The following is a 127,500-nucleotide window of genomic DNA, read 5'->3' as shown; positions in this document are numbered from 1 at the left end:
ACCAGTAGGGATTCGATGGAGAGAGCATAAAGCAACCCGGAAAGAGAGCAACCTTGTCTAATTCCCTTGTTAATAGACAAAGGTGTAACAAGTTCATTGTTTATCTTCAGCACACTATAAATATTATTGTATAGTATTTTAATATAAGAGATGAAGGTTGAACCAAGTCCAAACCGCTCAAGTACTCTGAAAAGGTACCGATGGTCAACACGGTCAAAGGCTTTCTCCTGATCAAGGAGAAGAAGTCCTAAATCTTTAGGGTTTTCCTTGCACAGTTCAATGATGTCTCTCACAAGGGAGATGTTGTCATAAATGGAACGTTTTGGGACACAGTAACATTGGTCTTCTTTCAACAACGAGGATAAATAAGGAGTAAGTCGCGATGCCAGGGCTTTTGAAAATATCTTATAGTCCGTACATAACAGGGAGATAGGACGCCAATTTTCAATACTCAGCATGTCTCCCTTTTTTGGGATGAGGGTAAGAAGAGCTCGTCGGCAACTCTGAGGTAGCTCTCCAAGCTGGCAGCTTGCGTTCAAGGTGTTAATGAGTTCTGGACCCAATAAGTGCCAAAACTTCTTGTAAAATTTGGTTGTAAGTCCATCCAATCCAGGTGCTTTCCCAATGGCAAGGCCGTGCAGGGAAGTGCCAAGTTAATCCAAAGTGATGGGTCTCTCCAGTTGGGAACGCCCATCTTCACACAACACTGGCAGGCCTACGGAGATAGAGGCGACACAGACAGGATTTATTTGTTCCATTGAATATATTTTCGAAAAGTATTCCTTCACGAAAAGTTTGATTTCTGATTGTGTAAAGGTAATGGATGAATCTGCTAATCGCAGCTGAGAAAGCTGTTTACTGGGAAGACGTTTCTCTCAGGAAAAGAAGTACTTGGTTGGTACGTCTGCCTCATTCAGGTGTCGCACCCTCATCCGAACTAAGGCACCACGTGCATTCCTCTCGGTTATTTCCTTTAATAAGGACTGTTTCTCAGTTAAGGTTTTTTGTATGTTACTATTATTTTGTCCGATGACTCGTTGGAGTTGTAAAATCTCTAACTGTAATATTTTCTTAACTTCATGGTCAGCCCTTGTTGATAAAAAACGATACTGTTGACAGAACCCTTTAATTTGGGTTTTTACCAACTCCCACCATATCAACGGGTTAACGGAACAGCTTAGCTTCTGTTCTAGGAGAGACGTCCAGAAGGATTCAAAGGCCTGAGTGAAGTTGAGGTTTTCTAGTAAACTGTTATTGAATTTCCAGTGAGAGCTCCCTGGACATGGTTTAGAGAGTTGAATATAGACTCGAGCTAGGGAATGGTCGGAGAAATCAGAAGGCACAATATCGGATTTATAAACTCCATGTAATAAATGAGAATTTACAAAGATGCGATCAAGCCTCACAAGTGAGATGTGGTTGTTTAAACAAAGACACCATGTATTAGACCGATCAGAAGGGTGCTGCATGCACCAAATATCATGAAGATTATATTTCGCAATGATGTCTGCAAAAGGTTTTGCGGTACATGGTTGGGGTTCCGACCCGTTCCGGTCAAATGAAGCATTAACAGTACAGTTAAAATCGCCACCAATAATTAGACAAGTCTGCAAATCCAGTGTTTGCAGGAATTTTCTCAGTTCGGCAAAAAAGGAGACCCGCTCGTCATTTTTGCTTGGAGCGCACACATTGGGAATTGTGAACTTGATCTGATTGATAGAGAAGGTCACAGAGGCAAGGTGTCCATCATTAATACTCATAAATTTAAGGCAGGACGGATGGAAATGTTTCCCGAAGACAAACATGATGCCTGCCTTCGACGTGGAGTTGTTACTGAAGAAACATTTCTTGTCCATAAATAGTCACCACTGAGCCTGAACAGATCGGACAGCATGGGCGTTTTGTAACAAAGCTATGTCGAGACCGTTGACCTCAACCAACTGTTTAATTTGGATCTTGCGGAGCGGACTCCCACCACCATTAACATTTATTGTTCCAATCATGAAACTGGCCATGAGAAAAATAATAGTTTCTAAGAATAAGATCAGAAGCGGGATAATTGATTAGGATCCCTTTTCACCTTGGCAATCAGTTTTTTTAAGCGGTGACAGTGTGTCTGGTGGAAACCGAATAAGTCAGGCTTACGTACGATAGCCTGAGCAGACTCAAGGAAGGACGGTAGGTCTGGAAAGTATTCCGTCAGGTTTATGTTGCGTTTCCTGTATGTATTTTGTAAGAAGAGTCTTATTTGTTCAGGGGGGGTAGGACTTTGACCGGTGAGCTTCTCCACCGTTTCCACCTGACTGTTCCTGTTTACTTCCTCCAGGTCAGATTCGTCAGAGTCGGTTTTAGTTTCCGAGTCACACAAGCTTGTACTGTCCTGCATATCGATACTGTCATCAGTATTGATACACGGATCTGTACTGGTTACCACGTCTATGTGCTCTTCCATTGTGGGAACATATCCTGGTGAAGTAATGGAAATAATCGGGGGAGTTGATGAAACAGAAACACCATCAGTGGATGTAACGATATCGCTTCCCTCGACCGTAACGGTGCTATCGACCTCCAACGGCGTGGAGGTGTACAGTACTTTGGGGGTCTCTCGTAAAACATCCATTTTAACATTTCCTGCGTTTCCAGCTTCACCACGTGATGAGATGGGAGCAGCAACAAGGTTAACATTTGTTTCACTATTTCCCGCTGACAAGGATTTAAGGTTAACATTTGTTTCACCATTTCCCGCTGACAAGGATTTAAGGTTAACATTTGTTTCACCATTTCCTGCTGACAAGGATTCAGGGTTAACTTTTACCGAAGTGACAGCAGGATCATCACTAGTGGTCTGTGCATCACAGTCAATGGACTTTCCAATAGGAGAGTTTTTAACGAGTGAAACAGTTTTGTTTACTGTGATAACAGGTAAAGTGGTCTCTGTAAGGGAGACGTCGATGTTCTCACCGGCAAGTAGGCTGAACTTGTTGGTCGTAGGTACCGGGGTCCGGGTCCATTCCGGGTCCATTCCGGGTAGGCCTTGTAGAGTGACGTCAGTCACAACTGCAGGAACATTACCGACAGATTCCTCGTTCGTAAATGCTCCTTTCTTCTGGGTTAAACGACCATCAGGTAAAGTCTTTCCCTTTCTTGATGAAACGATGGTGAAACCATCCCAAACATTTGTTTTGCTGTTTAAACGATCGGACTGAGGGGACTGGGGGTTGTTACCAGACACGGGATTCGCTTCCTTCACAGTCGAGGAAGAGGAAGAGGAAGAGGAAGAGGAAGAGGAAGAGGAAGAGGAAGAGGAAGAGGAAGAGGAAGAATTCTTGTTGACGAGGTTTATTTCATCGTTCAATGAGGTTGACTTTGGGCAAGATCGTTTCAAGTGTCCGAAATTACCACATTCGAAACATTTCAGGGTGTCATTGGTTATGTAGACTTGGTAATCATGGTTAACAATTTTGAGTTTTAAAACGATGTTCAAGGTTCTTTCAGCGTTAGAGGGAGGAAGCACCACATCAGCTTGTCTCCGAAAAGACATCACATGCTTCATCCGATCGTCCTGGCTACGTAAAGGTAACATGGTGATCTGAGAAACCACAGAACCATAATAGTTGATAGTCCGGTCGATACGATTTCGTGAACCAGTTCTGTCTCAGACACGAAGATTACCACACGTTTGTTCATTCGTGAGGCTGCACGAACTTTGTCAGTACCGACTGTTTCCCGTAGTGATAACGAGATCCTCGACGCTGACGTCGTCGGGTGACAGACGACGCCATGTTTTCTTGTTCATGCTTCAAATGCCGATTAACGGGAATACGAAGTCATATTTAGGAAGGGGGAGGAGGAGCGATTGCTCTCGTGCAGTAATTAATATAAACACGAGCCGAGACAGGTTTCCAAAGGAAATAAACACAGCCACAGTGAGGAAAAAAACGATCAGTTGAAGGCCCGGGATGGGCTGCCAACTAAAAGTTATCCAAAAGAAGCTGTGGGCTCTTTCTCTCTCTATCTCGGGGAAAAGGTATGCGAGGAGAAAACAGGGGGATGGGGAGGAAAGGGGAAGAGATGAACCGAAGGCCAAACCGTGAAATAACAAGGACAGATGGGCGGGGTGGGGTGACGACGGCGCGAGGGAAGGCCGGAGCGCGAGGTCTAACGAAGAGGGGAGGGTGGGAGCACAAATGACGATGCGTAGAAGGAAACAAAGGAAGGGAGGTGAAAAACGATGTGAAAGGGGATAGAAAGGCACAAAAACAGGGCAGATCACAGTTCACCAAGACCACACAGCCGCCATGACACTCCACTCGTCTCACCAACAGCCAGCAGGGAGAGGGAGAGAGAGAGAGGGAGAGAGAGAGAGGGAGAGGGAGAGGGAGAGGGAGAGGGAGAGGGGAAGGGAGAGGGAGAGGGAGAGGGAGAGGGAGAGGGAGAGGGAGAGGGAGAGGGAGAGAGAGGGAGAGAGAGAGAGAGGCAGAGAGAGGGAGAGAGAGGGAGAGGGAGAGAGAGGGAGAGGGAGAGAGAGAGGGAGAGAGAGAGGGAGAGAGAGAGAGAAAGAGAGAGAGAGAGAGAGAGAAAGAGAGAAAGAGAGAGAGAGAAGGGGGGGGGGGAAGAGAGAGGAGGGGGGAAGAGAGAGGAGGGGGGGAAGAGAGATTAGGGGGGAAGAGAGATTAGGGGGGAAGAGAGATTAGGGGGGAAGAGAGATTAGGGGGGAAGAGAGATTAGGGGGGAAGAGAGAGGAGGGGGGAAGAGAGAGGAGGGGGGAAGAGAGAGGAGGGGGGAAGAGAGAGGAGGGGGGAAGAGAGAGGAGGGGGGAAGAGAGAGGAGGGGGAAGAGAGAGGAGGGGGAAGAGAGAGGAGGGGGAAGAGAGAGGAGGGGGAAGAGAGAGGAGGGGGGAAGAGAGAGGAGGGGGGAAGAGAGAGGAGGGGGGAAGAGAGAGGAGGGGGGAAGAGAGAGGAGGGGGGAAGAGAGAGGAGGGGGAAGAGAGAGGAGGGGGAAGAGAGAGGAGGGGGGAAGAGAGAGGAGGGGGGAAGAGAGAGGAGGGGGGAAGAGAGAGGAGGGGGGAAGAGTGAGGAGGGGGAAGAGTGAGGAGGGGGGGAAGAGAGAGGAGGGGGGAAGAGAGAGGAGGGGGGAAGAGAGAGGAGGGGGAAGAGAGGAGGGGGAAGAGAGAGGAGGGGGAAGAGAGAGGAGGGGGGAAGAGAGAGGAGGGGGAAGAGAGAGGAGGGGGAAGAGAGAGGAGGGGGGAAGAGAGAGGAGGGGGGGAGAGAGAGGAGGGGGGAAGAGAGAGGAGGGGGAAGAGAGAGGAGGGGGAAGAGAGAGGAGGGGGAAGAGAGAGGAGGGGGAGAGAGGAGGGGGGAGAGAGGAGGGGGAAGAGAGAGGAGGGGGGAAGAGAGAGGAGGGGGGAAGAGAGAGGAGGGGGAAGAGAGAGGAGGGGGAAGAGAGAGGAGGGGGAAGAGAGAGGAGGGGGGAAGAGAGAGGAGGGGGGAAGAGAGAGGAGGGGGGAAGAGAGAGGAGGGGGGAAGAGAGAGGAGGGGGGAAGAGAGAGGAGGGGTGGAAGAGAGAGGAGGGGGAAGAGAGAGGAGGGGGAAGAGAGGAGGGGGGAAGAGAGAGGAGGGGGGAAGAGAGAGGAGGGGGAAGAGAGAGGAGGGGGGAAGAGAGAGGAGGGGGAAGAGAGAGGAGGGGAAGAGAGGAGGGGGAAGAGAGGAGGGGGGAGAGAGGAGGGGGGAGAGAGAGGAGGGGGAGAGAGAGGAGGGGGGGAAGAGAGAGGAGGGGGGGAAGAGAGAGAGAGAGGGAGAAAATGAGGGGAGCAAGAGAGGGGAGAGCAAGAGGAGAAGATATGTACATGTATTTTGGAGGGTGTGTGTGTGTGTGTGTGTGTGTGTGTGTGCGCGCGCGTGTGTGGTGTTGGCTTCATGGGTGGTGAGAGATGTGTACCTGGTGTTGGTGGTGGGCTTGCGATCCTTGGATCCCGAGTTCAAATCCCACTCGGCTGTTGAATTCATACCAGGTGGGGTTGACTCTGCCTGTCATCCTTCCGAGGTCGGCAAAGTGAGTGCCAGGTTGCTGGTATACTGTGTCGAAGTGGCAACACGTCCAGGATTGTGTCCAATCGCCAAGAAAACTGCTTTGGCAGCACCAACGCTCAGCACAGAGTCTGGTCCCGATGTACATATATATCATGTGATAAAATAACGAGGCAGCAGAGAAACCTGAGACATCCCATTATAATGGACCCGTCAGAACAAGTGGAGTGTTTGCAAAGAACAGGAGCTCGTGTGTGTATAAATGTGGCTTCAAGAACACGTACATTGCTTCAGTACGTGCATGTGCCACAATCTGGATCCGTTCAGCATGATAGTCTTGGGCACATTCAGGATTATTCAGGAGGTGCTGACCAATGGCTGAATCACTTTTATTGAGCAGGCACTCTTGATGGCTTCTTGCATGCACGGGATGGTTGTACACAACCCATCTCCAGGTTGTTCCATATTGCAAATGGAATGTGGTGCTTGATCCTGTCCTCGAGCCTGAGGGATGTGCGATCTATGTACCTGATATCACACGAGCACTGAAGTTAATAAATAACATTGTTCAAATTTGTGGTCGGGAGCACAACTTTCTGGACTGAAGCGAGCAATCGAAAAAAATCACTCTCATTGCAACAGAGTTGTAACACCGTGAAACTGCCGGGTCAACCTGGTGTTCAAACTTTTGAGAGATTTTTCCTCTCCATGGCAGCTTGAGGATAAGCCAGACATAGGTTTCCGCAGGGCATACACCAATACATGGTCCACCATAAACCCCTTCTGGTTAAACTATTGAGAACCAGGATGACTGCTCACCTCCACTCTTTAGTTCCTCTTTTTTCCCAGCTGCAGAAACAACTTCCACATCCTCTTCAATCTCATTCTTCCCTCCAGGTCTTCAAGACAGCTTTTCACCACCATCTCAGATCGTCCCCAACCCAATACCATGATCTTTTTGACCTTTGACACCCCCCACCCACTTATCCCATTCCTTCCTCCTTCCAAGTTTCCAGTTTTCCCTCCTGAAAGTTTCCTTCTGCATCAATCTTGTCCATCCTATGCATCCTCTCCTGCCCCCCCCCCCTCATTCCTCCCCATACCCATTGTTTGCCCAAGTCTCCGTCTATCTTGGCCTTCAACTCGACTGCTGGTGTTTCCCCTCTCCCTCAACTGTTCCTTTTGTCATGTTGTGTCCTAATCTATTCAGTGTACCAATTCTAGCTCTTCCACAAGCCGAGACGATACAAAAGATAAAATTGCCCAACAATGCAGATAAAATGGCCGAGCAGTCAAAGAACGAGGATGATCGGGCAGTCAAGAGTTTGTCGCCACTACCAGGCGACGGTGCTGGTGAAGAATCTGACTCCAAGAGGTGGACTGGGGAAATTCCGTTCCTTTTAGGATAATCAAGTTCATATAGTTGTGAAGCAAATGGACATAGACAGCCCAGTGTACCGAGTAAAACCTGAGTTCGCAAATGGACAGATGTGGGTACTGCATCGGAATTTATTTCTGCCTTTCAATGGGATGCCACTTGAAACTCCGTTCATTCCCACTTGCTTGCCAGAAGGAACCAACAGCAAAGCGGAAGGGCAGTATCCCCATGCCCCACTGTACTTAGTGATTCCGATGAGGAGCATATGGAGCCATATCTAGTTCCTTGCAGGGGACAATCGTGTCCCCTAAAATGGACCACATGAGGTAGAAAAGGATCCAACTGAGGGAGCAAGAGAGGAACTCAGAAGTTCTAACAAAGAAGCTGCACTGCTCATCATAAACTCAGAGGATGAGCAAGAAACAGACCCTCAGCATGACCCTGAAGACATAGGTGATGACAACCTGCCAGCTGGTCAGATGAATAGTGATCTACCTATGTGCCAAAGACGACCATCACCTCTGTTGTTTTTTTTTTACATCTATGATAGGCTAGGAGAACCCGAAAGAAGAGCTCATGTGAACTTATCTGGTTACCTGCTTGGCAAGTGCAATGATGGAGCCTTCCACCAATCACATGGCATCCATCCATGAAGACCATACTCTGCACAGAGAATCAGTGCTGCCAAAGCAGTCTCCTGAGATATTGAGCACAATCCTGGACGGGTCAACATTCTGACACAGGATACTCGAATGGCTCAATCATCCCAGCAAGGTGGTACTCATTTTGCTGACAACGGAAGGATGACAGGCTGAATCAACCCCACCTGTTATTAATTCAACAACCAAGCAGTATTTGAACTCAGAACCTGAGGATGCCAAGCCCACCACCCAAACCATTAAGCCAACACCAGGCATATGGTATGCAAGGCCAACGGTACATCAAGTAGTTCTACTTGAGGACAAGGCACAAAGAGTATTGGTAATTCATTGGAAGAGTATTGGTAATCCACTGGCATTGTCACCATGTTGAGTATTGGTATAACTTACACGAAGGACTCTATGTTGATGTTTAAGTTGTGAATGGTGATGCGAATGCGGTTAATGTTGAGGACAACATTTGTTGTACCCGGTGAGTGTAAGGACGTCAAAACATTTGTTATGTTTTCGAAAACAAAATAACAAGTGGCTTGTTGATCAAGGGGTTTGAGGCAGCTGATCACATGTCTTGGAACACTTACTCCGAGTCGCCATGTCGAAGTAAAACCGCGTCAAAACCAGCTCCATGTTTATGGGTTTTATTTACTCTTTCTCAGAGCCCAGAAGAAGTTTACAACATTTATGCTATTCCCATTAATGGCGCACACATCGACGTGAAATCACTTGACATACGACTGCACGACACAAAGGGTGACGATTTACAGCTGCGTCGAGCTTTAAGGCCCAGTCACACCTTGACGTTTTAGCCAGTTTATGCCGATTTTTGGAAAATTTGTCAAACGCTGGTACATGTCGAATACGTTATGGGTAAGTTTTGATAACATTGAGAGCACGCTGAAAAACACTGCCATACGTCGTAGTATGCTGGCTTTAAACGTTGTACTTTGCGGTTCTCCTCAAATTTTCCATGCTTGAAATTTTAAGTTATGCCAGCGTATGACTCGCACATTCCGCATAACGCTGACCATAAGTTGTAGGCACGTCACGCGATCGTTGACACACGTTACTTGTAAGTTACTCATAAGTCGAAACACATCAAGGTAATGGTTAGCGTCAGTGTTCCAGACTCCCTGGTTTTATTTTTTTTAATTCTTTTTTTCTTCCTTCCTTCCTTCGGTATGATGGTGATTTTGACACTTCGATTTCTAGTGCGGTTATAATATAATATAATTAATAGGCTGCCGCTCAACGATTTAAATTATAACCGCACTGTACACTGAACACCGTCATACCGAAGAAAAAAAAAACGGGAGTCTGGAACACTGACGCTAACCATTACCTTGACATGTTTCGACTTATGAGCACCTTACAAGTAACGTGTGTCGACGTGTGTCAACGATCGCATATCGTGCGTACAACTTATTCCCATCGCATGCGCAGCGTGTGTCATACGGCAAGTACGTCGTGAAATTTTCAACATGTTTAAAATTACAAGACATACTCCATTTAATACGACGTATGATAGCGTTTTCACGCATACCAAACTTACCCATACCGTATTCGACGTGCGCCAGCATTTTAGACGCATTTTTCAGAGGTCGGCATACGCTGGCAAGATCGCCAAGGTGTGACTGCGATGTTGACACTTCCATTTCTGTGGCGGTTATGATTTGAATCGTTGTGCGGCGGCCTTTTAATAGGCTACGCCACATCATCGTCGGCGATGCGTGCAGCGCGCTATGCCTAAGTTAGACTATCGTTGGGCATAGGTTGTGAAGGCCGACAACAGGTTCAGCATTCGTTGGTATAAAAGTTACCTATAACACAACGAAATGTTCTGTGTCCGTTACTAATACGTTATGCATAAGGCCAAGTCGTTATGAATACATCCGAATCTTTAAAAAAAAAAACATCAAAAGTTCAACGTAAGCCAACGTTTTACATACATTTTAATACGTTGCCATTGCTGGCGAAAACGTCAAGGTGTGACTGGGCCTTTAAGGGGGTGAGGTGAGGGGGGAAGCTTTGAGTGGGGTTTCAGAAAGAGGGGACATGAAGTGGTGGGATGCTGAAAAAGGGGAACATATTGAAGGGGTGGGGTTGGAAGGACGCATGCTTGTAGGAGATGTGGGGGATGATACTAACACGGAGGGGTTGGACATCATTAAGGGACATTAAAGGGAATCGATTGTTGTGAGCAGACAACCTCTGTAAACTGGACTTCTCCAAATTACAAATCTGGACATACGGAGACAGACATCACGGGAGGAGTGGAAATAATTATTGTTGAAAGCACGGAGAAAAGTGGTGCTGTAGGTATGGGGGGGAGGGTTGATGAAGTAAGCGTTTGGATGGGAGACAATATTGGGAAATAATCTTTGTCAAGAAGAAAAAGAGGAATAGATCATGATGACGAAGACGAACAGGTGGCGTACTCATGATGGAGAAATAAGGAAAGTGAAGCATTTTAAAACAGATTTTAAAGCCTTTAAAAAGGGTGAAGGAAGAAAAGTTTCATTCAATGAAGACTCAGTTTGGAGATACTGAAAAAAGGAAAAGATAAAGAATGAAGTACAGGAAGTACAGTGCAGGCAGAGTTCATGTTTTGGAGTGAAAATAAACTTTGTTTGTTTTGTTTTTAAGCGAGGAAGGTAAGTTGATAAAGTTGAGGAGGCTAAAAGGACAATACATGGGAGAAAAGAAGTAAGTGAAATGAGAAACGCGGCATCAAAACAGAGAGAGGATTTTCACGCCGGCCATTCAAGGACTTGGTCTGAGCTGCACGGACACAAATTCAACAATACAACATAAGATACGGCTTAACACAGAAAATTGGACAAAAACACAAACAGCAGCAAAGAGACAAAGAAACAGAAAGACACAATGGCTCCAGTCCAGAAAAAAAACAACTCAACTTTAGCATGGCATTCTGCTGTTCATGTTGTGTTCAACTAACACTCAAGCAAAGGAATATGTAAGTGCTCCGATGGATGGTTTAAAGTTGCATTTTGCCTTTTTTTTTCATGAACTACAGATTTTCCACCATTTTCTGGGTGTACAAAATAAAAGAGCAATGAACTTGTGAAATACATAAAGGTAAAATAAACGCAGCACACAAACTTATTACTTACTTTCCTACATTCACCTGAATCAACAGTGACCTCCAGACGATACGTAGCCTTTTCGCTCCAAATTACGCTTGGAAGTCCTTTCTTGCCTTTATAATACAAGAAGCACCCACTCCCTATGGGAGCCATCAAGGGGTCATGTTATTATATTTGTGCCTATTTTACTCCAAGGGGTCCAAGGATTACACAACCCAAAAATGGTTGCGATCGGTTCAGCCGTTTTTGCGATACCTGGGAACAGACAGACGGACAGACGGTGAATTATAGTAAGATGAAAGTTCAAATATATAGGTGAATAAAAATGTGCCTCCTCGGGCTGGTTTTACCTCTGATGCCCCACTCACACTCACCTGCTTAAGATTATTGGGTGACTCACAAAGTCACTATTACCAATTCACACTGAGGCACTTCAACTGGGTTGTGGGAGAAGGAAAATTAGGCAGTTTGTGTTCAAAGATGGATGATTTGGATGAATGAATAATGCAATTCAACCACTGGAAACCATTGTACTTAACAATGCAAAACTTCACCAGTGAATTTATATAGGAACCCCTTTCACACACAGAGGGCACGATTAAAGTCGATCTGTACATGTACGCACAGATTGTACAACGGCAACAGTACAAGGACAGGACTGTCATACTACCCCCATAAGGGGAAACAGAAATTCACATGAGATTGGCTCCACTATGGTTAGCTAAGAAGTTGAGCAACATCTGTGCACTGGAAGACCCCCTTAGCTGGCAAACCATTTTTGACAAAATAGACATTGAACAGCTCCCTGCTGCTCACTCATGGGCTTATGGCATTCCAATAGGCACTGATGTCTCTTTCTGTCACTCACTCTCCTAAAGGTTTATGGGCAGGTTTGACACTGAACTTGGTTTACGAGCTGGTCAGTGACTACTGTTGTCTGCTGAGTACTTGCTCTCGATCTGTGCAGTGTGTGGAAAGCCACCTTGTCATTGATGTTGCTTCGTCACACCAATTGTCCCCTGAGTTGCATAGTCATTGCTGATACGTGAAATATGAAACATAATTTAATGGGGAAGTGGCTATTATGCGAGATTAAGTTAATAGTAAGAATGGGATCAGTATGTCGAAGATCAGTAAATTATCCTTTCCATAACAATGTAGTTTCTTTGTGTAATCTAAAACACTCTTGCTCACAGCTCCGTCCCACCAATTGGGGTAACGCCATATACGAGGGTCTCCAAAAACATTGACACTGCTCTATGCTCATCCTTGTTTGTTTTTCCTCATCTATGAAGAATTTAATTGCCACCATTTACAGTTGCTCTGGTGTTGGTTAACATACTTCAGTACATGGCTGAGCAGATAAATCCTTCTGTGAAACGATTGGACTTAGTCTGTTTCATTTCAAACACATGCAGGTGTGGCTTGCAGGTTTGCATCAGTTCTTGCAGGGGAAGGGCATTGTATCGGCGGCATTGCCCCCTGTCGGTGGGGCAGGAATTTGGAATATATTTCAGGTCCGAGGAATATCTTGCCTACTCTTCACGAAGGACACCATCGAATATTTAAGGTCCACCAACTAATACAGGTAGATGGGACGCCCAGTTTAACGTCCATCCAAGGGGCGGCACACATATTGATGCCTTGCCCTACATGCGAAACATCAGGGTGGCAGTGCACAGCAGGGCTGAGATTTGAACCTCGGCTACGCAGCTCAGAAGCGAGTGTGCATACCTCTGTGCCATCCAGCGCAATAATATTCATCTTTTGTTATTATACCTGGCAATATAGCCTGGTGTGTTGGCGCAGTGGTTAGGGAAGCGGCTTGGGATACAAAAGGTCCTGAGTTCAAGCCCCGTTGGGCCACTGAATTAATACACCAGGGGGTTGACTCAGCCTGTCATCCTTCCGAGGTCGGCGAAATGAGTACCAGTATACTGGGCCGGTGTATACCCCGGTTAAAATAGGTGTACCATATCCCTGTGTCGAGGCGACCAGGGTTGTGTCAAGAAGGGCATCTGGCGTAAAACATGTGCCAAATCACTATGCGGATCATACGGATGATCCGCTGTGGCGACCCCAAAATAGGGAGCAGCCGAAAGAAGACGACGACCTGGCAATGTTCATTTCAGTAAAGTTTTTCATTTGGTGCATTGCATGGGGAAATGCTTCATGAAGCACATCGTCCTTCAGCGATGGTATTCACAGCCCTCTGACATCTTTTGTGCATGTTTAAGATCCAATAGGAATTTAAACGAAAAGTATGTGTCAGGGTGAGAGATGCATCACCTGAAGTATATGTTGTGGGCAATATTTTTCCCATATTTAAAACAGAGAATTACAACCTCAACTCTCTTTTCAAACTTTGACAAAATCACAAGCTGGTCAAACACTTGGAACATGTCTTACAATTCTGACAAATCTCACACTCTCTCCGAAAGGACCATCTGGCAACCCCCCCCCCCCGCCCCAGCCTTCCCCTCAATCTACTTTCTCAACAATCCTCTTGAGGAAGTTCATTCATTCAAACTCCTGGGTCTTACTATCAGCCACAATCTTACTTGGTCAAAACTACATTTCAACATTGGCCTTCAAAGCCAACAGCTGACCAGGCATCCTCCATTGTACAAAGTGGTTATTTAGCACACCTGAACTGCTGTCAACATACAAGGCCTTCATCTACAGCTCTTTCCTATGAGCTGGCACCCTTGCCTCACACCATACTGAGATTGACACTGGGAAGACCAAGGCCTTCAAGATCATTGGAATCTCCTGTGATGAAGCTAAGTCTGGACCCATCACTTTCACATCGGAGAAAGGTTAGTGGTCGCTCTGCCTTCTTTCGCCTCCTTTCCAATCTTGCACCACCTGCTCTTAAAAAAAAAAAAGTATAATACAGAGGACAAAAGCAGACTTGTCAAAGACAAGGAACAATAGGAAATTGGAATAAAAGAGGATAGTTATGAACTTGAACAAGAAGCAAGAAAACAAGAAAAAAACATGAGGATGCAGGTGATGACTCAGTGGTGCTCACCTTACTTTTCATCAGACTCTGTGGGGCAATGGTTATAGAGCGTCCGCTCGAGTCTGGGAGGTCGACGGTTTGAACGCCAGTCGAGTCAGATCAAAGACTAAAAATAGCCCCGTCGGGGACTGATGGTTATTTCTCCAAGAGGTGGGGTGAAAATGAGGGATTGGGGGAAGGGGTCACAGCTCCCACTTCCTGAAGCAGTACGGTCATGGGGAGCAGAACTCAAGTTCACAGCACGGTCCTTACGTTTCAGGAAGAGTTTGGTCGGCATCTGGCTGTGAGTTTCTGAGATTTATATATAAATTACCTGAATTTGAGGTGAAACCCCCCTTTTTCAGCCTCTTTTAGGAGCAGACCTAGAAGGGAAGCACAACCCCATGCGACCTAACTGTTCTGATGTATCATACCAAATTTGGTCCATATTGGTGACATAGTTTGTGAGGAAAATATGTTTTAATGAACGTGAGGGATTAGGGGAAAGAGGCCATGGCCCCCTTAACAGGGGAGATATGGCCACGGGAAGCACAACTTAAGGTTAGGACATGGGCATGATGCTGCATGGTCATTTTGGTCTGGATCTGGTTGTCGGTTTTAGAGAATATTTTTGAATGAAATACCAATATTTTGGGCAAAACCCACATTTACACCCTTTAAATGGGAAGATCTGGAGGGGGAGCACAACCCCATGACACCATACTCTTCTGATGCATTGTACCAAATTTGGTCTGTATCGCTCAGGTAGTTGTGGAGAAGATGTTTTAATGAAAACAAGATGACCCGTGAACCCAATGGGTTCTCGTTGTGACAGCGGTTGATGAAAATAACTCTATTCAAGAAAAAAAAAAGATAGCTCCAGCAAACAATACCGCTGAGGTTGCTTGCATTGATGAAATACTCCCGAAGAGTACTTCACTGAATTGGGAATTGATATTTTAATTTTTTTTTTTCTTGTCCCATTTGAACGAAACTTGAAACTGCACACCGCAGGCGAATGTTGAGTAAGGTGGCCCTAAAATTTTTACACTATCATGTACCATTTTGGCTGTATTTCGGGAACATACATACAATGTGAGAGTTTTAGTAATATATTAGGTGACCCGTGAACCCGTTGGGTTCCGGTTGTGACAGCGGTTGATAAAAAAAAAATCATTTCAAAAATAAAAAAAACATAGCTCCAGCGAACTATACCGCTGAGGTTGTTTGCATTGATCAAATAATCCTGAAGAGTTCTTGACTGAATTGGGAATTGATTTTTTAATAAAAAAATTTTCATTGCCCAATTTGAACAAAACTTGATATTGCGCGTCAATGTGAAAAAAATTAACGGAGAAAAGAAAGTCTAAAATTATTGTGCGTAATCTTCTGAACAATTTTATTTATTAAAGAACACGGAAGTATTAGATCAAAATGGCGATGTTTATTTTATGCTTAAAAATAAATCGTTCTTTGTCTTTACTTAATGTTTGAGATTTTAAAATAAATAATTTCAAGAAAAAAAAATATAAAAAGATAGTTCCAGCGAACTATAACACTGAGGTTGTTTGCATTGATCAAATTCTCCCGAAGAGTACTTGACTGAATCGGGAATTGATTTTTAAATAATTTTTTGTCGTTGCCCGATTTGAACGAAACTTGAGACTGCACACTGCAGGAGAATGGTGAGTAAAGGTGGCCCTAAAAAAATTTGCACTATCATGTACCGCTTTGGCTGTATTTCAGGAACATACATACATACATACATATACACAAGATGAGAGTTTTAGTAATATAGAGAAGATAGATAAGGGATTCGGGGAGAGGCCCATGGCCCCCTTTCTGGGGGAGATATGGCCATTAGGAGCACAACTTAAGGTTAGGGAATGGTCCTGATCCCTCGTGGTGAATTTGCTCTGGATCTGTCTGGTGGTTTCTGAGAAGATTTTAAAAATAAAATACCAATATTTGGGGTAAAAACCACACTTTTACCCCCTTTATAGGGGTGCATCTGGATGGGGAGCACAAACCCATGAGACCTTGATGTCCTGATTCATCGTAGCAAATTTGGTCCAAAATTGGTCGGGTAGTTTGAGAAATGTTTCAGTCAAATGTTAACGGCCGGACACAGGGACCCACTCCATCAGCTAATTTCAGAGAAATAACATTAAAAAAATAGGACCACCTGTCCTGAAGCTGACCTGGATCATTAGCGACAGTCACTCAAACTCCATTCGACCCTGAATTTTTTTTAATGCTGTGAACAAAGTTTGGTACATCATGGGTGATGAAGGTTGAGGTCAAGTTTCATTGAAATTGTGTGTGTAGTTTTGGAGAAGAGAGCAAATACCTATTTTTTTTTTTTTTGAGGGGAGGGGGGGGTCAAAAAAACACATTGACCCCTTAATGAGGGCAGATTTTGATGCGGTCAATAAACTTTTGTTAAGCATCAGATGTGAAGCTTTGTGGCCAAATTTCATCAAAATCGTTGTTTCGTTCAAGCAATAATGAACGACTCACTGACTGACCGACCGACTCGCCTACGTACACTGCTCAATTGCATAAGCTCACCTTACTAAAGTCCAGGTGAGTTAAAAATGGTACATGTTGCTTCCTTATTTGATGCTTAGCATTTAAAAAAAAGGATAGAGCACTGACAAACAACCACAGGTTGGCAACCTTTGTGAAGGCTTGATGGACCTAATGTCCTTCTCCTCCATTGAAGTGAATTAAAATGCAAAAAAAACAAAAAACAAAAAGTTATTTAAAAATAATGATTTGACTTTTTGAAAGTGAATTAAAACACCGAGACATTTTTGATAACTGAGACACATGCTGGCAGGATAGTCTGAGCTCCTGCAGTACACGGTTACGAGGTCCATCTAAAAAGTAACGGGACTGACCACAGAAATTTTATTCCAAAAAATATATTGAAATCACAGCTTGTCCCTTTCAAAATAGTTTCCCTCCAGTCTCACACACTTGTCCATCCTCTTCTTCCACACTTCGGTGCACCCATGGAAGGCTGTTAGCTCCGTCATCGTCCGTCATCGTCCGTCATCACAGAGCTCCGTGAGCTCCGTCGTCACCGCCCTTTTGATGGCCTCCACATCAAGAAATCAGGTCCCCTTGATTACCCCCTTGAGCTTGGGGAATAGGAATAAAATCACAAGGGGAAAGGTCTCACGAATATGGGGTTTGCTCCAGAGTTGGCACGTTCCTCTCTGCCAGAAACTGTCGGATGCTCAGGGCACTGTGAGCAGGGGCGTTGTCATGGTGGAGCACCCAGGCGTTGTTCTCCCACAGATCCCTCCTCTTGTCCCGGATTTATCTCATGAAGTGCCGGAGGATCTCCTTGTACACGTATTGATTCACTGTTTGACCCTGTGGTAGAAACTCGAAGTGGACGATGCCCTTTATGTCAAAAAACGCGATGAGCATCACCTTGACCTTCGATTTCGACATCCTTGCTTTCTTTGGTCTTGGTGATGCCGGACTTTTCCACTGACGACTCTGCCGGTTGGTCTCGGGATCGTATTCGAATATCCACGATTCATCGCCAGTAATGACTCTCCCGAACAGGTCTGGATCGTCCTCGAGGCGCTCGATAATGTCTTGACAGACAGTGACTCTGCTGTTTCTGGTCCTTGAAGAGCTTGGGGACCATCTTTGCGCATTTCGAGATTTTCAGTGATGATGCTGCAGACAGTTGCCTTGTTGATGGAAAGTTCCTCAGCAATTATCCGCACCGTGAGTCAATGGTCTGCGCGCACCATCTGCTTCACATGCTCGATGTCCGCCGTTCTGCTCGTTGAAGGTCTTCCAGACCATGGATAGTCTTCACCCTCCTCCTGTCCGTCCCTCTTTGAACCTGTTGTGGCATTCAAATGCACATGCACGTGACATCGTTTCTTCCCTGTGGACTTGCTTCAGCATTGCGAAGGATTCAGAAGGTGTTTTGCCAAGCTTGGCAAGAAACTTCAGATTGGCTCTCTGCTCACGACTCAGACTAGACAACGTGTAAAGCATGACCTGTAAATCATCACACAATAAGCGCAGTCAACCATCACAAATCATATATATTGTGAAAGACTGTCACGCAACCCGTTCCTGCAAGTTGTGCAAGTGGAGCACACAGCAGGCTCAGTCCCGTTACCTTTTTAGATGGACCTCGTATTTCACATGGACAAACCTGGGTGTGGAATCAATGCAGTGAACACTATGGATATGACTGTGTTGGCCCATCAGTGAAAGGTGGTCTGGACCTCTTTTTTGATTCCTGGTATGTGGACTAGCTCCTTTGCAGTCAAATGAATAATGGTTGCCTCATTAAAGTAAACAAATGCCCCCAATGTCCTCATCTTGCAGGTGATGTATGTAAAAGCTCCCCCATGAGCCTTTAACAATGACGAGGAACTGCAGAGTTCATAGAACACCTTAATCCACATAGTCTTGAGAAAAGAAAAAGGATATTGAGGAGGGGGGGGTGGGGTCTACGACCAACAAATTTGATTGGTCGTGATGACATAAAGATGCCATAATATTTTGTCCTAGTACTGCTAAACGGAAGGGTTTGGAAAGTGTCAAAAGGCAATTTGTGTTCCAATGTTCAAGAATATAATTCAACTTAAATAAAATAAAGATTTTAAAGGTGGTGGAAATATGTTTTTTTTCTGAAATTTACTGCTGTTGATGCAGCGTCTTTTACACCACTTTAGTAAACACGTTACTTCTTCACACCTGTTGTTTACGTGACCTTTATGACGTCTTTAAAAACAGCAAGTTTCCTGTTTGGAATGATTTTCAATTTTGTTTGACTGTCAGGCAGACAGACAGTAAAAAAAACACAACAAAAAAAACATCTCACTCCTCTCTGTGTATGCGCGACTGGGACAAATTCAGAGACAAAGTACTGCTAAACTGCAGGTTAATTTTCCGATTCATGTTCAAAATATAACAATGAATTGAAATCAAGTTGTTGTTCCTCGATCATAAACTGACGTATGTAGACGGATATAAATGAACCAATTTCTTAACCTCACTTTTCGCTTTGTGTGCGGGGGTAACAATAACAAGCAAACAAAAGTAAATCTGATTTGAGACCCTGTGGAACCAATCGTTAAAAGTAAGGACACAGCAGATGCAAAACATGCACAGCCATCACAATTATAATTATCAATATGTCTGGCAAATGTTTATTCACCAATACACATGCCTTGCGATGAGCTTTTCCATCCATAGCTTTCTTGTCACATTTCAAACGTGGAACAAATGACTGCACTACATACAGGACATTATTGGTGAGGTTCAAGCTTTATCCAGTCCTGCAATTTAAAATACATTCAGCTGCACAAAATATCAGCATATTAAATGGAAGTAGTAGTGTAGTAATAATGGCATTATTTGTTGTTTTTTTTTATTTTTTATTTTACATAAAAGCTTTATAATTTAAATAAGACAAACATAATACTCAAAGGAGTGCACTGCCCTCTTTAAATTGCACGTTTTCCAGTGTTTTGCCGTGAGGGTTCAGGAATAAAATGCTGCAGAACCTTCATAAGAACACGGCAAACGGCTACTTTGCCGTAATCATTTTCTCCGATTTCAAAACCATCATCTGAAATCAGGAATCTTGTCTAGGCTTAGAGTCTATTATATTACTGTACAGCAGTTTTAAATCATTAACTAAAGGGGAGGTGAAATGGCATATTTCCACAGCGGTGTGATCAAGGCAGGCTGAATCAGTTTGTCTCGAGTCATGATGTGTTCATAAAGGAGCCTTTTACAAAGCCAACACACGCAGGGATACTTTGGGCCAACAGCTTCCTTCCACGAGGTCGGTATACACACTGGGTGATATATCTTCTTATACCTGAAGGCCTTTGGTGAGAGAAAGTTCGAGGGTGATGTTGAACTCTTGGAGGCTCTGCAATAGTTGCACTAGTGACAGGAGCAAAGCTGGGTTGCGGAGTGCCGCCCACTCTTCATACATGTATTCCGCTGGACCACTCGAGATTATCAGCGGAAGCCAGCAGTGTAGGCAGTGATCTCTGCAACATAGTGAGGTTGGGTTAGTGCTGGAGGTAAAATAGTGTTCTTGTAAACCATTAAACCTAATTCCATACTTTTTATGAGTCACAAGTGCAGCACAACATAAATATAAAAGGATCGGATTATTCTCATTATGACAGCCAGTTTCACACACAAAGGGGGCTCACTGTAATCAATCTATCTATAATTCCAGCAATCTCAGTGTGTCTGTTAGTCTGTCTGTGACCGCTGTTTCTCGACAACCACTGGTCCGATCTAATTGAAACTTGCCAGGTATATTGCTGGGGACCTGAGTATGTGCCTTTTCAAGGTTTGATATTAATCGGACAAGTGGTTCCCAAGTTATGGCCATTTATTGACCAAACCAATGACAGGACAAGTTGCTGCGTAGGCGTGGCCGACGGGGAAAGGGCGCCTTAGTTACCAATGACAGGACACATTGCTTGGCATTTTGCACCCACAGTATCTATCTTCTATCTTCTCTCTATAATTCCAGCAATCTCTGTTTGTTTGCCTTTCAAAAGATTTGAAATTAATCGGACAAGTGGTTCTCAAGTTATGGCCAAGTTGGAGCGCGTTCCTCATTACGGGTTAGAATGTACGGACTTCCGCATAGTGATGACTTACTGTATTCTAATAATTTCTCGATTTATTATGCGCATTTATAGATAAACACAATGCCCCAATCCAGTCGTCGTTTACGAGAGCGTAGGAATGGCCTGTGTGGTTGCTTGAAAGTTTCTTTTTTAATGTATAGCCATGCACATACGGGCACGCGAGAGTGAAGGAACGGCCTGTGGTTATTGTTTCTGGCACACGGTTTGAAAGTTTTTTTTTTTTTTGAATTGTTACTATCCAAGTTTAGAATTGCCACTATTAAAGTGCCCAAACAATTGCACCAAAAAGCAAGAACAAAACACCTTGTACAAATCAAATCAATGACCAAACATGACTGCTCATAGAAATGCTTCATAATTGTGTGAGATACCAAAAGATAAACCGTGGCAAACACTTGTTCATTTTGAGCTATTCTGCCTGATTCAAAGATGAATGGCATAAAATGCACCAAAATACTGAAATTTAAGCAGAGCATTGTTACCGTGTGACAATCGGCAAGAGATAGCTCACAAAAACAAAAATTAATAAACGATTAATCCGATACCTGGCTCCAAGGCACACAAGGAGTTGAAATTTTCCATCCTTCCCAATGTTGCGCTGTGCTGCATTGATGCTTGTAATTAAATGGCAAAAAGACTCACGCCCATCAGGACACGGCAACAGGGCTCGACTGGGATTTTCAGGATTACCAGGGCTTTCCAAGTACAAGCAAACCTTTCCTGCTCCCATCCGGCATTGGACAAACCAGTTAGCTTGAAAGCCGGTGAAGACACAAAATGTTCAAACGGAAGAGACAAAAGCAATCAAAGGACACAGCTCATTGAATCACTTGCCAACTGGCAAACTATTTTCTCATACTAGAGAATAAAATGTCACAAGAGTACATTTGATAAATCAACAGACAAATAATCCTGGTGTCAAGTTGCTCAGTAAATTAATAACCGATTTAGGTGAACGAAAGACAAGGTCACTGGCCAAAGCATTCATTTAACTTCCAACTACCAAAATCATGAATTGTGAACAGATAATGTGAAAACATTTGACTTTGCATATTGAATCAGCGTTCAATCTTTAGTCCGCTTTGAAAGGAATGCGGTAGTCAACTGGCTGCATCGAGCCGATAGAAGTTTCAAAATAATCACACTGAAAAAGAACTGCTGCAACAAGTAAGTCTACAAGGAAGCATAAGTTGGAGATTGTGAAAGCAGAGATGCACGAGAGTGCTCATATCTTACCGAGAAAGTCCCATATGAAGATGCTTCGTTGGAAAAGCCGCGTAGACTTGAAGCCATGATGGAAGAGTTGCTCCAGGGAAGGGACAAGGCCACCCTCTCCACATAGTAATGGCATCAGACTGCCCCTCTGTGTGACAAGGTGCTGCTCTAAGCAACTGCAAATGCTTATTCTTTATCAAACTAAGTTCTGGGATGAAAAAAAAGAAGAAAAAAAACAACTTGGTGGATGATTTGGTGAGGTGACAAGAACAAGCTGATTGGAGGTTGGTTAAGGTCTGGATGTTTAGGGTGGCCATAAAGTCTGGAAACAGGCGAATATACATTTTATATCCGCCTTGAGAATCTTTTGAAAGGTAATGCGAGCCCCCCCTCCCCCCCCCCCAGTTCCATGGACGTCTGGCGAGTTGACTTCTACCTTCGCTATGACAGTTTCCTTCACCTCGTCAGATAGGGATGGTCATCCAGAACGGAGTTTGTCCAACACTTCCTGTATCCTTGAATTTTTGAACCAGCTTCCCCACAGTGCTTGGGGAGATGGCAGCTCTTGCAGGATGACGTGCGTTGAAGTACTCTGCTATCCGTCGATAAGACAGCCCTCGCGTCCACTCAGCAGTATCCTCAATGCGTTCGTCTTCCATCAAGAATATCTTCAAACTGTAACAGAATGTTGTCTAAGTTTCCAGACTTTATGGCCACCCTGTAGAACCAGCCTATCAGTGGGATACAAAACGCACACTGCTCAGCCTGGCGAAAGTCTGCGTTCTACCGAGTAAGGTTATAGTTCTTAAGGAAACCAAGTGCTGAGACGAGAACAAACAAACAAAAAAAACCCCTATCTTTGTGAAAGACATTCAGAGAAAAACAAAAAACACACACACACACACACACACACACACACACACACACACACACACACACACACACACACACACACACACACACACACACACACACACACACACACACACACACACACACACACACACACACACACACACACACGAGGTCATCCCAAAGCGATACGAGACCCAAGGGCATCAAATGGCGCAGAGATGCCGGGAGAGGATGGGAGAGGGGGCAAGACGACGGGAGGAGGGGAAGAATGGGGGAGGAAAATTAAAAAGGGAGGAGAAAAGTGTGGTGAAAATTACAGTGTGGTGAAAATAATATAAAATAAAGCACGAAATATTGGAACACAGACGCCGCACAGAAAATGTGACAGTGTCTGTGCAATTGTGAATCCGAGCAGATGGGATTCACGCTGAAAACGAAATAGCCTGCACCTCTTGTGATGAAAAAGATAATTTCACATAGAGACAGGAATCTGCATGGAATCGAAAGTGTGAGGAGGTGCTCCCTGTTTTTAGCAAAGAAAAGATCAAGCTTCACAGAGGAAATACTAGAAGGGCACTCGGTAGAGAGCATGCCTCTGCCAGGATGACTAGTTTACGTTTTGCATCCCGCTGATGAGGCCTGGTGTTGGCTTTATGGTTAGGGTGGTGGGCTTAGGATCCTAGGATCCTGAGTTCAAATCCCACTCAGCTGTTGAATGAATACCAGGTGGGGTTGACTCTGCCTGTCACCCTTCCGAGGTCGGCGAAATGCCAGCTTGCTGGTATCCTGTGTTGAAGTGGCGAGCCGTCCAGGATTGTGCCCAATAGCCAAGGAGACTGCTTAGGCAGCACGAACGCTCTTCTACACAGAGGATGGTCTTAATGGACGGATGGATACCACTGATAGGCTGGATCTGGATTCGGAACTGAACTAAAATTTAATCAACTCGTTCTCATCACCTAACCAACTCATCCACCAAGTTTCGTCCGAATCCATCCACAACTTTTTCAGATATCATGCTATATATATATATATCATTTTAGCCCTATCGCTCAATGGTGAAGAATCACTTTAAAAATTGTCAGATCCAGATTCGGATCTTCACCAATATCGAATCAATTCTTCCATGTTACATACCCAACCTTCTCACCAAGTTTCCTCTGAATCCCTCCACAATTTTTTGATATATCCTGCTACATATCGTTTTTGGCCCGAAGTCTCAATGGTAAAAATAAAATAAAATCACTTTCAAAATTCTCGGATCCAGATATGGACTCAGATCTTCACCAAAATTCGAATATTTCATTCGTGTCACATACCCAAGCTCTCCACCAAATGTCATGCAAATCCATCCACAACGTTACGAGATGTTTTGTTCGCAAACAAACAAGAAAAAGGCGACACTTGCAAAATCAACCCCCTCTCCAAAGGTTGCCATGGATACATCAAATTGTGCATTTCATCAAGATTAAAATTGACAATCTTAATCAAAGCTCGGGTGAATCGGATGAAGACTGATTATTTTTCAGAATGAAATAGATTATTTTAGCAGTTTGACCTTTTAACCTCAAACATCGTTGCTTTCCCAATTCAGTGATGGACTGTGCAAATCCTGTTCAACTTTCAAGTTAATATGATGTAAATTGACAATTTTTCAGACAAAAATTAACGATTTTAGAAGTTTGACCTTGAATTGAAGTTTGACATTTTGAGTTTTGTCAAAATTGAAGTCAAACAAGAAGTTTGACATTTGGAGCTCAAATATAGTTTATTTCCAAATTTAGTGACACAATATGCAAATCCTCTTTAAATTTCAAGTCAATCGGATGAAAAACGACAATTTTCGAATTTAACCTCAAGATGAGGTTTGACCTCAAAATCAATAGTCTTCTCAGTTGAGACTACCTCTCTAACTTGGTGAAGATCGGTTTTAAACTGTGACCTGCAGGCGATTGACAGACAAACAGACAGAATAACAAAATCGACTGACCAATATACTTTAAAAATTTTCGATTTTGAAAGAAGCAAGAAAGATGTCATGCATAGCACGATACTTGCAAAATCCATAAAACAAATTCGACCTTCAAAAAAAAAAAATAATAAATAAATTGGTGGTTGAATTCAATGACAAAATACACAAATCCTTCAAATTTCAAGTCAAATGGATCAAAATTAACAATTTTAGAAATGACCGTCAATTTCTTGGCCGATGTTGACCTCACAAATAATTGGTGGTTAAATTCAGTGACCTGGTTTGCAAATCCTGTTCAAATTTCTAGTCAATTGGATGAAATTGAGGATTTTAGAAATTTGGCTAATTTGTTGACTTTTAGCCTATGTTGACTTTTTCACCTTTTGACCTCAAAAACAATAGGCTTCTTGCTTATGACGAACACTACCATGTAGTGAAGTTTTGTGAAGATCCGTTTAAAATTGTGACCGGTCGGCGATAAACATCCAACAAACAGACATACAGAATAACGCACGCAAACCCACCAATATACTTGAAAAATCTTCGATTTTTGCAAGTAATAAACACAGACAGGGGTGAAAACATAACCTCCATCCACCTTCAGTGGCGGAGGTAAATATGGCATTGCACCTTTCCTGGGTCTTTTGGGTCCTGAATCTCAATGGTAAACAAGAATTTCAATTAAAACATTTATGGCTGGTCTACCACTTCACCAATGACATCATCCTTACAATCCTTTATTCCTCATTGCGAGTAGAATGAGAAGTGCCAAGTTTCAAATTTTTCGGATCAGCGGTTTGAGATTTAATTTTTTGTGTTGAATCCAAGATGGCTGCCATAACACATGATCCATGACATCACAATTATAATTAAAATATTCTCCATGGGGGATCGCTCCTGCACTGAAAATGTTGTGTCAATCGGAGGAGTGGTTGAAAAGAAAATATATGTTAATAAAAATAATATAGCAAAAAATGTTTTAAAAAGGCCAAAAAAGGGGTCAAATTATTTATTTATAATGGAGCAAGTGTATGGTGTTTGTATGTATGTATGTATGTATGAAAATATTAAATATATCCACTCTTCACCTATTGGTTGGACAGCTGATCTGACATCACTCAATTGTAACCTGAAATACTTAACCTAAAAGTACCCAGAGGACCAAAAGACCCCCAACACTTCCCACTCCCCCCCCCCAAACTGAGGACCCAAACAACCCCGAGGACTCAAACAAACCGAAGGACCTAAATGACCCTGAGGACCCAAAAGACCCAAACTACCCCAAAGACTCAAAAGACCGAAAATACCTCAAAGATCCAAAAGACCAAAAAGACCCTGAACACCAAAAATATCTAGAGGACCCAAAAGGCCCCGAAGACCCAGGGGATCCAAAAGACCTTGAGGACCCAAAAGACCACGAAGACCCAAAATACCTACATAACCATAAATTAAACTAGAGGAACCAAAAGACCCAACGGGACTATCCAGGACCCAATGAAATTCTGCACAGTGTAAAATGTATCTTCAGGTGCTTAACCACCCCTCCACCCCCCACAAATTCCAAGTTTTATCCCCCCCTCCCAACTCTGTCCTCTCTCTGCTGCCCCCTACCACCACACCCAAACTATGTGCACCCCTCCCCTTTTTCAAATCCTCAAACTCCCAACCCAATGCCCTCAACTCCCCCTCTCTCAAAAGCCACAAAAGCCTCGATTCCAACTCTGTCCCCTCTCTGCCCTCCCTCCCCAAAAGCCAACTGTCATCCCCTTCCCTTTCTTCTACAAGTCCTCAACTGCCCCAAACCCCAAGTACTCAACCCCCCTTTTAACCCCAAGTCCTCAAACCACCCCCCTTCCCAACATCTCAATTTCCCTCTTCCAACTCCATGCATCCACACCCCCAAACTCTCTGTCCTCCCCTCCCTATTTCTTCCTGTTCTTAACAACGTTACACAAAGATACAAAGGGAACTTTGGAGCATGGGAAGGCCATTCGGCCTATCATGACTGCGTTGTTCTTGTCCCGTTCGTTAAGAACAATGTTAAAAGTAAATATAGATGGAACGTTAAATTCACAATCACTTCCTACTTACTTCCCTTAATCCTTGCTACAATTCAGGACTGATGTTTGTTCGTCGTGCGACTTCTCCTGCAGGTCTGGGCCGATTACATCCCGACTTGCTACATAGGATCAGAATGACCCTAATCAATGTATTGGGGTGTTTTTATATTTGCCGGTGGTCTTGTGGGGGGGGGGAGGAGAGGGGATGCAAATTCTCCATGTAAATGTGTATGGTGTAGCATGCCTCAAGGTGGAGGAGGGTATTAAAAGTCTCCACCATTTACAGTGCAGTGAGGCGTTTTGAATAACTAGTACGTGCCCGTAAAAAAAAAAAAAAATAATAATAATAATAAAATTTAATGAATAAATATTCAAACCGCGAGCAACAAACAACAACCACACAGGCCGTTTCTTCGCTCTCGCGTGCCCGCACGTCCGTGGCCCGGAAGTTCGCATATTATTCGCAGTTACGATTATTCGCAATTTAGTTTTAATACCCAATTATTCAATTAGCGCCAACGTATTTTACCTTTTCACAATGTCGTGGCAAGGAAAAACACGGAGAAGAGAAGAGAGAGAAAAAAATTTACTTCCTGGTTCGGAGCATACCAGCACTCTGATGTTACCGAAATTTATACACCGTCTAATATGAAAACGATCATAACTTGGAGCATTGTGTTTATCTATAAATGCGCATAAGAAATTGAGAAATTAGAATACACGAAGTCATCACTATCCGGAAGTATGTTGTAACCTGTAATGGCGAACGCAGCTGAGCTTCCCTCCCCATCGGCCACGCCCACGCAACGTGTTTTGTCATTGGTTGGTAAATAAATGGCCATAACTTGGGAAGCACTTGTCCGATTAATATCAAACCTTGAAAAGCACATCCTCAGGTCCCCAGCAATATACCTGGCACGTTTCAATTAAATCGGACCAGTGGTTGTCGAGAAACAGCGGTCACACACACACAGACACAGACACAGACACACAGACACACATTGCTGGAATTATAGATAGATAAGCAGTTGGTATGTTTTTGCTTCATGCACGTAACCCGAGTTAACCGTCAGTTGCTTGTACACCGCCTAAAGGTATGCGTCAGAAGAATGTGGTGTATGTTTGGACCAAGACCACCGATAAGGCAGGTACTCTGCTAGTTGCAATAATAATAATAATAATAATAATAATTTAAACAAAATGATTAATTTGTCTTCTCCATATTCTCATAATAAAGTTTTTTTTTAAATTTGATGACAAAAGCTCAAATGTTAAGGCCAAAAACACAAAAAAAAGTTACGGCTTGGACAGACACACTCACACATACCAAAAAACCCCCACAAACACACAAAAGTGAATGCAAAACCCTGTCTTCTGCTGCATGGGGGAGGGCTAACAAGTCCCTGAAAAGGTTAGACTTGAAAACATTTGGAAAGGAGTCAATGAAGACCCAAAATAACATGAGGCAGATTTGATCCAACAATTGGAAAAGAAAAAGCAACACCTAAAATAAATGCCCCCAGTGATAATGGATGAAGAAGAAAAAAGAAAACCAGCAAAAAATGCCAAACTTTAAAAGCCCAGGCCCAGAGAGAGTTCCAAATTTCTGGCCAAAGCAACTTGATACTCTCCACAATCACTACGCTCGAGCATTCAACAAACTTATCCAAGGGGAGGAGGTAATGGATGAATGGCCCACAGAAGGTAACTACTCCTAACCTTCCTCATCCTTAAATCAGAGGAAACCCAACTACTTCACAAGCACAGAGCAACACCAACAAGATAAAAAACTTTTTACAGGAATCATCACAGAAATTATATTCCACCACCTAACGCGAGGAGGCGGCCTCGAGGCAGAACGAAGGGATGTAAAACAGGATGCTGTGGAACAATAGACCACTGACTACTAAACAAGGCCATATGTAAAAACTGTAAAACCAGAAGAATCAAATTATCCACAGCATAAGCTTTTGATAGTGTTCCATATTCATGGATGATACAATGCATTCATTGATGATACAATGCATTGATGATGATATTCATTGATGATACAATGCATCCATCCTAACAGCTTGCACAAGATCAACCACCAAATACTCAAACTGACAGAGAAAGCAATGGAGCTTTGGAATATCACATTGATGCTGCAACTCTCAGACGGAAATATCGAAATACCAGGAGTGAAGATACGTCGTGGGATCTTCCAGGGTGACAGCGTTTCACCCCTCCTGGTTTGCCTGGCCATGGACCCACTGAGCAACCTCATGGATACACCCTAACGTCCAATAAGAAAACTTCCAAAGAGACAGGATATGATGCATCTCCTGTACATGGATGATCGAAAACTATTTGCACCAAATAATGAAAAATTGGAAAAACAACTGAAATTGGTGAAAGGATACTCCGACAACATCCAAGTGGAATTTGGCCTTGATACGTGTGCCAAGTGCATATTTATACAAGGTAAATCAACCAAAAAGGACAACATAAAAATCGACCTCGATACAACACTAATACAGGATTCCAGACAACGGAGCATCAAACAAATACCTTGGAGTAGAAGAGGGCCACCAAATGTGTCACAAATGCACAAAACAATTGCCAAAGAATACTTGCGTAGAACGAGCCCGATCCTGAAAACGTACCTCGCCCCGAGAAACAAAATGAAAGCAGTCAACCAACTCGCAATAGCAGCATTCCAATACAACTGCGGAATAATAAAATGGCTAAAAATGGAAATCAACAAAGGAGACATCAAAACAAGGAAACTCCTCACTATCCACAAAATGTTCTACAAAAAAAAAAATCAGTGCATTCTGAGAATGTACCTGCCAAGACGAGAAGGAGGTAGCAGGCTGATGGAACTCAACCAAATGCAAAGAATAACACCTGTTGGACTGGCTGAATACATGAAAAGTTCAACAGACTACAGAATCCAATTTGCGTGCAAATACAAAGACAGCAAGCCAGAGAAGGTATCCCTAGCCCACCTCTCAAAAAATTTCCAAAGACAGGTGCAAATGGAAGATGTCACGCATGAAATTGAAACAGCAACGAATATAGTCCTAATGATAGTAAAAAAATAAATAAATAGTAAAAAAAAAAGACAAAAGAAAAATATAAAGTGAAATATCAACAGATACACACTGCCAACTGGGAGAATGATAGGAGAGCAGGAAGCCATAAGAAACAGTTGGACAGATTTGGCCGAGACAAAGGCTCATTGGAACGGTGAAGTAGGGGTCAGCTCAACTGGGATGGAGAACAAATCATTATTAATGCCCAAGACTGTGGATGCTGCGTGAAGGGCTTAAAGAAAATGAGAGCACTGAGCCAATCGGACAAGTGTAGGTTCTGCAAGGTAGAAACAAAGTACGAGCCACCTCCTAACGAGATGTAAAAAAAAAAACAAAAAAAAAAACTGATGTCAGAACAACTGTACACACAAAGACACAACAAGGTTTGGAGAGTAATCTACTGGCACACCTGGAAAAAACTTCAATATCCCAGTCCCAGAAAAACTCAAGGAAACGTGAACCAAAAACGATAATTGAGAACAAGGAAGTAACGCTCACATACAACCTGATGATCCCACAGAGCGTGAACATATAAAACAAAGCATTGGGACCGGATAACATACTTCGGAATGAAAAAAAAGAAAAGAAAAACCACATTACTAATTGAGGCATCAGTTCCCAGTGATTTTGGCCTAAACAATGCAGATATCAAGAAAATGACCAAACACAAAGACCTCAAAAATGAAGTGAAAAGATCCTGGAATCTGAAGAGCACCAAAATTGCACCTGTGTTCCAGAGATCTTAAAAACCATCCTTGGAGATATTAATACAAACAAACTGCAGTTGGAAGCTGTCCGGGGCTTAGTCACGATCCCGAAAAAAGAGTCCTCGGAACAAAACTTTGAGAACACCACAATTTCACAGCTTCGTCCATGAATTGCGACCCCACCCTGCCCCCTTACCGAAATGTGAAATGGAGGTGGATACTTCAAGACCTGAGAAGACTCTGTTCCACCTTCTGAAACCCACATATGGAGATAACAACCAACACATACACAATTTCTGGTCTCAAAAACTGCATCAGCTGCTGGCAGGTGACCAGGTTGATGGCATAGTACCACCCACCATTTTGATGTAATCAAGACCAGGTGTAACATAGGATGGGTGTGAGGCAGGGCATTCTACAGAGATGCAGAGGGTGTACACATGCACTTTACTGGAGGGGGAAAGAGTTCAAGAATCTTACAATTTTTGCATACCTCTTATATAGAGGCACATCCCAAACAAAGGATGATTCAACACAGGAAGCAAGCCAGGCGTTGGCTTGGGATGCTAAGGTACTCGGTTTGAGCTCCGTTGGCCACTGAATTAACACCAGGTGGGGTTGACTCAGCCTGTCATCCTTCCAAGGTCGGCGAATGAGCACCAGTGTACTGGTAAAAGGGGCACTGCATCAGCGGCATAACCGTGATCCCATCTAATGATGCAACCAGCAGCCACAAGGCTGCCCCATGAGTGTGTGTGTGCGTGTGTATAACACAAGAAGCAAATTCATTTCCAATAAAGTTCACTGAATGATGAAAAGGCTAATAAGGAAATAATAATAATAATAATAATAATAAAATAAATAATAAAAGCTACTGTAGTCACACAAAACAAGTTGCTACAGGCCCCAAATGTTGTTCTTTCAACACTCACCTCCCTCTCTGGCTTGTGAAAGTGCTTAACAAGACAATTAACAGCTTCTCCCACAGCTTCCTGTATCTGTCCTGTGTCTGGGCCTACAAAAAATGAAAAAGATCAGATTAATACAAACAATTTGATTTACATGACAAACACCAACAAATCAACGTAATAAAACATGATGTTACCAGAGATCAAAGCAGCCTTATGGGACATTTGGAAACGCAACCCCCATGCTTTTCTGAAGGCACAGCAAAACCATGACCCCTACGAGGGTACCAGGACCCCACTCACGGGGTCAATTAAATGGCTTTTAGTGCAAGAGTACGTGACGGAACCAAGCGATATTTTCTGCAAAAATTCTGCAACAGATTCTGCCAAGCACGGTGCACATCGGAGAAGAAGGAAAGGAGAAAGTACATTTTTCCTGGCAGAACTTGCTCTGGCCATGCTGACGATATGGCAGAGATAATGTGACTGATGGAGCATGAAAATAATTAGCAATATCAGAGGTTTTGCAGATTGCTGTGGCACGGAAGTGCATCTGGATGCTAAGAGTTTCAGAACATATTGTGGAAGGAAAACAGAAGTGCAAATGCAAGTCGAGATGGCGACGCCGTGATGTATATTCCGGTACGACACCTCGGCCGGATCACATCGCTCTGTCGATGCTTGCCCTCAAACTCTGAACACACCAAGCCATGGAAAGTGGAGTGGGGAAAGAAATACCCCCAACATCACCAGTGCTGTCCATTTCAGTGATGGACCTGAACGGATAAGTCGGCTCGTGCTGGCACATCACACCGACGCCGATTTCAGTGCTCGAGCACGACTCTCTCAGAGAGGTAAATTAACAGCAGCAGAATACAGTAAATGTAAAGCTGGAAATATCACAATTAGGAGGCCATCTGGAAATACAATCCTGTCAATAAATAGGCCAAGGTGCTGCAGTTCCAAGGATGGAATTAATTTACACAGAAATACACTCAAACTGATGATGGATTTGCACAGCTCCATCCATGTCTCTCCACCCTCTATCCTCCCCCAACCAACCAACCAACCTCCTTCCATTACTTCCATATTTTCCCAGCCTCTTTCACTTTTATTCACCCAATTCTCACAACTCCCACTCCCATGTATGTAATAGATTGACCGTCTTTTATTGCAGCTACTACGTATAAAGAATATAAACAATGCCTGCACGACTGACTATACATAGTGACGAATAGGAATCTGGAAATGCGATACAGAGACTGGGTGACAAGTCCACAGGAAGAGGAAAAGGCGAACAAAACAAGATTATTTTGGAGAATGGAAAGAGATGTTTGCTCAAAGCATATAAAAGAGTGACTGAAGATAACAGTCATCTACAATGCAGCACAATAAAGCAGGTGAGCCAAATCATGGCAATAATTGCATCATTCAACCCCTGACTTGGTAATGATGTATGCAAAATTGTGACAGAGGGTGGAGGGAAATGCACAGGGACAACAGGTGGATTCAACAGGCAATGGGATGAACAAACTGGACGAGGAGAAAGGAGAGATAAACAAAAAGTAACCTGAAAGTAAGAGGGGTGGGTGAGGAGAGAGTTCACCAGGATAGAAAAGATGACAGTTGGGGATGGAAGACATGAGATGGTGGTGCACTTTCAACTTGAGGTCCTGGGGTGGAATAGTGGGATTGGACTGCCTTCGAGGAGATTATTTCATAGGCATGAACAAAGAGGAACAGATGAGTGGAGGTAAACACAAAACTTGTATTTTTGAACAGTTCAACAGGAACAGGTTAATGAGAAGAATGTGTGCCTTGGAGAGACTGTGAAGGGCAGGGGGAGCAATATCAGAAGTAGAAAACAGAGACGCCACCAAACTGTGATTACAGAGCAGAAGGCCCTGTGCTTCTGCTTATTTTTGGATTCCAAAGCATCTAGAAAAAGCAGATGTAGAGTGGGGGCACAAACACACGTGGCAGGAGCATTTCTCCAGTGAATCATGGATGACGGCATTGTTGGCTTGAAAAGTTCAGATTTACCAAGGAAATACTTCGCACCATAAAGGATGCCCAGTACTACTGGCTATGGAGACCAGCTGTAACAATTGGTCTGCATAGGGCATGTTGGTGCTGATGGTGTGACTGAAGTTCAAGGGTCTGAACCTTTGGCAGCAGTTGATCATGGAAATAGATATCAGAGTTTGGTACTTGAACCTTCGAGAGTCTGGATCTCGATATATATAATCTCCCTCTCCCTCCCTCATCATTGGTTGGGACGCGGCTTTGCCGCTGATGCAGTGTCCCCCTTACCAGTACACTGGTACTCATTTTGCCGACCTCGGAAGGATGACAGGCTGAGTCAACCTCGGCCGCTGAATTAATACACACCACAATGGGGCTTGAACTCAGGACCCTAGGATCCCAAGCCGCCACCCTAACCACAAAGCCAACACCAGGCTACATTTGCCTGGATTAAAATACATGTTCCATGTGTTAAACCGGTGGCATCTGATCCTTTCCAGGTCAACAGAGAGGGAACTATCTGCTGCAGAGTGAGTGGTAATTGGTACAGTATGACATTATAGAATTCATTATCTGCAAAGAGAAGAGGCTTTCCAAGCGCAGCAGAGATTATCAATGTATATGAAGATTATATATATATATATATATATATACATATATATATATATATATATACATATATATATATACATATATATACATATATATATATATATATATATACATATACATATATACATATATATACATATATATATATATATATACATATACATATATATATATATACATATACATATATATATATATATATACACATATATATATATATATATACATATATATACATATACATACATATATATACATATATATACATATATATATATATATACATATATATATATATACATATATATATATACATATACATACATATATATATATACATATACATATATATATATATACATATATATATATATATATATATATATATACATATATACATATATATATATATATATATACACATATATATATATATATATACATATATATACATATATATACATATATATATATATATACATACATATATACATATATATATATACATATACATACATATATATATGTATATATGTATGTATATATATATATATATATATATATATATATATGTATATATATATATATATATATATATATATATATACATATATATATATACATATATATATATATATATATATATGTCTATGAAGATGCTGCCTTGGGACACAACAGCCTCTTCATGAAGAGGAAATTAAAGGATTTTGTTGTGAGCTATTTGATGAATATACGAGTCCAGCAAGCCAGGAAGTAATTAAAACAAAAGGAAAAGGATGGATTTTTTCACAAGATGATTATTTAGTTCATAACCTCTGTCACTGAAGGTGGACAGAGGTTATGTATTCACCCCTGTTGGGCCGAATGTCAGTCTGTGAGTAAGATACAGCATCTCAAAAAGTTATTGATAAATTCAGATGAAAGTTGGACAAATTGGGTGTGTGACAAGTACCAACTGATTACATTTTGGTGAAGATCTAGATCTGATAATTTTTTTAATTCTTCACCATTAAGAGATAGGGCCAAAACAATATATAGCACAATATCTCAGGAGGTTGTGGAATGATTATAATAAAACGAGGTGGATGAGATGGGAAGGTGACAAGAACAAGTTGATTGGATTTTTGGTTAAGGTCTGGATGTAGATCCAGCCTATCAGTGGGATACAAATCGTAAACTGTTCAGCCTGGTAGAGGCATGCGTTCTCCCGAGTGTCGTTATACTTTATTCAAGCGATACGATTAATGTAGCTAGCTGTCTAGTTCAAATAAAAATAAGACCAACAAAATACATTTCGCAAAACTCTCATGGAAGGATTTTATCTATTTCTTGCTCATGAGAGAGAGAGACTTCATGAAACAGTTGCACGTAAGATGTCATAGGTAACCGAGCATTGAGTATAAATACAGCAGGGGCTCCTTTTGACTTAAACCATCCCGTTTAGAGTATTACCTACCGACAACAACTGCTTTTCAAGAAAGTAGCCAACCAATGTTTTTGCAAAAAGGTCAAAAGACTAGGAGAGGTAATTGGGGGTGGGGGAAACTTTGGTCTATAGGAGAAAACATAACATTACAAAATCATGCACAAAATAGTTTTGAGTAGGAAGCGTCAAAAACTATCCAGATCTGCGAGGCATTTGGAATATAAATTTGAGCAGAGTGCGGAATTTTTCTCATTGGTCTTTCACGATGTCTATTAAAGCAAAAAGTGCTGGTCGGCTTCTCAATTGTTGGAATTTCTTCAAAGACAATGAACGGATAGGCATCACATTGAGACCAGAAGCATCACCTGGTGACGAGACCGGGTGGGTCAGGCATATTATCCAACCCTAACTGTCCCCCTTATACTGCTGCTTTCAGCTACAATTGAACCCACAACTTCCAGAATCCCTGTTCAATGTCCTCACCAATAGGTCATGACTGTACCCATATGCTCATCTCCCAAAACAAATTTCCAAGCGAAGCCATCGTGCTCGTGCTCTTTTGAATTCAATTTCCTGTTGTATCCTGTGTCAAAAAGATTGCAATTTTGTTCTAATTATGTAAATGTGAAATTTGACATAAGAAATTCTTCATTTATTACAACTTCAGCACCAATTGTGTTACAGATTGTTGATTTGAAGAATAAAATCATACAAGGCAAAATTTTGTATCACAAAAGGGAGTGGCAGTACAACATTGCTTTCAGCCCGATATATTGTTGCTTACAGAGATGACATCATATGTATTTTGGTTGGCTGAGCATGTGTCGTACTTTTAGGATCATGGTTCAATTTACGAATGATTATAATACCATTGAATACTATTATAAGCTTGTAATGATTGCAAAATTACACTCGAGTCTCATGTCCTTTTCTTGCATGTTATACAGTGCCTATTTGGAAGATAAATTTGAGCAGAGTTTGCGGCATTTTTCTTGATTGGTCTTTCACGATGTCTATTAAAGCAAAAAAGTGAAAGTAGACACAACCTTTCAAATTTTTCACCTTTTGTTGCCTTATAGCCTGGAATTAAATTTCATTAAATCAAACTCTTTTTCACCTTTATTTACACATCATAATCCACAACTTCCAAGTGATAAAAACATATTCTACAAATTTCAAAAGAATCAATTAAAAATACAAAACTAGAAAATCTTTGTTGGATAAGTTAATGAAATAAAATTTCATTCCAGGCTACAAGGCAACAAAAGGTGAAAAATTTGAAAGGAAATGTAGACTTTCTATAGGAACTGTAAAATCGAACAAACAATTTCAAATGGACACCTCGCCACCAGAAGATAATTTAAATTTCATCAGATGTGGCAATAAATGTGAATTGTTGCTCCCCAGCTTGCTGGCTCCATCACAGAAAACGTTGTTTGCATTTTTGCCACCTTTATCCCTACCCCGTTTAGAATCCCATGCAGGCACGGGCAATTTGCTAGTAATTATAAATAACTCTGCATTTAATCAAAGTACAAGCAGGCACTGTGAATACAAAGTGTTGAAGAAAACCTTGGAATGTTTGAAGGTTTTTTTGTTTTTTTTTAATTGTTAAACAATTATCTGAAAAGCTAAATACACAAATGTATTGACATTGCATCCCAGGTATTATCACTGTGACTCATTTGACAGTTGCTAAGGCTTCTTACGCTGCTTGTTTGGTCCTGAAAAGCTGATTTTCCGTGGAATGTTTGGTGCTTGCAGTGATGTTCTATAACTTGATCTCTGCCCATCCTCAGGTAGGCTGTGCACCAAACGCTCTCCCACCAAAATCCTCTCCAAACTTCCGTCATCCACTCCACGGCCAAGCCACCTTCCACAGGGAAACCTGCACATAACACAATCAATCACCCATTACAGACATCAATCATGCATGTTTTATTACTTACTGTTTGCTCAAGAACAGACGATACTTCATCTACATCGTACAATACATTTTCATTGACTCTCAGTTCTCAGTGTGTGTGTATATATATTGTTACGAATTTGGAATGCGATTGCACACAACATACAGGTTCCTTTAGTCAGCTATGTCAATAAGTGCTTGTTCCCTAGATAGCTCACCTTCCATTGTTTAAATGTTCAGAAAATCAATTAGACGCGCTGAGGATCGATTTAATAGTTAGGGAACGAACAATGGAGACATCCCTCCCCCTCTTCTGTGAAGAGCAAGAAGAACCCTGCCGTCCCGTGACTCATGATGTCAACAACTCCCTTCCACCCGTGGCTGAGCGGGGGATGGAGCACGAGGGCATGAGTCATGAGTCACACCGGGAGAAGGATAAGAGGAGATCTTTTTTGTTCGTGTGCAGGAGTTGGAGTAGTAAGCTTTTTGTTTCGGCAGAGAGTAGTCGTTCAGCAGACCTTCGGGTCCTGTTTGGCTTGGGTTAGGGTTGAGGCCTTCGGAAGCTTTTTGCTTCGGCTGCAGCCTGGTTCGGGAGGTGGCTTTTTGCTTTGGTGGTTCAGTGAGCTTCGGCTTCTGTTTGGCTCGGGAGAGGTTTTTGCTTCGGGCTGCTTTGTTTTGGAAGGATGTTGAGCCGGTTGCTCGGATCGAGCTGCGAATGGTGGCTTCTTCTTCTTCTTCTTGGTTCATGGACTTCTTTGTTCTCCATTTTGGTTCCCGGGTTGGTGCGACTCATCGACCTCTTCTTGGAGGTGGATCCTCAGGGAAGCGACGCATCGACGGGAAGGATCGGCGCCTCGTCTCACCGGCATGTGTTGAGAAGCGCGGGAGGATTCGCGGGAGCTCGGGAAGGATCGCAGCTCGCGGCGATTGGGTCCAACTCGCTCTCGCTGGAGCCCGGGTCCGAGCAACTTGAAAACCACACGAGGTGGAGAGGTTCGAGATAGGTTCTGAGTTTCAGCTCACCTGTCCTCCGAGCTGGAGCTCGTTATTAAAGGCCTCGTTTCTTGGGTGTGTGTGTGTGTGTGTGTGTGTGTGTGTGTGTGTGTGTGTGTGTGTGTGTGTGTGTGTGTGTGTGTGTGTGTGTGTGTGTGTGTGTGTGTGTGTGCGTACGTGTATCCGTTTAATAAGTAGGAACTGCTGTTAAGTGCAAATGACTGTACATAATAAGTAGACGGTTGTAGTTCTTTTGTTGCTTGTATAATTGCATACATGTTTTGCCTTGTTTAATTGCATAAGTGCTTTATTATAATAAATGTCCTTGTGTGAATGTAAACCTGTTCATTGCGTCCTCTTCCCTTAATTGAACTGCCCCATCTTGCACTCGGAATACAGTTGGTTTTTAAATAGCCGGTAAAGTGATCGGGTCCAACGGGACTGCGTGATAATACCCCGCTCGGTTATCCCAAAAGGAAGCCAGCTGCTTCAGCGGCTCGTTTCCAAGCGGTCCCGTTGAGGTACAATCTCTCGGTAACCGAGCCGCGCGAATAATTAGGTAAATCGAAGATTTGGCGATCGGACCCTGTAGCGCTGGTAGAGTGCGGACAAGGTTGTGGTGTGGTTAAAAACACACCCGTGGCTGGTTTCTGGCGTTGATCCGGAAAGCCGCGACTAGATTGTCCGATCGGTGGGCGAAGCGGCCGCTATTGTCTAGACGCGGTCGCTCGCACGCCGACGGGCGGGAAATCTACAACAATATATACATATATGAATAAATGTTTGGTAGTACAAAATTTAAAAATAGCAGAAAAAAGAACAGACATTGTCGAAGCTTTTCGTCTTGCAGCTCATCAGGACACACGCAAGAATACCGGATATGCAGACACAAAATGAAACAATTTATTTGTTTTGACCATTGTGGATTGGTTCTTTGGACTGTAACTGACACGAACATACACATGCATCATGGCCTTGAGGTACCAAGGGAACCCCATTTTTTGATGGATCCAAGTCAGAACAGATGCAGTCTTTGCACAAACTCTTTTTGTTTGTAAAGAACAGGAGCTCGTGTGTGTATACATGTGGCTTCAAGAACACATAAATGTGCTTCAGTATGCGCACGAGCCACAATCTGTAATCGTTCGGCGTGATCCTTCCGGAGGTGCTGACCAATGGCAGAATCAATTTGAGCAGGCATTGTTGTTGGGTTCTTACTTGTACGGGATGGTTGTGTACAACCAGTCTCCAAGTTGTTCCGAACAATGTTATTTACGAATTTCAGCGCCGGTGTGATGCCAGGTACGCAAGTCGCACATCACTCATACTGGAGGATCGGATAAAGCAGCACATTCCATTGGCAATCCAGAACAACTACCAATTGTCTGAAGTTTGACATGCATGAGAATGGTATGCAAGCAAGCCCTTCTAAATATCCACCTTGCATGAATAAGCACTCTTCATCTAACCCTTCCCTTCAGATTCCCACACTCACGTGATCGTCTCACCTGTATGTGTGGCTGGTTATTTCATTTCTCACAAGAATACAGTCCACCAGCCACTTTGATAGCAGCCCTGCATTGTCATGTCCAATTTGAAGTGTTGTCAGCTTTCCCAGGTTTTGACACTTGCACACCAAAAACAAACATGTCAACACACTTGACTTCAAGTTCACAAACTATCCGACATAACACTCGCAACGGCTGCCATAAATGTCGAGGCAATGGTGATTATCTGTTTTATCAATTGCGAGGTCATGAGAAACTATAACAGCCAAATTATTATTCATAAACTACTGGAGAAGTGGACATTTCCATGCGATAAAACTTTCCTGCTGAGTGAAATGGAAACGTGTTTGCAAGTCTTTTATTTTGTGGACTGGGCACAAGACACACGACAATCTCAATGATGTTAACCATGTGGCACCCCAGCAAAAATTTAGATGGTTATAAAATAACGTGAAACGTCACTGGAAATGAGAGAAACGGGCATCGAAACAAACTTTATTATTAGAACGGCACTCGGTAGAGCGCATACCTCCGACAAGCTGATTAGTTTAGGTTTTGTATCCCACTGGAAGGCCGGATTTGCATCCGGTCCTAAACCAAAATGTAATCGGCTTTTCTTTTCATCTCCCCAGCTCATCCACCAAGTTTTGTCATAACCAGTTCACAACGTTTTGAGATATCATGCTACACTGTATATCGTTTTTAGCCTCATCACTCAATGGTGAAGAATCACTTTAAAAATCTCAGATCCAGATTGGGATCTTCACCAAAATCAAATAAAGTCATCCTTATCAAACAAGCAACCTGTCCACCAAGTTTCATATGAATCCATCGATAACTTTGAGATATCCTGCTCACAGACAAACAGGATTGAAAATATAACTTGCATCTACCTTCGGTGGCAGAGGTAATAAACAAAGTTTTATGAACCCGGTGTAAACGTGATGCATCGTAGAGGTATAAGCAGGCACTGCATTGATACAAGTACCAAAGTTAACAGTGCTATCAGATCGAGACTTGCGATTTTGAATGCATGATGCACTTGTGGCATTCACTTTTCTTGTACCAAGTGGCTGCAGCCATGGAAGCTTAAGCATGCATGGATCACATACGAGCACGAGGCGAGGCGACACGTATAGATCATATTTCTCGGGAATGATGGTTCACAGATACGTGTGTGTGTGTGTGTGTGTGTGTGTGCGTGCGCACGGTTAGCAGTAGCACTGCGCAGAACCAATTAAATATGAACCGCAAAATTCAATAGGAAAGTACAGTACAGCACATCAAATCAATAATTAATTGAATGCAGAGATTAGTAAATGCACGGTCTCCTGGAGTATTGGATATTTTTATTCATTCCAATTACCGGCCTTAGCATCGGTGTCTCCACAAGCTGGTACAGGACTTTCGCCTGTACTGTACAAACTTGCAATACTTCCTCGTTAGCGGCATGGAGAGATGCTTCAGATGCATCAAGCCTGCTTTAACCAAGCTTGCAGGTTTTGGAAAACGATGAAGTTCATCCACTCTTAAAATGTGCTTCGTTATTTGAAGCTGATTTCATTGCTGAATTTTGGACGCCGAAGTGCAAGACTGTAGTTGCGAACCGTGTATACCTATGCTACACGTGCTGGCCAAACGCATTGCTTGAAACCCACTTCGGTGTGATTGGTAACTGTATGCATATGGCACATGCATTTCTTGTGGGAACTGGCACTGTAATCTCTCCAAAAAAATACACTCGAGCGGGTTTGACGGTCAGCTCGGATACAAAACTTGATGCAACCGAGTGTTAATCAACCTTCGCGACTATGAAAAGTAAAAACAGAATTTAAATTGAACTTAAAATAACCGCGCGAAGCCGTGTTGAACTCAGCGGACCTCGTGTTGCCCGATAAACAGGGCCAGACGACAGAGGTAACGAGAAACTAGTTGTTCAAATTAAATCTTCTTAATAATCCCTATGAAACCCATTATGCATTATAGCCGTCCGATGCTTCCTTATAGTCCATTCGACCAATCGGTCATTTTGCACTTGATGACCCTGTAACCTTGACCCCGAGGAGAAAATGCGAAAAAGGGCTCAGATGATCTATGGAGAGCAACTAGTATTATATTATCATCGTGTCAAGTTAGAACTCAATCGGCCGATACGTCTAGAAGTAGAGAGAAAAATAAAAACTGTTGACAGACCGAAAGACAGACGGATCTGAGGACATCTAACGGTTATATTAGGTCAGCGAGCTGACCTAAAAAGGCAAATATATTCACACATTGTTAAATTCATGCTTCTCCATTGTGGAGTAAAATGCATGAAAATTGATATGGCATGAAAATTTCCACTTTTACAGTGCTTTCAAAAAAAAAATTTACCAAATTTGGTATATCATGATTGCAAAATAAAAATGTAGTGGTACTACAGAAACATCTCACCTCAAAGGTCATTTGCAGAACATTTTTTGGAACCTTTAGCACTCCCGTGTCACCTAGCTCTCCAGAAAGACAAATCCAAGCGTTGGCTGTTGTCACAGAGCCCCCGAGTTTCTTACTCGGAATTATAAGAACACGGTAAGGCATCGCTGCACACCAGGAGGGATCTTACATCATTTTAAGATAAAACAATGTGGTGTTGTAAAAACAGATTTATCAAAACATTTGTTATTCCTGTCAATAATCATCAAACACTCACAAACTATTCGTGAAATACTGCCAAAGGATCACCACTCACACATCGAGGAGAAAGCGTTTGTGAAGCACGAGTACTCCACTGTGGTAAAGGATAAGAGGTGATATAGAAACTGTTCTTTCTCATCTTCGCAGCGTAGGAATGCATATCGCTTGTAAAGTTTCCTGGAGATTACACAAAGTCACACATGGTTGGTCATTAAGCAACACCAAATGATTTAACAAAGCTTTATATGCAGCCTCTAATCCAATCCAACTATCCATCTAAAGAAATTTAAAATAGGATCACTGTGGACCTGTAGCTTATCTGGGCCCTAGCCTAATGTTGCAACCCGAATCTGGTATCATTCTGACTGGTGGGTCTGGAAAAGAAGTTTTTCGAAGGAATTTATGGGATCGCTATTTTAACACGCTATAACCCAGTCACGTGCTTGACATGACCTCTACAATTTATCAGGACCCTGTCCTGAGGTTGTAACCAAAATTCGGTAGCATTGTGACTGGTGGGTTTGGAGAGGAAGATTTTTGAAGGAATCTACGTGATTTTCCCAAAAATTGATTAAGGCGGCCATTTTGACACACTTCCGGTCAGGTGATTGGCATGACCTTCACAATTTAACATCCCTACCCTGGACTAATATTGTAACCCAAATTTGGTAGCATTCTGACTGGTGGATCAGGAGATGATGATTTTGGAAGGAATTTGCAGGACTGCCATTTTGACACACTTCCGTTTATGTGATCGGCATGACCTCTGCAATTTAGCATCAGAACCCTGTACTTATGTTGCCTCCCAAATTTGGTAGCATTCTGACTGGTGGGTCTGAAAATTTTTGAAGGAATTTATGCGATTTTCCCAAAAATTGAGTCAGCCATTTTGACACACTTCCGGTCATATGATCGGCATGACCTTCACAATTTAATATCCCTACCTTGGCCTAATGTTGTAACTCAAATCTGGTATCATTTTGACTGATGGGTATGGAGAGGATGTTTGAAGAAATTTACTAAGTCGGCCATTTTGACCTACTTAAAGTCATGTGACCGGAACGAGCTTTGCAATTCCTGTTACCAGTCAGGAGAGGAACGTTGCTGCAAAATTTCAGCCTGATCGGCCAAGCGATTTGGCCGGAGAAGTCAAAAAGTAGACGGACGGACAATGCGCGATGACAACACTTTATCAGGAATGTAAATTCCAGATAAGCAGAAAATGCTGTAGTTTTTTTCATCCTTAAACCACTTTCTTCAAAGCAAAGTAATATTCTCAAGGAAAAACGTTTCAAATAACAAGAGAAGCACAGATTGTGGGTACATGTTGGACAAAGTAAAAATAAATCGATACAAACCTAAATTTAATTCATACATTGTCTCTTGATAGATCTGCCATGTAATGCATTGTATAATCATTTATCTATAATTCCAGCAGTGTGTGTGTGCGTGTGTGCGTGTGCGTGTGCGTGTGCGTGTGCGTGTGCGACCGCCGTTTCTCGACAACCACTGGTCCGATCTAATTTAAACTTGCCAGGAATATTGCGGGGGACACGCGGATGTGCCTTTTCAAGGTTTCATATTAATCGGAGAAGCGGTTCCCAAGTTACAGCCATTTATGTCAACCAATGACAGGACACGGTGCTATGACGTCACGAAAGACGTCACAATTGTTCCTTTTTTTCATGTACGGGCACGCACCAGTCTATCTATAATTCCAGCAATGTGTGTGTGTGTGTGTGTGTGTGTGTGTGTGTGTGTGTGTGTGTGTGTGTGTGTGTGTGTGTGTGTGTGTGTGTGTGTGTGTGTGTGTGTGACCGTTTCTCGACAACCACTGGTCTGATCTGATTGAAACTTGCCAGGAATATTTCTGGGGACACGTGGATGTGCCTTTTCAAGGATTGATATTAATCGGACGAGCGGTTCCCAAGTTACGGCCATTTATTTGCCGACCAATGACAGGACACGGTGCTATGACATCATATTGACGTCAATTTTTTTTTTTGCATGATTGACGTCACAATTCTTCTTCTTCTTCTTCGCTTGAAATGACGTCACAATTGACGCTGGGGACCTGAGTATGTGCCTTTTCAAGGTTTGATATCATTCTTCTTCATCCGTTTCAGCTGTTTCCCAAGGTTTGAAAGCTGTTTTTTTCCCAAGGTTTGAATTAATTGTTCAAATTATTAATTAATCCCAAGGTTTGAATTTTCCCAAGGGAAACGGCTGTTTCCCAAGGGTTTGAAAGCTGTTTTTTCCCAAGGTTTGAATTAATTGTTCAAATTATTCATTAATCCCAAGGTTAATTAATCCCAAACTTGCCAGGTATATTGCTGGGGACACGTGGATGTGCCTATTCAAGGATTGATATTAATCGGACGAGCGGTTCCCAAATTATGGCCATTTATTTACCAAACCAATGACAGGACACGGTGCTATGGCATCACGATTGACGTCACAATTGTTTAAATTTTTTTTTTTTTTTGCACGTACGGCCACGCACATACGGGCACACACGTACAGGCACGCACGTACGGGCACGGGAGAGCGAAGGAACAGCCTGTGTGTTTATCGTTTCTGGCATGCGGTTTGAAAGTTTTTTTTTTTTTTGTTTGGCACGTACGGCCACACACATATGGGCACGCATGTACAGCCATGCACGTACGGGCACACACGTACCGGCATGCAAAAGCGAAGGAACAGACTGTGCATTAGTTTCTGGCACACGTTTGAAAGTTTTTTTTTTGCACGTACGGCCACGCACGTACGGGCACACACATACCGGCACACGAGAGCGAAGGAACGGCCTGTGTGGTTGTTGCTTCTGGCTCGCGGTTTGAAATTATGATTTTTTTTTTTTGCATGTATGGCCACACACGAACGGGCACGCACATACGGGTCTGTGTGTCTGTGTGTCTGTCTGTGTGTCTGTCTGCGACCGCTGTTTCTCGACAACCACTGGTCCGATCTAATTGAAACTTGCCAGGTATATTGCTGGGGCCCTGTGGATGTGCCTTTTCAAGGTTTGATATTAATCGGACAAGTGGTTCCCAAGTTACGGCCATTTATTTGCCAACCAATGATAGGACACAGTGCTATGACATCACGAATGACGTAATAAATCCTCTATTTTTTTTGCACGATTGACGTTGCAATTCTTCTTCTTCTTCGTTTGATAAGACGTCACAATTGACACTGGGGACCTGAGTATGTTTCCCAGGTGTTTCCCAAGTTATGGCCATTTATCATATGGTTGGCCCGATCTAATTGAAACAATGCCCCAATCCAGTCGTCGTTTACGAGAGCGAAGGAACGAAGCTGCACGTATGGGCACGCACCTACGGGACCGCGCCTATGGGCCCGCACATACTAGTTCAATAAATCAGTACAAAAGTCTCATCTATACTAGTGTGTGTGTGTGTGTGTGTGTGTGTGTGTGTGTGTGTGTGTGTGTGTGTGTGTGTGTGTGTGTGTGTGTGTGTGTGTGTGTCCTCCATAAGTCCAAAACCATGAAGCCTGACAGCCTGAAACTTTACATGCATATGAAGAAAACTCCAAGGAAGTGCAAAAGTGAAAATTTGGTGCTTGGCTTAATTTAAACACCCCTTTGAAGATAAATAACAGCCTTATTTAATTATATCCTTCATCAGGTGATCCTCGGTCACCGCTCTCCTTGGGGTCTCAAGGTGTATCCTGGTTAACCTCACTGGGGCCTGAAGCTACCACGTTTTTTGGCCTTTCCACCACTCTCCCTCTCCCCACTTTCTTCTTCCCTCCCCACTTTCCTCTTCCATCCCTCTTAATCCCCTACCCTTCCCAATCTATTGAAGGGACTGTAGCATGTACGACCCAGATTCAGAGTGGGCCGACCAGTGAGGTGCAAATGTCGCTGCATGCATGCATGCAGGAAGACCTTTGTCAGGTAGACAGTGTGGGTTTTAAATTCTCCCACCTGTTGAGCTGTTGAGTTCAAATCCTGTTGAGCCTGTAGGTGTTAAATTTAAATAAAAAAAATGACCGTTGGCCGAGGCCTCTGGATTGGATGGGTTGGAAGTGATGCTTTGGTGTCGGACTTTGTCCAATGGGGTTCGGGGGAGTGCTCGTCACACTCCACACATTTCGATTTACCCGACGATCACATCACGTGCTTTCTGGTTAAATGGTTCGCATTAGCAGGAAAAATCGTCTGGATGGAACAGGCATATGATTACTCTTTGCAGATTATGTGGTTTCCGTGCGAGACATAATCTGCGGCGATGCTCACCATTGAACAGCATAGTACGAATGGGACACTGTCTGTCTGATCTGGTTTTCAAAACGTTGAGACACTTTTACCTTTCCAAGATAGACATAGGTATACTGGACATTTACCAGGTTTGATTATAACATTCTTTGGTGGGTTCAGGAATTTGTGGATGTGGATGTATATATATATATATATATATATATATATATATATATATATATATATATATATACACACATATACATACATACATATATTTATTTTGATTATCTGTTCAGGATCCCCATGATCAAGAACAATAGTCTTGATGGTCTCAATTTCAGCATGGAGTACATCTTTCTTGCTCTATTGACCAAGATACCAATCAATCCACTCTTGTATAGAGAGGAACTGTAAGAGTCCAACCTAATATACTGTTACGGCTGTGGAAATTAACAGGACACCATAAAGGATATCCCCAAGATCAGTTATGTCGATAAGTCTGTGTTCAGATAGATTTCCCCACCGATGTCTAAAGGAATTATTCGTATAACCGGGCTGTGAATCTTCAGTTAGCCGTTTTTCTTTTGCCATCATTATTTTGGACCAACCGCTCACAACAACCACCTCCACCACCAACATCGCTCCCATCAACCGCTTCACAACAACCACCTCCACCACCAACACCTTCACCACAACCACAACCGCATTTCCACCTCGGCACATGGTTGCGAGAAGCCTGGCATTCATCGGGGGAAAACGGACGACGGCCCCACTCCCCCCAACGACGGATCCAGCGAGTGGATTCTCAACACGTGCGGAAAAGACGAAAGCTATGGAAAACACAAAAGAAAGGCCCCGATTCGGCGAGGAAAACGCCCTTCTTCTGGAAGTTTCCCGCGTGTGCTGGAAGAGGGGGGGCAGAAGGGAGGGGCGAGGAGCCGTGGAGATAAAAGGGCGCGCTGAACGCAAGGTCGGGGGCTGCTGGAGGTTGTAGAGGTGTGAGGAGGAGAGGAAAGAGTGTCGTGTCGGAGTTGTGGGCAGTTGTGTGGAGCCTTTGGTCACCGAGTCGTCTGGAGTCTATGCAGTCGGTGAGGAGCTGGAGAGAGAGGAGCGCATCGGAGCCAAGGCGCACGGCCTGCCGGACCGTGCCTAACCGTGGGCCGCGGGAGAAGGGACATCGAGGGTCACCCTTGCGAGTCACCACGAGGGACAAGGTAGCCAGCCTGGTCTCTCAGAGCCTTTGCGGTCTACACTGCTCCGTGTTTATAAAGACCCCAAGGGGTCCAGTCTACCCCCGTCTGTCCTGGGGTTTTTCCTTGCATGAACGTTGTGGCGCCATGTCTTTAAGTAGAACTGTTAAATGTGTACATAATAGATAAACGGTAGTAGCTCTTTAGCATTGCTCGTGGTTTGTCCCTTACATGTTACATAATTGCATGCGTGCTTTTGTTTTTGCCTTTGTTGATTACAAACTGCATGCGTGTCTTGCCTAGCTTGATTACATGACTGCATATGTGCCACTTATTCAATAAATGTGCTTGTTTAAATGTTAACCCGTTCGTTGCGTCCTTTTCCCGAATTGAACTGCCATTCTGCGTTCGGAATATAGTTGGTTTTTAAATAGCCGATAAAGTGATCGGGTCCAACGGGGCTGCGCGATAAATACCCCGCTCGGTTATCCCAAAACGAAGCGAGCTGCTTAAGCGGCTCGTTTCCGAGCGGCCCCGTTGAGGTACAGACTCTCGGTAGTCTGCCCGCGCGATTAATTAGGTATATCGACGATTGACCCTGTAGCACATGGGTAGAGTGTTGACTAGGCTGTGGTGTGCTTAAACTACACCCGTGGCTGGTTTTCGGCGTTCATCCGGAAACCCGCGACTGGATTGCACGTTCGGTGGGCGAAGCGGCCGCTATTGGTTAAACGCGGTCGTTCGCACGCCGTGGGCGAGAATCCACAACAATACTGTCCGGTAAAAGTAGACTTTCGGTAGACTGTGGTTTTATAAGCGTCGGCCGATTTGACGACTAAGACGTTCAAGAAGGGAAGCATGCTGGAGCGTTCCATCTCCAAGGTGAACTCAAGAGATGGATGGAGAGAGTTCAGGTACTCTAAGAAGACTTTACATGCTAAGGTTGACTCAAAGACAGCAAAGATGTCATCCACGTTCCGATAATAGAAAGAAGGGGGTTGAACTCCAGGATGTGGATCTGCAAAAGCACGTTTTTCACAGTAACCTACAAAGATGTTTGCAAAGACAGGAGGGCCGAGAGGGGATCCCATCGCCACTCCATCCATCTGAGTATACACTGAATCATTGAAACTGAACTCAACAGAATGGGTCGCCATATTCATTAATTCAATGAAGACAGACTCAGAGACCGGTGGAGGTTGTCAAGTCAACATGATACAGAAGTTGCGTGCAGATTTCGATCACTTCTCTCAGTGGGACATTCGTGAGTAGACTGGCTATATCATTTGAGCACATTGTGGAATTCTCGTTGAGGTGTGTGACGGACTGTATGGCATCGGCGAAGGTGAAGGAATCCGCAATTACATGTTCTGAGACACTGTGCAGTGCTGGCTGCAATAGTTCGCATAACCATCTGGTGAATTCATACTGTGCAGAGCCAGTCATTGAAAGGATCGGCCATAGAGGAACACTACCTTTATGAGTCTTTGGCAGACCATACATCGTCAGTCTTTGCGATCCGACAGGTCTAATTGTTGTAAATCTCCTTAGAGAGGTCTCCTCCTTTGCAGAGTTGCAATAGTCTTTTGGTGACCCGTTCTGTTTGTGTGTTTTCATTCATGGAATGGTGTTTGTGTATTTGTTTGTCATGGTATTCCTACTGCAGTTCTGGCCTAATTACATCCAGACTTGTTACAGATCATTGTAACCCCAATTAATGTATAGGTGTGGTTTTTTTTTTAATCTTTGCTGGTGGTCTTGGGGAGGGGAGGGGTGGATGAGGGGAGGGGTGGGGATAAGGGGGGGGGATGCAAATTCTCGATGTCAATGTGTATCATGTAGCGCCGCCTCCAAATAGGGAAGGGTATTACAAGTCTCCACCATTTACAGTGCAGTATTCCTGTCCTGACGATTTCTAGTGCAGTCAGGTGTTTTGAATTAAAAGCAGTAGGCATGTTTTTGCTTCATGCATGTAATCCAGGTAATTTATTTTTCCTGTACAGAGCTGTTAATTGCCGATATACCACCCAAATAAAGGTATGTGTCAGAAGAACGTATCGCATGCTTGGAACAAGATCCCCCGTATGGTGGGTACTCTGCTAGCTCAGGATGATATCATTGCTAGTTTAGTGGAACAATCTGTGTGCTCGATAATAAATATTCTTCACATACTTGGTGAGATCTTGGTCAGACAGAAGTTGTTTGAGGTGGTATGAAAGAGCTTTCTTCTCCATAGCCAGTCTTGTCCAGGCCCGTGCACGCCCAACATCTGTACGGATCTCACTCATGTTCTGAATGTGCCTAAAATACAAAATATACATTTTTTTTTTTTATCATAATCTCAAAGCATCTTCTTTAGCAATTTTCATCGCACAACTTTGACAATTACACATTTAAAAATGTAGACATTTAATTTTAATTCTATGGTAGATAATCACAAAAACACAAAGTGAAGAAATAGATGCAGATTGAGGAGGGAGGAGAAAGTGCGGTGGAGGAGTGGGGAGGGGGGGGCAACAATAATGTGGGAAGCATGGGTGAATGACGAGCACTATACGGTTGGCACTATTCGCAAAAAGCGCATGCGAAACTGTTCGTACAGAATCAACAGTAAAAAGGTATTCGATAAACTTGGAGATGTCACTTTATGTAGACCAAGCGAATAATTGCACAAGAAATGCTGCTCGATGTCATTATGTAATTAAGTAGGGAAATGTAGCTTAAGGAATGTCCTATTTAAATGTGCATCATACAAAGTGTGTGGCATGGTAATAATTAATTGGGGTTTAAGGTTAAGATATCATACGTCCAACCTTCTATAATACCTGGGTAACACGCCGAGGTGGGTGCATGGCAACATTCAGGAAGGGGAAAGGAGTGAAAGGGGGCTTATCCTGTTGAAAGAGAGGAGGGGCTTTGAAAGGGGCCACGTTATCCAGAGACGAGTGGAGGAGTTTGATGCCTCCTGAGGAGAGGAGTTTCGGATCGTGTCCTGGTTCTGCGAGGTGCAGGGAGAGTAGGTTGGCTGGAGGGTGCGGGGAGAGTTTTTGGCGCTCCTGAGAGGAACGGTTCGCGTGCTCATGTTCCTGCCTCGTCTTGTTCATCACCTGCTGCATTGCCTGCTTCATCTGGCCTGTGTACCTGCTCACCAAGAGAGCTAAGGCCCCACAAAAGGTTCTCGTTATCCCTTCCCTTCTGTGTTTCAGTCCAGTATGTCACACCATTGGTTTCTTAGTCTCTTGTTGGTTCACGAGTCAGTAAGTGACCACTATAGTCGTTATGGGTGTGTGTCTGTCTGTCTCGAGCATAGCTCCGTGGGTTTTGATCTGATGTTGATAAAATTAGGGTGCGAGGTTTGTATCATGATCTAGTTGTGTTTTCCGGAGAATGGGCGTGCTGCGCCCATTATGGGCGGAGCCACGCCCAAAAAAAAAAGGTGTTTTTAGGGGGTAGCCGGTTTCAAGTTACATCTTCTCCGAGGGGGTTTGTCGAATCTGGCAGGAATTTCGGTATTTGGTTAGCTCAATGGCACCTGCATATAATAGCCCCACAGAGCTCGATTTTTCACTTTCGTCACAAGGTCACGAACTTAGAAAATGTCAAAAAAAAAAAAAATCAATAAATTGGGCATCGAGCTCCTAGGGTTTTCAACTGTTTCGAATGAAAGTTGGTATGCAAGTCGTGCTCTTCGAGTACTACATCTTTCATCATTTACGTTTTTCCTGATTCACGCCAGTTTGCCCGTGGTATCCCGTGTACATTGCTCATGAATCATCGCCGTCTCCAGACTTGTACATAATTATTTAGTTATTGATTACATGTTTCCTCCCTCATACCGTCGTCGTCCCTTACATCGGGTTAATCTTCCCCTGGTTATTTATTTGCAGGGAAATAAATCCCCAATTTAAAAGAGCAAAGAGCCTTGTATGCTTCTGCGATTTCCACGCATGCCCAGAGCCTCCATTATCCGAATGCAATCGAAGGGAGTTGTTAAAAGCTGTTCGGTTCATCCGTCCATCGTCGGTGTTTATTGGCGTGGACAAGGTAAGACAATATATATATACATATATACATATATACATATATACACATATACATATACATATACATATACATATATATACATATACATATATATATACATATATACATATATACATATATACACATATACATATACATATACATATACATATATATACATATACATATACACATAAACACATTTATTTATATTAGCACCCTCTGGCTACAATTGTGAGCATCAGCCACAGATTATGTCTCGCACAGTAAAACCGCATAATGTGCAAAGAACAAAAGCCTGTCTGCCACCCAGACGATTGTTCCCACCAATACAAATTTAAAAACCAGAATGAAGGTGCCATATATACTGGGCAGGAAATCAACACTGTTTTTACCTCCCCCACCAAAGACAGACAGAAGTTATATTTTCACCCGTTTGTCTGTCTGCGAGCACGATATCTCAAAAAGTGACAAGAACCAGCCGATTAGATTTTGGTTAAGGTGCAGTTGCAAATCTGTGGGATACAAAAAGTAAAATGTTGAGCCTGGCAGAGATATGTGCTGTACCTAGTGTCATTCTAGTTGTATTTGTAATATGTAGATGGCCTATGGCATGGGCTAGAAAGATAACCTCAAGGTATGTGCATTTGCCCGAGTTGTCTTGCCTGGTTTTTAATCTCAGCCCAGTTTTAGACTATCATCGTAGTGTTTTACATGCAGGGCGATACATGAATGTATGCAACATCCTTCATTAGGATATCAAGTCAAAGGACCCATCTCCAAACACTGGTCATTAAAGAGCACACAGTGTCTTCAGCAAAGAGAGGGAAGGTGAGTTTTTGAGAGTACCTTGAACAAATTCCAAAATCCTGCCACCTTCATCCATGTTAGGCCTTTGTGAAAAGACTTGGGCTCCAAATGTTTCCTGGCTGACTCCACAAGCCTCAACCAAGTTAATTAGCAGTCCAAAAAGAAAACTGGACAGGAAACTAACATAGCAATATTGAGAGAAAGAAAGAGAGACAGGCAAATTGACTTACAAATAAGGTCATACCTCATGTCCTGGGTTAAGGAAACTTTCAGGGAAGGAAGAGATGGTGTTGCAGCAGTCTTCCTCCTTTCATGACCAGGAGCCAAATCTGGATGGAGAAGAAAAAGTAAAACATACACAAGGAGGTATGAAAAATTTATTCCCACAAAACCAAAATGCAATCGGCAGAGATGTCACTACTTTGCTAAATAGTTTTTAACCAATGTTTCACATTATTCCTCGTGGTGAGTGAGTTTCCTGGTTGGGTGGAAGAAGTCAAGTTTTTGGCTTTGATAAGTCACGAAAAGAAAAAAAAAATTTTTTTTGACTCTCCTCATACTCCATTGTATCTAAGGCTCAGCGAGGAACTTGCACGTATAATACATGCTGGACAAGAACATTAGCAGACAATTGACAAATCAACAGTATACATCATTTGAATATGTGATCCCAGCATCATGAGCTATATATGCAGAAGAGAAAACCAAACAGGCCATCCTCTACAAGTACAAAATAATAATATCTCGAAAAAATGTAATCAATAAATCCAAACAAATTGCAAGTTTAACTCACATGTGTATGTTGAGCTATCATTAGCTTCTGCTTCTTGCTGCTCTTTCTCTCGGTATCGCATTAAGTGAGACCATAATGCAGACTTACCCTGCGGTAAATGGTGCCAGAATGTTCAATAATACATAATCATTCAATTGAAAAGAAGAAAACTATGGTAATTGTTGCATGTACAAAGTGTACACAGAGTTCATTACTCAGAAAGAAAAATTATTGGGTGAAAAGGCATTTCTCAAACATGTTCTACACATAAGGGTGTGCTTGGGACACATCTATTCAAAAGCATGACCAACTAAAGATTTTATTCAGAGAACACATGGAATGCCCAGAACCGATTGTGAAAAAGACAACACACGCACAGACAGCAAATTTGTCATTCTAGGAATGGACCTCAACAAATGCAAATTCAATTCAACTTGCATTTTGATGTAATTTCTGACTTTCAAAATGAAAGTTTAAATTATATGCCAATTAAAGGAACATTTAAAAAAAAAAACAAACTCACCAACTATGGAGCCTTAAAAACAAGGCGAGTCGCATTGGAAGCAAGAAGAAATGATGGTGCTTTCAAGCTTTACAGAAATGGCCGAGTTTTCAGGTATGAAGCACAGATTAGGTTAATAATGTCATATTGTACTTGCTGGGATAAGAGATACCAGAAATGGCTGAAGATGCTACTCTCTGAGCATAGTCCTATTAATAGAGAGCACGTTTGAACAAGGAACAATGTTTTTGCAAAAATGATGCAGTCTCCATGCATATTTTAAGAAAATAAAACCAACTGCTGCTGATAATCAACACTAACTACTCGGCAATCATCCTGGCTGCAAGACTTGGGTTTGCGTCTCCAGATAAGAGTGGCATTCAGCAATACAAAAACGATATTCTCCAAACGAAATAAAAACGAAGTGAATTTTTCATCAAGATCATCTTGATAACAAAATCTTAACCTGAAAGATCAACTCCGGTATCTTTCTGAGATAACACATAATTATTGTACGTCAATATTTCACCTGCTTGATGAGGAGACCATGGCTCCAGATTCTTTCCAGCAAATCACAAAGGCTGGCTAGCAATGTGTTTTCCTCCAGCCCAGTAATGTTCACCTCTCCATGGCCAAGGTCCACAGCTTCTTGGCCGAGCTTCTCCACCAGCATACGTTTAGTCTGCATGTCATACCAAGTTACAAATTTATGACAATATAGAAAACTGCAAATACAGAAGAACAATGAGCGGGTGATGCAGCAAAAGAACTGAGGCATGCGTCGTTTACAGTTTTTGTTTTCTTTAATCAAAATATCCAAAAATTCCAAACCTAGACCAATCATTTTAGTAAACGAGGATGTTATATATCATCATGCCACCATTTTGCTTTTCTGTTGATTGTACACTCAAACATTGTAGTTTTTTTGGGTTTCCAAGCTTAATCTGTTCAATTCTTCTCATAAAGTTCTTCGGAGACCAACAGCTCAGTTAATTAAGCTCAACACAGCACCCTAACAAGACAGGAAACAACTCCCACCTTAAGGCGACATTCGCGTAAAAGACCTTCAACAAATTTTGAGTTGGTCTGGGCGATGACAGAGGGAGATAGCTCGGAAAGCTTGGGCTGTCGCACACTCTTGCTGCGAGCTTCCTGGATGTATCTCTTCATGGAGGGAGGGGTGGGGGGGGAGGAAGGGGCAGGGGTGTATGTAAATATTTCACATAATATTATATTTCCTACATCCAACATAATTGTCTTTTGTATGCAATATTGAATGACCTTAAAATGCATATCAAGAGAATTATCAAAGGAGGCAACGACAAACAACATTAGGAGAGTGTCAGTAATCAATGTCAAACACTCTGCCTCATCCCCCATTTCTGCTCCTGCCAGTTCCAATAACTAAACTAGAGAGTTCATGGAACACCTTACCCCATATTGTCTTGAGAAACAAGAACATGGGTGGAGTCTACGAGCGACAAATTTAATTGGGATTGATGAAGTATAATTCCATAATATTTTCTCCGTGCACTCCAAAACAAGTGTTTTGAAAGTGGCAAAAAGGCGACTTGTGTTCTGCAGTGATGCAGTATATAATTCAACTGAAATAAAATAAAGATTTAAAACGTCGGAGGAAAATAAAAACTTCAGAAGTTTACCGCCATTGATGGAGCATCCTTTACACCACCTTATTTAACACGTTACATTGGTTCTTCGTGCCTGTTGTTTGTCTCCATTATGACATCCTTAGAAACAGGAAGTTTCCTGTTTGGAATGATTTTCAATTTTGTTTGACTGCCAGACAGGTAGACAGAGTAAAAAAAAAATCTCACTCCTCTCTGCACCTACACAATCAGGATTAATTCAGAGCCAAGTGGTGCTACTGCTAAACTATAGGTTCGTTTTTTTTCCGATTAGTCTTCAAAATATAACATTCAATTGAAATAAAGTTATTCCACGATCATAAACTGACGTTTGTAGAGATAGATGGACAGACAGACAGACAGACAGACAGACAGAAGTGAACCTTAAGCCTACTTTTAGCTTTGCGTGCGTGGAGTAATAAGAGCTGCGGCACTTGCCATTCAAGGAATCCAAGTGTGAGCACATAAGAGGGAGCTAACAAAACACCACCTAATGTCACACTTTGTGCAAGTTCCATCAGACAGCTTGAAAGGCATGGTCTGTTGGCTCCTTTATGGGCTTCTTTTTCATTGCTGGCTTCACCACGTCTGAGCGAGCAATCAACATCTTGCTTGGAGAATGTACACATCTAAATATCAAATTGAAATGTAAAACGTTATATCCCATAATTAGTTTGGCAGTTGTCTTTTCACAATCCCACTCCCCCCCCCCACTCTTTTCAGATTTCTGTTTGCGTGGTCTATTTTGACAGTTGTTTTTTTTCCCCCCCACACACAAAAGAGTATTGCACTTTTGATTGAGTTTTAGCAGTGGTACAGTAATTGAGCAAAACATTTTAATACATCGTTTGTGAAATTAAAATTTTGCAAAAAAACAAAAACAGAAATGAAAAACATGAATAAAACTTGACGAGACCTCTGTTGAGATATATTATTTATTAAATGACTTTTTAAAGGCAAAAAGGTCACTTGGGAGGAAAAGGAAGCAATATCTACCTCCCGCTGAGTGTTGTCCAGCTGCAGATGCTCTGACTGTTGTCGTACCCTGTCTTTCCTACGCCACCGTGCCATGGAACTTCTCCGAGACCACCTATGTGAAACAACATGGTTCTGGATACAATGTCATAAATTTCAAAAAAGCTCCGTTTGACAATCAGTCCATTTTATGCTCCACTATTCAACAATGGGACTTAAGGCCCGGTCACACCTTGACGTTTTAGCCAACGTATGCCGATTTTTGAATTTTTTTTCTAAAACGCTGGCACACGTTGAATACGTTATGGGTAAGTTTTGATAACATTGAGAGCACGCTGAAAAACACTGCCATACGTCGTTGTACGTTGGCTTTAAACGTTGTACTTTTCGGTTGTCCTCAAATTCTTTCATGCTTGAAATTTCACGACGTATGCCGGCGTATGACTCACACGTTCCGCTACGCTGGCCACAAGTTGTATGCACGGTCTGCGATCGTTGACAGACGTCACCACATGCTACTTGTAAGTTAATCATAAGTTGAGACACGCCGAGGTAATGTTTAGCGTACCTGAAACTTATTTCTAACCTATGATTAACGTGTTGTTGGCACGTTACGCGTTCGATGCCACACGTCGACAGAAAGACGTCGGTATAATGGATCGTCCTTGCGTCAGCGTCCACGGCCACGGCCAGGACACTTATTGGCAGCATTCTTCAAACTTTTCTTTGGCATGACGAGGATGTTCACACTTTGATGTCTAGCTTGGCTATGATTCCAATTGTCCATCGGCAGCGTCTATTTAAAATAGTCGAGTTTGAGCGTTTTAACACGTTCAGAAGAAGCGCTTCAAATTTCCAAACCCCAGCGTCAAAAAACAAAGGCGAGTGACAGCAATTTAAATCGTTCATTCTAAACAATGAAAATAGCTGAGTGGTACCGTTTAAAAGTCGTTGAGTGTAAAAAAAATCCAATTGTTGAGCGCAAGCGTCTACTTTCAATAGTGGAGTTGCAGCCATTTAAATCGTTGAGTTTATCATTTAAATCGTTAAATCGTAAAACGCAAGGACGATCCATCATAACCCACACCCTCCCCCTCACACTCACCTACTACTGCCAACATGAACAAACTAATACTAATACTAATACTAATACTAATACTAATACTGATACTGATACTGATACTGTTACTGCTGACATGGACATCGACTCAAAAAGGACTCGAAAACACTGTTGGGTTCCCCTTTTATGAGCAGCATTTTTATATACCAATTCCCAAAACCGCTGGGAACACGTCTTTATATGGCAGTTGTAAGCTAGAAACACGTTAATTTTTTTTTTTTTGTCGACCGGAAGACGTCATTGGAATACGTCTACATACGTCGATGTGTGTTGGGACTACGTAAAGAATTGGTTCAAAGCACGTCAAACATAAGTTAGAAATAATTTTTCGCGTAAAAAAGACATTACCGCGACGTGTTTCGACTTATGAGTAGCTTATAAGTAGCGTTTGTGGACGTGTGTAAGCGTCCACATATCGTGTGTACAACTTATCCCCATCGCATGCGGAACGTGTGTCATACGCCGAGTACGTCGTAAAATTTTGAACATGTTTAAAATTTCTTGACGTACTCTACTTACTACGACGTATGATAGCATACTTTAGCGTTCTACTCACGTATACCAAACTTACTCATACCGTATTTGACGTGCCCCCAACGTTTTAGACACATTTTTCTTAGGTCGGCATACGCTGGCAAGATCGCCAAGGTGTGACCGCGATGTTGACACTTCCATTTCTACGGCAGTTATGATTCGAATTGTTGTGCATCAGCCTTTTAATAGGCTACGTCACGACATCATCGGCGATGCGTGCAACGCGCTATGCCTAAGTTAGACTATCGTTGGGCATAGGTTGTGTAGGCCGACAACAGGTTCAGCATTCGTTGGTATAAGTTATCTATAACACAACGAAACGTTCTGTGTCCGTTACCAATGCGTTATACATAAGACCAAGTCGCTATGAATACGTCCAAATCTTTAAAAAAAAATCATCAAAAGTTCAACGTAAGCCAGCGTTTTACATACATTTTAATACGTTGCCATCGCTGGCTGAAACGTCAAGGTGTGACCGGGCCTTTAGGTATTCAAGCTAAATAACATTTTTGCTCCCAAATGTTTGATGGAATTATGACTGCAAAAGCCCAATTTCATTACAATATCATTGTACTTCAAAACAATCAGAAGTTACTTCAAAAATAAAATTACCCCCATGCGGTAGTGACGGTCATCTCTGCGAGAAATAATACCACAAGTTCTCAATGTTCAGTTATGACCGAAGACTACTGCGCAGTTCTACTGCGCAGCTCGAACTGCGCAGTTTGGTTAAAGATGACTCGGCATTTTGGCGCGCGTGCACGAAATTATATTTTGAAAATAAATGCAGACGTTGACAATTCGGGTTTTGAAACTTCTGCACTTTCGGCAGAAAATGTATAAATATAATATACAAGGTCAGCTGCTATGCAATGACACCATTCACTAACTTTTACCATGCCCAGTAGAGAATATATAGCCTCCTGAAGGTAGGGCAGTTTTTGCAAACTTTGAAGTCACGTGACGCGAAAACGAAAGCGAAATTCGAAAATCCGGCCTGACCAAATTTAGATATTGTCCCATAGATTCATATGCCACAATCAAATTCAAGATTGCTTGAGAAATGTAGGAGGAGATAGATTTTGAAAATCGTCATTTTCGCATTTTTTGCCAACTTTGAAGTCACGTGACACGAAAACGAAAGCGAATATCGAAAATCCGGCCTGACCAAATTTAGATATTGTCCCATAGATTAATATGCCACAATCAAATTCAAGATCGCTTGAGAAATGTAGGAGATAGATTTTGAAAATCGTCATTTTCGCATTTTTTGCCAACTTTGAAGTCACGTGAAACGAAAACAAAAGCGAATATCGAAAATCCGGCCTGATCAAAATTTAGACATTATCTCATAGATTCATTTGCCACAATCAAATTCAAGATCGCTTGAGAAATGGCGGAGGAGATAGAATTTGAAAATCGTCATTTTCGCAACTTCAAAGGCCTCGTGACCTTGACCTTCAGTGACCTTGAAAGTCATACCATCGTGTACGTCTCATCGACCTCTATCAGGATCACTAATAACCAGATCTCCCGCTTCAACTTCATTGTGAACGGACGGACGGATCGAAGGACATCGACACCCATATTATTAGGTCATGCTCGAAGAGATGACCTAACAACTCATCCGTGCACGCACAGGATAGGGATGAAGGCGGCAAAAATTCAAACGGTGTCTTCTGTCATCAAGCTGGCAAGCTGGGAGCAATAATTCACATTTATTGCCACATCCGATTCAATTTAAATGCTCTAATGGCAACGAGGTGTGCCATTTAAAACAGTTTGTTCGATATATGTAGCTTTTTTATCCCTAGGGTCCGTAATAAAGATTTGTATTGGTGTCAAAGCCAGTGACCAACTGCAAATTAATAGAAGGATGATGAATGAGCTTTGAAAAAGTTGAATTTCCTGCATGGGTTGAGCTTGAAGGTTGACCACATCTTCCTTCACAAAATCTTTATAATTTATGTCACAATGGCTCCATGAAGTGTCTTAAACCAGTGATTGTTCATTGGAGAAGAAACGTGCAAGACAGACACAGTGGATAATAAATAGGAAACACTTGATAACAGAAAAGGGCAATGGATGGAATCAATAGAATGTTGATCGAGGTATGCTAACCACCATGGAAAGCAATGAGAAGGTGGAGTTTGAAGTGATAACCCTTCTTCGGAGAAAAAGAACACGGGCTGACTTGTGTTTGCACTTTCTTTCCATATTAGGCTATTAATCAGAAGAAGAAAAAAAAAAAAACAACAGCTGCCAAGTCCCCAAATATGAAAAATCTGACACCATTATATTCCATCAATTATGTTTTGTTCCATTTGAAAATGTAAAAAGTTAAAGTGATAATTAAAGTAGTTGAAATGCATGACACACCTATCTGTAACAGGCCCAGTTGCCAGAACTTCAGCCTGCAAGCATGGAAAAAATCCTCGCTCGTACTTTCCTTGTCCGATGCGCATATCCAGCAGGTGAGCATGTACAGCTGTGTGATCTATCTTGGCCAGACGCTGTTCGAGAGCTTGTTCTGGATAAAACAAAGATTTAGAAAATTAGGGCACCAACATAAGAAGTGTGCAAAAACAAAGCACGTCGTTTCTTTTTAAATCTGGAGGAAAGCATAAAAAAAACTGTCAAAGTATATTCAACATCCAATTTAGAAAGTTTTCTCAAGACTTATGATTGGAATTTAAAAGGAGGAGATAGAACGACTTAAACATCAATCATTCATTCAACAAAGTATTCAAAAACAGATTTCATACATGTGGACATGCACATAAAATTGGTCTCTTGACTTGGTGGACCCATTTGTTCTCCATCCAACCCATCTTAATCTCACCTGACCCCTCTGCCAAATTTAACAGTGCATTCAACAAGATTTGATTGTGTAATAGTTAGTGGCTACTGTGAATGTGGGACGTTGGTGGTTCGAACCCGACTGTGGTGGAGTCATACCAAAGACTTCAAAATGGTACGTGCTGCTCCCTTTCTTGATGCTCAGCATTTAAGGACAGAGCAAGGACAAACAACAATAGGTTGGCAACCATTGTGGAGGCTCGATGGGCTTAGTGGCCTCCTTCCAAGTTGAAGTTACTTGGAAGGGATGTCATATTATTCACCTTCATCCACTCCCCCCCCCTTTCAACCTGCTCTCTCATTTACCTAACCACACCCTACCCCATTATAATACGAGAGAATAAAAGGTATGGCTTTAAAAAAGGCTTATGACTTCACTCCATAGTAGCTTTTAAGTGTATCATTTGGTACACATTTCATGGGGTAGCCATTTTTGTCCCCACACCATCTTTCCAGATGGAGTACTGGCATACTCCATGCTTACTAGCAGGTACCCGCGGAAATCTGCTGTAATGCAAAATGTGACTTCAACATTATGTAAAGAAAATTTAAATATCATGGGAATTTAATATTATCTCAACATGTGTGAACTGAAAATGTTCCTCAATTAAATCAATCCCCCCCACCAACCACAGCCCAATTCAACTCTCCCCAACCCCAGGGCTTCAATCTCCTCCCCAGTCTTCAACCCACCCACCACAAGTCTTCAACTCCCCCTCACCCAACTCTCTTTCCACACTGTGCCCCCCACCTACCCCAACACTCTGTCCTCCTCTCAAAACAAGAGGGCATTCTTACATCATTATGTTATTTAATCATTAAAATAGTAAAATATTTAACTCTTTACCATGCCATTAACAACTTCACCTACTCCTGCCTCCTAATAACATGCTTTACCACCTTCCCAAATTCTCCTTTCACTCTCTTCACAATCCCATCAGAACAATTGTCTCAACTACCTTCAGGTCTCAATTCACAATCTCACGAGATGTGTTCCGAGGATACTGTGGAAGTCAAATGATTGTGAGTCGCCCAATTGTGTCAATAAATTATCTTCAATTAATTATCTTCTTCGTGATGCATAAATACATTGTTGAAACGAAATGAAGACGAAACAAGTTCAATTCACAATATCACGAGATTCCGTCAACCCACGACGTGTAACGGAGGGACAGCCAGACAGAGAGGAGGAGATTATTAGATAGATGTACGTAAACGCACCATTTTCACGCACAGCTGAGCACTTTTGGTACGTCGCACGCAGGAGGGGTGCTCGTACACCAAACATGCGTGCTTTCTCGACACGCAAATCAAACACTCGCAGCAGGGGATCTTTTTCCTCCCACTGGGCAAGGATCTTGTTGTCCACAAATGATGCAAACATTTGTGTCTCGATGAAGCGTGAAAGGAAAGGCAGATAGGGTTCAGGCTGATCTGATAAAAAAGAAGCCTGGCAAAAGGAGAAAGGGATAAATTAGTATGGAATAATTCGAGACATGAGACCAAAGGATGGCCTGTGTGGCATTCACATCTGAGCACATGACTCGTGATGCTGTGATCTCGGACACAAATCCCTGACACTGGGTTTATTTCTGTGATTTTTGAATGTCCCTCACAATGTGTGTAAAAGGAGTATGACTGTTGCCTTGCACATGATTTATGTACAAGTTCCAGCAAAAAATACATATTTTTGTTCCAGCTGCATACAATATATCTATATATCTATACATACATACAGAGACATGACAGAAGTAAATGGACACCTTAAATTTATTCATTTCACCTGTATAAAGCGAGTTTTACTCAGTGATTTGTACTAATATTCAACTATTTATTTGCAGAAACAAGTTCTTGGGTCTTGTTTGACAACTATGCCTCAAACCCAGGGAGCACACAACCTTTGCGATTTTCAAAGAGGACGAATTGTTGGCCAATCGGAAGGTTGAGTCAGCCAGCATCATACAGTTCAGAATCTTGGCATTCCGCTTTCTACAGCCAATCGAGTGAAAGTGCAATTCACTAGCAAAGGCAAGGAATCCACAGCTTCCCGTTCCGGTCAATCTGGCCTCTCGGAAAGGTGTCTTTGAGCTGTCAAGCGGTCCATTGAGAAAACTTCCTGATACAAGGCAGCAGATGTTGCAGAGGAGGTCTAAGTTAGCTCAAGAACTACCGTGCGGTACCTTCATCAACTGGGCTACTGAGGGAGAGCAGAGAGGAGAAAACCTCTTCTTGGACCAGCCAACATTCAAAGGAGAAAAAAGTGGGCTGACGAGATGGCCAACAGACCCTTGGAGTTTTGCCAAACTGTCATTTTTACAGACGAGTCCCAATTTGCTCAATTTTCTTACAGTGGGTGCATATGGGTCTGGAGACTTCCCAATCAAGAGTTCTCTTTAAACAGATTGCAGCCAACTGTCAAACATGGTGGTTTTTCTGTGAGTGTGTGGGGAGGAATCTGGAGCACTGGTCGGTCAGAGCTTGTGGAGTGTGTTGGCGCAACATCAACACGAAGACACACATTTCTATCCTCGAGGATGAACTTCTCCCAGTCTTCTCCACTGGTCAGATGGTCAAAAACAACACTCTGTTCATGGAAGATGGAGCTTCAAGCCACACTGCAAAAAAGACCAAAGAACGGCAGGACAGAAATGGGATCAAGCGACTTCCATGGCCAAGTCAGTCTCCCAACACGAATCCCATCAAACACCTCTGGGCCATATTGGATCGAGCTGTGTGGAAAAAAAGTCCAGGAAACCAACATCACGGGCAGAATTGTTAACCCGTCTGTGTGAAGCCTGGGCAGAAATCCCACAAGAGAAAATTTCGGAACTTGTTAGTTTTATGTCTGAAAGAGTAAAAGCATTGAAATCTGCAAATGGCAAGTGCACAAAATACGAGTGTATGTATTACCAGAGAGTTGGTGTCAAAGCCACCCAATGCTCGCCTGTTTATACATTTATCGTTTTTAAAAGACTAGTCTAATAATATTTTTTATAAAGCATTGCAGTGAAGTCTGATCCAAATAATTTTAAAGCAATATATGTATTTGTATATTGTAATCAGTAAAAAAAGTGTCGTAGATAAAAACATTAGAAAGGAAATAACTTGCACCAAAAACTTTAACATTTTCACGCTCACGCTCACGCTGGGGGTATCGCTATAGCTCTCTATTCTTCGAACAGGTGAGCTAAAAATGGATCAAATATACTTCAAATGTGAAATAAATAAATAATTTCAAAATCATAGTGTTTATTTACTTCTGTCATGTCATGTCATGTCACACACACACATTTTATTATTATTAATGTTTTTTTTTTACATAGTTCGCCAACCTTTTCATTGCGATTAATACGAGTGATCAGTTCATTTGTGGCCCTACAAAGAAAACACTATACAATCACTTTTATTTAACTTTCTTTCTCAACATGATCTCCTTTCCCAGCAATACACTTCATCTATCGTTCCTCAAGCTTGGTTGTGCCCATTCTGTGGAACTCTTTATCATGCCCCTCCAGGAAGTCCTCCACAGCTGCAATCATGGAATTTTCATTCCTATATTTGTTCCCCTGCAGAGCTTCTTTCAGGTGAGGGAACACATAGAAGTCGGATGAGGCTAGATCTGGTGAGTCGGATGGGTATGGTAGAGGTTCATACCCACAGTTAGCAAGCAGTACCCACCAAAAGTTGGGCTGTGTGTGGAGAGGTGTTGTCTTCGAGAAGGAGTACACCATGGGCCAGTTTTCATCACCTCCTTTGCTTAATTGCATCATGAAATCGGTGCGGTTCATCAGAATAATGATCATTGTTAACGGTACTTCCCTTTTCTAAGAAATCAACCATTATCACAACATCACAATCTCAAAACACAATGGCCATTAACTGTCCAGCTCATAATGTCCTCTAACTTTTGAGGTGGGGATCCTGTTTGTTTCCACTGCATGCTGCATTACCTTGTCGCAGGATCGAAATCGTGAACCCATGTCTCAACCTGAATTACAATCTTCTGGAGGTGTTTATCTGGATCAGCATGAAAATGGTCCAACAGCTAATGGGAAATGTCCAGACGAGCTCTTTTCTGATCTACCGTCAGCATTCGAGGAACCCACCGTGCCGCCACAATTGCCAAATTTGTCTGTGTGAATTGATTGAACCGAACCAAAACTGACACCCAATGTCTCAGATACGTCCCTGATCGTTGCTCGTCTGCCTTTCATCACTACTTAGTCCACTATTTATGGCAGTGCCATCTCAACAGGATGACCTGATCTTTGTTCATCTTCAGTGTTTGTTCTGTCACACCTGAACTCAGCGACCCAGTTCTTTATCATGGAATATGAAGGAGCATCATCCCCTAATGTCGCCACCATATCCACATGTATCCAGATCCAGATGGAGGCAAGCCCTTCTTGTGCAGGTACGTTATCACAGCTCGGAGCTCCAATTTCTCCATTTTGACTGAATTTAAGGGGGTTCCCCAATTTGAGTCCACACTCTCGAAAATTTGCCAGCAAAAATGTGGAATTAACGAGGCAGATCATAATAGCAAGAATAGATCTTTATACTCGAAAACTCTATTCATCCTATCATGTCAAAAAGTAGGTTGGGCCACAAACAAATGAATCACCCCTCGTTAATGCAACGTTTTGACAGTCAATGCAAACCAAAAAGCAATTTTGCATGGCCAACTGCCTTCTGAGGCTTAACATACCTGGTAACGTTATGGGTGGAAATGGTGAACACACATTGGCTATTTGTCGTAAATATCTAACGTAATCCATTTAGAGATAAAGCATCGATTAGGGCATGTGGCAGGAGATGAAAGGGATCGGTGAGTGGAAAGAAAAAGGGAAGGTGTAGACAAACAATGGGCTTAATCCATTGCTTACATTTAATAACACGTCGTGGTTCAAAAATTAAACCACATCCAAATATAAACTCAAAGATATAACAAAATATTATTCATCTTCAAATGCAAAAGGAAACGAGTGGCACTTGGTAAAGCGCATACCTCGGCCAGGCGAGACAGTTTACATGTTGATTCCCACAGATAGGCAGGATCTGAATCCGGATCGTAACCAAAAATCAAATCGGCTTGTTCTCGTCACCGAACCAACTCATCCACAACTATTTGAAATATCATGCTATATCATTTTTGGCCCCATCTCTCAATGATGAAGAATCACTTTAAAATTAAAAACATTCTCAGATCGGGATCCAGATTCTGATCTTCAATAAGTATGGAATCAATTCATCCTTGTCACACACCCAACTTGTCCCCCCTCCCCTCTACTGTTCACTTTGTCCTACTGCGTCTTGATCCTTTCAGTGTTATCGCCCTTCCACGAGCCTAGACTCTGCATCGACAAAAAAACAAAAAACACTATCATTGGTTGGCAACCATTGTGCAGGCTTGATGGGCCGAATGGTCTCTTTCTGTGTTAAAGTTCCTTGGAAGGCAAGTCCTCTATTATATAGTTTGAACCATGGTGTCTGTCCACGTGTTCGTCTATCTTCTGTTTACGGTGGCCGCTTCCCACGCTGTATTGGAAAAGTTCAGCATTCACTTTTGAAATGACGGGAGAACAGGCAAGTATAATGATGCCAAATTTTATTTCACAAGCAGGATATCTTGCCATAGTTTTAGACAAAATGAACCTCCGGTGCACGATGTTGCACCACCATTTCGCAGTGGGCGGTATAAGTATCTCAGAGCTTTGGCTCTGAGTGAAACCAAGAGTGCCACACAATTAGCCTTCCATCATATGAATTAAAATCTGGGGAGCACTTCAAAATGGTAGAAGGGGGATGTACTGAAACAATTCCATGACACTTAGCTAATAATACACAGATATGGAAGTATCCATAAAAATGGTCAAATTCACCTTGTCAAAGTTGTGCATGTGTTCTCGATTGTTAAGCCAAGCATCCATGTCCTGACATGGCTGGATTACAAACTTCTCATAATCTGCAAAGAGCTGAGTAAATTGGTTGCCAAACACCTCTCGTACGTGAACATTCAACCGGGAATCGTGCATTTCCTCAACTTCACTGCTTTCCTGGAGTCCATCCATATGTGACCGGGCAACTGCCCGACCAACAAACACACCAAGGGAATGCTTCAGAAAACGTTCATCAATTTATCTTTGAAAAAAAAAATCATCAAAATGATAAACAAACAAAGCAAAATAAGAGTTGTCATGACCTGTAAATTAAATTGATGAATTACCTGGATGAAAATTGAAAGGACAATGTTAAAAAAAAAAAACAAACAAACACCAACACCATGAAACACAGAGGTGCATAAATGCAAGTGTAATAAGCAGCGAATACCTGCCCCATCTTCACGAGCTTTTCCTTTACCATCTAAGGGTCTTGAAGCTGGGTCTGATAAATCAAGGGCCAGCCCTGTCCGCTTTGCTAATGCATGCAGTTTGGCAAGCGTTTCGTTCCCCTGCAAGTTCACGCGTGTCAGAGGTACAGTAATCATTTTGAAAGCCACGCATTTTTCATTTTTTGATCAATTCCTCATCCAAATGTGATGATAAAAGCAAGAGCAGGACCTCTCCCCAAAACGAGCACACCATGACAATGCAAGGATCTGTCAAACCTTGAGTAGCTCTTCCATAGAAGGCTGTAGTGGCTCAGTACTCTCACAGAGAACATTCCCATTGCAATGATCCTCGCTCGTTAGCCGCATGGGGTTGATCGTGAGATCATGAAGGTGTGTTGCACGGTCACTGCAATGCAGGCTGCCCTCGGGGGGCACTCCAAAGTTTAGCAGCACCTCTGAGAGCTCCTGCACAAACTCCAGTTTATTGGGGAACTGCGGAAGGTCTTCAGGAAGCTCCAAGCTCCGATGGTCCACGTCAACCAAACATAGCCCAGCCTTGTGGGTGGAAGAGCGAGGGATGATGCATATATGGAAGCCACATTTTTCTTTTTTAATTCTATACAAGAACCAAGCAACCCTGAGTTCTGTTGTCACATAAAACACTAGAGGGTTCATAGAACACCTCACCCCACACTGTATTCAAGTATATAATTAAACTGAAATAAAATAATGATTTTAAAGGTCACACTATAAAAATTCCAAAAGTTTAGCACCATTGATGCAGTGTCTTATACACCCCCTTATTTAACATGCCCAAGTACTGCTAAATGGAAGGTAGCCTGGTGTTGGCGCAGTGGTTTGGGCAGCGGCTTGGGATCCAAAAGGTCCTGAGTTCAAGCCCCGTTGGGCCACTGAATTAATACACCAGGGGGTTGACTCAGCCTGTCATCCTTCCGAGGGCGGCGAAATGAGTACCAGTATACTGGCCGGTGTATACCCCGGTTAAAATAGGTGTACCATATCCCTGTGTCGTAAGAGGCGACCAGGGTTGCGTCAGGAAGGGCATCCGGCGTAAAACCTGTGCCAAATCACTATGCGGATCATACAGATGATCCGCTGTGGAGGAGGAGGAGGAGGAGAAGGAGAAGGAGGAGGAGGAGGAGAAGGAGAAGGAGGAGGAGAAGGAGGAGGAGAAGGAGGAGGAGAAGGAGGAGGAGAAGGAGGAGGAGAAGGAGGAGGAGAAGGAGGAGGAGAAGGAGGAGGAGAAGGAGGAGAAGAAGGAGGAGGAGAAGGAGGAGGAGAAGGAGGAGGAGAAGGAGGAGGAGAAGGAGGAGGAGAAGGAGGAGGAGAAGGAGGAGGAGAAGGAGGAGGAGAAGGAGAAGGAGGAGGAGAAGGAGGAGGAGAAGGAGGAGGAGAAGGAGGAGGAGAAGGAGAAGGAGAAGGAGGAGGAGAAGGAGGAGGAGAAGGAGGAGGAGAAGGAGGAGGAGAAGGAGGAGGAGAAGGAGAAGGAGAAGGAGGAGAAGGAGAAGGAGGAGAAGGAGAAGGAGGAGAAGGAGAAGGAGAAGGAGGAGGAGAAGGAGAAGAAGAAGAAGAAGAAGAACTGCTAAATGGAAGGGTTTTTAAAGTGTCAAAAAGGTGATTTCTGTTTGACAGTGTTCAAACACAAAATGAAATTGAAATAAAATACACTTTAAAGGTTGTAGAAAAAAAAAATAATCTGGAAGTTTACCGCTGTAGAAGCTAGTGTCTTATACACCAACCTATCCAACACGTTACACGAGTTATTCGTGCCTTTGGCATGTGTCCTTCATGACGTCATTAAAATCAGCAAGTTTCCCGTTGGGAGTGATTTTTCAATTTTGTTTTACTGCCAGAGAGGCAGAGAGTAAAAATATCTCACTCCTCTCTGCGCATGTGTGATCAAGACAAATTCGGAGCCAAATTACTGTTAAACTACAGGTTTGTTTTCCAATTCATGTTCCGATTCGTGTTAAAAATATAGCAATCAAAATCAAGTTGTTCTTCGACCATAAAGTGGCGTTTGTGGACAAACGGACGGACAGCCAGAGGTTAGCCAATTGCTTAAACCTGCTTTTTGCTTCCTGTGCGTGGGGTAACTATCAGCCATTTAATAAGCACCGTATGATTCTGCACAGTCACATCAATAAATTGGGGTAGGCATGGTGTACAAGTATCGCACTTTCTTTTGAAGCAACAAGAGATGGCAAACTATTTCTTCAACGAAAAAGGAGAGCATTCTGTTTCACCAAAGTGTCACCTCATGTCTCAGTGACTCGTCCAGCACTAACCTCCACTCCTCAACAGAGAAGCCTTACAAACATTTAATGCAGGATGTGTATTCATTTGATTTTGTTACCCTTACCTGTAAGGTAGAGTACCACCTATCACTGCTCCTCTGTGCTGTTGCGAAAGTATAAATTGGTGGAACCTTGTTGTTGTGACAATGGTTAAATATTTCCATTTCAATTTTCCTAATTTTGGGGAATTATAGATGAGATTTCTAACATGTAATAAGCTATTTTTTCATTCCAACAAATAGTTAATACCTAGTATTGCTCATTCCCGCTAGAGGTAAATATCTCTAACCACGTCTGACCCCCTGTGCTTAGAAATATGCACGGGAATAGGTAGCAGACAGCAGGAAGAAAGAATAATAATAAAAAGGTACCTCCTGAGGAAGTTCAAGACTTGCTCGGCCATCCTCCCCATCCAATTGCAATCCCATGAGATAAGGAACAGGTGCATCAAGGAAATGCAGGAGTGACGCTGGCAGGATAGGCACGTAGACATGTTGCCAGACAAATGGAAAGAGCAGTGCTGTGATACCTTCAGCAACTGTCATGAGCTGCTGATGGTCTGAAAATAATTTGAAATAAAATTATAACATTTACCATTCTTTCAGAATGAAATTTACCGATATAAAACACAGCGTGCATTTGTCTGTCCCCATTCATAAGGAAGATTTGAGTGGGGGGGGGGGGGGGGGGTTATAGGCCAATCTTTTAACATGACTGTTCACTACGCTCTATTTTTGAGGATTAAAAAAAAAACCTCGAAAAACATGTTCCATAAAAGAGTAATTACATCTCTTCCATTGGAATTGTAGATGGTGACTTGCAAACCGAGCCTTAAGGGTGGTGTACAGAAGATTTTTAAAACAAAAATAAATGCAAGGCAGGGAGGTGAAATTCGCTTCACGTGATGTGCAACACGCGCAGAGTAAAACGCATGTTCATTTATGTCTGTCATATGTCTAATAAATAAAGAAGATATAAACACACTTGATGCCAGGCTGACGTTTCAGACTTTGGTATGTTCATGAGGCTGTACCGTCGAAATGAAACATCCCAGAAGATAAAGAAAATAGGATCACATTTGTACAGGTAGTGTATTAAAATAGCGCTTATTCTTGCTACAAAACATCATATCTTCCAGTCTCCTTGAATATTTCGAATAAAAGAACTACAACCTGTCATTTTTGATGGGCTTTTATACGAGTAATGTAATAATCCCGATTGAAGAAGAACGTTGGTAGATCAGAAATTGCGCAATTAGAGAGCTGGAAAAATAAATCGTTAAAAATTACATTCAACATTACAGCAGCAAGAGCAGATTGATACATCAGAGTAACCCCTTCATTAGGTGAAAACTTTGATGACCTGTAAGGACAATCAGGAGAACTGAAATTCAACATAGCAGTGGGGAGTAAAAAAAAAAGCCAAAAAAAACCCAACATGAACATATTTACAACAAAATGTTGCTAAGGAACATCATATTTCGAATGATCACTTGCCTTTGAGCTGTCTAGTCTGGATTGTATCGCTGACCTGATTACAGTGTCTTCAGAAAAGTATTCACACTCCTCGACTTTTGTTCACATTGTGTTGTTACAGCCTGAATTTAAAATGAATTAAATTTAAAGTTTTTTTTTTTTTTGTCCCGATCTACACAAAATACCCTAGATTGCCAAAGTGAAAACATGTTTTTAGAATATTTTAAAAATGAAAATCTGAAACATCTTGCATCAATAAGTATTCAATCCCTTTGCAATGACACTCCAAATTGTGCTCAGATGTATCCAATTTCCTTTGATCATCCTTGAGAGGTCAACAACTTGATTGGAGCCCACCTGTGGCCAAGTCATTTGATTGAAGATGATTTAGAAAGAAAGACACCTTTCTCTTTAAGGTTATGCCTGGTGTTGGCTTATGGGTTGGGTGGAGGGCTTTGGATCCTAGGGTCTTGAGTTCAAATCCCACTCAGCTGTTGAATTAATACCAGGTGGGGTTAACTCGCCCTGTCATCCTTCCGAGGTCGGCAAAATGAGTGCCAACATGCTGGTATACTGTGTCGGAGTGGCGACCCGTCAAGGATTGATCGAGTGCCCAATAGCCAAGGAGACTGCTTAAGCAGCACCAACGCTCTGCACAGAGTCTGGTCCCAATCTCCTCCTCCTCCTCCTCCTCATCATTAAGGTCCCACAGTTGACAGTGCATCAGAGCAGAAACTCTCCCATAAAATTCAAGGAACTGTCTGCAGAACTCTGAGATAGAATTGTGAGGAGACATAGATCTGGGGAAGGGTATAAAACAATTTCTAGAGTGTTTAAAGTTCCCAAGAGCACAGTGAGCTCCATCATTAAGAAATGGAAAGAATACGGAACGACCCAGACTCTTCCTCGAGCTGGCTGTCCGACCAAACTGAGCAACGACCTTGGTCAGGAAGGTAACCAAGAACCCAATGACCACTCTGACAGAACTACAGAGTTCCTTGGCTGAGATGGGAGAACCTGCCAGAAGGACAATAATCTATGCACAGACTTCACAAATCTCGGCTTTTGGGAAAGTGGCCAGATGGAAGCCACTCCTGAGAAAAAGGCACATGACAGCACACCTGGAGTTTATTAAAAAGGTACATGAAAGACTGAGAACGAGGCAAAAGATTCTGTGGTCTGATGAGATGGAAATTGAACTCTTTAGTCTGAATGCAAAGCACTACGTCTGGCAGGCACAAGATATTTCAGCTTTTAATTTTTAATTAATTTGTAAAAGTTTCTAAAAACACGTTTTCACCTTGTCATTATGGAGAATTCTGTGTAGATCGGTGACAATTTTTTTAGATCCTCATGGAGGACCTCTAAGTCTTACTCATGTTGTTGTTCTTCATCTTCTTCTTGTGGACTTTTTTGTTTCACAGCCTACAGTTTTCATCGAAACTTCCTGAAACTTGGCATATATATGTAAAAATACCCTGCGCAGACAGTAACCATCTCAGATTTTTAAAATTCCTCCAAGAAAAAAAGTTACGACGTGAAAATATTTCCGCTAATGGAAATCGCCTAAAAAATTATCTCCGAAACTAGGCAAGCTTTTTGAATTCTGTTTGCAGGAATCGAACAGGGCATTAGCAGAGATGAATTACCGCACATATGATACATCACTATGACGTCATATCAATTTTTATGTACTTGAAAAGTTCAACATATCACCAAATCCAATTTGTGTGCAAACACGAAGAGAGCAAACCAGAAAAGACATCCCTAATCCACCTTGCCAAAAAAAATCCAAAAACAGGTGTGAAGCAAAGATGTCACATATGAAAACGAAATAGCAAGGAATACAGTTCCAGCAATTGTAAAAATAATAAAAACAAGTAGCAGTACAAAGTACACCACCCCCATGCCAAATAAATAAATAACAAATCCTCCAGCGTGACAGTGCCGGGGTGCCTCAGGCGCCTGGCGATGCTTCCTTGCAGCACATGGAGTCAGAATTGGGAGGGAGCGGTGTACAATAATTGATCAATTAATAAATCGATAATGATTAAACAATGAATCAATTAATTTATTAATCAAAATTTGCTTTTTTAATCATATTTTTGCCAAAACACATCTTCACTTTTGTCCCCAAATTTCAGCTTCCGAGCTCAAAGGATGGCTGAGATATCTCCCAGACAAACAAACAAACGGAGTAAAAACTGAGTACTCCCTTTCTTTGGCACCCGGCGATGAGGTCATGCATCGCCTGTATATGGAATTAGGAAGGAGCGGTGTACAAAAGACAAAAGAAAAATATAAAGCAAAATATCAGATATACACAGACAACTGGGAGAACGATAAGAGTGGGAAGATACAAAAACAGTTGGACAGATTTGGCATAGACAAAGAAGGCTCAATGGAATGGCTACGAAGAGATCAGCTCAACTGGGATGTAGAACGAATCATAATAAATACCAAATACCAAGGACACTACACTGACTAGTTAGGTGGCTTTGTGAAGTTATCATTATACGCCAGATAAAAAAGTGTCATTTTTCACTGAAGCATCACATGGAACCATAGTCAGAAAATCCATTGGCTGCAACAAAAATATTAAAGTATGGCATCAATATGACATCATTTTCACGAATGCATTTCATGAAGCATGTAGTTTCGTTTAAAGATCGATATAGTCTAGATGGGAAATGTGCCATTTGATCACTGGAAACTCCCACCGGATCATACCTTCAAAAAATATAAGCATGCGGGGAAGAAAATGTACGTAAAACGTCAAAATGACATCATCTTGACAATATTTTCACAGATTCATATATGAAAGCTGAAAATCTTAAAGATTACAGCAAAACAAATAAACCAGTTTTGGTTTTTCCTGCTCAAATTAAACGTTTAGCTACTGGCGGTTGTTATGGAATCACTGTAATCAATGTAATTACCTAATTAGAGTTGTTAATCACCTCATGATTATCACATGTATGTGTTTCTCAATGTTTTATGCTTAGCTCTTGTGTATTTTTCTGATCAAATGCCACCGTTTGGTTTCAAGTATAACGAAACATGGCTTCCAATACTGCTTGGCTTGGTTGCATCATCTGTCAGACCAAGACTTCTGAAGACCTGAATTGTCCTTGAAGAATTGCTTCGACATATACACAAATTTTTTGCAAAACGTTGAAGAATTCCAAGCTCTTAATTCAGCACCCATCAATGTCAGCATTGGGAATGTTAGTGCACAAATGCTCCTGGAAAATGGTGCATCCTGGCATAAATGATGGCACCAAAAGTTCAATAATTCAATGCTGGAACGGGCAAGGGCAAAGAGACGGAAAAATCAACTGACTGTCTGCATGGTCAACTTGGAGCTCTTATCCAGAGGTGACGCAAGCCTTCTTGCACATTGCTGAGAATCCCTTTAAGATGATCACTTCCTCATTTCCTCACCTTGGAAATATTTACAGCGCTACTGTATGACAAGACCGGTGTGATTGGTTCAGTTATTGAAGCGTGCTGTGAACTGGTCAGCAAGAAAGGAAGAAGTCTGGAGACAATTCCCCCCACTCAGGTATCTATATGTGGAAACAAGACCGGCCATGTACGGGAACAAATCTTGCTGTTGCGATATGATACGCCTGCAAAATAACTGTCTTTTTGGTAATCATGGAGTTTCATTTTTCTTGAGGATGTCCAACTTCAACAGACAAAGCGAGTTGGGTATCAGAGTGGTATCTGGATGAAAAGCCAAGCAGCTGTTCAGTCAATTCCTAAGCCAGAGGGGTGGTGATGAATGAAAGACGTGACGACTTGGACACCTGCCTGGATAACTATTCCTGAAGCAGCTCGGGGCCTGCAGTGAGCTCATCAAGTGTGGATGCAAGTCAGAGAGAGAGGATGCATTAACTGCAAGTGCACGAAGACAGGACTCTCATGGACAAATCTCTGTTCCTGTAGATGTGAGATCTGAAATTCAAACACAATGTCCAGTCTTAATCCAAGTTGTCATGTGTAGGACTGTTGTAATCCTGCTGAAGAATATTGCTTTGACTTTTGGTTCATTAAGATCACATATCAGGACAATGAACAAATAAATGCTCGATATAGCCTTGAAGACGACTTCATTTGAACACAATGATATTTCTAAACAAGCGGTGAATTGGACAGTCACTTAACGGGGTTGGCTCTTTACGAACTATGAAAATACAAGTTGAATTAGTTGAAAGAGGTGAAATGTTTCACTGGAATTTAATTTACTTTTTCTGAGAACTAAAGCACCAAAATACCAAATTAATCAAAGATTGTTTGCTTGAAAGTCACCTTGTACTAAACTGGACATTCTCCATCTTTCATTAATGATTTCACTGAAACGACACGGAATATCTTAGAACAACAATGTAGAGTCAATGATCAACACATTACACAATTACAGCCATTACACAAACAATGAGCTAATTCACACTGTATAGGTGTAGATTTGTAAAATAAATGTAAACACCACATGTGGTGGCCATTTTGAATTTCACAATGTGGATGGCTTCCATATTTGTCAAAATAGAATATGAAGCTCACTCTCAATATGTGCTATGATGATAACTTTTTCAGAAGTGTCCATGTGTCTGTACTGGGGTCATTTAAAAAACATGAGAAATTGGCTTCACACAAACCTGTCTCCATCTCCCACCCCACCCCACCCAGTCAGCAAAAATTGATTCAAATCCATCAAATTAAGAATTGAGCTTTCAGCCATGGATTTTCTTGCTCTCAGAACTCCAATCACCCATCATGCAAAAAAATACACATTTGGCTGTTGTGTATCAATCCTTCAATTTTTCTGCATTAAGCCACCCATCTAAACAGCGTTAAGAAAATAGCGGGAATGAGTGAATCGGACAGGTGTAGATTCTGTAAGGTAGAAACAGAAAGCGCAGGCCACCTCCTATCGGGATGTAAAAACCTCGTGTCAGAAAAGCTGTACACACAAAGGCACAACAAACAGCTTCATCTCAGATCAACAATTTGGTTTCAGATCAAGTCACTCTTCCTTGGACATGCTGCTTCTACTCACACAAAATGGATGGAAGCCCTCAATGTCACACATGAGTTCAGGGCCATCTCTCTGGACATATCTTGTGTTTTTGATACTGTCTGTTATCCTGCCTTGGTCTCAAAATTTTCTACCTATGGCATCTAATGCCAACTCCACACATGGCTTACTGACTTCCTCTACTCTCATAGCTAATGTGTGGCACTCAACGGAATGCTTTCATATCCTCTCCCTATCAAGGATGGAGTGCGCCAAGTCCTATTCCTGATCGTTTTAAATGACCTCTCTGGAAAATCCCCTTTATCGATTTGCTGATGACTCCACTCTCCATCATGAGATCACTCATCATTCAGACAGGCAGGCTGCAGCCTCTCTTCAGACCTTGACAAAAATCACAAGCTTGTCAAACATTTGGAATGTGTCTTTCAATCCTGCCACATCTCACACTCTCTCTTCGAAAGGACCATCTGGCAACCCCCAACCCCCCCCCCCCCACCCTCAACCGACACCCACCCATCTACTTTCTTAACAATCGTCTTGAGGAGGTTCAGTCATTCAAACTCGTGGGTATCATTATCATCCATGATATTTCCTGGGCAAACCACATTTGAATGTTGGCTTCCAAAGCCAGCTGCCGACTGGGCATCCTCCGGTGTATAAAGTCCTTCCTTGACACAACTAAACTTAAATACATCTACAAGGCCTTCATCCATAGCTTGATAAAGTACTGCCCTCCACTATGAGCAAGCTAACCTGCCTCACATCTTTCCCAGTTTTACACCATGGAAACCAAGGCCTTCAAGATCATTGGAATCTCCCACGATGAAGCCGATTCGATTGGCATATCACTTCACCATTGCAGACAGGTCCAGCCATTGGGACCATACTCTGTACAGAGCGTCAGGGCTACCGAAGCAGTCTCCTGGGCTAATGGGCCCAATCCTGGATGGGTTGCCACTCCGACACAGGATACCAGCAAGCTGGTACCGATTTTGCCTACCTCGGAAGGATGACAGGCAGAGTCAACCCCACCTGGTATTAATTCAACAGCTGAGCAGGATTTGAACTCAGGATCCTCGGATCCCAAGCCCACTACCATAACCATTAAGCAAAAACCAGGCATGCAGACAGGTCAGTGGTCTCTCGATCTTGTACCGCCTCCTTTCTGGTCTTGCACACTTTGCTCTTTCCGTGATTTGCCTCCTCATTTACCACCCAAAAGGTTTCTGCAGGGCACACACACACTGTCCACCATCAACCCCCTTCTGGTGAAACTACCTAAATCCAGGATCACTGCTCACCTCCACTCATTGGTTCCTCTTTTTTCCTGCTTGTGGAACCAATTTCCACATTGCCTTCAATCTCATTCTTCCCTACAGGTCTTAAAAACAGGTTTACCATCTCAGATCATCCCCAATTTAGAACCATGATCTTTTCTACCCTTGTTAACCCCCCTCTCCCCAACTACCCACCCCAAACCCAACTCTTTCCAAATTTTAATTTTTTCCCACCTGAGATTTTCCTTCTGTATAATCTTGTCCACCCCATGCATCTTTTCTGCCCCCCATTCCTCCCCACACCTACTGTTTGTCCAAAACTCCCTTCATCTTGGCCTTCAGCGACACTGTTAGAGTTCCACCTCCCCTCCCCTTCTCTGCTGTTCATTTTGTCCTCTTATATACTGATCCGTTCTGTGTACGAGCAATTCCAAGAGCGTGAACGATCTATACAAAAAAAAAAAAAAAAAATTACGTAATATGTAGAGTAATCCACTGGCACATCTGCAGAAATTTCAATATCCCAATTCCAGAAAGCTCAGGGCCCTGTTACACCTTGACATTTTAGCCAGCGTATGGCAGCGTATCAAAATGTATGTAAAACGCTGGCGTACGCTGAACTATTGATATTTTTCAGTTTTGGGCGTATTCATAACGAGTTGAACGCATGCATAATGTACACAGAACGTTTCGATAACTTGTACCGACGAATGCTTAGCGTGTTGTCGGCGTTCACAACCTATGCCCAACGATAGTCTAACTTATGCATAGCGCGGCAGCGTATCGCCGACGATCACGTGGCGTAGCCTATTAATAGGCTGCCGCTCAACGATTTAAAAGCCCTGTCACACCTTGACGATTTAGCCAGCGTATGCTGACGTATGAAAAATTTGTCTAAAACACTGGCACACGTCGAATACGTTATGGGTAAGTTTTGTATATGTTAAGAGCACGCTGAAGCACGCTGGCATACGTAGTAGTACGCCGAGCTCATAGACAAATTTTAAGTATGCTCAAAATTTTTCGACGTATGCCAGTGTATGACTCACACGTTCCGCATACGCTGGCCATAAGTTGTAGGCACGTTATGCGATCGTTGACACGTTACTTGTAAGTTACTCATAAGTCGAAACACGTCGAGGCAATGTTTAGCGTACCCGAAATAAATTTCTAACCAATGAGTAACGTGCTTTGAACCTACGAGTAACGTATCTCCAACGCATATAGACGTATTTGACGTCTTCCGGACGACCACAGAACTTACTGAACGTGTTTCTAACTTACAGCTACCGTATAATGGCGTATTGGCAGCGTTTAGGGGAATTGGTATACAAGAATGGGGTTCACAGGAGGAACCCGTCAGTGTTCGACTTCATGGTTTGTTTGTTATTTTTTTTTTTTTTCCTTTGGCATGACGATGATGTTGACACTTCGATTTCTAGTGCGGTTATGATTTAAATCGTTGAGCAGCAGCCTATTAATTATATTATATTATAACCGCACGAGAAATCGAAGTGTCAACATCACCGTCATGCCAAAGGAAAAAAAAAACAAAACAAAATAAACAAACCATGGAGTCGAACACTGACGGGTTCCTCCTGTGAACCCCATTTTTATATACCAATTCCCCTAAACGCTGCCAATACGCCATTATACGGTAGCTGCAAGTTAGAAACACGTTCAGTAAGTTCTGTGGTCGTCCGGAAGACGTCAAATACGTCTATATGCATTGGAGATACATTACTCATAGGTTCAAAGCACGTTACTCATAGGTTAGAAATAAGTTTCGGGTACGCTAAACATTACCTCGACGCGTTTTGACTTATGAATAACTTACAAGTAACATGTGTCGACGTGTGTCAACGATCGCATAACGTGCCTACAACTTATGGCCAACGTATGCGGAACGTGCGAGTCATTCGCTGGCACACGTCGAAAATTTGTTGATGAGCTCGGCGTACTACGACGTATGCCAGCGTGCTCTTAACGTATACAAAACTTACCCATAACGTATTCGACGTGTGCCAGCGTTTTAGACAAAATTTTCATACATCAGCATACGCTGGCTAAATCGTCAAGGTGTGACAGGGCCTTCAGGAAAAACATGAGCCAAAAGCAATAATCAAAATTAAGGAAGTCGTACGACCAAGGATCCCATCGAGCTTGAACATAGAAAACAAATCCTTGAGATTGGATATTGCACTTAAGTGCAAAAAAAAAAAAAAAAAAAAAAAAAAAAAAAAAAACTTTAAAACAACCTTGGTAATTCAGGTTTCAGTACCAGCGATTTTGGCCTCAACAATGCAGAAATCAAGAAGAAATCCATGAAGTCAAAAGATCTTGGAAGCTGAAGAGCACTGGAATTGTACCAGTGATAATTGGAGCAATGGGAATGATAAAAAAAAAGAACCTCATGGAAATCTTAAAAGCCATCCCTGGGAATATTACTGCAAATGAACTACAGTTGGAAGCTGTCCAGAGCTCGGTGATGAGATGTGGGAGAACTCTGTTCCATCTTCTGAAACCCGCATGTGAAGATGACAACAAACGACACAAACAATGTCTCCCATATGGACAGATTTAATTGGGGCAAATAAATGTAAGTCTGCCAAATGGTAAAAGTCTAGCATCAATCAAATGTTGCAATTATATGTAAAGACAAGGCACAATTTGAATGTTGTATCTCTTTTAGTTATGCATCATCAATGCTATATTATATTTCTTGCATAAAGGGTCATTGTTAACACTGAAAATGGGAGTGCATTTCATTTAAGAGATTTTGGTCCTTTATCAGCAGATTCACCTTGAGATATGAGAAGTATTTGGTGTTCAAGGAGTGTGCATGTGAAGAGCTGCACAACATTCTCCACACCAAGCAACTCAAAGACTTCCCGTAAGGAGAAATCAAAGAGTGGCGTCTCGTTGGGACCTGGGCGCTGGCAAACAAGAGGTGGTGGGTACACAGCAGAGAAGCGTAACGAGCGACCTTGTGGAGGCAAGGGAACCTCATATAATAGGTTGTAGATGTAGCTTTCAAGAGGCAGTGGTGGGGGTTCTGGACTTGTCACAGCCCGATGGATTTGGAACAACACCTTCTTGAAGGTCTGCAGGCAATGAATTACAAGGGAGAGATTTCACATTATTGTGATGACAAGTTTGTCAATCAAACAATTATAAAACGATATAATGTAAAGTATTTGAAAGAAACCAGTTAATAAAAGAGAATCCAAAGAAAAACAAAATGCTATCAACATGAGAAAGTATAACCATGAAGCAGCAAGTTTTGTAGACAAATGAAAATGAAGGGTTTTTGAAATTTTGTATGAAAAATCCCCCACTTCCCCCATGCAGAAACTATGCATGGTTCACATTCAAGACATAAATGTTATTTTCATAAACCAATGAAGATTTCACTCTGAGCACTGCACATAATGGAAATGGCCAATGGACTTGATGAAGTCAATTTTTTTTTTTTTTGAAGGATCTCAGGCTTGCAGTGGAGCCGTCACAAACATGGACATACAGACGAATGCACGAGACACAACACAGGACTGTTAGACGAGACAAACACAGTCAAGGAGCTCGAGGGAAGTGCTGTCATTTCCCGGGATACTCTGCGAACCAGATGCCAAAACAATTGTGCTGCATTTCTCACCGCATTCAGCGGGGCATTTCCTGAAGAGGAGTTTCCTCCTCCACATTCATGCTCACCTATGGTGACTGCCCGTGCTTTTACCTTTTAAAATGATGAACGTCAAGCAAGGAAGCAGCACGTACCATTTTTAAAGTCTTTGGTACGACTCGGCCGCGGTTTGAACCGCCGACCTTCCTGACTCAGAATGGATGCTTCCAGACTCAGAGCGGATGGTCTAACCATTACACTACCGAGTCTGGCTAAATGTTGACTTCATTAAGTATGTCTCACCACCAGCTTTAAGTAAATGGTGCAAATTGTGTTAAAACTGTCCAATGTTTAGATATCCTAATGTCCCTGGTCCCCACTGTTTTGTCCTTCCCTCTCCTGCCCCCGTTGGTGTGTGTTGTGTGTTGGCTTTCATACAAGACTCGACAATGTATACAAATTTAAATTTAAAAAAAATGAGGAAGCAGTTTCTCAAACAGTTTTGTTAACCATGGTTTCAAAAAGAACATTGATATTAGAACACACAGCCATCACCTGACACTTTTTAGATACAAAAACCCATGAAGGGATAGGCCAGTACATTACATGAAAAAAAACAACCCACCAAAAAACAGGACTATGTTTGAAACTGATGAAGATGAAAATGAAGAAAAGGAATAAGAAGAAAATCTTCTGAAGGCATTAACACATCAAGGTGACCAAGTTATTCATAGCAGGTTGTATTTAATTAATATCATGAGGCATGGAACCAGGAATTAAAAGTGGGGTAATTGGGGAAAAAGAACCCCTGGGGCAGGATTAATGGCAAGGCAAAATAAATTCTGATACAAAAACATCAATCGCTCGTAAATCACATCCACCACCTTGTAAATACATTTATCTTCACAAAGAAAGTACATCTCCAAGGCACTAAAGACTACTCTAATGACACAGCAAAAGTTTGGCTTGTGAAATAAAGTATAAATAATATTGGAAAATATTTTTCCAAACATTGATGATGGCAAAAACATGAAGTCACGAATGTTCAAGGCTCAGCTGATCAAAAGTTCAATAGCCAAACAGTCTTTTAGTGGTTATTGATGAAGCAACTCATTTACCACAAGAAAGAGAGCAATCAGACATTGCAGACCCTCACTAGGACTTGTTTTGTATGGTGTTTATGCACTGGTGTGTCACATAATTAATAAGATACAAAACTAGGAGTACCACTATATAACTTCTGGCAGTAATGACCGGGTACCAAGACATCCCACTTTGATTGGATACCTGACCCTGACCCATGATGTTTATTATTATTATTCAATTGAATTCAGAATGGGATTAAAATAAATTCAATTCAAATCAAATGGAAGACCAAATAGGTAGTCCTGCATTGGAGTCATCAGAAGGAACCTGAACAAGCAAAAAAGAAAAGATGAAGTCATCAAAGAGGTACCTGGATAGGATTCGGGTTTCAGCTGCTACTCCTCTACCCTCAAACCCCTCCAGGGGCTGCCAAGTGAGCCTTATTCAAAAATAAAATAAAATAAAAACCAACCAGATCAAAAAAAATTTAATAATTCTGGCTGCTAGACCATGTGTCTGATAAAGTTGAAATTAAAAAATGTATATTCTCATCACTACTAGATCATAATTGTGAAGTTACACGTCGATTGATGAAGCGGTTCAAGAGAAATAATTTCTTTAAGATTTTCGCTCAATCAAATATGGCTGCCAGACAAGTTTCCCCTCAATCTGTCTCACCATTCTGGAGAAGATTTTTTTCTTAAAGGTTTTAGGGTAAATCCAATATGGCTATCCAATAGGGTAAATCAGGCAGGCAAACAAAGTAAAAAAATATTATCTCACTCCTCTGTGCATATGCGGACGGGATGAATTACAAGCCAAGGTACGTTAAAAGGACAGACCTGTCATTTTATTCATATTCCGATTAGTGTTCAAAATATAACATTCAGCTTAATACACTGTTGCTCAAACATAAACTGATAAGACAGACAGATGGACAGACTTGAACAAATTGCTTTATCCTGCTTTCCGCTTCACGTGTGTGAGGTAATGATCACGAAATATGTAGAACCATAACGATACGAGTTCCCTTGCAAAGATCTTCAATATGGGAGACCATTAGGCCTACCAAGCATGCGCAATGGTTTTGTCGGTGCTCTATCCTTTTTAAATGCCAAGAATCAAGCAAGGAAGCAGCATGGACCACTTATAAAGTCTTTGGTTTGACATGGCCGTGGTCGGATTCGAACCGGCAACATCCCAGACGAAATGCAGATGCTCTAACATTCCCACCATTACACCATGGAGTCTGGACAAATCAGATAAGCATAACAATTTTAGGCTGTCAGATTGGCTTACACTCACCTCTAAGCTCTCTAGCATAGGTTTCAATCCCAACCCAGCTACAAACTAATTATCCCGGTGTTTTACAGCTAGGGTGATTCACCAATGTGTTTGCCATCCCTCGGATGGACGTGAAACTGGAGTCTCATCTGTCAGCATTAGTTTGTAGATGTAAAAAATGTAACATTAGTTTTTAGATGTAAAATTAGTTTGTAGATGCTAGCATTAGTAAAAGATCCCAACGGTGTCATTCACGAAGAGGAGGCACCTCGGCAAAATTTCAAATTCCTGCCCTAACTACTGCTGGGAGAGGGATGGCAAACCACCCAGCATGACCCTCGGCCAAGAAACTGCTTCTGTAGAACCAGCGCTCTGTAACACACAGTATGGCACATCAGCCAGTCAACAATTTCAGTTGAATGTTCATGAAGGAAGGAAGGAAGGAAGGAAGGAAGGAAGGAAGGAAGGAAGGAAGGAAGGAAGGAAGGAAGGAAGGAAGGAAGCATCCTGCTGGACACAGTGAACTGAAAAATGATGAGGGTAAATAGCATAACATTCGTTGATGAATAATGAAATTAGACAATCATACTCGCCAAGCGAAAGATGTATGCAATATGGTTTGAAAAGCATATTATTGTTCCAGCAAGTGGGCTGACTGTCATACTAGGTTGTTATTAGGTCCATATTCCAGCAAAGAAGAAGTTCTGGATTCTTACACTGCACAATTAAAATTAAGTGCAATTAAAGAAGTTGGGAAGGTGGCACATCCAAGAAGAAGTTGGGAAAGGTGCAATTACATATTTACCTCTGCCACCGAAGGTGGATGGAGGATATGTTTTCACCCGTCTGTCTGTCTGTCTGTAATGACATCTCAAAAAGTTGTCCACAGATTCAGACAAAATTTGGTACATCACAAGTTGATTAGAATTTGGTTCAGGTCTGGATCCAGCCTATTAGTGGGATACAAAGTGTAAACCATTCAGCCTGGTGGAGGTATGCGCTCTACCGAGTGCCGTTCTAGTTATAACATATGTTAGCTTTGAAAATCTTTTTTGTGTCCTTTCTCCAGTACACGTAATTATGGCAGTTCGCAGTATATTTAACTTGATCTGGAGTTTTGAGTTCTTGGCAATCAAAACAAAAAAATAAATAAATAAATAAAAACCCACTCCAAACTTGGCTCATTTTTTATTTTTGAAAAAGTTATACACGTTTTCAATCCTCAAGACGAAGTGGAATGCATGAGCCTTGCTTTTGTAGAAACAAAATGTATCCAAAGTATTCAATAAAGCTATTGATTACTTCCATTTTATTAACTGTGTTGGAGTGGCGACCCATCCACAATTGTGCCCAATCGCCAAGGAGACTGCTTAGGCAGCACCAACACTGCAGAGTATGGTCCCAATGGATGGATTTTGTTTAAAAATGCAAAATCAATTTATTTAATCAACAATGCAACAGGAGTCCCACCAGCAAAATAGTATAGATAGTCTGTTCATGTTTGCACCACGATCATCCAGTAATTGCATGAGAAAATTGTTGTGCAATTCAGGTATTATAACGATTATTGTTATTAAGTTGCAAACAAACTTTTTGATGAAAGCAACTGGATTGTGCAGCCCTGTGGGAACATTAGGCCACGTGCTTTTAAAATGAAGACCATTTCAAATGTTGTGCATTTCGATGCAAAACATAAACATGTTTTTAAAAGATCTAAAGGCCCAGTCACACCTTGACGTTTTAGCCAACGTATGCCGATTTTTGAAAATTTTTTCTAAAACGCTGGCACACGTTGAATACGTTATGGGTAAGTTTTGATAACGTTGAGAGCACGCTGAAAAACACTGCCATACGTCGTTGTACGCTGGCTTTAAACGTTGTACTTTTCGGTTGTCCTCAAATTTTTGCATGCTTGAAATTTCACGACATATGCCGGCGTATGACTCACACGTTCCGCTACGCTGGCCACAAGTTGTATGCACGGTCTGCGATCGTTGACAGACGTCAACACATGCTACTTGTAAGTTAATCATAAGTTGAGACACGCCGAGGTAATGTTTAGCGTACCCGAAACTTATTTCTAACCTATGATTAACGTGTTGTTGGCACGTTACGCGATCGTTGCCACACGTCGACAGACGTTACTTTTAAGTTACTCATAGGCTGAAAGACGTCGGTATAATGGATCCTCCTTGCGTCAGCGGCCACAGCCAGGACACTTATTTGCAGCATTCTTCAAACTTTTCTTGGGCATGACGAGGATGTTCACACTTCGATGTCTAGCTTGGCTATGATTCCAATTGTCCATCGGCAGCGTCTATTTAAAATAGTCGAGTTTGAGCGTTTTAACACGTTCAGAAGAAACGCTTCAAATTTCCAAACCCCAGCGTCAAAAAACAAAGGCGAGTGACAGCAATTTAAATCGTTCATTGTAAACAATGAAAATAGTTGAGTGGTACCGTTTAAAAGTCGTTGAGTGTAAAAAAAAAAAATCCAATTGTTGAGCGCAAGCGTCTACTTTCAATAGTGGAGTTTGAGCGATTTAGCACGTTCAATAGAAACGATTAAAATTTCCGAGCGCCAGCGTCAAAAAACAAAGGCGAGTGACAGCAATTTAAATCGTTCATTGTAAACAATGAAAATAGCTGAGTGGTACCGTTTAAAAGTCGTTGAGTGTAAAAAAAAATCCAATTGTTGAGCGCAAGCGCCTACTTTCAATAGTGGAGATGCAGCCATTTAAATCGTTGAGTGGCAGCCTATGAATAGCAAACCCCACATCACCAGCAAAGATAAACTGCCGCACGATATGGGTAAGTTAGGCTATCATTGGGCATAGTTCGTGAACGCCGGCTACACGATAATTATTCGTTGGTATACTATATATATATATATATATATATATATATATATATATATATATATATATGTTATCGAAGCGCTCTATGCACATTATTGGTTCATTGTACATTTGTTTGAACCCGTTATGAATAGACCTAAATCGTAAAAACAAGCCATAGCTCATTGTTGAAAAAGCCCCATAAAAAAATTAGTCGCGAAGAACTTCGAACAATGGTGCAAAGTTGTCTCCTACCCGTGGACACGCGGACGCAAGGAGAATCCATCATAACCCACACCCTCCCCCTCACCTACTACAGCCAACATGAACAAACTACTACGAATACTAATACTGATACTGATACTGTTACTGCTGACATTGACATCGACTCAAAAAGGACTCGAAAACACTGTTGGGTTCCCCTTTTATGAACACCATTTTTATATACCAATTCCGAAAATCGCTGGGAACACGTCTTTATATGGCAGTTGTAAGCTAGAAACACGTTCATTTATTTTTTTTTTGTCGACCGGAAGACGTCATTGGAATACGTCTACATACGTCAATGTGTGTTGGGACTACGTAAAGAATTGGTTCAAAGCACGTCAAACATAAGTTAGAAATAAGTTTCGCGTAAAAAAGACATTACAGCGACGTGTTTCGACTTATGAGTAGCTTATAAGTAGCCTTTGTGGATGTGTGTAAGCGTCCACATATCGTGTGTAAAACTTATCCCCATCGCATGCGGAACGTGTGTCATACGCCGAGTACATCGTAAAATTTTGAACATGTTTAAAATTTCTTGACGTACTCTACTTACTACGACGTATGATAGCGTACTTTAGCGTTGTACTCACGTATACCAAACTTACTCATACCGTATTTGACGTGCCCCAACGTTTTAGACACATTGTTCTTAGGTCGGCATACGCTAGCAAGATCGCCAAGGTGTGACCGCGATGTTGTCACTTCCATTTCTACGGCAGTTATGATTCAAATCGTTGTGCGTCAGCCTTTTAATAGGCTACGTCACGACATCGTCGGCGATGCGTGCAACGCGCTATGCCGAAGTTAGACTATCGTTGGGCATCGGTTGTGTAGGCCGACAACAGGTTCAGCATTCGTTGGTATAAGTTATCTATAACACAACGAAACGTTCTGTGTCCGTTACTAATGCGTTATACATAAGACCAAGTCACTATGAATACGTCCGAATCTTTAAAAAAAAAAAAAACATCAAAGTTCAACGTAAGCCAGCGATTTATATAAATTTTAATACGTTGCCATCGCTGGCTAAAACGTCAAGGTGTGACTGGGCCTTAACATATGCTCTGCACATCATTGGTAAAAACATCAGTTGAACAACTGTTAACTTACACAATCAGGAGACAACATGCACTCTTACAATGATGTGCAATGCCCATCATAGAAGTTCTAAGAACCTATGATGGATATACAGAAAGCATGTGGCCTAAATAAGAAATATAAAATTAGCACTACTGTTCCATTAAAAAAAAATCATCATGTACCATGCCCTATGCAGAGCGTTGGTGCTGCCATAGCAGTTCGAAGGCTAGAATCCTGATCAGGTTGCCATGCCAACTCAGGAAGTCAAGACAGGAATTTGCAACTTGTTCGTTGTGATGACGAGAACTCGCCTACTCTTCACGAAGGATACCATGGGATCTCTAACGTCCACAAACTAATGCCGGCAGATGGGACACCCAATTTAACGTCCATCGGAGGGATGGCACCAACATTGATAAACCATCGTGCCTTTGAAGAAACAGAGATGACGGTTTGTAGCTGAGCCGAGATTAGACAGCTTGTTGGCGAGTGTGCATACTTCTCGGCCATCCTGACAAAAATTCAATTTTTTGGAAGGACTATGTCGAAAGAAAAACGCAGAAATAGGTACCGGTAGGTTTCACAATTACATTATGAGTGTATATTTTAAACAAAACACCAGATACAAATTTTCCACAATCATTTAATTCACTCAGTCCAGACAGATATCACAAACCAGCAATGGTCAAATTTATTTGTTTCAATTACCACTTGTGATGGACCATCAACAAACAATTTATTGAACAACAACTTGCCTGTGTTGTTTCACATTTATTCTGGATTTTGTTATTAAATTAATTGAATGCAAAATTGATGCTTTTTTGTGATCGCAGTTAACTACTGCAATAAATTCTTGAGAAAATAATGTTGCCCATTTCAGCACAGATGTACACAAACACCCTTTGGAATGTGCATGGCTAACTTGAACGTAATCCACATTCAAGGTAAAAAAAAAAAACAAAAAAAAAATCAAAGTCTGCTTAAATTATACATAAAAAAATCTAACATGTTTTTCAAATCTATGCTAGGTTTTCAAATCAAATCTATTCAAATCAAAAATTTCAAATCTATTCAAATCAAATGCTATGTTCAAATCTAACACGTTTTTGTTGAACTGTGCTGAAGGCCACCCGGGGCACATATTAAAGTAGGCCACTCAATAGCGCTTTACCATATTAAAGTTGATCTGCATGCGGACTCTCACACTCACTGACACACAAGCCAATTACAACCCCTGTTCTTTTTAGAGCGACAATATTGAGAGAATATAGTAATGTCTCTACTGAAATTGTATGACGTCTGAAGTGAGGGCAATTTAAAATATATATTTCTACCTGAAACCAAATCTCTCATGCCTATTAATGCTTCAAGTTGGGTGAGAAAGAAGGCATTTTCGAAGATGTTGCTACAATATGTAGTTGAGCTGGAGAAAAACATGATCATTTGCAGAGTTATCTATATGATTCAGAGGAACAAACAATGCCAATCCTCACCTGCACGAAGGGCAGTGGTGCAATGAGACACAGGCATTTGGAAACGTACAACGTGTCTCGACTGTGGTCAAATGAAAGACTTTGCCGCAGAGAGCACATGTCAGCTTCAGCAGTGTCACTCCAGCAACTTTCAGCCATGGTCACAAGAGAGTCAGAACTGCAACCAGGAGATGGGTCAGCATAAAGTGTGTCTGTGCCACCGACACACTCTACACGATGCATCGCATACAATGTGTGCATGGCACTGCTGATCTGCTGGCTTGTGACTTCCTCAAAGAAAGTCAATGAAAATCCAAAGGTACGCGAACCGTCTTCACGCGTGATGAGAAAGGAGTGGAATTCAGGTGCACGGTCATCAGCCTGTGTCCTGAACGATAGACCTTTGGGCATGCAAAGCTTAAAAAACATGGAAGTAGGGACAAATGGTGGAAAGAGGGAAGTGGATTTCCAAGATTAGAGGTAATAGTACAGAAAAAAAGCAAAGCCCATTACAAACATGACAGTTTCACAAAAAAAAGAGTTTTAAAATACTAATGAGAATGCAAATTATCAGAAAGACAGGATTTGGCTTTGGACTCCATAACAACAAAACTTGAGAAATGTTCCATATTTTGAGAAAGTGTAAATATTACAATAAATCACAAAGCCATTTATAAATTGCCTTGCATCTCAAATCCTATTAAACGAACCTCCCCCTTCAAAAAAAATAAATAATAATAATAAAAAAGGTAGGATAATGCCTCCATGAAAAAACATGTTCATAATTATGTAGACGACAATTGAAATCATAAAAATTAAAACCAAAAAATAGTATACAGATTAATATTGTTTTATAATCAAGAATACTTGATGGGAATAAAAAAAAAAAAGGAATGAGGCCAGGAAAAGCAAATTCACCATTCCTACTGCATCCTGGTCAAATGGATTCCACTCCACATTATTCGGATAATGTGCGAGGACTTTTGATTTAAAGGTTCTTCTGAGGGGGCTAACTTCAAAATCTTCACCTGATGGATGGGGGGGGGGCGGGGAGGCATCAAGTTCAAGCTCTGAGCAATTAACATAATTATCAAACACACCTATAATTTAAAAAGGGTGAATCTCTTTAAAATAATGACTTTGGGTGTTGTGCTACAAGAATTAAAATGCAAAAGTATCGTTTGGGTGTTCATCTTCCTTTTTGGAGAAAAATATTCTGCAGAGACACTTCTTTGGTATGCAGCACAAGGCTGCGGGGTAGCATCATTGACTGAGGATGCGGGGTGCCGCTGATGCAACACCCTCTACTCTGCTGGTTATGGCAGCAATTTGGAATTTGGCCATCGTGCTGGCGATAGCTCACCTCCCCTTCATGAAGGACACAATGGGATCTTTAACACTGACACACTGATGTCAGACAGGACAACCAGTTTAACGTCCATCCGAGGGACGGCACACACGTTGATGAATCACCATGCCTGCGAGACACCGGGATGACCGTTTGTAGCTGAGCTGAGATTCAAACCCAGGCTAGACGGCTCAGAGACAAGTGTGCACAACTCTAGGCCATCCTGCCGGCCTTGCAAATACACTGAACAGTGAGACCATCAACATGGCTGCCCCTTTCAATCGGTCAATATTACACATAATATTCACCCATTATAAGAACCAACATGGATTATGAAAAAAAACAAAAACATGCAATTATTTCATTATGATATGGTACAAAACAAACAAATCTGTCAAAGATATGCCGAAAATCAGGCAAGCGGTCATTATGATGCAAAAGTGCAAAATGAGACATCAGAAGAAATAAATGTGTTAAATGTTAGTATAGAAGCACAGACAACATAAGACTGCGATATTAGATGACTACAGCACAGTTAACATCCTGAGGATAAAAAATAAAAACAAGAAAGGCGTCGTGCAGAGAGCGATACTTGCAAAATCCCTAAAACAAATTTGACATTGAAAATACTTATTCGTTGAATTCAGTGACCTGATATGCAAATTATCTTCAAATTTCAAGTCAATCGGATGAAAATTTCAGATCGTCGAAATTTGACAAAGTTGTTGACCTTTGGCCGATGTTGACCTTTTGACCTCAAAAACAATAAGCTTCTTGCTTATGACCAACTTAACCAGGTGGTGAAGTTTCGTGAATATCACTTTGAAATTGTGACCTGTAGGTGATTAAAATAAAAAGGACAGACAGACAGAGACAGAGACAGAATAACGCACGCAAACATCCAATATACTTGAAAAATCTTCGATTTTTGCAAGTAACAAATTTAAGATAGGAATAAAAGTTTTAAGTCAAGAGTCATCAGAAACATTGGTATCAAGGTATAGAGAGCATTATGGCAATGGCAGCACTTTCAAGGCAAAAATATTTGTATGGATAAACTCGAGGAAGAGCATAGAGGGTGAAATAAGTCAAAAGATCTAAAGGAAAGACAGGAACGAAGAGCTGCACAGGCTGAGCACATTAACAAAAGGCTCGTGGAAGAAGCAACTTTTCCGAAACCAGCCACCAAAGGAAGCAAGAAAGAAAGGCTGGAAGAAATTGAGAAACAGATCTTGAAGGCTGAACCAATGCAGCTGTTACCTTTCACCCTGTTTACCCTGCTGCTGTTACTCCGAGACGTGCCAGGTGCATCTGTCCTCATAGACTGCAAAAAAGCTGCCCACACATGAAAACATCACTCCCCTGTTGGTCCTGCTTCCAAAGCATCCACAGTTTAAAAAGACCTTTATCGTGCACCAGTAATACTACACTCAAAGAATCGCAAAGTATAGAGGATGAATACATAAAATTGAGCAAGCAAGCATACGCTTTCAATGTCCAAAACAATAACTTCCATAAAATTTTAAGCAATCATTAGCCTCGCCGATAGTGTGAGTGCACCCAGCTGATCCTATATATAATCCGTGCGGTTAGGAAACCAGTAAATTGCTTACAAGTTAAGGTTCTTACTTTAGGTAAGGGAACTATGTTTTGAGGTTTGCAATTTAAATAAAGTTGAATTTCGTATGTTGTGCAATTAACGTCATTTACAGCAATCCTTTAAATTATATTATATTTTAGGAATAGCCAGTACTGTACAATCAATTAAAAGTGTGAGACATGTGTCTGTGCACATATGTATGTGATACAATTGTGAACAGAAATTAATATTAACAAAAAAAAATAAAAAAATAAATAACTTGGTGTGGGTGTGCGCGTGTGCGTGTGCATCCACATGCAGGTCAACTTTAATGTCGCACACATGGTATGTGATGGGGTTACCAAAACGAGACAAACACCACGCAACCTCCTGTACAGATTATTTTTTCATTGAAATGAATTGCCAAAGACTCAGCTCAAGCATACAAGTTGGAATAGTTCATTGTACATGACAAACAACCATAGTCATATTTATCAACCATTTGCTTTTACACAGCTGTTAGAGTACAATTTACATTTTCTGGACACTCAAAATCAGCCGTTGTTTTCTGTCCATATGGACTTGGAAGACAACGATGGCGTTGATGTTCCTCCTTTGCATTTCAATTTGAGTGGAATAGGTTAAAGATGACTGTTTATAATTAATCAGTGATGCTGGAGGGTAAAATAAGTGGATGTAGATTGTGGCAGGATTCTATAAAACTACCACAACTGCTTCAGCAAAATAACTTTGGTTCATATTTGAATTTAAAGTCAGACGAACGAGTGAGCGTAATATGTAAGCAGCAGTGAAGTGGATTCAACAAGAAGAGGTGAGGTTTCCTTCATCTGACAGACTGTAATTTGATGCTCGTGGCCATCACCAGATCAATACGTCTTTGACCCGATCTACATTAAATTCCAAGCACGTGGTCTGCAAAAAGGAATTACGATTCATAGAATGTTGCGATAGCAGATGAAAATATATCTTTGCAAATGTATGAATCATCATTCTTTCCGCATCATGGTGCTGAAGCAAGCAATGAATGAGAAATCGATCTGTGAATACAATCCTACGAGCACTTCATTCACATCACACTCGCTTAAATAGCATACAACACAAGAAAAACGAATACTGCTCTGGTTGCTGTCCCATTGGTCGTTGGATACCCAGTTGTTTGCCGTCATGCTCATGTGGCATTTGTTCTATAGTTCCTGGACTTTGACACGTCAGGGATTGAAACAAGGAGTTATTGATCTGGCTGGAGGACACTGTACTTCTTGCTGATGTCATTCAACATGATGAGTGAGACGTCTGAGAAAACAGGCACAGATATTTATCTGAACAAGTCCATTGCAGAACAGATTTTTGACAGAGCCTCCTTCAAATATTTGTTTGTTCTGAATAGCACACTCTTTGGAAAACAAAATAATTTTGTATTCTTATAAAACCAACAAGCAAGCGCACATTGGACAAAAGTGTGCTTTTCAAATCATTTCAGAACTGCTGCCCAGCAGGCCAGCAGGCAGCTCCACAAGTTGGCCTTTGACCACCGAGTGGTCTTCATCAGGGACCGTGGCAGGCATCGTGCACCACACGTTCAGTATATATATATGTAACCCTAATAGCAGATGATATGTCATTAGATAAATCAAGGTCATTATTATTTTTTGGAAAATGTTTTCTTGGTGAATTAGGAAGAGGTCACCAAGAATTAAAAAGCACTCAAAAAATGCAATCATAACGAGCAAGAAAAGCAAACGCAAATCTGTGTCGACCTAAAATATTGTTGCGGTTCTCGGAACCGCATGCATACAACAGATAGTGTCCCAAGACAGTTATTCCATTATTATAAGTGGAGATAACCCCCTTCCTTTTGTTTAGTGAGACAACAAGAGAGTGCGTTGCAATGATCTAATCGCTAGGGTTGCTAACTCATTTTCTCTTTCATTTCATCCCCACTCTTCTTCTTTTCTGATTATTCCTGAGGTAAATCAGCCACGTGCGCCTTCGCTGTAAGCTGGGGAGAATTACCGATTGCATTAAAAAGGCATGCGAACAAATACCTCTTAAAAGGCTGCACGAATGGCGTTTTCCACAGCACGACAATCCACGGTACACTTTGCCGCAAGTCTCGTTTACCACAGCGTGTTGGAGTGTTCACAGCACAACGCCCACGCTGCACGAAACACGTACAGAGGCCAATAAAGCAGACTCCACGCCATGTTGAGCAGGATACAAGTGTGCGGGTTGAAGCGGCTTGTTCTTTGTTCAACCTCAACACCCAACACATATTGGTGTTTGCCCCACGCACACGCTGGCGGTCGTGTGAACGAGAGTGCCGGCCACATGCACTGTATGGAATGTGCTCGAAAGCAGACACGTACGCCGCTTGTGAAACGTGCATGGATTTATCCATGGCGATGTACCTTTGGTCCTTGCTGGCAGCGGTGGATTCTCCATGGATGGTGAATGTCTTCTTGTCTCTGCGGCCAGTGAGGCTGCGATCGAGCCAAGGAATGTACAGTGCGGGCCACGTTGGCGTACGGAACAAACGTGTTGATTGGCACTGGTCGGACGCCCGAGCGGGCGTGCGGGACCCTCGACCGCTCGCCCGGGGGGGTTTACAGGATGATTCGCGTGTCAATTTCAGTGTGGGCGATTCATGTCATCTCGTGGGTTCGGAGCGCAATATTGCCACTGTTTGGGGTGGCCCTGCCAGAAACGAAGTGAGGCCGTTTCCTGCCCAAGCTGGCGGGCCACGTAAGGGGTAGGGCCCAATGGGAGTGCCCGGTTCGGGTGATGACGTTTGTATTCGGCATGGCCGCTCCCGCCGAGCTTCGGGCCCTATAAAAGTCGGGGCAGTCCCTCTGGCCTGGTCTTGTCTGTTTCCTGCTCCTCGTCTCCGCCCACGCCTCGTCGACACCGCCAAGACCCACCTCCTGCTCCTTAACTCCGCCTCCGCCGACTACTCCACCCTCGCCCTCTGGACTCCGCCCCTTCTCGATTAGTCTCCACATGTGCAGCTTGGGCCAGAGGCAATGCGCCCACTGTCGGGTACCACACCCCGGAGTATCCCCCTGACCCGAAACGTATTGGTGGCACGTCGTCCTATAGTGTGCACAGGTACTAAGATCATAGCCTCAACCCCCCCCCAACCCCCACCCCGGTTGCAAAACTCCATCTTCATCGGTATGTGTGTGTGTGTGTGTGGTGTGGTTAAGTAAGACTGTAGAAGATTGTTATCATTGCTATTGTAATTATTTCCGCATTAAGTCTGCTCTGTGTCCCCTTTCGTAAGTTGCCTGTTTGTCGCACCACCACGCTTCTTTCTATCTCTGCACAACACACCCCAATAAATCTTCACTGTGCCACACATCTTTCCTCGCCTGCTTGAAAATAAATTATTATTATTAGGAATGTTCCCTGCTCGTTTTTGTCTTTTCTTCCATTGATCCAGCATGGTCCATATCCTAGCTTAGCCGGGACTTTATTCCCAACAATCCATTCCTTTTAGCCAGTACGTCCTTGGCAGTGTCGCTTGGCTGCATCCGGTCCGGTAGAGTGATCCGGTTCAGACAAGGCGTACCTAGGGTGTGTTTCCCCGGTAATTAAACCACGTGATTAATTAGGTAACCCGATTAACCCATAGATGGGAGGACCCTAGGTCACACAGTTGAGTTATTGGCGTCCACGGTCGGTAAAGCGACCCGCCGCGTCACGGAATTATCCGTGTGTGACGGCCTACAATTCTGGGGAGTCTGGTGGGAATCGACATAGCTTCCCCCACCTCGTGGTCTTCTGACCCGACCCCCCGGCCCGCAACAATATACATGCAGTCCTATCCCTTTGATCTGACATTACATCATACTTCATCAACTTGTACCATAGCAGGCAGCGTCATATTGTGCAATTGTGAGTTCAACAATATGCTGTACCATGATTTGTTCTTGTATTTTATGATAACAAGCAGTACTCTGTATATTTCACGGCCCTATGTTGTTTCAAGTTTTATAAACTACACAATGCTGTACTGACCTATACCGATCCCAACGTTGACTTGGAATATATCATTGGGTCGCCGAAATAGGTGATCCTTATTGTCAGTAATTCTGTCGGTTTGTTTGGATGTTTGTTCGTTTGGCATCAGCATAATTGGTAGTAAACGTGGGCGGATTTTGACCAAACTCGGGTGGTAGTTACATCATATGACCTGGTGCTTTGGAAATTGTGATGGTTGCTAGGAACGCTTTAGTTCCCTAGCAACAACCGACAAACCTTCAAAAATCGGTACCGTTCACGCAAAATCAATTCCGAAAGACATTATCCTACGTAGGGTTATGAAATTTGGCACGAATGATCTACAGGTGATGCTCCATCAAATATATTTGGTTTTTTGTGATATATGGAATACTTTACCCGCAGCGCGCCTGACAATTAGGGTGTGCGTGAAAATTGGCGAAAATTGAAGGCCCCCTCACGACCAGGTGAGTGCATCAATACGAATGAAACTTTGCACGCTCAGGATACTCAATGAGTACTACAACTTTGCCTCAGGACATATTGACCGATTTTGCTTAGATCATGAGTCAAAGGTCAATTAGTGCAAAAAAAAAAAAAATCGATAATATGCAAGAGCTGGAGGTGCCTTCACGCCAAATGCTACTCCTCCTAGGGTTATGGTCGGATGGTCATGAAAATTCACACTAATCGTCTGGAATACATTGTGCACAAACGATCGAGCCGGATTTTCGATTTAGATCTTTGTTCACCCACAGCACCCGGTCGAACTTTGGGGATTTCTGATTTCAAACTGCATTTTCGGTACTTTTCATTCAAATGGATACAGAGTAGTTATCAGTAGATGGAACTGGATGAGATTTGATATGCATAATCTTAAGGTGATTCCTTATCCGCTGTATGACATCCATTTTGCTCTATATGTTATAGTTTCCATGCTCGGCGACCCATCACCGCCTACCGGCTTGTACATATATTATTGAGGCACAGGTTGATGCTGCACAGCATTGTGTGGGTTGTGAAAGTACAATAATAAGGCATTGTAGTCTTTATATAACGAGCATGCAAGACCCGTCGCTTCGCTGACAGGAATAGCAATCTGTGGTTTAAAAAAACAAAAACAAAAAAAACGCTTGTTGTTAATGGGCAGAAATAAATTAAGTGGTCTGTAGATACCAGTCAAGCTATACACTCAGAGTGAGGTGGGGGAGAGCGTTAATGAGATATTCATCACAGCCTTTTTAGATGCTGAACTCTGAATAATACACAACACACGAAGAGGAAGATCAAAATAAATAAATAAAAATTTCCCCCCTCCTCCTCTCATCCTTCTTTTGATCAAACTGTCTGGGGTATGTATTAAGCAAGGGCCATGGCAGGAAACTAACTCTTCTCATGCGTGTATTGCTATGCTGCACACGTACATGCATTCTGCATTGCCGATTGTGGATAGGACAATTGTTGATGGAGGGGCGGGCACACGCACGCAGGGACGGACGCAGGCACGCTGAGACAGAGTTCCTTTTATAGATTAGATGGAAAGGAAAGTATGTTGCAGGTTTCATCTACTCCTCGGAGAGGATTTGACCTTGGAAACTGAAACTTTCAGGGATTAATGAGGGCACCTTGAAGTTGTGCCTGTGCAAGTGTTGTTTGATTCCATAAAGTTTGGAAAAAAAATTTCACCCATCTTGGCATCTTCTTCCTTTTGAGGGAGGGTGGGGTGCAATTGGAATTATCCGAGCTATATAAACACAATGTATTATACATACACATAAGTAGTACGCATGTTTTCGCCTCATATACATAATCCAGGTCATATTTTATTTTCGGGAGTGATCAAGGCAGCGATCTGTTGCCTTTACACTGTCCAAATAAAGTGATATGTCAGAAGAATGTGTTGCCCTCTTGGAACAAGATCGCCCGAAGGGCGAGTACTCTGCTATGGTATTAATAATTATAATCATAAAGCTAACATGACCCTCCCTAACCCCGCCCCCCTCCCCACCCGTCCCCCTCGGCCACTCCCTTAGGAAGTGGGTGCTTCTAGTATACGTAATGCATACTGTAGTATTATGCAGCATGAATAAGTATTTTTTATTTTAATCAAGGAAATCTCAGTCGGAAAGCCAATGTGGAAAATAAAAAGTAATTTTTATTTTCTCCATTAAAATCCTATTGCTCAAGGAATAGTTAAATAACAGAGATGTGAAGGTTACTGTACTGAATGGTGAAGCACAATAGGACATTAAATGGATTTATTTTAAAATCAACAAGCATAAATCATTAAATCCAGGGAGGCATGGAGGGCAGCTTCCACATCCAAGTGAAGATATAGTAAATACAGAAGGTATAGAGGGTAACATTAAATGCTATTCGATGAATGTGGTTGACCTGTTTCAGATAGATTGGAAGCAAGGAGGGTTGAAGACAGACCGTGGCCTAAAATTGGGTTCCATAGTGGGTTAAAGTAGGCCAAATTATTTGAATTATACAATAGACTGATATCCTCTACTACTTGTAATGAGCACACACAACCATCCTTGACCATGTTGTGGGAACATCAGCCGAGGCCCTCATTTTTTTAACAAAGTTACATGATGATTGGATGGAAAATGTGGCCTGCATTCCAACAAGCTCGAATGAACCAAGATCCTCGTCCTCTGACTGATGACGTCATAATAACGAATATGACGTCATTGTGATGCATCAGGTTTGCGATAAATTATCTGTGCTAATGCCCGGCTTGATTCCCGCAAACAAAATTCAAACAGCTTGCCTAGTTTCGGAGATAATGGTATAGGCGATTTCCATTAGCGGCGATATTATGACGTCAACTTTTTTCAAGGAAGAATTTCCAAAATCGGAGACGGTTACTGCCTGCGCGTGGGCTTTCTGCATATACATGGCAAGTTTCACGAAGATCCGATTAAAACTCTGGGTTGTGAAACAAAAAAAAAAAATGTCAAAAAATAGGAATGACGTCATAAAAATTGATATGACGTCATAGTGATGCATCATATGTGCGGTAATTCATCTCTGCTAAATGCCCTGTTAGATTTCCGCAAACAGAATTCAAAAAGCTTGCCCAGTTTGAGATAATTTTTTAGGCGATTTCCATTAGCGGAGATATTTTGACGTCATAACTTTTTTTTCTTGGAGGAATTTTCAAAATCGGAGATGGTTACTGTCTGCGCAGGGTATTTTTACATATAGATCCCAAGTTTCAGGAAGTTTCGATGAAAACTGTAGGCTGTGAAACAAAACAGTCCACAAGAACAACGTGAGTAAGACTTAGAGATCCTCTACGAGGATCTAAAAAGTCTGTTTTCTGTTGGCATGGGTTGTAGGGTGTTTCACATGTCAGGAATAAACAGCCTTGACCTCGCTTCGCTCGGCCTTGGCCGAATCACCTGATCAAGACAAAGTTACTCACTTGGAGAACCAAGCAGGCAAAAAGAGAAACTTTCTTCTGTCCTAATTTTTTGAAGGTAAACAACATACTAAATAATTATCAATCTTCATGAAAGATAAGAGGTGCATACGAACGATATATTCACAATCATCCAAGAATGTCAAAATAAAGGTACAACTGGGCAAGGCATACTAAGGGAAAATAGGACACACAGGATGCAATTGGGACATTTCCTCCAGCAGCTATTTTTGGCCAATGATGAGTGCCAATGCATGCCGTTAATGGATGGAATCAACACGATGTAGGCTGAGGTATGCTAACCACCATGGGAAGCAATGGAGAAACTGATGCTTTGGGCGTTAACCCTTCCTCGAAGCAAAAGAGAGGGTCAACACCCGAAACATCAGCTTCTCCTTCCTCCCCATGGCGGTTAGCAAACCTTAATCAATGTCCTGTTGATTTTATCCATTGTTCTACCTGTCCACCGACACAGATAGGCACGAGCTTTCATGAGCAAAACTAGTTATTCATTCTATGTTGTTAATGATACAAAGTGACAATGTACGTTATTAATGATATCAAGTGCCAACACAATGGCTCATAAAAGAGTTATGATGCAAGTGCCAATGTGTTGGCACGAAATATAAATTGTCCAAGAATACGGTGCAAAAGTGGATGTCACAAAATTCCTCAATTCCCCTTCCACGTAGTCATGCTTTTTTTGGCATACGAGTTTTTAAAATGACATTGGGTTTCACCATCTGTTGATTGCAGTCACGTGATGCGCTCTCCTTAGGAAGAGGGTACTTAACACATGGCACCCGATCTCCACACATGGCCTGCACAGTCTTCAATGAAATGCTTATAACGACAGACCTCAGCTATTTCCTGCTGGCCAGCTACACTATTTGGTGGTGAGTTCAGATTTGAAATGCTGGTCGATTATCACCAACGAAATCCCAACACCATTGGGCATTTCTTTGGCAAGATCTGTGACCTCCATGTATGTAGTCGATGTAAAAGTTTGTCATGGAACCTGTAATGGCACTGCATCTCCATGTTCACATTAACACAACCCAATTTAAACCATTCAACATGATTGTGTATGGATTATTTCTATGATAGTGCATCCTCAGCAAACTGTGCTACAAATCTGCAATTAATTGAGGGAAATTTAACTGAATATTTGTTCAAATCTTGGGACTGGTGGACATCAGTTCAATTCAAAGCATTTCTGCATGACCATCTATCCACTAAACTATTCGCAACATCAACATGGAATGTTGGAAGACAACAGCTTGGATACTCAAACAACTATTAACATAGTGTATGGAAGGGTACAACTGAATAACAATGATAAGGTAAAGGTATTCAGTTGCACAGTGGATTTATTGTTATATGGTGGTGACAGCTGGGGATTCACCAACAGACTGGAAAGGAAACTAGATGGAGCCAACTGAAGACTGTTGAGAAGGGCTTTAGATATTAGCCGGAAAGATCATGTCTCGAAGTAGAGAATTCCAGAACACCTTACCAAATGCAGTCTTGAGAAAAAGGACATGGAAACTCTTACTTTGTGTTTCCGAGTACGATCTGTATTAGCTTTGTTCGTGAACTTTGAATAACAGGTGCGATGGTAATCATAAACAAGACACTGCCATATTTGGCTGCATGCTGAAGCTCACAGTTACTCTGCCCTTGGGGCACAAGATGGCATAAATATTTTGTCCAAGTACTGAAAAATGAAAGGTATTTGAAAGTGCCAAGAAGGTGATTTGTGTTATCTAGTGTTCAAGTATATAATTCAATTTAAATAAAATAAATGTTTTTAAAGTCTATAGAGGGTGAAAAAACTTTTTTTTTAAAGTAGCTTACCACCGCTGATTCACCATCTTTCACACCATCTTATTCAACACGTTAAATTAGTTATTCGTGCCTGTTGTTTGTGTCCTTTGCACAAATAAATATTCCATTAACTTCCAAAAATAAATATTACCGAGTACATTTTTTCTTGGAATTGGCTGTCTTCCATATGCATGTTCCTTTTACTTCCACTCACCATTTTAATCAATTTTGTTCAGAAATGTAATCATGAGGCTGCACCATGCGATTTACACTCGGGCAGACCACATGCAAAAAAAAAAAAAAAAAAAAAAAAAAAAAAAAAAAAAAAATCAAAACAGCGCAGCCTTCATGTCTGATCAGAGAACAGAAAACTGAATGTGCGTAACAACAGCGTCCTGCATTGACGGGAGGCCTTTTCCCCGATAACAGCGCCCCTTCTAGTATATGTGAGCGGTGCAATTGATATGCTTGCAGTTATGTGCACATAACTTGGGTCACCTGACGAAGATTAGATGACTTAGACTTTAATAAAGCATCAAGAAGATTGTTATTAGCGAAGACGAAGTCAGAAATAACCAGTCATAAATGACCTATACTATGCAGTATGCACATGGTACAGCCTTATGAAAGAAAAATAAAGCAAAATATTAAGTTGTATTAATGTTGATGTTATTGCTGTTGTTAAATCCACAATTTCTGGGTTTGACGAGTTGGCATTTTCTGATGAGGCAAGTTCCACATCAGTGGTAAAGTCAATCACCACAATCACCGCATTTGGTTCCCGGACGACGACGATCAAATCTTTCACACATTACCTTGTACCAGCAAGACGAGGCTCTCTGACACTATGCTTTGGATGTGCGATGACGTCTTCCCAGACAAGTGGATCAGTAGAGATGGACTAGTTGCTTGGCCACCTCGTTCACCTGACCTGTCCCCATTAGACTGCATTTTATGGGGCTAAGCAAAACTGTTGTTTTCTCATCAAAATCACATTCTTTGGATGAACTCTGGGCTACAATCACAAATGCAATTCATTAAATTACTCAGCAGCAACTGGAGAACATTTTCAACAAGTTGGAAAATCAGATTGAACTGTCTTACGAAAGATGGCAGTTATGTTGAAGTCTAAATGTTGAACTGTTTCGAGAGAAAGAAAAGAAAAAACAAACAAAAAAAATAACTTTATGAAATATGCTTTCATGCACCATTTATACATCTAAAGTCAAAAAAGTTCAGATTCACACAAGGAATTGGACACCTTTGTATATCTATATAAAACAGTTCCGCAGCATTAGTTTGTTGTATTTACGTCAGAACTTTTTGGTGAACAATGTTGCGGGTATTCACATGGTCTGAATACGTTGTTAGTGAACGTACTCTTGAGCATGTAGCGTAGTTACACCGGCCAAACACATGTGCAGTCAAGCTCCGCTCCTCTCCTGGCTGAGTTAGTGATGCACTACCGCCCGAGCCAATATGAGAGATGGGCATACATTATATGACGTACTATGCAAGGTTGCTGTTTGCACCTTAATTTCACGTTTCACATTAATTTGATTAAGAATTGAAAGGTTTTTTTTTGTTATCATTAGGTTGACCTTCCCCATGTGAAGATAATGTGGTACATCAAATCTTGGAGGAAATGGCTCAGGTGTTTGGCCCAAATCACGTACAGACCGTTTTCAAGTTGACAGCAGGCCATAGAGTATATACAATGAATTATTGGCCCACAGGTTCCATACTCAGGCAGCAGGCGATGGATTTTGTCAAATGGATGTGAATAAGAGTCTGTTTATTGCCGTGGGAGATGAGGTAAGCCTGACGTTTTGAGCTGTTCGTCATTCCTCAGTGCAAAAGCTCTCTAACAAAGTGCTAGCACTCGGAATATCAGCTGTATCTCAAATCCAATGGTGGCAATAATGCACTAATAAACATCGATTGTTTATTTCGTCTAACAATACAGACCGACATGAACCTTCACAGAATAGTATTGCATCATAGACTATGGACTTGTTAATATGAGATGAATTAAACATAGCAGCAACATCATTTATAATTCTTTATTTATTGATCAGTGTTTTCATAAATAAATTTTTTAAAATAATTTTATCAAAATTGCTCTCAAAGACTTTGTCTCCTTCACAAGTATTGTGATGAATAGATATTTTGTGGTCTGGTCGTTGTATCGAAACATTATGATACAATGATACCCCAACTCCTCAGCACCTCCTCACTCCAAAAATGAAAAGTATGCAATAAATAGATGATTCTCCAGAGTTTATGACACCACTTTAATGACACTAGCAATGAACTCATCGCTTCGCTGATGGTAGTTGAATAACAACATATATATATATATATATATATATATATATATATATATATATATATATATATATATATATATATATATATTTTGTTACGGCTGTGGAAATTCGCAATACACCATAAAGGGTCCTTAGATCAGTTATGACGCTAAGTTTATGTGCAGATAGTTCCCCACCGTTGTTGAAAGGGAATTTGTGCGATTCACCGGGCTGCGACTGAGATAGCCGTTTTTCTTTTCTATCGTTATTTTGAACAAACCTCCACACAAGCAACAAGCCGCGTTGAAAACCGTCGAACGAAAAAGGGAACCAAAAGAGTTCCCTTTTGGGTGCGCGAATTTTTTCCCGCCTATTTTTCCCCGCGCTTGGTGTGGAGGCAGGGGGAAGGCAGCTCGCCGCCGATTGGTGGAAGAACAGCGTGAGGCGGTCAGGGTGAGGGAACGCCCCTTTTCGGGAACCTTCTCGAAGGGAGGTGGAGCCGAAAACGGGGAGGAGCGAAGGGCGGAGCCCCGCGCTACATAAGGCAGACCGCGGGTGGGGCTCACTCTCTCTCTGCCAGGGTCGACGTCATTCCCTCTCTGGTCCATGAGCACTCTGTCGGGGTCGAGTGCTTCTCTCTCTTGGTGGCCAGGGTCGAGCTCTCACTCTCTCTGCCGGGGTCGAGTGCTCCTCTCTCTTGGTGGCCACGGTCGACGTCACTCTCTCTCTCTCTGGTCCATGAGCTCTCTGTCTGGGTCGTCGACATCATTCTCTCTCTGGTCCTGAAGCCCCTTCTTCCCTTCCGGTCCTTTCTTGTTCAGTCATGGGTCGTGAAAGCACCAGCAGCAACGCCGGAGAGAGCTTGCTGACCACGCCAGGGGCCCGAGGTCAGGCGCAGCTACGCAAGGCCGTAGGGAGTCGACGTCGCGACCTGCCCACCGTTGCAGGTAAGACCCTTCGGTCTCACGGGACCCGTTCGGTCCTCCAGGTTCCGTGCCATAAAAGGTTTACGAACCCCATCTACCTCCCTGCCTATGGGGAGGGTTTTCCTTTTGTATGACTGCTGCGGCACCGTGTCCCTATAAGTAGACCTGTGTAAGTGACTGTACATTGCTCGTATTCAGTGGTAACGCTTTCTATTTGTTTCTTGTACATTGCATGACTGCCTTGCTTTTGAATACGTGCGTGTTATAATAAATGTCCTCGTGTGAAATGTATCCCGTTAGTCGTCTTTTTCCCTTTTGAAAGTGCCATCTTGAATCGCGGAATAAATTAGTAGTGGGTTTTGAACACCCAGGGTAAAGAAGAGAATCTGATCCGTCGAGGTCGGCGATAACACCGCTCGGTTCGCACTGTAGCACAGAATGGACCGCTTAAGCGGTTCGTGTCCTAGGCCGACCTGCGGCGAGGTACGATCGCCCGGTCGACTACTCGCGCAGGTACTTAGGTAGGTCGAATTTGGCGAGTAACCCTATCCTGCGCGGGTGGGCAATTGGCAAGATCGTGGTGAGGTTAAACCCCCACCCGTGACTGGCTCCTGATGGTAGTTCCAGGAGGGTCACGACTGAATTTTCCGTCCGGTGGGTGACGCGGTTGCGATTGGAGTTGCGCAATCGCTCGCACGTCAAAATTCGCAACAATACATACATATATATCTGTTAGGGTACAGTGAAACAATTTGTCAGTTAATATTTGCAATTTTTATATTTATTCCAGAAACATTTTGTTTACTGCTAATAACCCAGCACTAGTTTTAGTAATACACACACTTACTTGCCAAAAACAAACATTTTGAATTTGTTTCATATTCTCAAGGCTCAGAAGTTGTCGGGTTTTTTTTCTCAATGTTGCAAAATGAAATTTTCAGAGTCATGAATAATACCCCACCATGAAAGCCAAGCCTCGCTCTCGATGTAGCGCATTAATTAGATCACAGAGGTAACATCATCTTACTAAATCAGTCATCCACCCATGCAGCATCTGGCATTCAGCCCATCTCGCCTACGGACATCAGATAGTCAAATAGAGTCAAATATATGGGTTTTGGTGTTCAACTGCCATCAGTGAAACAATGGCATGGGTTGAGTTGCCGGACACTGGGATTATGAACACGTCTGCAGATGCCGAGCCTCATGCTACACGCAGTGCTATAACGACGTCACAACCGTAAAGCCATCCCAGCCAAGAGCGTGACAGAGGGACGAATGGAAAGACAAATACTGCTACTTTAATGTATAGACTACTGGCAAATAATTCCGTTCCACCAGGCTGTTGTGAGGGAGTTTATCCTGTCTGACTAGCAGATATTTAAAGTAAATTTGTGTAACCCCCTGAAAAATACATTTCATATTGTCAGGACATGAAAAATTTACAAACAATTGTGTCCAACCAAGCACATAATATGCCCAAACAAATACATTAGTCAATGGACGAAGTCAGCAAAAGACCTTGCTTTTGTTTTGACCAACCCCAAACAAGCCATATGTGGTCAATAATAATAAAGGCTATTTTTGAAAATGACTTAACATGAAGAGGTTAGGAAGAGATAAAAGGCAGTGGATGCAGGAAACAAGACAACAATGGATAGAAATCAAGTGGCCTTTTTGTATCGTCATCACTTAAATAAAAACACAAAGGATAAGCGTCACCCCAAATGGTATCACCCAACTTGTTTTCCATTTTCAAAAAGTTTTCAGTTTTCACCCTCAGCAGCAGCAACAGCTGGGCCTGGGTCAAAAGTTTTCACCATCACTTTTTAACATGTATGACTGACGAGACTTATGAAGAACCAATCAGCGAGCACAATGCTTTTACAACCGCTGTGTTTTTTTTTTCCCACACACACATATATATATATATATATATATAAATACACACACACACACACACACACACACACACACACACACACACACACACACACGACTGATCAAAAGTTTTAGAACACCCCCATTTTTCAGTTTTTACTGAAATTTAAGCAGTTCAAGTCCAGTGAATAACCTGAAATGGTACAAAGCTAAGCAGTAAACTGCCAGAGGTTAAAAAAAAAATTTAGGTTTCCAAAAACTGAAAAATAATGTAAATTTCAGAGTTGTTAAAAAGGCCCTTTTCAGGAAGCAAGTAATGGGTTAGCAACTGCAGCTGTTCTGCAGCAATGGAAGTAAATAAAGCCTTGAAAGTTGATGCAAACAATTCCCACAGGCGTCCCAACTTTTGTTGATTAGTTACAAACCCTCTGTCTGTATAAAAGCAGTGTTGGAACAGACTGTGTTGCTCCACCTTCTGAAGCATTATTTGGACAATATTGCACTGCAGGAAGTAGCATATTGCAATCATAATAGTGAGAAAAACGACAATTAACAAAGGAAGACAGACAGACCATTATAACCCTTAAAAGTGGAGGTCTTTCCTTTCGAGAAATTGCAAAGAGGCCAAGGTGTCAGTGAGTACAGTTTCCTACACCATCAAAAGGCACTTGGAAACTGGAGGAAACTCTGACAGGAAGAGGTCTGGTAGACCCAAAGCCACAACACAATCAGAAGACAAATTTCTGAGAGTCAACTTGTGTGATAGATAGGCGGCTCAAAGGACAGCAGCTTCAAGCACATCTTAACACTGGTCGAAGTAAGGAAGTGTCAGTTTCAACTGTGAAAAGAAGACTTCGAGCTGCAGGTTTGACCGGTCGAGTGGCAGTAAGAAAGCCATTGCTAAGATGGCAAAATAAGAAAAAGAGGCTTGCCTGGGCCATGAAGTACCACCAGTGGACTACTGAAAACTGGAAGAAGGTCTTATGGACCCATGCATCAAAATTTGAAATCATTGGTTCATCACGCAGGGTTTTTGTACGCAGTCGAGTAGGTGAAAGGATGGTTCCTCAGTGTGTGACACCAATTGTCAAACATGGAGGAGGAAGCGTGATGATCTGGGGCTCTTTTGCTGGATCCAGAGTCAGCGACTTGCACAGAGTGACTGGCACCCTGAACCAAAAGGGCAACCACAGCATTTTGTAGCGCCATGCAATATCCTCTGGTCTACGCCTAGTTGGTCAGGGGTTCATCCTGCAGCAAGATAACGACCCAAAACATAACTCCAGGCTGTGTCAGAACTACCTTAGAAGAAAAGAACAAGATGGTGGGCTTCAAATCATGGGATGGCCAGCACAGTCTCCAGATTTAAACCCCATCGAGCTGGTTTGGGATGAACTGGACAGAAGGGTGAAAGCAAAGCAACCTACATGTGCAACACATTTGTGGGAACTTCTGCAACAGTGTTGGGAAGAACTTTCCAAACAATATTTGATTTCCATTGTAGAAAGAATGCCACGAGTATGTTCGGCTGTTATATCTGCAAAAGGTGGCTACTTTGAAGAGTAAAAATTTTAGATTAAATTTTGTTCAACAAAACGATTCCATCGTTTATTTTTTATTTGTTCTATGCTTTAATTTCAGCAGTGCTGGATTAACCATGAGGCAGACAAGGCATGTGCCTTAGGGCCAGCCAAAAATTATTTTCACATTAAATATTTGTCTTTTTTTGTATTAAATATTTTGTTCTTGAATAAGTTCATCTTTTGTCCTGGGTCCATTTCCATGAGCCCGAGATGTAATTTAAAATTTTCAGGCCATTCTCTAAAACTTCAAAATCTGCCTCAGGGCGAGCCAAGGCTTAATCAGGCTCTAAATTTCAGAGTACATTGAAACATTAAACTGCTTAAATTTCAGTAAAAACTGGAAAAATGGGGGTGTTCTAAAACTTTAGAACGGTAGTGTATATATATATATACATATATATATATACATATATACCCACCCACATCTCTCACCGAATCGATTCCACCCAGGTGGCTGGGATTTAATAAAAAAAATTGACTCCTCCCACACTCGAGCCGAAGAACCTGCGTGAAGCAACTCGAGAAGACTTACCCAAGGTGAGGGCTAACGCTGTTTCGTACCCTTCCCAGAGTTCCTCAACAACTATAAAGACGGTCACATTGTACACACAAGAGAACCCAATGCGAAACACCCCCTTAGCTACCGGACTGATTTCATCACTTGTTGGCGAATTATCAGCGATAGCATTGTTGTTGTTATAGTTCTTGAGGAACTCTGGGAAGGGCTAGAAACAGCGTTCGCACTTACCTTGTGTAAGTCTTCTTGAGTTGCTTTACACAGCTTCTTCAGATAGAGGAGTGTGGGAGGTGTCGCTTATTTATAAAATCCTAGCCACCTGGGTTTAGTCAATTCGGTCAGAGCTGATTGGCTATTCCCTCCATTCACAGGTGAAAGATGTGGGTGGGTCTTTCTGCAATTATATATGGACTGCTTTTGACGTTTGAACGTGGTACATGCTTGGGAGCCTCATTGGTATGCATCACTGTCTACGCTGTCGCTGATGATTCACCAAGTGATGAAAGAGAAGAAAAAAAAAAAAAAAAAAAAAAAAAAAAAGCACCGACATAGCACAGGCTTTGAAGGACTTAATGGCCTCCTACATGTTGAAGTTCCTTGTAAGGGAAGTCACATAATATATTATTATTCAACCAATATCTGTACCAACAAGGTGTTTGCCCATAAGGCTAGCTGAGAACACAGGCTCATCGATTTGATCACACCCCACGCTCCTCCAGCACAGATTCAAGGAAAGAGTGATGACTGCAAAAGGAGGCCAAACACAACACAGAGTCATCAATTCCCTCACCTTGGTATTTCCACAAGTAATTGCAGGACCAAACATGAGAAAAACCACCTGGTTCGTGGATGGAAACAGCTAATGAAAAGATGAAGTGGTTGATGGTGGCTGAGCAAGTAACAGCGAACAGATGCCAAACTAAGTGTGCTGGTGGTGGTGGAAAGCGGCGACATTTTGTTGGAAAATTTGGGGCTAAGCTAAGAACAGCAAAACACAGTTTAAAAAAAGAAAAATAGGTGATAGAGTCGATGTTGAGCTGTCAGGCAGGGTGGCCGAGAGGTACGCACACTCACCCCAAAGCTGTTTAGCCTGGGTTTGAATTCCGACCCAGCTATAAACTGCCATCCCAGTGCTTCATGGGGAGGACGATTCATCATCATGTGTACCATCCTCGGATGAGCGTTAAACTGGTTGTGCTGTCTGCCGGCATTAGTTGGTGGACACAAAAAGATCCCATGGTGTCCTTCACAAAGTCGTCGAGCTATCACTGGCACCCTCAACAAATTCTAAATTCCTGCCCTGAAGTCTTGTGTTGGAGTGGCGACCCGTCCACGATTGCAACCCCAGCCAAGAAACTGCTTCGGGAGCACGGACGCTCGGCATAGAGCATGGGACATGAATGAATGTAGATGTTCGGGCACATTATTAGTAAGAGGATAGTTTTTCCAAATACATGGTAGCTGAATGTTTATGTTATTATATTTTGAGTATGCGAACAATTTCTCCAAAACCAGCACATTTCAATCGAGCAAGATCCCTAGTACCTGTCGACAGTTCAGAGGTTTGACTTGGGACATCATTGCCAATTCTCTCACTGTTGAGCAATAGCTTTGGCAAATGGATCGCTCTGATGTTTGTGGTGTCGATGACATAATGAACCAATGGCATTCCACAACAACAACTAGAAGGGCACTCGGTAGAGTGCATACCTCCCACACGCAATTCCTGATCCACGAGAAGATATAAGGGCCAATTACATTTTTGAAATATCATGCTATACAGTACTATATGGTTTTTGGCACGATCTCCCAATGGTGAAGAATAACTTTAAAAATTAAATGATTCGTATCCAGATCTTCACAAAAATCGAATCAATTCATCCTTGCTGCATACCCAAATGTGTCCACCAAGTTTCATCTGAATTAGTCCACAACTTTTTGAGATATCGTGCTTTATATTAGTTTAGCCCCATCTCTCAATGGTGAAGAATGACTTTAAAAAATTGTCAGATCTGGATCCGGATCTTCACCAAAATCTCATCAGTTCGTCCATGTCACACACCCAACCCGTCCACCAAGTTTCATCCGGATCCGTACACAACTTTTTGAGATATCCTGCGCACAAACAAAACAAACAGACAAACAGACAAATGGAATGAAAAGGGTGAAAACAAAACCTCATTCACCTTCGGTGGCGGAGGTAATAAATATTTCTATAATTGTTGTGCAGGCGCTTCATTCATGAAAGATTTGCATTGTGGAACCGACGCAACTTAAATGAGACAATTTAATTAACCAACCAACAGACAGTGAACAAGCCGAGAATCAGTCTCCAAGTATTGCTTTCAGACAACTGATTCTAAATCAACGTACACGCACGTACACGCACGTCCTGGTGGTGAACGACATTCAATTTGAAATTTTGTTTTATGACCGTTGCCATGCTCAAAGCTGTTAGATGATGCAACACATCTGGCTGTTCTTTTCCCCTAGTCATCTCCGTTGATGAGGTGTGCATGCAAGTTGGATGACAGCATCCAGCATACATCACAGACCCTACAGACCCTTTGTTTTAAAATAAGTGATGGAGCAATTTGCCATACGTGATGGAGCAAGTGGTGTGAAAGATGAAAGAAAAAAAAAAAAAGACAGCTCTCCCTCAGATCATGGTTAATCGTTCAGACACTTCGAGAGGTCAATCAAACCCTGTAGGAAATGGAGTGAAGGGTGGATTCCAGGAAGAGGGAATGGAGCACAAAGAAGGAATCATAATTCAGGAGCAAACTTTGACCAAATGTCATTGTTCAGATATTCAGGGTGGGGCATTTATATCCGACACATTTGCAATCGTTCTAGCCAGAAGCAGTCTTGGCATAACTAATAATTATAATTATTGTTTTCTGTGTTTCACAGATAATACTCGAATGTTTTTAATGATGGAGCACTTTAAATGCAATGAGCATTTTTATTTTTATTTAGATGCAATGAGCATGCCAATTTCACAAACAAGGTCATCATGACAGATGATGCACACTTTGATTTGTCAGATTTAACTCCAGCAGATTTCTTCCTACATGGGGGTTTCTGAAGGGCGAAGTTTATCGGGAACATCCAACATCGATCGATGAATTGAAGGCAAACATCACTGGAACCATCCGCTCCATTGATCAAGAGTCATTGCTTGCGGTAATGAACAATGTGATCCGCTGTCGTGAATGCACAAATTCGAAAAGGGGCCCCATTTGTCTGATGTAATTTTTAAGAAATAAAGAATCAAAATTGATTATATAAAAAAAAAATAAAAAAAATAAAAAAAAAAACTTGAGGTATGTGCCGATGTTGGATAGAAATTTTATTTCATTTGCTTTAGAAACAAAAAAGTTATGATAATAAAACCTTCAGATATAAACGCCCCACAATGTATACATCTTGTATATTATTTCCGAGTTTGTGGTTTCGTGTCGCGCTATCTTCGACTTTGTTCTGCGCTCGAGTAACGTGATATTCGGCTTACATTATCTCAAAGACCATATGAGGTGCATGGTACAAAAAAAAGTAAATAAAATGGTTCTGAAACAGTGAAATCGTATTCCACTTACTGCATTAAAGGAAAATTACTACTGATACTCTGCATCAGTTCGTTTCTCAAACACACCCACCCCAACATGTCACGCAGAGCGCGGGTTATGCTAGTGTATATATAGTAGTAGTAGTAGTAGGGTTAGCAATTGCTCTATGTATATATAAATATATATAGTAGTAGTAGTAGTAGGGTTAGCAATTGCTCTATGTATATATAGTAGTAGTAGGGTTAGCAATTGCTATATATATATATATATATATATATATATATATATATATATATATATATAGTAGTAGTAGGGTTAGCAATTGCTCTATGTATATATAGTAGTAGTAGGGTTAGCAATTGCTCTATGTATATATAGTAGTAGTAGGGTTAGCAATTGCTCTATATATATATATATATATATATATATATATATATATATATATATATATATATATATATATATATATATATATATATAGTAGTAGTAGTAGTAGGGTTAGCAATTGCTCTATGTATATATAGTAGTAGTAGGGTTAGCAATTGCTCTATATATATATAGTAGTAGTAGTAGTAGTGTCAGCAATTGCTCTATGTATATATAGTAGTAGTAGGGTTAGCAATTGCTCTATGTATATATAGTAGTAGTAGGGTTAGCAATTGCTCTATGTATATATAGTAGTAGTAGGGTTAGCAATTGCTCTATCTATATATAGTAGTAGTAGGGTTAGCAATTGCTCTATGTATATATAGTAGTAGTAGTAGTAGTAGTAGTAGTAGGGTTAGCAATTGCTCTATGTATATATAGTAGTAGTAGGGTTAGCAATTGCTCTATATATATATATATATATATATATATATATATATATATATATATATATATATATAGTAGTAGTAGTAGTAGTAGGGTTAGCAATTGCTCTATGTATATATAGTAGTAGTAGGGTTAGCAATTGCTCTATATATATATATATAGTAGTAGTAGTAGTAGTGTTAGCAATTGCTCTATGTATATATAGTAGTAGTAGGGTTAGCAATTGCTCTATGTATATATAGTAGTAGTAGGGTTAGCAATTGCTCAATCTATATATAGTAGTAGTAGGGTTAGCAATTGCTCTATGTATATATCGTAGTAGTGGGGTTAGCAATTGCTCGAGATATATATATATATATATATATATATATATATATATATATATATATATATATATATATATATATATATACATATATAAGGGTTAGCAATTGCTCTATGTATATATATTTATAAAAATACACCTACACACATATATATATATATATATATATATATATATATATATATATATATATATATATATATATATATTATATAAATAAACAAATATAACAATTGTTCTGTCTTCTGCCAATTGTTCCCTCTTTGTCCGTCAGACATCCTCCACATCCTCTACGTGCCCTATGACATCATGAAACCACCACCAAAGTCGGCAAGGTGGAAGCCTCAGCAGCACACGTTTCCAAACAAACGGATATGAAGGAGTCCGGTGGTATAAAACAAGGGGGTCATGGTCACATCCCGCGGAGCACTCACGCACGATCATCATCATCATCATCATCATCATCATCATGGCTTTTCACTGCCGCATGCACCGGGTCCACGTCTCACCACACAGCTCGTCGGGCTCCAGGCCGGACTCGGTATCCAAACCGCACACCGCGAAGTAATCCACCAAACGGCATGGCACCGTCATGCCTGCTCAAACCTCTTCGTCGTCTCCGTCTCGACCTCTCCGTCTTTTCCCCTGTGCGCACTCTCTTTAGCCAAGCTCCTTCCTACATCATTCTCATATCCGTGCCTTTGTTTAATCATTAATTCTTGATGCGAACCCACAGCGCCCCCAAGTGAACGCACGTGGGCACGGATATGGTTGCTGTTGTTGTTGTTGTTTTATGACCCGTCACTCTTACAGTGCAACGTTCAGCTCCGCGCACAAAATAAAATAACTAAATAACATATCATTAATCTGCGAGGGATCAATGTTATTCTGTAGAACAAAAGAACACGTCCGGAGAGAACCGAGTCCCTCAAAACCGTTTTACAGTACACGGCAAATGTCAGGACGGAAGTGACGTCAAATGCCAGGACGGAAGTGACGTCAAATGCCAGGACGGAAGTGACGTTAAAACTGCATCGCACCGACGTTGAGAGAAGAAGAAGTCGTATGTGTAATGCCTTGACAAGATCTGGTGCTTTGGATGTTCACACAGAACATGTGTTTTTTCCCCGCAACCGCTTGTCAGAAAAAAATAAATTTTCCTCACGGGAGACACGACTCAAGTGGAATGTTTTAATGATAATTATGACGTCATAGGTCATGTGTTGTGGCAGCCGTGTTGGAAAAAAAAGGAAATAAAATTGCACCTCCATCTCTGAAACAGCACCAAGGCAAAAAAAATATGAAACTTTGCACATAGCAAGTGGTCCTCGTGAAGAATAAGTGATTATTTTTGATGATGTCATGGGTGCCTTCATCATGACGTCATAATTGCACATGTACAAAGCGACATCCGATGAGTGTAAAAATTTTTTAGCGTCATCGAGATAAAATCGTCCACAGAAATAAAATTTGATGACATCGGTCATGTGATTCGGCAGCCATATTGTGTTTTTTTAACCTTCAAAATCTTCTCTGGGATGATTGAACGATCGAGGCGAAACTTTACACATCCGACCGCCGATTCATGAGGAACAAAACGTTCACATATGACGTCATAGGGCACATGCTTTAGCAGCCACAATGGATTAAAGGAAAAATATTAAATAATATATATTTTTTTGTGAATAAGGCTCACTTGGCTGTGCCTGGAAGGGTTTAATGGAAGAGGAGTAGCAGCTGAAATCTGAATCCTATCCAGATTCCTTGATTCCAATGCAGAACTGCACCGATTTGGTCTTCCATTTGATGTGAATTGAATTTATTTTAATCCCATTCTGAATTCAACAGAATAATATCTAGAAGGGCACTCGGTAGAGCGCATACCTCCGCCACGTAATGCTTGATCCATGAGAACATATCGGACCGAATGCATTTTTGAAATATCATGCAATATGTCGTTTATGGTCCTGTCTCTCAATGGTGAAGAATCATTGAAAAAAATTATCAGATCCGGATCCGGATTCATAGCTTCACCAAAATCGAATCAATTCTTCCTTGTCACACACCCAACATGTCCACCAAGTTTCTCCCAAATCCATCCTTAACTTTTTGAGATATCGTGCTATATACCATTTTTGGTCCCGTCTCAATGGTGAAGATCATTTTAAAAAAAAAAGTCTAGTAGTTGCATCCGGATCCGGATCTTCAACCAAAATATAATCAGTTCCTCCTTGTCACACACCCAACCTAACCACCAAATTTCATCTGGATCCGTCCACAACCTTTTGAGATATCCTGCACACAGACAAACAAGATGACGTCATGCAGAGCACAATACTTGCAAAATCGAAAGAACAAATTTGACCTCAAAAATAATTGGTGTTTGAATTCAATGACTAAAATAATTGTCTGGTTGAATTCAGTGACCTGAAATATAAAATCCTTTTCAAATTTCAAGTCAATCGGATGAAAAATGAGGATTTTAGAAATTTGACAAATTTGTAGACCTTTAGCCTGTGTTGACCTTTTGACCTCAAAAAACAATAGGTTTCTTGCTTATGCCAAACTCTACCATGTGATGAAGTTCCGTGAGGATCGGTTTTAAATTGTGACCTGTAGGTGACAAACAGACAAACAGACAAACAGACAGACAGACAAACATTTAAGACAGGAGGCTGTTAAATTAAGCAAAAATCGGTAGGGTGGTAAAGTAAGGAAAAAGCGGTAGGGTGTTAAAGTAAAGAAAAAGCAGTAGGGTGTTAAAGTAAAGAAAAAGCGGTAGGGTGTTAAAGTAAAGAAAAAGCGGTAGGGTGTTAAAGTAAGGAAAAAGCGGTAGGGTGTTAAAGTAAGGAAAAGCGGTAGGGTGTTAAAGTAAGGAAAAAGCAGTAGGGTGTTAAAGTAAAGAAAAAGCGGTAGGGTGTTAAAGTAAGGAAAAAGCAGTAGGGTGTTAAAGTAAAGAAAAAGCAGTAGGGTGTTTAAGTAAGGAAAAAGCGGTAGGGTGTTAAAGTAAAGAAAAAGCGGTAGGGTGTTAAAGTAAGGAAAAAGCGGTAGGGTGTTAAAGTAAGGAAAAAGCGGTAGGGTGTTAAAGTAAGGAAAAAGCGGTAGGGTGTTAAAGTAAGGAAAAGCGGTAGGGTGTTAAAGTAAGGAAAAAGCGGTAGGGTGTTAAAGTAAGGAAAAAGCGGAAGTCTGTTAATGTAAGGAAAAGCAACACGCTGTTAAAATGTACAAAAAGTGGTGAACTACCACCTAAAGTGGGAGAGTTTGAATCTAAAACTACCACCTACCACCTAAAACTACCAGTTTGAAGACCACCACCTAAAGTGGGAGTACACATACTTGCCTCCAAGCTGCTTAGCCTGGGTTTGAATCCCGACCCACTTGTATAAACTGTCATCCCAGTGTTTCACAGGCAGGGTGATTCATCAATGTGTGTGCCATCTACATGATGGACGTTAAACTGGAATTTCGTCTTATCTGCTGTCATTCGTTGGTCGACGTTAAAGATTCCATAGTATCAGCCTTGAAGAGTTGGTCAGCCTTGAAGAGAGCAATCGCCAGCACCCTGGTCAAGTTCCAAATTCCAGACCTAACTACTAATGGGCAGACAATGACAAACCATCCAGTGTATCATTGGCAAAGAAACAGCTTCGGCAGCACAGAAGTTGGTTTCAGGCATAACACCAGAATACAAATTACTAGGAACCTTCAGGGCCAATAGAATTTCTATATCCCCTTTCAAATTTTTCACCTTTTGTTGCCTTAAGGCCTGGAATTAAACTGCATTAAATCAGACTTTTTCAACCTTCGTTTACATATCGTTACCCACAACTTCCAGGTGAAAAACAAATTCCACAAATTCCAGAAATTTCGTTTAAAATACAAAAGGAGAATATCCCTGTTGGTTAATTTTCAAACCCTCCACACCCCCATATCCCCCCGCCCCCCTTTACAATAGCAATTACAAATTAGCCCAGGTGTAACAAATCACACACCAAGTTAATTGGCCTCCACCTGTGTTATATTGCAGTGATTCTGGTTATTTTAGAATAAAATCAGTTGTTCCTGAAGGTTTCCTCTGCTGGAAAGTGCATTTCACAGCAAAGACTCAACCATGAGTAACAAGGAGCTTTCAAAATACCTCGAGATGTGGAAAGGCACAGATCAGCAGATCTGTGTAAAAATATTTCATAGGTCTTGAATATCCCTTGGAGCACAGTCAAGACAATCATTAAGAAGTGGAAGGCGTATGGTACCACCAAGACCCTTCCTAGATCGGGCCGTCCCTCCAAAATGGATGACCAAGCAAGGAGGAGACTGGTCAGAGAGGCCACCAAGGGGCCAATGGCAGCATTGAAAGAGCGACATGCCTTTATGGTAAAGACTGGTCACTATGGGCATGTGACAACACAATGCCAAGCACTACACAAGTCTGGCCTGTATAGTAGGGTGGCAAGAAGGAAGTGATAACTCAAAAAAGTCCACCATGAGTCCCGTTTTAGGAATGCAAAAAGCCACTCCAGAGATTCTGAAGCCATGTGGCAAAATGTTTTGTGGTCTGACGAAACCAACATGGAACTTTTTGGCCTAAATGCAAAATGTCACATTTGACACAAACACAACACAGCACATTCCCCAAAGAACACTATCCCTACTGTGAAGTATGGTGGTGGCAGCATCATATTAGGGGGATGCTTCTCATCAGCAGGGACTGGGGCACTTGTCGGGATAGAAGGGAAAATGGATGGAGCAAAATACAGAAAAATCCGAGAGGAAAACCTGCTGCCCTCTGCAAGAAAACTGAAATTGGAATGGAAGTTGACCTGTCAGTATGACAATGACCCGAAGCACACAGACAAAGTGACACTGGAGTGGCCAAGAAACAAAAAGATAAATGTCCTTGAGTAGTCCAGTCAGAGCTCCGACCAAAATCGAATCGAAAATCTGTGGCATGACTTGAAGATTGTTGTCCATCAACGCTCCCCACACAACTTGACTGAGCTTGAACAGCTTTGTCCAGATGAATGGGAAAATATTGCCCAATCAAGGTGTGCAAAGTTGGTAGAGACTTATCCTAACAGACTCACAGCTGTAATTGCTGTCAAAGGAGCTTCCATCAAATATTAACTTAGGGGGGTGGACACTTATCCAACCAAGATATTCTAGTTTTGTATATTTAATTAATTGTCTGAAATTTGTAGAGTTTCTTTTTCACCTGGAAGTTGTGGGTTACCATGTATAAATAAAGGTGGAAAAAAGTCTGGTTTAATGCAATTTAATTCCAGGCTATAAGGCAACAAAAGGTGAAAAATTATGAAAGGGGGGTGTAGACTTTCTATAGGCACTGTAAACTATTTGGACTTTCAATCCTTTTGGTCCGTCAAGCCAGCGCTATGATTGCCAACACATGGATGTTTGTGTTTGCTGTGTCCTTTCAAATGCTGAGCATCAAGCATGGAAGCAGAAAGTTCCATTTTTAGTCTTTGGTGTGACTCGGCCAGAGTTCAAAACTTCAACATCCCGGAAAACATTTGGGGTCACGACTACTGCTGTAGTTGAAAGTCTGAGATTAAACTTGCAAAACAAGTCTTCATTTGTTGTTTGTTGAGCTGTGTTTTGTTGAACAAAATTATTAACTCAGTAGGTCTACATTCATTTACTGCCTTGTCGTCATACTAAAATACACAACTTGTCATCTGTCTGTCTAGCTGTGGCCATTGCATTCCATCGTTACTAATGCAATCTCAACAAAACTTGTCATGGGGTACTGAGGGTCATAAGATAAAGGTGGTTAACTACATTGTTTGCCCGCTCTCCCCCCCCAATTGAGAGAGGGAGGGCTTTCTGAAGGTGGATCCGATGCAAATGCTCCACGTAAATGTGTAAGTTACTGCATGGTGCCCCTCATGGTTAGTGGTGGGAGAGGTATTACTGGTGACACTTCAGAGGACAACATTCATTATATCATGAGTAAGAGGAATTATAATTGATTTGAAGAATTAATTCGAAGTTGTAGGAATTGTAACAGAGTCGTTATGTGAATCTGGACTACACTGTAAAAAAAATCCAGAGCAATTGCCATGTTTTCTTGCCTTTTTCCGCATTGGAAAAACGTCATATGTTCGGTGTGCAGAGAACGGCTTGAGCGTCGTTCTACGATATCGTGGCTTTTTCTAAGACCGCTTCTAATCACAAAAGTAAGAGCAAAATTAACTAGAATGGCACTCGGTGGAGCACATACCTCCACCAGGCTGAAAAGCTGATGTTTGTATCGCACTGATGGGGCGGATCTGAATCCAGACCTTAATCTTGTCACCTACCCAACTGATCCACAACTTTTTGAAAACATCGTGTTATATGTCGTTTTTAGCCCCATCTCTCATGGTGATTAATCACTTAAAAATTTTCTCGAATCCGAATTTTCACCACACCCAACCTGTCCACCAAGTTTTGGCTGAATCGGTCCACAACTTTTTGAGATTTCCTGACAGACAGATTGACAGGGGAAAAAAAACATTATCTCCATCCACTTTCGGTGGCAGAGGTAACTATTTAATAAGACTGCCATCTCACCCTCATTGTCTGCCATCTATTTTGCTGTTCCTCAATGGACCCACAATCCTCTTAATCATTTCCTTACTCCTTATATACTTAATGAATGACTTGCTGTTATGTTTAATATTCCTGACTTTGCTGTCCTTTTCATACTCCCTTTTGGCCTGCCGAGTTATTTTCAGCACTAGACTATTTCTTCCTTTACTGATGTGAGTCAGACTCTCGTCCTGTTATTATATACTAAACTAGCAGGGTTACCCGGCATTGCCGGCCAATGCTGGGTCCCTCCTTCCTCGTCCCACTTTACCCCCGTCCTCCAGACTCCCACCCCACCTCTTCCCCTCCCTCCTCCCACCCCTACCCATGACTCCTTCCACCCCCTCGAGCACCACACCAACCCATCTACACAAGATCCAAGGAAGAAAATGCAAAAATTGTTTTTAATTAATTAACTAAAATTTGTTTGTTTGGTTTTCGGGTTTTTTGCTGTTGTTGTTTTTGTAGTTTTTTATTTTTATTTTTCCTTTTCTTCCCCTCAGGGGAGAGGGGGAATGGGCTTGGTTAAAAACACACATCAACCACCCTTGACAAGACCCTCACCAACAGCACTCTGTGCACAATCACCCATCAATACTCAAACTACCTAAAAGTCTTATCAACATCCCCATACCCCTCCATCTCCATAACTTCCAGGAACCTATCCAACTCTAATTTAAACTTATCTACTTTTTCTGCTGCCACTACCTTTCCAGGGAGACCATTCCATGAATCAACTACTCTCTGAGTGAAAGTCCCCTGCCTTACTCTCTTAACTTAATCTTAACTCTCCTCTTCTTTACTCTCAAACTGTGGCCCTTGGTCCTATCACTGTCTACTCTGTTGAATCATTAATCTTCAATTATTTTATCTTATCTGTCATTATGTTAAACATCTCCATCATATCCCTTCGTAACTCCCTCCTTTCCAGTGTATAAAGCCTTGTCTCCTTCAGCCGCTCCTCATAGCTGAGTCCAGCTTGGCCCAGAATCAATCTAGTAACCCTGTGCTGAACCTTCTCTCTGGCATCTATGTCCTTCTGGAACTGTGATGACCAGAACTGCACACAATACTCTAGATGTGGCCTTAACTAAATTCCTGTACAATGTTAACAGCACCTCTTTTGATTTATAAATGATCCCCCTCCGAATACAACCTAAAACCATATTTGTTTTACCTATAACTACCTGGCACTGTTTTGTCTGCTCACCTCCCATATCTATTACCACCCCCAGATCCTTCTTCAGAGTACGTGGCACTTTTGGCAACTTCAGAGTCAAAATAGCGCTAAATTGCAAGTTATTTGATGTATCAACAAATCAATTTGTGTTCTACAGTGTTTAAAATGTATAACTCGATTGAAACAAGACGATTAAGGTTCTAAAGTGTTCAGGGTAACAATAAAATTCAACTGGAATGAAGGACTGACATTGAAGATATGAAATAATGGGAGAAATTGAAATGAAAGAAGTTTTAAAATTCGCAGAAAAGATGAAGATAATTCCAACAATCAAATCAGAAGTTTAGCCCGTTGTTTAAGGGCCTTTCAAAAGTTACCGAAGGCAGAATCTGGGGGGGGGGGGGGTCTCTAAATGAATCAATGATAACACCTTTTTTTATTTCATGACAACACCCTTTAATGACCTTTATTTGTTTATTCAAGACGTCCCACTTTGATTGGACACCTGACCCTGCCCATGACTTTTTTAAAAATTATGTTCCATTATTCAATTGAATTGAGAATGGGATTCAAATAAATTCAATTCAAATCAAATGGAAGACCAAATGGGTACAGTCCTGTATTGGAGCCATCAGAAGGAACCCCAACAAGAAAAAAGCAAAGATGAAGTCATGAGTAGGAACCTGGATATGATTCGCATTTCAGCTGCTGCCTCTCTACCCTCAAACCCCCACCCCCCCTCCCAGACACAGCCAAGGGAGTCTTATTCAAAAAACACTAAATAAATAAATAAATAAAGAACACATCAAAAAATTAAATAATTTTGGCTGCCAGACCATGTATCCGGTCAAGGTGAAATTTAAAACACGTATTCCCCATCTCTACTAGATCATAAATGTGAAGTTTCACATCAACTGGTTGTGCAGTTCCAGAGAAAACATTATTTAATATTTTTCTTCAATCCAATATGGGCTGCCAAACTATGTGACATATAACATCATAATTATCATTAAAAATTATCATGATCCTTTCATTTAGGATCATTGGTATCTCCCACAATGAGGCTGAGTATTTGGGCCTCTCACTCTCTCACCGCAGGCAGGTCGGTGGTCTTTCTGTCTTCTTCAGTCTCCTTTCTGGTCTTGCCCCCCCCCCTCCCCGCTCTGTCTGCTATATGTCCACACCATATTTCTGCAGGTCGCTCAAGGTCCGCCTACAACCCCTTTTTTGGTAAAACTATCAAAATCACAAATCACTGCTCACCCTCACTCTTTCATTCCTCTTTTTTGCACCTTTGGTATAAACTTCGACACTCTCTTCAATCCCACTCTTCCCTCCAGGCCTTCACAACAGCAGTTCACCACCACCTCATATCTTCTCCCATCCAAAACCACAATCTTTTCTATCCCAGTTAATCCATCCCAAACCAACCTCCTTCAAATTCCCTGCTTTCCTTCATGAAAGTCCCTGTAATGTCCATCTTGTATTCGCCATGTTACCCACCCCATCCCTCTCCCTTCCACAGATCTCCTAATGTTTCTGTTCCCCACTGTTTTGTCCTTCCCTCTCCGTCCCTCTTGACTCATGCCCCCCTTGCTGTGTGTTGTGTTTTAGCTCTCATACGAGCCTCGACATATGTATATATATATATATATAGATATATATACATACTGTGACGTCCACGGGACTTGAACAGTCCCGCCAACGTAGAATGAGCCGAAACGATGGAGGCGGTTTATTTATTTATAACCCAAAGATGGCGGTTCTAATCGCTCTCCAGCAAACGGGACGAGGAAGGTGGCACGAGTCGCTTTTCACTGAGTTGATGATGTTTATTTCTCTAACCAGAAATAATAAGACTCGGCAAGAAGAGGGATCCGGGGCGATTCGACGGGATGGTGGTGTGGGTTCGGGCGGGGGGGGAAAACACAAACAATTCCAATGGATATACCAATCTCAAACCCTCTAAGGCGCCAGGTACACACACACACACACACACACACACACACACACACACACACACACACACACACACACACACACACACACACACACACACACACACACACACACCGTAGCTGGTCCTGGTGGTCAGGCTGGCCCGTGGTGTAGACGCAACAGTCCCTGGATTGGCGTCGGACGAGCTGGCGTTGCGCTCGTCAGGGGCAGGAGACACCGTGGTGCTGTCGACCTCCTGGTGTCGGCCCAAGTCCGCTCACAGCCGCCAGGGAGCCAGTTCTGGCGCCAAATTGCGAGCAGGAGAGGGAGGCAGGTCCGCCCGCCGTTCGACCCCGTGCTCCGAGCCAACAGAACCCCAGAGCCAACCGAGGTGAGGCACGAGGCGCAGCAAGGCCACGAGACACGATCAAATCCAGGATCGAATCAGCCCAACAAACAGCACGCTCCCAGCACAACAGCCTCCACCAAAACGGTTTTTCTTTACCGATCTTCTTCCTCCCCACCCCTTTTCCCCGAAAAGAACTTTTTCATCCTCGAGTCCTCGTCACTTCCAATCGAGCTGTTTTATTGGCCCTCCGCCGTCGCCTTCCGCCAATCGTGATCACGGGGCGGAGCCATCCGCAGCACTGTCCTGTGACGTCACGGCAAGCCTCCAGGGAACACTAAAAGGGGTTTACGCAGACACACTTACCCTAACCCGTTTCCCTATCTAATTACGTGACAATTACCATTTCCCCCTTGAAGAAATGGACATTTACGAGACAACTTATCACCACTGAATTGCTACTTATTACATCGAGATCCTGGTAAAACTCGAACAGCATGGCATACCTAATTAAACATCCTAATTACCCTTTGAATGCATACCCCCCCCTCAGACGTAACACTGCCCCCTCCTCTGGTACCGCAGCTCCTGCAAGGTATATCACAGGCGCTACCATACCAGCCTTAACACTTACTGACTCACACCTAATTAACCTAACGAAATAAAGTAGGAGGGCAATGGGCAGCGAGCCGCAGCTAACTTACCTATCCTGCTTAATGTACTACCCCTTTATGGCCTTATCCTCGCCTAAACCATCATTCATTTTTTATTTTATCACATGAGAGCACTGAGCGAAGTTGCACTCCATCCTCTGGATCATCGCTCTTGCCCAACACTCTTCCAGTGATCTGGGGAGGGGAAACAAAAGGTTCCACAAAAACACAACACTTATACTTTACATTCCTACTCTAAGCCTCAACGACACTATTCATGGGATATTTACACTTGACCACGTCCCCCAGTGGATGCTAATAGACCCAGCATTACCTGGGGAGCCAATTTTCAAATTTGCTCGCCCCAAAATTATGCGGACATCATGCCCTTGCTGCACATGTCAAGTTGTGCGGGATCGAGTGGGACTCACACATCTTCACAACACTCACACCATTGTCATCATCACATTTCTAGGTCATGGTCCCCATTTTAATGATGCAGGCTGAATCCCGTCATGGCCGTGGGGTGGGTTACCACAAGAGGATGGGGGCATCTCAGGTGCAACCATGCCCACAGGTAAGCTTTAGTCCAACCCGGACGTTTCTCCGCCCCGCTCCCTTTGATTCCCACCCCCCTGGTAGCCATCAGCTCTAACCCCGTACAACACACTGGAAGGGGTCTCACTGGCTCCTCTGGCCTTCCTGGGTCGCCAAGGTCCTACCCGCCTTGGTCGCCCAACTAGACCCTCTCCCAGTTTCCTCCAGACACTGTCACCATTAGCCACCAGGGGTGAATCTCCTTGAAGGGGGTCGCAATTCACGCTCACCGTGAGCTTCAGCAATCCCTGTGGACAAGCACATTATCCCCACCTACAAAACCCACATGACTCCCCCACCCCATCGGCCTTACATGTGACACCTGCATTTCTAACACTTCACCGACCATGACCTTCCCTGTTACCACACCATGTCCAATAAAAAATCAACGTGTGCACCATACATTTCACTTCTTAACTTAAAACAACTCACACAGCACTTCTCACCCGATCCACGCACCAGCCATTGGACAGCCACTCGTGCCCGCTTTGTTACCAATTACCCACTGTCCATATTGTCACTCTAAAACCCAGCAGAACTTACAAACCCATGCCAATTTTCCCACAATTCACAATTTTCATCAAAGGAGGGCACTTCGCTACAATCTCACCAGCCGAGCATGGCCCGAAATGCTCAGCCCGATCTAGTCTCCCCGACCCCCGACAGTGATTTCCGGACTCGACCTATGTAAGGGCACCTCGGATAGACCTGGCGGTTCAGCAGGAGGATTCATCTCTTGAAGCATTTGGGTAATGCCAATTTCTCCCAGCCCCCCTCCCTGATCCCGAATCTCCGCCTGTCGGATCGTCACCGATGGCCTCTCGGGCACCCGACCCGGCCGACCCCATGAGGCCAGCCTGGCCGCGCACTCGGCCGCTCGGTGCACGGTGGGTGGATCCTGTAGCTCCACTAGCGCTCGGACGTCAGGGTCAGGAAGAGCAGCTAGAAATTTCTTGAGTGCCAGTCTGTCCCACGCCTCCACTGTAAGGTCCCGATACGCAATCCTAACTAATTGGTAAATGTCCTGTGCCAGCTCCTGCACTGTCTCACCCGGCTTTAATCTGCGGTGCTGGAGCTGGGCCCGCACCAGATCACAGTTTGCTGCAAACCCGAACCGACGGCTCAACGCCTCGCAAATGTGGGAGCTGGTCAACATCCCCTCCGCGATCACGTTTTACACATCTGCGGCTGGTCCCCACAACGTTGCCACCAAATTCCCTGTACGTTCCCGCTCATTCCACCCGTTTAGTCGGGAAATACACTCAAATTGCGTCAGAAAAGCTTCAACGCTCCCTGACCCGTCAAACTTTACCAGGGGGATCACTTTTCCGCTGGCCCGCTTCCCAGTTTCTCCCTTGTCCGAATCCAGCCCAGGGATCAAACACCCTTGTGGCTGCGTATCCAATTTCGGAGCCCACTGTGGCCAAAGATGTTTTGTGGTGAGGGTCTCATGGGTCAATTTTGCCTCCTGTTCCAAACGTTGAATGGACCGATTCACCTCTTCCCGCAGGATCTTCTGGGCCCGCACAACCTCCTCCAATGCTCCGTCGCGAGTTTGTAGCTGCTCCTCAACCAACCCGGACACTCTACTTACAAAAGACGGCTCTACCAGGCCTTTATCCAAGACTTCATCTTGGCTCATAATTTTATCTTGTTCGTCCAAACGAGCCTCCAATCCTTTTACCTCCTCCGCCAAATTCATCCCTTGCTTCCTCAGCTCTCCCCACTCTTCTACTTGCAGCTGCATACGAGCATCTACACAGGCACGATGACGTTCCAGGCTTTCATCCACTATCAACCCGAATGTTCGTTGCATCAATTTTATCTACCAATTTTTTCCGTATATTTTCCCCCTCCAATGTAATTTCTACCTTTGTTTCCTCCAATCTATCCTCGAATTTACTTTGTATTTCCCCCAATTTAACATCCACACACTCCTGCATCTCAGTTTTCATTTTCTCCATCTTTTCCCCCAATTCATCCCTCATGAAATCAATCCGTGCACCCAACTGTTCCCCCATTACCCCCAATCGATCTGTCATTTCTGCCCTCTGTGCCGTCATTTCTGCCCTCTGTGCCACGAATTGATTTGCCATTTGTGCCGTCATGTCCCCGATTAAACGTTCCAACATTGTCTGGATTGACATCGCGCCGGTTTCCGGCGCTGCCGGCTCCATTATGGGCAATGAAGCACGGTCCACGCTCGGAATGGGGGAGGTTCCAATCCGACCCCCGTCTCTCCCTTCTTCCCCCGACTCGCTGCCAGACACGTGGCCTTCCTCCTCAAACATCTGCACATCCGCCAAGGTGCAGAAGTCCCGTTTGTCGCCAATTAAATTTCTGTAGTAATTTTATATTCCAATCCGTGGCGAGATTTCAGTTCTGGTATATTCTCCCGATACCGAATATAATTTAGAGGGGTTCGAACATCCAACACCCTGACACCAATGTGACGTCCACGGGACTTGAACAGTCCCGCCAACGTAGAATGAGCCGAAACGATGGAGGCGGTTTATTTATTTATAACCCAAAGATGTCGGTTTT

At 42.2% G+C, this 127,500-nt stretch overlaps 2 protein-coding genes and 1 pseudogene across 6 annotated transcripts in view; all 3 read right to left on the bottom strand.

Moving 5' to 3' along the window:
• Nucleotides 1-3,710, bottom strand: part of LOC147032753 (differentially expressed in FDCP 6-like) — a 213,829-nt gene extending 210,119 nt beyond the window's left edge. The window contains exon 1 of the mRNA XM_085870623.1: nt 2,962-3,710. Within this exon, the coding sequence (XP_085726749.1) occupies nt 2,962-3,583 (622 nt within the window). The 5' untranslated portion in view covers nt 3,584-3,710. The remainder of the gene's footprint in view (nt 1-2,961) is intronic.
• Nucleotides 3,711-19,343: 15,633 nt separating this feature from the next.
• On the bottom strand, nt 19,344-114,433 carry LOC147032751 (DENN domain-containing protein 5B-like). 5 transcript variants are annotated; one of them, XM_085870612.1, is made up of 25 exons: nt 114,164-114,433; nt 92,133-92,207; nt 90,443-90,552; nt 89,546-89,941; nt 80,681-80,981; nt 70,456-70,643; nt 68,043-68,321; nt 67,766-67,886; nt 67,318-67,520; nt 62,657-62,885; nt 60,956-61,106; nt 56,944-57,037; nt 55,340-55,465; nt 54,831-54,983; nt 53,821-53,908; nt 53,272-53,356; nt 50,367-50,495; nt 42,832-42,953; nt 42,537-42,682; nt 40,104-40,222; nt 37,406-37,584; nt 31,658-31,740; nt 22,076-22,202; nt 21,385-21,559; nt 19,344-20,221 (listed from the first exon to the last, which is right to left on the bottom strand). In XM_085870612.1, exons 1-25 carry the CDS (start codon nt 114,246-114,248, stop codon nt 20,038-20,040), a joined length of 3,948 nt encoding a protein of 1,315 aa, XP_085726738.1. In that variant the 5' UTR covers nt 114,249-114,433; the 3' UTR covers nt 19,344-20,037. The 5 variants fall into 5 exon arrangements, 4 of the variants coding, with proteins under 4 accessions (XP_085726738.1, XP_085726739.1, XP_085726741.1 ...); XM_085870613.1 differs by lacking the exon at nt 114,164-114,433 and adding an exon at nt 114,089-114,107; XM_085870615.1 differs by lacking the exon at nt 21,385-21,559.
• On the bottom strand, nt 65,286-65,960 carry LOC147032752 (histone-lysine N-methyltransferase SETMAR-like; annotated as a pseudogene).
• Nucleotides 114,434-127,500: the final 13,067 nt, after the last annotated feature.

This window comes from Eptatretus burgeri, chromosome 2 (assembly GCF_056783735.1).
Source record: "Eptatretus burgeri isolate ZD-2024b chromosome 2, Ebu_testis_v1, whole genome shotgun sequence".
In the NCBI taxonomy this organism is placed as follows: Eukaryota; Metazoa; Chordata; class Myxini; order Myxiniformes; family Myxinidae; genus Eptatretus; species Eptatretus burgeri.
This window is presented reverse-complemented; position numbering and strand designations above follow the sequence as displayed.

Excerpts from the sequence above, each read along its gene's own strand:
- LOC147032751 (XM_085870612.1), bottom strand. The coding sequence starts at position 114,248 with ATGACGGTGCCATGCCGTTTGGTGGATTACTTCGCGGTGTGCGGTTTG. Across the intron at positions 90,553-92,132 it reads CAGGGTAAACAGGGTGAAAG|GTGAAGATTTTGAAGTTAGC; the intron begins GTAACAGCTGCA and ends CCCATCCATCAG. Across the intron at positions 54,984-55,339 it reads TACGCGAATGTCGCCTTAAG|ACTAAACGTATGCTGGTGGA; the intron begins GTGGGAGTTGTT and ends TATGACATGCAG.